Raw genomic sequence first — 144179 nt, 5'->3', positions numbered from 1 at the left:
GTTTAAGTCCTTGACCCATTTTGAGTTTATTTTTGTGTATGGTGTAAATTGGTGGTCTAGTTTCATTTTTTTGCATATATCTGTCCAATTTTCCCAACACCATTTATTGAAGAGACTGTCTTAACTCCATTGTATGTTCATGACTCCTTTGCCAAATATTAATTAAGCGTAGTGATTTGGGTGGATTTCTGGGTTCTCTATTCTATTCCATTGGTCTATATGTCTGTTCTTGTGCCAGTACCAGGCTGTTTTGAGAATAGTGGCTTTGTAATACAGCTTGAAATCTGGTATTGAGATCCCTCCTACTTTCTTCTTCTTTCTCAGGATTGCTGTGGCTATTTGGGGTCTTTTTTTATTCCAGATGAATTTTTGGACAGTTCTTTCTAGGTCTGTGAAATATGCCGTTTGTATTTTAGTGGGGAGTGCATTGAATTTATAGATTGCTTTGGGTAGTATGGACATTTTAATGATGTTGATTCTCCCAATCCATGAACATAGTATGTTCTTCCATCTGTTTATGTCTTCCTCTATCTCTTTTTTCCATGTCCTGTTTTTTCCACGTATAGGTCTTTTAACTCCTTAGTAAAGTTTATTCCTAGGTATCTTAATTTTTTTGGTGCGATGGTAAATGAGATTGCTTTTTTAGTCTCTCTTTCTCTAAGTTCACTATTGGTGTATAGAAATGTCATAGATTTCTTTTTTTTAATTTAATAAATTTTTATTGTTCCGATTATTACAATTGTTTCTCCTTTTTCCCCCATAGCTCCCCTCCACGCGGTTCCCACCCCACCCTCTGCCCTTACCTCCCCGCCCCGTCCTCATCCATAGGTGTATGATTTTTGTCCAGTCTCTTCCTGAACCCCCCCATACCCCTTTACCCCTGAGAATTATCAGTCCACTCCCTTTCTATGACCCTAATTCTATTATATTCACCAATTTATTCTGTTCCTCAGATTTTTAATTCATTTCATTTTCACGTTCACTTGTTGATAGATATGTATTTGTTGTTCATAATTTTTATCTTTACTTTTTTATTCTTCCTCTTCTTTAAGAATACCTTTCAGCATTTCATATAATACTGGTTTGGTGGTGATGAACTCCTTTAGCTTCTTCTTATCTGTGAAGCTCTTTATCTGACCTTCCATTCTGAATGATAACTTTGCTGGGTAGAGTAATCTTGGTGGTAGGTTCTTGCTGTTCATCACTTTGAATATTTCTTGCCACTCCCGTCTGGCCTGCATAGTTTCTGTTGAGAAATCAGCTGACAGTTGTATGGGTACTCCCTTGTAGGTAATTAACTGTTTTTCCCTTGATGCTTTTAATATTCTCTCTTTGTTTTTTGATCTTGGCATTTTAATTATGATGTGTCTTGGTGTGGTCCTCTTTGGATTCCTTTTGTTTGGGGTTCTGTGCGCTTCCTGGACTTGTAAGTCTATTTCTTTCACCAGGTGGGGGAAGTTTTCAATCATTTCTTCAAATAGGTTTTCAATATCTTTCTCTCTCTCTTCTTCTGGCTCACCCATAATTCTGATGTTGGTACGCTTGAAGTTCTCCCAGAGGCTTCTTACACTATCTTCAACTTTTTGGATTCTTTTTTCTTTTTGCTTTTTTGGTTGAGTGTTTTTTGCTTTTTTGTATTTCAAATCTTTGTCTTGATTCTTGCGTTCCTCTAGTCTGCTGTTGGGTCTCTGTATAACTTTTTTTTTTATTTCAGTCAGTGTTTGTTTAATTTCTAGTTGGTCCTTTATCATATATTCAAGGGTCTCACTAAATTTATCGGCCTTTTCTAGTATATTTTTGAAAAGCCTGATAACCGTGGTTTTGAATTCTATATCCAGTCCTTTGTTTTCCTCCATTTCTTTCGTTTGTGATCTGTTTCTTTGTCTCCGCATTTTTGCTGCTTCCCTGAGTTGGTAGGGTAGCTTTGTGTGCTAGGTTTCCTATATGGCCCAGTGGGTCAGCCTCCCCAGTTAACCTGAGGTGGACACTCTTAGTGCACCCCTTTGTGGACTGTGTGTACAGCCTTGTTGTATTTAAGTCTTGATTGTTGTTGGTATCACTGGGAGGAACTGACCTCTAGGACAGTTGGCTGTGAGGACCCACTGTGTCTACGCTGGGAGAAGTTCAGTGCTAGAGACAGCCTTATAGGATCACACTTGCAAAATTGCTAAAGCCTCTGTGCTCAGCATAAATGGGGCGGGGTCTCAGTGCAGAGCAGATAGTCTTGGCTTCCTGTCAGCCCTGCCCTTGCGTGCGCGCCTCCAGACCTCTGCCTTCCGCGGCTCCCCTGAGTTTCTGCCTGACAATCCAGATTCCCCCCATAAGAGTGTGGGACCCCAGGTGCTCACCAGGAACTGGGGTTCACTGCAGTCGGAACTGGGGTTCAGTGCAGTCAGGAGCTTCTGTCTCCATCCTGCAAGGGAAAGCCTGCAGCAACCTCCGGATTCAGTTTTCTCTGCAAGCACTGTTGAGCGCATGCCTCCCGACCCCTGCCCGCCCAAGAGTCCAGATCCCCTTCGTAAAAGCGTGGTGTTCCAGGGGATCGCCTGGAACTGGGGTTCAGTGCAGTCAGAACTGGGGTTAAGTGCAGTCAGGAGCTTCTGACTCCCTTCTGCTAAGGAAACCCTGTGGCAACCTCTACAGTCTTTGTGCACACAGGCACAGGCGCCTCCAGATCCCTGACCGCCGGGGCTCCCCCGGGTGTCCCCTGGGTCTCCGAGTCTCCGTGTGCCTTTCTCTCTATCTGACAGTCCAGATTCCCACTGTATGAGCCTGGATCCACGGGGTTTCACCCAGAACTGTGGTTCAGTGCAGTAGTGGGCTTCCTTCCCCCTCCCGCCAGAGAAAGTCAGCCAGGCACTCAGCCACCCTTCCTCTCTGCGCGCATGCCTCCGTACCTCAGACCATTGCCACTCCTCTGATTATCCGTGAGCTTTCCTCTTTCCTTCTAGTTGTAGAATTTCCACACAGCCAGCCTTCCTGTGGTTCTGGAAGATGTCCGTTCTGTCTTTTAGTTGTAGTTTTGAAATTGTTGTGCGAGGCAGCAATTTAGATGCTTATCTATACTGCCATCTTGGATTCTCCGAAATACCATAGTTTTCTTGGCTTTAATTTTGTATCCTGCTACATTGCTGAATTCATTTATTAAATATATTAGTTTTTTGATGGAGTCTTTCAGTTTTTTATGTACAATATCATGTCATTTGAAAATAAGGACAGCTTTACTTCTTCTTTTCCAATTTGGATACCTTTTATTTCTTCTTCTTGTCTAATTGCAATGGCTAATACATCCAGGACTATGTCAAACAGGAGTGGTGAGAGTGGGCATCCCTGTGTTCTTCCTGTTCTTAGGGGAAATGGTTTTAGTTTTTACCCAGTGAGTATGATGTTAGCTGTGGGTTTATCATATATAGCTTTTATGATGTTGAGGTATTATCCTTCTATTCCTACCTTGTTGAGAGTTTATCTCAATAAAGGGTGTTGGATTTTGTCAAATGCTTTTTCTGCATCAATTGATAAAACTATGTAATTTTTATCTCTCAATTTGTTTATGTGATGTATCACATTGATTGATTTGTGGATATTGTACCATCCTTGCATTCCAGGGATCAATCCTACTTGGTCATAGTGTATGATCTTTCTGATGTACTGCTGGATCCCATTTGCTAGAATTTTGTTGAGGATTTTGTCATCTATGTTCATGAGGGATATTGGCCTATAATTCTCTTTCATTGTGTTGTCTTTATCTAGTTTTGGTATTAGGGTGATGCTAGCTTCAGAGAACGAGCTTGGAAGTGTTCCTTCCTCTTGAATTTTTTGGAATAGTCTGAGGAGGATAGGTTTCAGTTCTTCCTTAAATGTTTGGTAAAACTCCCCTCTGAAGCTGTCTGGCCCTGGGCTTTTGTTTGCTGGAAGCTTTTTTGATGACTGCTTCCATTTCTTCCATAGTTATTGGCCTATTGAGATGTTTAGATTCTTCCTGATTGAGTTTTGGAAGGTTATATTTTTCTAGGAATATGTCCATTTCCTCCAGGTTGTCTAGTTTGTTGGAATAGAGTTGTTCATAGTATTTTTTTAACAATACTTGGTATTTCGGTGGGGTCTGTTGTTATTTAACCTCTTTCATTTCTGATTTTGTTTATTTGTGTCCTCTCTCTTTGCTTCTTGGTGAGCCTGGCTAGAGTTCATCAATCTTGTTTATCCTTTCAAAGAACCAGCTCTTGGTTGTGTTGATCTTTTGTATAGTTTTTTTTTTTTTTTTTTTTTTTTGGTCTCTAGGTCGTTTATCTCCACTCTGATCTTTATTATTTCCTTCCTTCTGCTTACACTGGGCTTCTCTTGTTGCTCTCTTTCTAACACTTTGAGTTGTAAGGTTAGGTAATTTATTACCATTGTTTCTTGTTGTTTTTTTTTCAGTAGGCTTGTAGAGATATGAACTTCCTTCTCAAGACTGCTTTCGCTGTGTCCCATACATTTTGGATTGTTGTGTTTTCATTGTCATTTGTTGCCATGATGTTTTTAATTTCTTCCTTGATCTCTCTGGTAACCCAGTCATTGTTTAATAGCATGCTGTTTAGTCTTCATGTGTTTGATTTTTTTTTTTTTGGATTGTTTTTATTGTAGTTGATTGCCAGTTTTATGCCACTGTGGTATGAGAAGATGCTTGATATGATTTCTATCTTCTTGAATTTGAAGACACTTTGCCTATGACCCAACATATGTTCTATCTTTGAAAATGACCCATGTGCACTTGAGAAGAATGTATATTCTGTGTCTTTGGGGTGAAATGTTCTGAAGATGTCAATTAATTCCATCTGGTGTAGTGAGTCATTTAGGATTGATGTTTCTTTGCTGATTTTTTGTTTAGAGGATTTGTCTAATGGTGATAGTGGGATAGTAAAGTCTACTACTATGATTGTATTGTTGACAATCTCTCCTTAGATATCCTCCAGGAGTTTTTTTATGTATTTGGGTGTTCCTATATTGGGTGCATATATGTTTACCAGAGTTATTTCTTCTTGTTAAATTGCTCCCTTTAGTATTATGAAGTGGCCTTCCTTATCTCTTGTTATGTCCTTCAGTTTGAGATCTAACTTGTCAGATATAAGTATTGCTACCCCAGCTTTTTTTCATTTGCATTCTCCTGAAAAACCTTTTTCCATCCCGTCACCCTCAGTCTGTGTGTGTCTTTTTTTCTGAGGTGGGTTTCTTGTAGACAACAGATATATGGGTCTTGTTTTCTTATCCAATCCGTTATCCTATGTCTTTTGATTGGGGCATTTAATCCATTTACATTTAAAGTTATTATTGATAGATACTTATTTATTGCCATTTTTATTATTTATTCCTGTGTTCCTTTTTCGCTTCCTATTTCTTTTTTTCACAGCAGACCTTTTAGCATTTCTTGCATTGCTGGTTTGGTGGTAAACTCCCTTAGTCCTTTTTTGTCTGTGAAGCTCCTGATTTCACCTTCAATTTTGATTGATAGCCTTGCTGGGTACAGTATTCTTGGATTCACAGCCTTCCTTTGCATGACTTTGTATATTTCATTCCATTCCCTTCTGGCCTGATGAGTTTCTGTTGAGAAATCAGTCAATAGTCTGATGGGGGTTTCTTTGTAGGTAACTTTCTGTCTCTCTCTGGCCCTTTTTAAGATTCTTACTTTGTCGTTGGTGTTTGCCAATTTAATTATAATGTGACTTGGCGTCAGTCTTTTATGGTTCATTTTGCTTGGGCCTCTGTGAATTTTTTGGATTTGTGTGGGTTTTTTCTTCCCTATATCAGGGAAGTTTTCTGTCATTATTTCTTCAAACAGGTTTTCTATTCCTTGCTCAGTTTCCTTTCCTTCTGGAACCCCTATTATGTGGACGTTGTTTTGTTTTGTGTTATCCCAAAGTTCCCTTAGGCTCTCCCCCAGCTTTTAATTTTTTTTTTCTAGAAGCTGCTCTACTTGGGTATTTTTTCCTACCTTGTCTTCTAGCTCACTCATACGTTCCTCTGCTTCTTCTAGTCTACTCAATGCTTTCTTTCAGTTCTTTACAGCAGTGATGTCATTTCACATTTCTTCTTGGTTCTTCTTCATTTCCTCTTGCTTCTTACTCATATTGTCGAATTTGTCTTCCATTCTTTTCAGCCACCTTATGACCATTTCTCTGAATTCTTTCTCTGGCAGGTTGCTTGCCTCCATTTCGTTTACTTCCCTTTCTGGTGATGCCTGCTTTTCTTTCATATGCGGGCTGCTTCTTTGTCTCCTCATGGTCTCTCTTCTCCGGATACTGGTGTTGTAGTTCTCTCTCTCTCCTGCATTGATTTAAAGGCACAAAATACAACACAACCAGGTACCACACACAAGGCACTGAACAGAAATGTATTCACGATATTAATAACCCCAAATAAAGGTGACCACCAGAGAAAGGCAAATTAGGGGTTAGGAGAGAATGAAGAAGAGAGACAAGAAGAAAAAGGAAAGAGTGCCAAAATGAAATTGGGAAAAGGGAAAAAAAGTAAGAGAGAAAAGAATGAGAATAAGAAAGAAAAGAGGAACAAACTGTATATCTGAGGGGAAAACTCCAATAGAACAGCCACTAATCCCAGAAAATGCCAGCAACAAGTACTTGGAGTTGAATACAAATTACAAACAACAATTAATATTAAGCAAGGCAAGGAAAAACAGATGCAAAAAACAAACAAAAACAAAGCAAACAAAAAAACAAAACAAAAACGAATAAGCAAAACAATCTCATAAACAAGCATAAAAAATCTATATAATCCACATTCAAGCAAACAACAACAAAAGGAAAGAGAGAAAAACAATTTTTTTGCATAGTGAAGACAGAGAAGAGAGAGGTGTGTATGAACTCGGAGCAGGGGATTGGAAATTAGATATATAATTAGGTTGAAATTTTAACAGGGGGTTAAAAGAAAGAATAGGGAAACTCTAAAGGAAGGAAAGGGTAGAGAAACAGGACAACAAAAAGGCAAAAGTTAGGAAGAGAGTGATGGCATAAAGGTAGAGTTGAGATAGAGTAGAATGATGCTAAAGGAAAGATGAAAATAAAATATAGAACACTAATCTCAAAGTCAAATACAGAGAAAATAAAATGACACTTTTTTTTAAAGGGTAAAGTAGTAGTAGTAATAATACTGATTGAAAATAAAAGTGTAATAATTAAAAATGTAAAATCAAGTGAGGAAAAAAGAAAAAATTAGTTTCTTAAGTAAAAAAAATGAAAAAGAAAAAAAATAATTAAAAAATTAAAAAATATAAAAATAAAATGTGCAGTAGTGAAGGTCATTCACTTCCTCTATTGCTCTGTTTGGCACACATGTTTCCCAGTCAGGACAGTATTGCAGTTCCCTGCGTTCCACTGCTCCTCAGTGTTGTAAGCCAGTCCTGATTTTTAAGCAGGCGGTGTGTTTTACTTTCTTGTATTCCTTACTTTGTGATTACACAAGAGTCAATTTGTGATTCATCCACTGGGTGGCAGTGTTTCTGGGTTGACTTCCGGGTCTATAGGTCCTCTCTAGCCTGTGCTTAGATCCTGCTTTCCCTGTGGCACTCAATACCGGTTTGTGGGAGTGGTCTACCCCAGAGCTGGTTCTCTGATGGTCACTCCCCACTCTGATCCCCAGGTTCCAGAAAAACAACTTTCCCCTGCAGTCTCCTAGGGTGTCCCCAACAGGGTGATCCTATGTATTGGGCTCAGTAATCCGAAGCAAGGATTCAAAGAGGAGAAAGCACGAGTGTGCGAACTCTGGGTCTGCTCATAAGCCTGCCCAATCCCCTTTTCCTCCTTGTGTCCAAGCAGCCAGCACACTCCCAAAATTTTTAGGCTGTCCTTCTGCATCAGATCAAAATGGGTTGCTTTTCAGAGATCCCCTCTGTTAGCAGCTCTGAGGACCCCCTTCCACATTCACAGATCATGCCAGCCTCAACAGCCATGGAATTTTCTAGGTGCAGACTTCCCCCAGTCCTCCAGCTCCCACAGTGCGCACGTTTCTCTGGCCTGCCAGGACCAGAGACCTCACCTTAACCCAGGCAAAATCTGACCTTTCCGTGGTGGAGTGTAGAGCTCCTCTGAATCCGCGTGTTTGCGCCAATTGGGGACCGGTGCTCTGGGGTTTGCAGCTGTTTGGTGGGTGCTGCACTTGTAGATTTTCAGGTTTACAATAATATCCACTTTCCCCTTCAAGATGGCACGGTTGCCATGTCCACGCCGGTGGCTCCGGGAGGGAACCCGGCAGCAGTGGGGGCTGCCTGGTCAGGGGACCCGTGTCCAGCAGTCCCCCACCTTCTCCTGGAGTATAGCTGTCCCTTAACTCTCCAACAGACACTCCCAGTGTGACCCTCAGCTGTTCTTTTTATCTGCTCCAGGACAAGGCTCGGGACACGTCTGTCTATTCCAGAGCCATTTTTCCACCCTCCCATTATTTCTTCAAATAGGTTTTCAGTATCTTGCTCTCTCTCTTCTCCTGGCACTTCCAAAATTCGGATGTTGGTATGCTTGAAGTTGTCCCAGAGGCTCCATACACTATAATCATATTTTCGGATTCTTTTTTCTTTTTGCTTTTCCGGTTGAGTGTTTTTTCCTTCTTTGTATTTCAAATCTTTGACTTGATTCTTGTGATCCTCTAGTCTGCTGTTAGGTCTCTGTATAATATTTTTTTTTTATTTCAGTCAGTGTATGTTTAATTTCTAGTTGGTCCTTTTTCATATCCTCAAGGGTCTCGCTAAATTTATCGGCCTTTTCTAGAAAATTCTTGAAACACCTTATAACAGTGGTTTTGAACTCTATATCCAGTAGTTTGCTTTCCTCCATTTCTTTCATTTGTGATCTGTTTCTTTGTCTCTGCATTTTGGCTGCTTCCCTGAGTTGATAGAGTGACTTTGTGTGCTAGGTGTCCTATAGGGCCCAGTGGCTCAGCCTCCCCAGTTACCTGAGGTGGAAACTCTTGGTGCACCACTTTTTGGGCTGTGTGCACAGTCTTGTTGTAGTTAAGCTTTGATTGTTGTTGGTATCACTGGGAGGAATTGAACTCCAGGCAAATTGGCTGTGAGAATCAGCTGTGTCTACGCTGGGAGAACTTCTGTGCTGGAGACACCCTTATGAGACAAGACCTGCAAAAGCCTCTATGCCAGCTTGGATGGGGTGGAGTCTCAGGGAAAAGCAGACAGCATTGGTTTCCCGTCAGCCCTGCCCTAATAGGCCCCTGTTTCTCAGTGTCCCATGGTAATCCCTGCAAGCACCTCTGAGAGAAAGCCACCCTCGAGTTTCACCCTCTGCCAGAGAGTCCAGTTTCTCCCTGAATGAGTCTGGGTCCCCAGAGTCTCACCCGGAACTGGAGTACAGTGCAGTCAGGAGCTTTTGTCTCCCTCCCACTTGAGAAAGCCAGCCACATACTCAGTTGCCTGCCTTATCCACAGGAGCACCTCAGTACCTCTGCCTTCCACCTCGGTACCTCTGTCTTCCACAGTTCCTCTGAGTCTCAGTGTGCTTTTCTCTTTTCTGACAGTCCAGTTTCACCCCATATGAGTCTGGGTCCCCAGAGTCTCACCCAGAACTGGAGTTCAGGGCAGGCAGGAGCTTTTGTCTCCCTCCCGCTTGAGAAAGCCAGCTTCACACTCAGTTGCCCACCCTCTTCATGCGCGCATGTCTCAGTACCTCTGCCTCCTGCAGCTCCTCTGAGTCTCAGTGTGTTTTTCCCTTTCCTTCTAGTTGTAGAATTTCCACTCAGCCAGCCTGTGGTTCTTGATGATGTCTGTTTTGTCTTTTAGTTGTAGTTTTGAAATTGTTGTGCGAGGCAGCAGTTTAGGTGTTTACCTATGCCGCCATCTTGGTTTCTCCTCCTTATCTCTTGTTATAGCCTTTACTTTGAGGTCTATTTTGTCAGATATAAGTATTGCAACCCCAGCTTTTTTTTTTTTCATTTCCATTTGCCTGAAATATATTTTTCCATCCCCTTACTTTCAGTCTGTTTGAGTCCCTTTTTCTGAGTTGGGTCTCTTGTAGACAGCATATATATGGGTCATGTTTTCGTATCCATTCATTCACTCAATGTCTTTTAGTGGAGCATTTAATCAATTTATGTTTAAGGTTATTATTGATAGGTACTTATTTGTAGCCATTTTTATTTTTTATGCTTGTGTTCCTTCTCCCTTTTTTATTTCTTCTTTTTACACCACCAGTCCCTTTAACATTTCTTGCATTGCTGGCTTGGTAGTGATAAACTCCCTTAGCCTTTGTCTGTGACGCTCCTAATTTCCCCTTCAATTTTGAATGATAGCCTTGCAGGATAAAGTATTCTTGGATTCAGTCCCTTGCTCTACATTGCTTTGTACACTTCATTCCATTCCTTTCTGGCCTGATGTGTTTCTGTTGTGAAATCATTTGGTAATATAATGGGAGATCCCTTGTAGGTAACTCTCTTACTCTCTCTTGAAGCCTTTAAATGTTTTTTGTGTCATTAACATTTTCCATTGTAATTACAACATGTCTTGGTGTGGGTCTTTTGGGGTTCATCTTATTTTGCTCTCTCATTGTTTGTGTGATTTTCTCCTTCCCCAAATCAGGGAAGTTTCTGCCATTATTTCTTCAAATAGGCTTTCTAATCCTTGCTCTTCTTCTTGTACTTCTGGCTCCCCTATAATACGTATGTTACTTTGTTTCATGCTGTCCCAAAGATCCCTTAGGCTCTCCTCCTGCTTTTTAACTTTTTTCTCCAATTGCTGTTCAGATTGGGTGTGTTTCAGCCCTGTCTTCTAATTCACTAATTGGGTCCTCCGCTTTTTCTAGTCTATTGTTGTAACCTTCCATTGTGATTTTTATTGTAGCTATATCACTCTTTATTTCATCTTGATTCTCCCATGAGTTGTTGATTTTCTCATCCAGCCAGCTTAGAAATTTTATGAGCCTTAATCTGAATTATATTTTTCTGACATATTGCATGCCTCCATATCATTTAGTACCTTTTCTGGCAATGTCTCTTTTTCTTTCATTTGAGAGTTGTTTCTTTTTCTCCCCAATTTTGCTCTCACCAAAGGATCTAGGCACCGAGTTGTGTGGGACTTTTGGCTGTAGCAGCAGGCTTGACAGAAGGTTGTGCTCTCTAAGACTCCCTGGGGGGCTCAGGCACTGGGACACAGGGCCTGTGTCTGAAGCAGTGAACTTCACAGTGGATTGGGCAGTTGTGGCACCCTTGGTTGAAGCCATGGTCCTGGTGGCGGGTTGCATGGTCACAGGATCCTAGGCCAAAGTGGTGAGCTGTTGGGAGAGGAAGACACTCTAGAACTCCCAGGAGTCTGTGGCTGGGGAGGCTGGAGTCCCAGTGTCTGTGGGTGTGCAGCTGATGTAGCAGGTCTTTGGCTGGAGTGGCTGTAAGGTCCAGGGTGGTGTCTGAGGCCAGTTTGGGAGGTGGTGAGGCTGGGATCCTAGTCACAGCAGCTCTCCCCTTGAAGATGGTGTGGTTTCTGTGTCAGAGCCGGCTGCCCTGAGAGTGAATTCAGTGTTAGCAGTGGCTCCTGATGTGGGAGAGCCTTTTCCACGAGCCCCTGAAAGTCCTGTGAGATCTAAATGTCCCTCACTCACATACACACATCCACACACGCCCCTTTCACTCCCTCACTCAATCACACTCTTCCTCACTGCCATCCTGCTGGCCACCATCTTCCTCTCCCTTCATCATTTCACATTTTTTCCAATCCAAGGGGTTCCCCCTTTGCGATCTCCCACATTCCTAACCTATTATCAATGGATTTTATGTAATCCATCTATGTATTCTTATTTGATTTTAATTTCTAAAACAAGATGAAAAACTGCCATTATCTGAGGCATTATCTCAATCCATTGAGATTCTGCTTCCAAGCAATTGTTAACAGTTTGGCTCAAAAAACTCACAAAAATTCTATACAGGTTTGAATGGGGTTTTTTTGATAACAGTAATATGGTTTTAAAAAAAGCAATCAAGAGAGAAAAAATGGCGGAGGAATAGACAGACGTGTTCTGAGCCTTGTCCCAGAGTAGAAAGAAAGAACAGCTGAGGGTCGCACGAGGAGTGTTTGTTGGCAAATTAAGGGACAGCTAAACTCCAGAAGAAGGTGGGGGACTGCTAGATGGGGTTCCCCTGACATAACAGCCCCCACTGCGGCTGGGTCCCCTCCCGGAGCTGCGGGCTTGGACGCGGAGTCTGTGCCATCTTGAATGGGAAAGCGGAGCTTATCGGAAGCCTGAGAATCCACAATTGCGGTACCCACAGAACAGCTACAAGCCACCGGTACCCAGTTGGCGCAAACACGCGGATTCAGAGGAGCTCTACACTCCACCACGGAAAGGTCAGATTTTGCCTGGGATAAGGAGAGAGAGAACTACATAACCAGACATCCAGAGAAGAGAGACCATGGGGAGACAAAGAAACGGCCCACAGCCACATATGAAAGAAAAGCAGGCATCACCAGAAAAGGAAGTAAACGAAATGGAAGCAAGCAACCTTCCAGAAAAAGAATTCAGAGAAATGGTCATAAGGTGGCTGAAAAGAATGGAAGACAAATTCGACAATATGAGCAAGAACCAAGAGGAAATAAAGAAGAACCAAGAAGAAATGAAAAATGACATCGCTGCTGTAAAGAACTCAATAGAAAGCATCAAGAGTAGACTAGAAGAAGCAGAGGACCGCATCAGTGAGCTAGAAGAAAAGATGGGAAAAAATACCCAAGTAGAGCAACTTCTAGAAAAAAAAAATTAAAAGGCAGGAGGAGAGCCTAAGGGAACTTTGGGACAACACGAAACAAAACAACATCCACATAATAGGGATTCCAGAAGGAAAGGAAGCTGAGCAAGGAATAGAAAACCTATTTGAAGAAATAATGACAGAAAATTTCCCTGATATAGAGAAGAAAAAACCCACACAAATCCAAGAAGCTCACAGAGTCCCAAGCAAAATGAACCCCAAAAGACCGACGCCAAGGCACATTATATTAAATTGGCAAACACCAACGACAAAGTAAGAATCTTAAAAGCGGCCAGAGAGAGACAGAAAGTTACATACAAAGGAACCCCCATCAGACTAGCAACTGATTTCTCAACAGAAACTCATCAGGCCAGAAGGGAATGGAATGAAATATACAAAGTCATGCAAAGGAAGGGTCTGAATCCAAGAATACTGTACCCAGCAAGGCTGTCAATCAAAATTGAAGGTGAAATCAGGAGCTTCAGAGACAAAAAAGGACTAAAGGAATTTATTACCACCAAACCAGCAATGCAAGAAATGCTAATGGGTCTGCTGTAAAAAAAAAAAAAATAGGAAGCGAAGAAGGAACACAGGAGTAAAGAACAAAAATGACGACAAATAAGTAACTATCAATAATAACTTTAAATGTAAATGGATTAAATGCCCCAATCAAAAGACATAGGGTAACAGATTGGATAAGAAAACAAGACCCATATATCTGCCGTCTAATAGAAACCCACCTCAAAAAAAAAAAAGACGCACACAGACTCAGGGTGAAGGGATGGAAAAAGGTTTTCCAGGCAAATGGAAATGAAAAAAAAGCTGGGGTAGCAATACTTATATCTGACAAATTAGATCTCAAAGTGAAGGACATAACAAGAGATAAGGAAGGCCACTTCATAATACTAAAGGGAGCAATCCAACAAGAAGAAATAACTCTGGTAAACATATATGCACCCAATACAGGAGCACCCAAATACATAAAAATCTCCTGGAGGATATCAAGGGAGAGATTAACAGCAATACAATCATAGTAGGAGACTTTAATACCCCACAATCACCATTGGACAAATCCTCTAAACAAAAAATCAGCAAAGAAACATCAATCCTAAATGACTCACTACACCAGATGGAATTAATTGACATCTTCAGAACATTTCACCCCAAAGACACAGAATATACATTCTTCTCAAGTGCACATGGGTCATTTTCAAAGATAGACCATATGTTGGGACATAGGCAAAGCGTCTTCAAATTCAAGAAGATAGAAATCATATCAAGCATCTTCTCAGACCACAGTGGCATGAAACTGGAAATCAACTACAATAAAAACAACCCAAAGAAATCAAACACATGGAGACTAAACAGCATGCTATTAAACAATGATTGGGTTACCTGAGAGATCAAGGAAGAAATAAAAAACATCATGGCAACAAATGACAATGAAAACACTACAATCCAAAATCTACAGCGAAAGCATTCTTGAGAGGGAAGTTCATAGCTCTACAAGCCTACTGCAAAAAACAAGAAACAATGGTAATAAATTACCTAACCCAACAACTCAAAGAGTTAGAAAAAGAGCAACAAGAAAAGCCCAGTGTAAGCAGAAGGAAGGAAATAATAAAGATCAGAGTGGAGATAAACGACCTAGAGACCAAAGAAACAATACAAAAGATCAACAAAACCAAGAGCTGGTTCTTTGAAAGGATAAACAAGATTGATGAACCTCTAGCCAGGCTCACTAAGAAGCAAAGAGAGAGGACCCAAATAAACAAGATCAGAAATGAAAGAGGTGAAATAACAACAGATTCCGCCGAAATACAAAGGATTGTTAAAATATACTACAAACAACTCTATCCCAACAAATGGACAACCTGGAGGAAATGGACATATTCCTAGAAAAATATAACCTTCCAAAACTCAATCAGGAAGAATCTAAACAGCTCAATATGCCAGTAACTGTGAAAGAAATTGAAGCAGTCATCAAAAAGCTTCTGGCAAACAAAAGCCCGGGGCCGGACGGCTTCACAGGAGACTTTTACTAAACATTCAAGGAAGAACTAAAACCTATCCTCCTCAGACTATTCCAAAAAATTCAAGAGGAAGGAACACTTCCAAGCTCCTTCTATGAAGCCAGCATCACCCTAATACCAAAACCAGATAAAGACAACACAATGAAGGAGAATTACAGGCCAATATCCCTCATTAACGTAGATGCCAAAATCCTCAACAAAATTGTAGCAAATCGGATCCAGCTGTACATCAGAAAGTTCATACACCATGACCAAGTAGGGTTTATCCTAGCAATGCAAGGATGGTACAATATCTGCAAATCAATCGTGATACATCACATAAACAAACTGAGAGATAAAAATCACAGAGTCTTATCAATTGATGCAGAAAAATCATTTGACAAAGTCCAACACCCTTTCTTGAGAAAAACTCTCAACAAGGTAGGAATAGAAGGATCATACCTCAACATAATAAAAGCTATATATGATAAACCCACAGCTAACATCATACTCAACGTGTAAAAACTAAAACCATTTCCCCTAAGAACAGGAACATGACAGGGATGCCCACTCTCACCACTCCTGTTTGACATAGTACTGGAAGTATTAGCCATTTCAATTAGACAAGAAGAAGAAATAAAAGGCATCCAAATTGGAAAAGAATAAGTAAAGCTGTCCTTATTTGCAGATGACATGATATTGTACATAAAAAACCCGAAAGACTCTATCAAAAAACTAACAGACTTAATAAATTAATTCGGCAATGTAGCAGGATACAAAATTAACGCCAGGAAATCTATGGCATTTCTATACACCAATAGTGAACTTACAGAAAGAGAGACTAAAAAAGCAATCCCATTTACCATCGCACCAAAAATATTAAGATAATTAGGAATAAAACTAACCAAGGAGGTAAAAAACCTATACGCAGAAAACTACACGACACTGAAAAAAGAGGTAGAGGAAGATGTAAACAGATGGAAGAACATACCATGTTCATGGATTGGTAGAATCAACATCATTAAAATGTCCATACTACCCAAAGCAATCTATAGATTCAATGCACTCCCCATTAAAATACCAACGGCATATTTCACAGACCTAGAAAGAACTCTCTAAAAATTCATCTGGAATAAAAAAAGACCCCAAATAGCCACAGCAATCCTGAGAAAGAAGAAGAAAGTAGGAGGGATCTCAATACCAGATTTCAAGCTGTATTAAAAAGCCACTGTCCTCAAAACAGCCTGGTACTGGCACAAGAACAGACATATTGATCAATGGAATAGAATAGAGAATCCAGATATTGACCCAAACCACTATGCGCAATTAATATTTGACAAAGGAGGCATGAACATACAATGGAGTCAAAACAGTCTCTTCAATAAATGGTGTTGGGAAAATTGGACAGATACATGCAAAAAAATGAAACTAGATCACCAACTTACACCATACACAAAAATACACTCAAAATGGATACAGGACTTAAATATAAGACGGGAAACCATAAAAATACTAGAGGAATCCACAGGCAGCAAAATCTCAGACATATGCCGAAAGAACTTCTTTACTGATACTGCCCCTAGGGCAACGGAAGCCAAAGAGAAAATAAACAAATGGGACTACATCAAAATAAAAATCTTTTGCACAGCAAAAGAAACCATCAACAAAACAACAAGAAATCCCACTGTTATGGGAGAACGTATTTGCAAATGTTATCACTGATAAAGGTTTAATCTCCAACATCTACAGGCAGCTTATACAACTTAATAAACGGAAGATAAATGATCCAATAAAAAAATGGGCAATGGACCTAAATGGAATCTTTTCTAAAGAAGACAGAAGGAAGGCCAAAAGACACATGAAAATATGTTCAAAGTCACTAATTATCCGAGAGATGCAAATCAAAACGACAATGTGATACCATCTCACACCTGTCAGAATGGCTATCATCACAAATCAACAAACGACAAGTGTTGGCGAGGATGCGGAGAAAAGGGAACCCTCGTGCACTGCTGGTGGGAATGCAGACTGGTGCAGCCACTGTGGAGAACAGTATGGAGTTTCCTCAAAAAACTGAAAATGGAACTCCAATTTGACCCAGTAATCCCACTCCTAGGAATATATCCTAAGAAACTAGAAACACCAATCAGAAAGGATATATGCACCCCTATGTTCATAGCAGCACAATTTGCAATAGCTAAGATTTGGAAACAGCCTAGGTGCCCGTCAGCAGATGACTGGATCACAAAATTATGGTATATCTACACAATGGAATACTATGCTGCCATAAAAAAGAAGGAATTCTTACCATTTGTAGCAACCTGGATGGAATTGGAGAACATTATGCTAAGTTAAATAAGCCAGTCAATGAAAGAAAAATAGCACATAATCTCACTCCTTTGTGGATAATAGAAAACATTATAAACTGATGAACAAAAAGATAGATACAGAGGCAGTAAAGCATCAAACAGACTGTCAAATTACAGCAGGAAGGTTAGGGAGAGGTGGGCGAAATAAGAGATCAACTGAAGGACTTATATGCATGCATATAAGATTAACCAACGGATGCAAAACATTGGGGGGTGAGGGCATGTATGGGAGTGGGTTAGGGGGGGCAATGGTAAGATATGTACACATATAATACCTTAATAAAAAAAAAATTTAAAAAAAAGCAATCAAGCCCCTAGTTAGTTTGGCTCAGTGGATAGATCGTCATCCTGCAGACTGAAGGATCCCAGGTTCGATTCTGGTCCAGGGCATATGCACAGGTTGCAGGCTTGGTCCGCAGTACGGGAATTCAGGTGGCAGCCAATCAATGGTTCTCTTTCATCACTGATGTTTCTATCTCTCTCTCCCTCTCCCTTCCTCTCTGTAATCAATAAAATATGTTTTTTTTTTTTTAAAAAAAGCAACCAAGGATCTTTAAATATTTGTTCTGTACACTATTCTTTGGTTATGTTAAATATCCTAACAGGGAAGTGTTTAAAATGGAAAAATAAATAAGTATAAAATACGGACATTATTTATAATTGTAAAAATTAATGAAGAGAAACAAAGTTTTTAAGAATAGGTTTATGTCTTTTTAGTTTCTCATTTGTGAGAATTTTAAACATGAAATAATGTTAATTTTTTTGTTAAATGTTTTTCCCCACTTATTGCATTGGTCATGTGATTTTATGCTTTCTTATGTGGTGTTCTCTATAACATTAATTGATCTGAATACAGACCATCTCCAACTCACAATGGTTCATTTTATGATTTTTTTAAACTCTTCAATGGTGCAAAAGCAATACACCTTTAGTAGAAACTATACTTTGAGTTTTGAACTTGATCAGTTCCTAGGCTAGTGATATGTGGTTCAATAATCTTTCATGATGCTGAGATGAGAATGAGCTGCAGCTACCAGCAAACCACAACACTCAGTCAGCCATGTGATCATGAGGGTAAACAACTAATACTCTATACGGTATACTATGTTGTCAGTGTTTTTTGTTTTTGTTCAATCCTTCAAACATTCTTCAGTCTCACAGTGTTTTCAGCTATATACATCAATGATAAATACTAATACTGTAACCAGACAATCAATGGGTCCATGCTGTCTGTCACTACTTGAGCCAATTAAGCAGGGACAGGTTGAATCATATATGAGCATTTATTCCAATACTGCCAGCAGTATGGGAGAGCAGCAGGTCATCCACAAAAATCTGCTGTGCAGCCCCCCATAAGCTAGCTGCTTATATAGGGTAAGACAAGGATTACTTGGGGAATTATGGACTATAGGCATGGTGAAGTAGGAGGCTGGTGTGGGACTCCATTGTTTGATCACCAAGGTTGTTAATCCTTCCATGATAATAGGCAGTTCTTGAATGAGAATGATTCCAGGGTTGATTCCCAGGTCCAAGGTTGACTCCCATGTTCAAGGTTGACTCCCAGGTCCTGGGGGCATACAACTCCTAGCCAGGCAAGAATGTCCTTTCTTTAACCAACACAAGGCAATCATGGTTAACATAGCATGATTAATATTTCCCATAACCATAGCTAGTCCCCAATATTCGATTTTTGCCCCTAACAATACAACCCTTCTATTTTTCACTCTCGGTATAGCATTCAATAAATTATATGAGCCCTGGATGGTTTGAGCAGTGGTTAGAACATTGGCCCAAGGACCAAAGGGCCATGGACTCAATTCCCAGTCAATGTACCTCAGGTTTAATCCCCAGCCTCCTCATGGCAGGTGAAGTAGGTAATCAATCAATATGTCTCTCTCACATTTATGTCTCCCTCCCCTCTCTTCCCTCCCTTCCACTCTGTCTGAAAATCAATGGGAAAAAATATACCCAGGTGAGGATTTAAATAAATAATTAAATAAATAATCCTAATATTTAAAAACCCAGGGTTCCTAACGTCCAAAACGACTGAAGGCTCCACGAATGCCAGGCTAAGGAGCTGAGGGAGCAGGGGGTGATCATTCAGTGGCAGTGGTGACTGGCCAGAGGTGACTGGTAAGTGGCTGGAAGGCAGACCTCCCTTCTCCTGGCCCTCAGCCTCCAATCAATCCATGGTGGAGGTGGGGTGGAACTGGGGACTGGCTCCCTTAGTAGTCCTGCAGGGTCAATCTCAAGAGGACAGGTCAGGCACCAATGGACCAGTGCTGCCAGCATGATCCCAACAGTGCTGCCGGCCTCCTGGAACTCGGCCTCGGGCACTGAGGCTGCTTCTCCTCCATTAGTAGTCCTGCAGGTTGAATCTGAAGAGGATAGGGCCGCTTCTGCTCCCTAGACATTCCACAAGGAAGAAAGGATAACTGCCAGCAGCGCCAGGGACTACCAGCGGTGACTGGTCTCTCCATGCTTCCTCCAGGTCACTCGAGCCCGCCTCGCTCCAGATGAAGTGTGATCACTGCACACAGAAGGAATGTAGTAAAAAATGTAGTAAAAACTGACCAGAGTGACGACCAAACAACAGGCACACTGTGTCCATTTACATAGTGCTAGGCACTTGAATGTGAGCAGACAGAAGGAAAAAAGACCTTCAAGGCCTGTCCGAGCCCCAAGGTGGGTTTGCATTTAAAACCAAGTGGGGTGAGGTCGGAATTACCCAAGCGCGCCCCCACCCCTTTCACCTGCACAGACGCCTAGGGTCCCTTTACAGCTGGGCTGAGCTCTGTTCAATATTCCCCCACCCAATGCACGGTGGCAACACGCAACTCCGCACCAAGCCAGAGCAGGACCCGCAGCGGGGCTCCCACAAACCACCTATGAAGGCTTCAGGTCCTACCTCAGGGTCCAGTCCCAGGCTCTGGGCAAACAGACCCACCTCTTGGACGACCAGCCTGGGATCCAGGTGGTGCGGGCTCTGGGCGGAGACACCCCTACAGCAGCTCCTCACAAAGGCATTCCCCCCTCCGGTCCCTCCTCTGCAGCAGTGCAGCACTGGCTCCCCATGCGTGGGGACACAATAGGGTGCGCGTTTGATGGGGGAAAGTCGACAAAATAGGGAGGAAGGTGTTAAGGGTCTGCAGGGTTGGAGTTGCCCACTGGAGTAGGTTTGGAGTGTGCTGGGGAAGGAAGAGGAAGGTCCGATTGGAAAATGGCTCAGCACAGTACCTTTCTTATTGCGAACCAGGACAGCGCAGCCTCCCAGGGGCTGTCGCAGCCTCTCAGGGGCCGTCACATCCCACCTGACGGAAGTGCCAGGCAAAAAATCTCTGCTCAGTGGAGCCTCTCTCACACACTGGGCCCCGGAAGGAGAGCACTCATGCAGAGTTGCCCTCCATCCTCGAGGTGAATGGCCCCAAGAGGCGCTTTCATTCTCCGCACCCCTAGAGCTGCCCTCAGGGGCCATGAGCTGTCCAGGCACTGCCAGAGCACCAGGCCTGATGGTGGGATGATCTCCTGGTTGGGCTGGCCGGCCGCCTCCACCGGGGGTACCGAGGTAAGGTGCTGAGCCCCGCCCAGCTGCTGGCCCGGCGCCATGGCGAGGCTGCAGTGGTTCTTGCCCCCCCCCCTCCCCCCGAGCCGGGGAAGCTTTCACTTTTTATTCCAGTTGGCGTGTCCTCTCCGGGGGACCCATCCTGCCAGCCAGGGGTCTGATGGGCAGTGCACCCGTCACCACGGCCATGGCCCAGGCTGCCGTGCTCGCCCAGGTGACCCTGGTGCTGTGCACAGCCTGGGGCTCCTTGGAGCTGGAGGAGCTGCGGCGCTGCTTCTGGGACTGCGTCAGCGTGGATGCACTGGAGTGGCTGCTGCGGGAGTCCTGCTGTTTTGTGGTGGCGATGTGGGTGAACACGGGCTTCACAGCTGCCGTCCCCCGAGCAGGTGGTCCCCAAGCGGGTGGTGCTGGCTGTCTCTGCACTGCACCTGTGTCGCAGCCACCAGCGCCTAGAGCCCACCTGGGCAGAGCTCTGCGGGCAGCTGCACTTTTGCAAGTTTATGGTCCTGGGAGCCTACAATTTCCCCAAAACTGGGTAAGGCGCCAAAGCCTGGGGATGGAGGGGTACGGCGGGCAGGGTGAGGGCCAGGGTGGGATGGGCGGCAGGCAGGGCGAGGGACACTTCCCCTCCATTCCCAGGCTTTGAGCCCTTTCTAAAGTTTGGGGAGGTGATTTGGTGGCCTTTCCCCCTAATTCTCCTCAGTGAGCATTTATTGTGCACCTACTGAATACCTGGCACTGTATGTGGGAGGAACGAGGTTGGAGCCATGCTTTCAAGGCTCCTGACAACAGAGAATGATTTAGAGGCTGAGACAACCTGGGTGTGGCCACACTGGCATGGGAGTGGGGAGAATGGATGAGGTGGGGGTGGGAGGGGAGTGAGGGGGTACTGGATGTGGGGAGTGTGCGGGGAGAACTGGGCTCTTCTGAAGAAAACAGGCCGCATCTCGCTCCCCACAACCATTGAGGGCCACCAACTGGGAGCTTCCTCAGCCCCAGCCAAAGGAATCTCTCAATGCCTGTTCCCACAGGCTTACAAGCCTGTAGAGGATTCTGTGGCATCTATACTAATAAAAGGGTAATATGCTATTAAGACTAGACATCTTCTGGATATCCTTCCAGACATCCTTCCAGACAAAGCCACAGTGGTGGAGGCCGAGGCAGAAGTGGTTAGGGGCTATCAGGCTGGCAGGGGAAAGCAGTTGGGAGCAAGATAAGGCCAGCAGGGGAAGGCCATTAATGGCGAGATCAGGCCAGCAGGGGAGGGCAGTTGGGGGTGAGATCAGGCAGGCAGAGGCAGTTAGGGGCAATCAGGCCAGCAGGGGAGGGCCATTGGGGGTAAGATTAGGCCAGCAGAGGAGGGCAGTTAGGAGTGACCAGGCTGGCAGAGGCAGTTAGGGGCGATCAGGCAGGCAGGCAGAAAGGTTAGGGGCAATCAGACAGGCAGGCAGGTGAGCGGTTAAGAGCCAGTGGTCCCAAATTGCAAGCGGGATGTCCAGCTGCCAGTTTAAGTCCGATCAGACCTAAACCAGCAGTTGGATATCCCCAAGGGATCCCAGATTGGAGATGGTACAGGCTGGGCTGAGGGATCCTCCCACCCCACCGTGCATGAATTTCATATACCAAGCCACTAGTAAATAAATAACAAGATATTCCTTTATTATAAAACAAGCTTTGTGGTAGATGATTTTGCCCAACTGTAGGCTAATTTAAGTGTTCTATGAATGTTTAAGGTAAGCTAGGCTAAGCTATGATGTTTAGTAGGTTAGGTGTATTAAATACATTTTCAACATACATTTTCAACATTATGGGTTTATATAAAGGTAAACCTTTATAAGTTGAAGAGCGTCTGTATGTTGGTCCATTGTAGAATCCCATGGGTAAGCCACACTTGCACATAGTGTACAATCATTTTATTGTGCTGATGAATTCAGTTGGGAAATGGTTTGTTAAGAAATTTTCTATCACCAAGCCAGCTTGGCTCAGTGATTGAACATCGACCTATGAACCAAGAGTTCATGGTTCAATTCCCAGCCAGGACACATGCCTGGGTTTCCAGCTTGATCCACAGTAGGGGGCATGCAGGAGGAAGCCAATCAATAATTCTCTCTCATCATTGATGTCTCTATCTCTCTTTCCCTCTCCCTTCCTCTTTGAAATCAGAAATTTTGTATTTATGTCCATCAAGAATACTGACCTGTAGTTTCTCTTTCTTGTAATTTCCTTGGTATTAGGGTAATTCTGGCCTCATAAAATGAATTTTAAGTTTCCCTTGATTTTCAGGAAAGGGCTGGTGTTAGGTCTTCTTTAAATGTAGATTTCACCATTGAAGCCAATCTTCTCTGGCTTTTTCTTATTGGGAGGTTGTGGGAAGTTTATTCAAACTTTTCCTTTGTTATTGGTGTATTAAGATTTTCTATTTCATCATGATTCAGTTTGTATGTTTCCAAAATTTTAATTACATCTTCTAGGTTATCCAAATGGTTATCATAAAATGGTTCCTAGTAATCTTTCTCTTTTTGTAAAATAAGTGGAATCAGTTTAATGTTGCCTCTTTTATTTTGTTTTAATTGATTGTCTGCTCTCTGTGGGGGCCTGCTTGCCCCTCACTGTGGCAAGAACTAAAAGGATGACTGTGGCAGGGCTGAGGGGACTGGGTGCTGCCCTCTTGTGGCTATGGGTGCCACCATCTTTGTGATGGAGTGACAGTCAATTTGCATATTCCGTCTTCATTATATAGGACTAGGGGTCCGGTGCATGAAAATTCATGCACTGGAGGGGGGTTGTTTAGTCCAGATTGCCCCCTCTCACAGTCCAGGAGCCTTCAGGGGCGGGAGGCAACCTGGCAATCAGGGGAAGGCAATGCCCCATCACACTTCTGATGCTGACACTGCCAGCAGTGCAAGCCTCGGCCAGCCCTGGTTACCTGAGCCTTGGGCGGTGCTGGGATGCTGGGAAGCCTCCATCCGAGGCTTGCCTGCGCCTCGGGCCAGCCTTGGGCAGCTGGGGGGGCTGAGGGGACTGGGGGACTCTGGAGGCAGGTGTGTAGAGTCGCTCAGCCCGCCTGGGGGCGGGCCTGGCCTTGCCACTCACCTGCCACCCTGGCAGGGCTAAGGGGACTGGGCACCGCCATCTTATGGCTGTGGGTGCCACCATCTTTGAAGGTGTGGCAGTAAATTAGCATATTCCCAACTTATTTGCTGTGGGTGCCACCATCTTTGAGGGCGTGGCAGTCAATTAGTATATTACTTCTTTATTGGCTGTGGGCACCACCATCTTTGAGGGCAGGGCAGTCAATTAGCATATTCCCTCCTTATTGGCTGTTGGTGCCGCCATCTTTGCAAAGGTGTGAGGGTCAATTAGCATATTTCCTTTTTATTATATAGGATAGATAGTATTAGAAGTACTAGCAACAACAATAACACAAGAAAAGTAAATAAAAATCACCCATATTAGAAAGGAAGAAGTAATACTGTCACTATTTGCAGATGACATGATACTATATATAGAAAACCCTAAAGACTCCACCAAATTTAATACAATTAATAAATTTAGTAAAGTTAAGATTTATATATGGAAATCTGATGTTTCTGTATACTAATAAAGAACAGAAAAAAATGAGAAATTAAGAAAGCAATCCGTCCAACTGGTGTGGCTCAGTGGTTGAGTTTCAACCCAGGAACCAAGAGGTCACCAGTTCGATTCAGGTCAGGACATATGCCTGGGTTGTGGGCTTGATCCCCAGTAGGGGGAGTGCAGGAGGCAGCCAATCAATGATTCTCTCTCATCATTGATGTTTCTATCTCTCTCTCCCCTCCACTCTGAAATCAATAAAAATATATTTTTAAATAAACAATCCCATTTACAATGTATCAAATAGCATAAAATACCTAGGAATGAATTAAACCAAGAAAGTGAAAGACCAGTACTCTACAAAGTATAGGATATTAAATAAAAAACATCAAGAGGACATAAGTAAATGGAAGAATATATCATGCTCATTGATTTGAAAGATAGATATCACTAAAATGTTGATACTACCCTAAGTAATCCACAGACTCAATGCAATCCCTATCAAAATATCAATGGCATTTTTCTCAGAACTAGAACAAAAAAATCTTTTTTTTCCTTTCAAATGATAAAATATTTTTATTTTTTATATTTTTTAATTTCTTTATTGATTAAGGTATCACATATTTGTGATCATCCCCCCATTCCCCTCCCGAACCCTTCCCCATGCACGCCCCCATTGTCCGTGACCATTGGTTAGGCTTATATGCATGCATACAAGTCCTTTAGTTGATTTCTCCCCCTTCCCCCCACCCTCCCCTACCTTCCCTGAGGTTTGACAGTCTGATCGATGTTTCCCTGTCTCCGGGTCTGTTTTTGTTCATCAGTTTATGTTGTTCATTATTTCCCCTAGATGAGTGAGATCATGTGATACTAGAAATACACTTATAAGAACCGAAAATGGGACAAGCAATAATGGTTATGCTGAGAGGCAAATGAATCAGTCTGTAATGAGTTTCTTTCTGGGCCAACAGTTCTTTTGAGTCCCAATTTCAATGTCAAACAGTTCCTTATATGTACATGTCAGCGATGATATTTCAGTTCTGGATGGTGGACAAATGGTGGTAATGCAGGTCCGACACTCTCTGGTTTGGTCCTGGGCAACCTGCCGTGATGCACAGCTGCTGACTGCTAGTATGGCAAGGCTTCGTCAGTGTCTTCCATCTCTGGACTGTTTCTCTTCTGTCCTCATGGCTGGAGCAATTCCTCTCTGTTGCAGGAATCCACATGGTCTTGGAGTTGTCTTCTGAAAATATACAAACATATTCTCAACCAAAAGTTAATAAAGGAATCTTTTCTATAAATTTGACTTGGGATCCTTTTTCATTTTTTTGCCCAAACAATTTTCCTTTGGCTTGTTTTGACACCATGTGTGTTTTTCATGGGTGTCTTGCTGTTAGCATTACAAATGAAAGTTAATTTTCTAAAGTAAAAATTTTCTAGATGTAATTTACTTACAGAATATTTTTCCTTACATGATATTCTTCTACTATCCCCCCTTTTTGGATTTAAATATTAGGAGACTTTTGGAAATTTTATAATGTAGTCTTGATAGCTTTTAAATTTTAATTTTTTGCACTAAAATATAACTGCTTTAGGTTCATTACATGTTATGAAATTTAACCATGAGATTAACTACCAATAAAAATTTTAGTTAACACTTTAGGAACAACTTTTTGTCCAGTACCATTAATTTTTTTAGAATATTCGCTTATTTCAATTAGCCAATTTAAACTACTCTGAGAACTTGACTACTATTTTACTGTCAAATTTAATACTCTATCAACAATCTTATTTTACCCTGTAAATATTAGTGGAAAGGATTATTTGCCTTCTTGAGTAGGTCCTGAGCATTCCTGGTGCTAGGCTGGATTTAGATATCAAAAATCCACTTCCCCACACCATGGGTACAAGACAACTCAAAGAAGTCTTGTTGCAGCGAGAGGGCAGCTGCTGTCGGCCAAGTCTCTGTCTGTTGCCTGGGTCCCGATTTGAGCTGGGCATGGGAAGCGAAGCAGCCATGGGGGCAGGAGACCTCCCTCAGACGGGGTGAGGGTTCAGGGCCCTGCAAAGTTGCGGGGGGTGAGGGTGTGTCCCACCTCTGTTGACTCCCAAGTTCTCTCCTGATGGCCCCTCTGCGACTGTGCCTATCTTAGGTTGTTCCTTCCCTGAGGAATCTTACCCATCTCTGGCTAACCAGCCATCCTCCGGGGCCAAGCAGGGTGATGTGAGGTTCAGTTCTGTCTCCTTGGTGGCCTATGCCCCCGTAGCCTCCACGCCCAGCACCTGCCTTGGGATCCCCTCGCCTGCTGGCAGGGCCCCCAGCACTGATCACATATCTTGGGGAACCCAGGTTTCTTCTCTGGGGAGGGCCCAGCTCACCCCACTGGGCGAGAGACAGATCCATGGTACCAGCCACCACGAGGCTTCAACCTCAGGATGAACAGAAAGCTCAGGCAACAGCTGTGGGCAATTGGATTGTGAAAAGAGGGTCCCTCTTGGCCAAAGGGGCAAGAGGGGCCAATATAGAATGCTCAGGTGCCTTCCCAGGGGGCCCTCTACACAGTGGAAGGGATTAAATCCTTTCGTGTCCTTTTTATTTATTTTTTTTTTAATATATATTTTATTGATTTTTTACAGAGAGGAAGAGAGAGGGATAGAAAGTTAGAAACATCGATGAGAGAGAGACATCGATCAGCTGCCTTCTGCACGCCCCCTACTGGGGATGTGCCCGCAACCCAGGTACATGCCCTTGACTGGAATCGAACCTGGGACCCTTTAGTCCGCAGGCCGACGCTCTATCCACTGAGCCAAACCAGTTAGGGCTCGTGTCCTTTTTAAATTGCTGCCAGACATTCAAAGAATTAGTTTGTAAGTTTGTTTGGGATAATTGTACATTATGCTGTTGTAATTCTAAAATATCAAGAGATGTGTTACCTTTGTCTCCAAGCACCAAAAAGATGATTTTTTTTTATTGATTCCCAAGGATGCGAGGTACTATTATAGGTAATGGGGGTAACACAAATCTGGGAAAAATTATAATGAGATTGTAAAATAATATCATGTAAGGATATTCTTTGCTCCAGGCCATGGCAATTCCATTTCAAACTGGCTGTCAATTTCTTTTTGTATAGACAAGGTCTTAGTTACATTTTCTGCACCTCTCCCAGGAGCAAGTAGTGATAGCCCCTTCCACTGTCCACGCAAGCCAGAAACCTCTCTTTAATTTTACACACAAAGGAGCAGTGGTTTGATTTTGTGTCATACAAAAGGGAAGTTGGGTGGCGACCCCTGTGTAATTATACTTCCTTGCCCCACCCATGGTCCTCCTGGATGACCAAGGTGTTTGGTATTATTGGTGACTACATTAGGTGGGGGATCAGCCCACGTAAGGTCTCTTACCCATGAAGAGTCAGGAACGTAAGTCCAAAATACTTCCCCATTTGCCCCAGGTAATATTACTGTACAGCTGATGACTGCTAGCATGGCAGAAAGACGTAGAACAAAAAATCTTAAAATTTATATGAAATTACAAAGACCATGAGTATCAAGGCAATCTTGAAAAAGAAACAAGTTGAAGGTATCATGCTACCTGATATAAAACTGTACTACAAGGTTGTATTAATCAAAGCAGCAATGTATTGACACAAAACAGACACATAGATCAATCCTATATAATAAAAGCCTAATATGCAAATTGACCAAACAGCAAAACAACCAGTCACTATGATGCACACTGACCACCAGGAGGAAGATGCTCAATACAAGAGCTGCCCTCTGGTGGTCAGTGCACTCCCACAGGGGGAGCACCACTCACCAGAAGCCAGGCTCACGGTTGGTGAACGCTGCAGTTGGGCAGTAAGGAGCGAGGTGTCCCAGACTGTGAGAGCCCTGGACTGTGAGAGGATCAGGAATCAGGCCTAAGCCGGCAGGCAGACATCCCTTGAGGGGTCCCAGAATGCAAGAGGGTGCAAGCCAGGCTGAGGGACCACCCCCCAGTGCACGAATCTCATGCACCAGGCTTCTAGTGTAATATGATAGGGAGCCTACAAATAAGTCCATGTTTATACGGTCAATTAATTTATAATAAAGTAGGTGATAATATACAAGGGAGGTATGACAGTCTCTTCAACAAATGGTGTTGAGAAACCAGGACAAATACATGAGAGAAAAAAAAGAAGAAAGAAAGAAAGAAAGAAAGAAAGAAAGAAAGAAAGAAAGAAAGAAAGAAAGGAAGGAAGGAAGGAAGGAAGGAAGGAAGGAAGGAAGGAAGGAAGGAAGGAAGGAAGGAAGGAAAAGAAAAACTAGGCCACTCCCTTACAATCTATACAAATATAAAATCAAAATGAATTAAAGACCAAAATGTAAGATTTAAAACAACAAAAAATCTAACAAGAAAACATAAGTACTAAACTATTTGACATTAGTCTTTTTAGATATGTCCCCTTAAACAAGAAAAATAAAAGCAAAAATAGATAAATGGGACATTATCAAGTTAAAAATCTTCTGCACAGGGAAGGAAAACAACAAGAAAGACAACTTACTAAATGGGAGAATATACTTGCAAATTATATATTTGATAAGGGGTTGATATCTAAAGTATATACGGAATACATACAACTCAATAATAACAAATAAATAATCCAATCAAAAATGGGCAGAGGACCTGAAGAAATAATTCTGCAAAGAAGACATACTGAGAAACCAAGATGGCGGCATAGGTAAACACCTAAACTGCTGCCTCGCACAACAATTTCAAAACTACAACTAAAAGACAGAACGGACACCATCCAGAACCACAGGAAAGCTGGCTGAGTGAAAATTCTACAACTAGAAGGAAAGAGAAAAGCTCACAGAGAATTGGAGGTACAGAAAAGGGGCTTTGTGCGCGCAGAGAGGAAGGGCGGCTGAGAGCCTGGCTGACTTTCTCTGGCGGAAGGGGGAAGGAAGCCTCCGACCGCACTGAACCCCAGTTCTGACTGCACTGAACCCCAGTTCCGGGCGAACCCCTGGGGACCCACGCTCTTGTGGGGGGAGTCTGGACTCTCGGGCGGAGACTCGGGAGCCGGGGAAGGCGGAGGACTGAAAGCGCACGTGCGTGCCAGTGCGCACAAAGGCTGCGGAGGTTGCCACAGGCTTTCCCTAGTGGAAGGGAATCAGAGGCTCCTGACGGCACTGAGCCCCAGTTCTGACTGCAGTGAACCCCAGTTCCAGGCGAGCCCCTGGGGACCCACGCCCTTGTGGGGGGAATCTGGACTCTCAGGCGGAGACTCGAGCTGAGGAAGGCGGAGGACTGAAAGCGCACATGCGCGCAAAGGCAAGGCTGACAGGAAGCCAAGACTGAGACTCCACCCCATCCAAGCTGAGCACAGAGGCTATTGCAATTTGGCAAGTCTAATCCTATAAGGCTGTCTCCAGCACCGAACTTCTCCCAGCATAGACACAGCTGATCCTTACAGCCAACTGGCCCGGAGGTCAATTCTTCCCAGTGATACCAACAACAATAAAGACTTAATTACAACAAGGCTGTACACACAGTCCACAAAGGGGCGCACCAAGAGTGTCCACCTCAGGTTAACTGGGGAAGCAGACCCACTGGGCCATATTGGAAACCTAGCACAAATATCTACCTTACCAACTCAGGGAATCAATGAAAATGCAGGGTCAAAGAATCAGATCACAAACGAAAGAAATGGAGGAAAACAAACGACTGGATATAGAATTCAAAACCACAGTTATAAGACTTTTTAAGAATATCCTAGAAAAGGCCGATAAATATAACAAGACCCTCGAAGATATGAAAAAGGACCAACTAGAAATTAAACATACACTGACTGAAATAAAAAATATTATACAGAGACCCAGAAACAGAATAGAGGAACACAAGAATCAAGTCAAAGAATTGAAATACAAAGAAGCAAAAAACACTCAACCGAAAAAGCAAAAAGCAAAAAAAAAAATCCAAAAAGTTGAAGATAATGTAAGAAGACTCTGGGACAACTTCAAGCGTACCAACATCAGAATTATGGGGGTGCCAGAAGAAGAGAGAGAGCAAGATACTGAAAACCTATTTGAAGAAATAATCACCGAAAACTTCCCCCACCTGGTGAAAGAAATAGACTTACAAGTCCAGGAAGCCCACAGAACCCCAAACAAAAGGAATCCAAAGAGGACCACACCAAGACACATCATAATTAAAATGCCAAGAGCAAAAGACAAAGAGAGAATATTAAAAGCAGCAAGAGAAAAACAGTTAATTACCTACAAGGGAGCACCCATACGACTGTCAGCTGACTTCTCAACAGAAACTATGCAGGCCAGACGGGAGTGGCAAGAAATTTTCAATGTGATGAATAGCAAGAACCTACAACCAAGATTACTCTACCCAGCAAAGCTATCATTCAGAATTGAAGGGCAGATAAAGAGCTTCACAGATAAGAAAAAGCTGAAGGAGTTCATCTCCACCAAACCAGTATTATATGAAATGCTGAAAGATATTCTTAAAGAAGAGGAAGAAGAAAAAAGTAAAGAGAAAAATTATGAACAACAAATACATATCTATCAACAAGTGAATCTAAAAATCAAGTGAATTAAAAACCTGAGGAACAGAATAATCTGGTGAATATAATAGAATCAGGGGCATAGAAAGGGAGTGGACTGATAATTCTCAGGGGGAAAGGGGTATGGGGGGTTCATGAAGAGAATGGACAAAAATCATACACCTATGGATGAGGACAGTGGGGGGGAGGTAAGGGCAGAAGGTGGGGTGTGAAATGGGTGGAGGGGAGCTATGGGGGGAAAAAGGAGAAATAATTGTAATAATCTGAATAAAGATTTATTTAAAAAAAAAAAGAAGACATACTGATTACCAATAGACATATGGAAAAACTGCTTAACATCACTAATCATCAGGGAAATGAAAATCAAAATTACAATGAGATTCCATCTCACACCAGTCAGAGTAGCTATTATCAAAAAGTCAACAAATTACAAGTTTTGGCAAGTATATGAAGAAAAGGGAACCATTATACACTGTTGGAAGTAGTGGAAATTGCTATAGCCACTATAGAAAAGATTACAGAGATTTTCACCAAAAAAATAAACTAAAAATAGATCTACCACGTGATCCAGCAATTCCACTTTTCTGTATTTATAAAGACAACAATAACACTAATTGTAAAAGATATATGCACCGTTATGTTCATTGCAGCATTGTTTAGAATAGCCAAGATATGCAAGCAACCGGGTGTCCACCAATAGATGAATGGATATATAATGAAATATATCTATATCAGTACCTATATCTATTTCTATCTATATCTATATTTATATCTATCTAAACTATATCTATCTGCAATTTAAAAAAATAAAATTATGCTATTTGTGATGACAAGGATAGACCTACAGGACATTATTAGGAGTGAAGTAAGACAGAGAGAAAACCAAATATTGCACGGTTTCACTTATATGTAGAATTTTTTTTTATCAGAAGTTTTTAAATTATTTCTCTTATCATTGAACCAAAAGGAACTTCAAAATACCATGTGCTCATTTTTGGTCTAAGATGACTTCTGGTAAAACAAAACAAAAAAACACTTATAAAAACTGAGAACAAACTAATGGTTGCCAGGAGGATTCTGATGGAGAGATGTGTGAAATAGGTAAAAGGGGATATAGTCAATCATGATGTGATAACATTGCAAGGTGATAGTAGTTACTAGACTTAGCGTGGTGAGAACATCATTATACATATATACGACAAATCACTATATCGTACACTTGAAACTAATAAAACATTGTACTAGTATATCAATGTCAATATAAGAAGCATTTAAACATGTGAAAAAGTTTTGTGAGTTTACTTGAGCCAAACAATTGCCGGGAAGCAAAATCTCAACAGATTGAGATAATGCACCCGAAGAATGGCAGTTTTGCACCTTATTTTATACATTACAATCAAAAGAGGAGACATAAGTGGGTAATATGAAATCCACTGGTGAAAAATTATGGAGACAGGAGAAAGCAAAGAAGAGAAACCTGTGAGATTGGATAAAAAGTAAAATGATAGACAAATACTTCTTTTACATAGGTGGGTGAAGGATAATTAACAGTCAACAATTAACTCCATAACAATGAGGGGATTTGTAGTCTCCACAGAACGGTGCCTGTGCTTTGAGGGGTCCAGGAAAAGGAAAATTACTTTGACATTACAAAGATATGTTATCATAGATGCAAAAAGACAATAGACAGGTTCAGGTAAGGTAAAAATTGACCTTTGTCAGGGAAGATACCAGCCTAGGACATGACTACCCACCATAAGCTGCTATTAGTGAAGAAGTTTTCATTTCAGACCACCCTTTGTGGTTATTTTAGGTCTCTGAGTTTGCAAAGCAGCTACCCACACCTCTCTTGAGCTTGTTGGGTTTAGTATATGACCCCTTTCATCCACATCAACTATACTTTAAATAAATAAATAAGTAAACCATATGCAGATTAGTTTTATTGGTTTTCAGATTAGTTTAAGCTTTTTTTTTCCCCCTTTAAATAGAGGGCAGTAAGAAGCACTTTATTGCACGAATAATTTACTTTCACACTAGGTCATGATCTTAGGCGAATGCTACCAAATTTCAGTGATTATAAGTTCTCTCCAGTATAGGTGGTAGGAACATGAACTATATCAAAATATGAGGGAACTCTATTAATGATTAGATGTCCTGCTTACAAGTGTTTCTTTCATTTCCCTTGAACAGTTTTCTCTCAATCATGTTCAAATTATTATATAGCCAATTACTCTAAAGATGCTTCTGTAGATCTCAGGTTCTCTCTCTCTCTCTCTCTCTCTCTCTCTCTCTCTCTCTCTCTCACACACACACACACACACACACACACACACACACACACTTTCTTTTCTCAGCACCTCCCTTTACTCTGATATTCTCCCATGTTAAATATTTTGCCATTTGTCTTGAGGTATAGCCTCTGAAAAATATCTAAACCAAATTCTGACCTTTGCTTTCTTATCTCAAGAGAATTGCTAAAATCTGTCTTGATTTCTTTTCTCTGTCCTATATCTTGGAAATTTCTAAGGCAATCGTAGAGCTAACCTCATTTGTAATTTCTTTTTACCCCCAGTATCCAGCAGAGAGCTGGTGAAGAGAAAATGTCAGTGACCTTAACTGAATAAAAAATGATCACAGTCATGAGATTTTTTTCCCCCAATGCCACAAAAATTATAGTTGTTATATTATTTTTAGCTTTTTGGTTGTGAAGGAATAAAAATTTTTCAACACTGAAGCTGTTTTGGGGGGATATTAATTTTAAGATGATTATTAAGAAATAAAATACTCAGAAAGAATCTTTGACCCTTCCCCTTTTCCCGCCCAAGAGATTCAGACACAGAAATCTGTTTCAGGATAGAGTTTTTAGGATGTTCCCCTTAGCCTCATTTGAATTAAGTATGGTAAACAAGAGAGATTCAGTCAGGTGCCTGTTAGTTAGATACCCCCTGTGTCCCATTGTTTCTGAGTCATCTAGCAAGGATTTTGCTGCCATGTTGTGTTTTGCATTTTCTCAACTATCTATAAAATGCCCATTTTTCACTTCTGAAATCTAGTAACTCATACACCCCTTTCTCCTCTGTCCAAAAATGTCTTATATGCTCAATGCCTCATTGTCTTTGAAATTTTCATGGATTTATCATGTCTATGTGAATTTTCCATGCACCCATATTAAACATTTATTTTCTCCTGTTAATCTGTCTCTGTTAATTTGGTTAGTAGCTCAACCAGGAGATCTTAGAAGGTGGAAGGAAAAGTATTAATATTTTTAGCCCCCAGAGTTGATTATAACAGGAAGGTGATTTTCATAAAATTTAAGCCCTTATGGACAAATTTTACAAATGTAAGAAAAAACATTAATTTTTAAATTTTAATTCAAACAAGTGTGAAGAAAAATAAATAGCAGCACTTTCTTTTAGTATTCACATGCAATTTTCTCCTTGGAATTCAAGGGGTTATAGAATATTTGCATCACCTTTTAATTGACAAATATTTTAAGCTATGCATGATATTGAAATAAATTTCTAAGACCCAAATGGAACCACTCCTGTCCACATTAGCAAACCAAACTTTTGTGTTTCTGTAAATGCTTTGCTTGACCTGAAAAGTGGTATATCCAGTTAGGCAATCCTAAACCTCCTAGCCAACTTTGGGCTCTGTACTTATGATTATAATATATAATTACACTATGTCTCTATATCACTGCTTCTAGTACTCTATAAACTTGCTCTTACCCAGACATCCACTGGGAAGGGTGCTCCCCTGCTTGTGAGATGCTGTGTTCCCCCATTCTATGGGTTGTTTTCTCTTGAATGAAGGACATCAAACTAGTTACTAAATTGTTTTATTTTGGTTAAAGTTTTAATTTCAGACCATCCTTTGTGGTTACCCTATGTGGTTACTTAGGTAATTTGACAGTTTCAGCAAAGAAAGTGGGATCTGAAAAAAGCTGCAGGCTCCAGAGCAATAAAGGTTTAAGGTAGAGAGTGTATTCCTGTTATCTACCAAAATGTAGTAAGCTGTCCCAGAACTCTATAGTGCTAGCTTGAGAGGGGAATACAACATTTTACATGGTCCTTCCCCACCTCCCCTCAATTAAAACACTTTTAACTTTGGTTTTGTAGTATCCATTGGTTATCTATCATTTTCTCTCCCAGGGACAGCTATTTTCTTCTTTTTTGTGTCATTTTTTGTTATGAAAACTTGACTTGGCCCGCATCAGGATGGAAATCCCATCAATATGGAGGGAGAGAAATGTGGGTTATACTCCCTTTGTGGCTATGGTATCAGGTCTAATGGGAACTGCATAAACCTTTCTTTCTTTTGACTATCTTGTGGAGTGTCTTTGGATTTTTGTGTGATGGGATAAAGGTGTAACTTGGGTGGGGGTGGCTAAAAAGCTGAGTCTGTACCCAGTCAACCAGTATTCTGATGCACATTCTTGATAGTCCATAATTAAGCCCCATTCTTATTGTTAATGCTTGTCCAGCCTTGCAAAACCTGTTTCCCAGAATACTTTCATTTTACAGAGGCCATAAACTATGAACCATACACAACCCCTGGAGGGTGTTAGCAGCACTAGCACCAGCCAGGCTAGGCCTTTGGGTGTAATCTCACTTCCCCCATTCCAACCCATGGGGCTGCAAAGCCCTCCACAGAGCCCAGAAGTTAAGAAACAAAGAACTCAGGGCTATTTAATGTGAGAACACACTAAATTCAATGCTCAGGCTTTGGAGACTGATTCCCCTGAGTCGCCACACTAGTGCTTCTGCAATAAAGGTGTTCTTTCTGAATCCTCTGAGTGCCCAGTTGTTTGTTCTCCTGAGCCACCTGGCAACTTCTCTGCAACATAATCTGGTGCATTGGCCTGGAACTACCAGTTGAGCTGCCCATTTAGGGCTCTGCTGGTAAGGGCCTACAGTCCCCCGCTCATGTCCCAATGGACTCCAAGGAAGACAGAAAAGCCCTTTCCAGAACCAGATGTCTGACCAGTGAGTTTCCCCGGGGAACCAGTCTGAGTTCAGGCCTGTCTTTCAGGACAGAAGAGGTGACTGATCACTGCCTAGGCATAATATTTGCCTCAGTTCAGGGACTTTCCATGGGTAGAAGTCAAAACTCAGACTGACTGGTGTGTGAATGTGAGTGTGAGAGCCTGCGTGGAGAAAAAGTTACCTTGTGTTTGTTCTGTGTCTCCATCCACTGGGAGGGATTACATGGTTTAACTGCAAATATGGGAAGTAGTTCCTCCAAACCCACTGTCTTAGAATGTATGTTATAGAATTTTAAGAAAGGTTTTACTGGGGACTATGGGGTGAAGTTAGTTTCCTGGAAGTTAAGAAAAATGTGTGAAATAGACTGGCCATCTTTTGGAGTAGGATAGACAGTGGAGGGCACATTGGATGTCCCCACACTCAGGAATGTTTACAGAGTTATAATAGGAGACCCACGTCATCCTGTCCAGTTCTCCTATATTGATCAGTGGCTGGCAATAGCTCAGCTCAAGCCACCTTGGATCTCGCTCTACGTGTGTAAGAAGGGACAGAGTAAGGTTTCAGTGGCAGGAGAAAAGAGACAGACAGGAGAAGAAAAGCAGGCCCCTCAGAAGGAGAATAAGCCTTCTATTCTGCAGGAACCCCCCCACCAAGGAAGCCCCACCAGTTTTACCACCACCATATGTGCCTCAAGCGGCACCCAGTGCTCTTTTACCAAGTCAGTGAAGCTTAGATACACCACCTCCTTCCATCTCTCTCCAATCAGACTCTCCAGAGCCAGTTGGACAGCGCTTGTGCTCAGCTGATCAGGGACCCAGGCCACCCCCATCTTTCCAGATGCCCCTCCGGGAGACTCGGGGTCCCCAGGTGCTCGGAGAAGATGGGACTCTACAAAAGAGAGGATCGGTCTTTTACTACCAGCCTTTTACCATGACTAATCTCCTGAACTGGAAATATCACCCTCCTGCTTATTCTGAAAAACCTCAGGCCATGGTTGACCTCCTAGAGTCAATTTTCCAGACCCATAAGCCCACCTGGGTTGACTGCAAGCAGCTCCTTCTCATGCTCTTTAACACTGAGGAGCACATGAAAATCGTAATGGAAGCTCAGAAATGGCTCCAGACCCAGGCCCCAGCAGGGATATTAGATATAGACAGATGGGGCCCTGGCCGGTTTGGCTCAGTGGATAGAGCGTCGGCCTGCGGACTGAAGGGTCCCAGGTTCGATTCCGGTCAAGGGCATGTACCTTGGTTGTGAGCACATCCCCAGTGGGGAGTGTGCAGGAGGCAGCTGATCAATGTTTCTTTCTCATTGATGTTTGTAACTCTCTATCCCTCTCCCTTCCTCTCTGTAAAAAATCAATAAAATATATATATTTTTAAAAAAAGATATAGACAGATGGGCCAGGGAGGCCCTCCCAGATGAGGAACCCAGGTGGGACCTGAACTCAGAAGACAGAAGAGCCAGGCTAGAGAGATATTGACTGGCTTTCCTCCAGGGGCTCATGGCTGGGGCCAAGAAGCCCACCAATATGGCCAAGACCTCCGAGGTCTTCCAGAAACCTGATGAATGTCCAGCAGCCTTCTATGAGAGTCTCTGTGAGGCATATTGGATCTATACTCCTTTTGATCCTGAAGTCCCAGAAAATCAAACTATGTTTAATGCAGCCTTTGTAGGTCAGGCTCAGCCCGATATAAGGAGAAAGCTACAGAAGCTTGAAGGATTTGCAGGAAAAAAATGCAACCAAACTGCTAGAAATAGCAAACAAGGTTTTCATCAACTGAAACAGGGCGGCTAAGAAGGAAGTGGAGGAGAGACTGAAAAAGAAAGCAACCTTGATAGTGGCTGCTATAAGGAATCAAGCTCCCAGACAGATAAGAAAGGGAAACAACAAGGACCCAGGCCAGGGGAAAGGAGGACAAACCTTAAGCGGGATCAGTGTGCCTATTGTAAGGAATCTGGACACTGGAAAAATGAATGTCCAAACTGTCAGAAAGTGAAGTCAGGGTTATCCAACCCACCCAGCTTCTACTGGCTGGAACAACCCCAGGTGAACCTCATTGGGCTGGCAGCAGCTGACTCCAACTAGGACAGGCTGGGCTCCTTCCAACTGGGCCACCATGAGCCCAAGGTCAGAATGAAAATTGGGGGCCAGACTGTGAACTTTATAGTTGATACGGGGGCTGAGCAGTTGGTAGTCATTCAGAAGGTAGCTCCTCTTCTCAGTAAAGGAGGTCACCATTATCGGAGCTACCGGGGACCAGACCCATAGACAGTTCTGCCACCCTCACCGATGCCAAGTTGGTGGCCACCAAGTACTCCATGAATTCCTGTACTTGCCAGATTGTCCAGTGCCTCTAATGGGCAGAGACCTTTTAGCCAAGAAGGGGGAAGAGATCACCTTTGCCCCAGATGGCTCAGCACGGTTGTGACTAGGTGAGAACTCTCCAATGATCCTGTCCTTAGCAGTGCCCAGGGAGGAAGAATGGAGACTTCATACCTCCCAAAGGACTCACCATTAGAGCCTGAATTAGAGGAAAAATCCCCACTGGTCTGGGCTAAAAGAAATCCCCCTGGTCTGTCCAAGAACCATGCCCCAGTACTAATTGACTTGAAACCTGCACACAGGCTGTCAAAATCCGCCAATATCCAATTCCAAGGGATGCATGCCTAGGAATCCAGGTCCACTTACATCGGCTGCTTCAGTGGGGACTTCTGAAGGGGTGTCAGTCTCCATGGAACACCCCTCTCTTGCCTGTCAAAAAGCCTGGGACTAATGATTACCGTCTGGTGCAGGACCTGCAGGCTATTAATGAGGCTGTTATAACCTTGCATTCAGTGCTGCCAAACCCCTACACTCTTCTGGGACTCATCCCATCAGAGGTGGAATGGTTTACATGTCTAGATCTGAAAGATGCCTTTTTATGCCTTCAGTTGGCACCCTCCAGTCAACCACTGTTTGCCTTTTAGTGGGAAAACCCAACTACAGGGGCCAAGGAGCAGTTCACCTGGACTATACTGCCACAAAGGTTCAAGAACTCCCTGACTCTTTTTAGAAGAGCACTAGCATCTGATCTGTCCAAATTCCCAGGACAGGATTTGGGGTGCATTCTGCTCCAATATGTAGATGAATTCCTACTGGCTAGTTCCATGCGAGCTCAGAGTTGGGAAGGAACACGAACCCTTCTGAGACGCTTAACCAAAATAGGTTACTGGGTGTCCAAGAGAAAGGCACAAATCTGTCAGAGAGAAGTCAAGTACCTAGGTTTCCAAATCACCCGAGAGAAACAAAGACTAGGGACTGAAAGGAAACAAGCAGTGTGTGCTATTCCAGTCCCCAGCACCCGGCGTCATATTCAGGAATTCCTAGGGGCAGCAGAGCTTTGTCAAATTTGGATCCCAGGGTCTTCAGATCTAGCTAAGCCTATCTATGAAACCTTAAAAGGAGAGGAAAAGGCACCCATTGACTGTGGTCCTGAGCAGGAAAAGGCCTTCATCACCATAAAGGCAAAGATCACTGAGGCTCCAAGAACTGTGGCTCCCAGATGTGACATGGGACTTTAACCTCTTCATTCATGAGAACAACGGGGTAGTCCTAGGAGTTCTAACTCAGGAGTTTGGACCCTGGCAAAGACTGGTAGCCTATCTCTCCAAGCAGACTGACCCAGTTGCCTTCGGGTGGCCCCCATGTCTCAGGGCCCTTGCAGCCATTAGTCAAAAAGGCAGAAAAGTTCACCCTGGGACAGAACTTAAATGTTAAAGTACCTCATGCTATTGTCACCCTAATGGATGCTGAGAGTTGTATGCCCTGAGACATGGGAGATAACATTGGAACACAGTCGGTCCTCCTTCCCAGAACTGCCTATCATTATGGAAAGAGTCACAACCTCTTGGCACCTGCTCCTGGAGGCACCGGCTTTTTATATCCCCCAGCCCCTATTAAGTGTAATCTGGTTCCAGGGTGCCCAGGGCGCCCAGAGATGCCTGATCTCTGTGACTCCCCGTCCCGCTCCAAGCCCACAGGACTTGTAACCTGTAATTATTATCCCATGCCCACTTTCCCATACCTGTAATTCTTACTTCCCCACATAATCTTGCCTTTCTACCCAATATAAGCAGCTGGCTTATGGTGAGGTGGAGAGCAGATTTTTGTGGATGACCTGCCACTCTCCCATACTGCCTGCATTATTGGAATAAATGTTTATATATTATTCAATCCTATTTCTGCTTAATTGGCTCAAGTAGTGACAAGCAGCCTAGACCCCTTGGTTATCAGGTTACATAATTTGGCAACTCTGGTGGGACTCAGGCAGGAAGTGCTCTTGGGTGAGTACCGGGGATCCCATTTGCTGCCTGGAGGTTCCTGGGGCTGAGGCCTGGACTCTTATTTGCAGTGCTGCCAGGAATTTTCCTGTTTTGAGTCCCAGCCACAGCTTTGGCAATCCCCATTGTCTCACATAAGACCTAAGTTGAATTGAGTGTTCTGGTGATCTGTAACGGGGGAAGTCAGTTGTCTGTTGTCCCCCCTACCCCCAATCTGGGGCGAGCTTGATCAGCTCCTGGTTGCAAGTGGCCTCCCAAGGTCTTGTCTGGTTATTCATGCACTGGACGGGGAGGGGGGGTCCCTCAGCTCGGCCTGCCCCCTCTCACAGTCCAGGAGCCCTCAGGGGTAGGAGGTGAGCCCACGATCAGGGGAAGGTGGCGCCCCCATCACACCTCTGCTGCTGCCACTGCTGGCAGCACAAGCCTTGGCTAGCCCTGGTTACCTGAGCCTTGGGCAGCCCTAGGTGGCTGGGAAGCCGCCATTCGAGGCTGGCCTGCACCTCTGGTATTGGCTGGGCAGCCGACATCCGAGGCTTGCCCTGGGCGGCTGGGGGGCTGAGGGAACTGAGGGAATCTGGAGGCAGGTGCATGGAGCGGCTGGACCCGCCTGGGGACAGGCCCAGCCATGCCGCGTGCCTGCTGCCCTGGCGGAACTGAGGGGACTGGGTGCTGCCATCTTGTGGCTGTGGGCACTGCCATCTCTGAGGGTGTGGCAGTCAATTAGCATATTCCCTCCTTATTGGCTGTGGGCGCTGCCATCTTTGGGAGGGTGTGATGGTCAATTAGCATATTCCCTCTTTATTAGATAGGATAGCCAAGACATGGAAACAACCTAAGTGTCCACCAATGGATAAATGGATATATATTTAAAATGTAATATATTTTAGCAATAAAAAATGTAGGAAATACTGACATTTGCAATTACATGGGTGGGTTTGGAGGGTATTATGCTGAGTGAAGTAAGTCAGACAATGCTGTGTAATCTCATTTAGATGTGGGAAAAACAAACAAACTCATAGAAACACAGAACAGATTGGTGGTTGCCATAGGTGGGGTGTGGAATATAGGAGAAATGGATGAAAATGATCATGTTACAATCTTACAGTTATATAATAAAAAATTTCTGGGGATATAATGTGTACCAAGGTGAATATAGTTAACGATACTATAATTTAAATTTGAAAATTGGTAAGAGAGCAAATTTTAAAAGTTATCATTACAATAAAAATCCATTTGAAGTGATGGATGTTAACTAAAGTACTATGATAACAATTTCTCTATATATGCACACATCAATTTATTTATGTACCTTACACTAATTCAATGTTATATTTCAATTATATCTCAAAAAACCTGGGAGGAAACTTATTAGAGTACCTAAAAATTCTATGTTCAGCAAAATTAACCTTGAAAAAATAAGGTAAAATAAAGAATTTAAGGATAGAAAATGAGGTGATTTTTTTAGTCTCATAACTGCCATCAAACACATGAAAATAAAGCATTTAGGTAAAAGTAAACTTCAACTCATAGTAAAAATTCACAAGCACATGAAATTATATGAACATAATGAAGCATGGTGGGCACTCCTTTGGAAAACTGCTGTTTGAAACTGCTGTTTGAACTACTCTGTTATTCTTAGACAGTCTCTTATTCTGTAGGTCAACTCTTATTTTTAGACTAGAGGCCTGGTGCACGAAATTTGTGCATGGGGGGGGGGGGTCCCCCAGCCTGCACCCTCTCCAATCTAGGACCCTTTGAGGGATGTCCCAGTGGGATCAGGCCTAAATGGGGTGTCGGACACCCCTCTCACAATCCGGGACTGGTGGCTCCCAACTGCCCTGCCCTGAGGCCTGGGTCCCCCCTAACTGTCCACCCCTGCAGGCCAGGTCCCTGCCTCAACTGCCCTCCCATGCAGGCCTGGCCCCCGCAACTGCCCTCCCCTGCTGGCCTTGTCCCGCCCCCCTACTGTCCTCCCCTGCAGGCCTGGTCCCCCCCAACTGCCCTCCCCTACAGGCCTGGTCCCCCCCAACTGCCCTCCCTGCTGCCCTGGTCCCACACCCAACTGCCCTCCTCTGCTGGCCTGTTCACCCCTAACTGCCCTCCCCTGCAGGCCTGGGTCCCCCCCAACTGCCCTCCCCTGCAGGCCTGGTCCCCCCCCCCCAACTGCCCTCCTCTGTAGGCCTGGTCCCCTCCAACTGCCCTCCCTGATGGCCTGGTCACCCCCAACTGCCCTCCCCTGCAGGCCTGGTCCCCTCCAACTGCCCTCCCTGATGGCCTGGTCACCCCAAACTGCCCTCCCCTACAGGCCTGGTCCCCGCCAACTGCCCTCCCCAGCTGGCCTTGTACCCCCACAACTGCCCTGCCCTGCAGGCCTGGGTCCCCCCCAACTATCCACCCCTGCAGGCCTGGTCTCCCCCTCAACTGCCCTCCCCTGTAGGTCTGGTCCCTCCCCAACTGCTTTGACTACAGGCTTGGTCCCCCCCAACTGCCCTCCCCTGCTGGCCTTGTCCCCCCACAACTGTCCTCCCTGTAGGCCTGGTCCCCCCCCCAACTGCCCTCCCCTGCTGGCCTGGTCCCCTCCAACTGCCCTCCCTGATGGCCTGGTCACCCCCAATTGCCCACCCCTGCAGGTCTGGTCCCCCCCAACTGCCCTCCTCTGCTGGCCTGGTAACACCTAACTGCCCTCCCCTGCAGGCCTGGGTCCCCCCCAATGCCCTCCCCTGCAGGCCTGGTCCCCCCCCACTGCCCTCCCCTGCAGGCCTGGTCCCCCCCAACTGCCCTCCCTGATGGCCTGGTCACCCCCAACTGCCCTCCCCTGCAGGCCTGGTCCCCGCCAACTGCCCTCCTCTGCTGGCCTGGTAACACCTAACTGCCCTCCCCTGCAGGCCTGGGTCCCCCCCAATGCCCTCCCTGATGGCCTGGTCACCCCCAACTGCCCACCCCTGCAGGTCTGGTCCCCCCCAACTGCCCTCCTCTGCTGGCCTGGTAACACCTAACTGCCCTCCCCTGCAGGCCTGGGTCCTCCCCAATGCCCTCCCCTGCAGGCCTGGTCCCCCCCCACTGCCCTCCCCTGCAGGCCTGGTCCCCCCCAACTGCCCTCCCTGATGGCCTGGTCACCCCCAACTGCCCTCCCCTGCAGGCCTGGTCCCCGCCAACTGCCCTCCCCAGCTGGCCTTGTACCCCCACAACTGCCCTGCAGGCCTGGGTCCCCCCCAACTATCCACCCCTGCAGGCCTGGTCCCCCCCTCAACTGCCCTCCCCTGTAGGTCTGGTCCCTCCCCAACTGCTTTCCACTACAGGCCTGGTCCCCCCCAACTGCCCTCCCCTGCTGGCCTTGTCCCCCCACAACTGCCCTCCCCTGTAGGCCTGGTCCCCCCCCCAACTGCCCTCCCCTGCTGGCCTGGTAACCCCTAACTGCCCTCCCCTGCAGGCCTGGGTCCCCCCCAACTGCCCTACCCTGCAGGCCTGGTCCCCCAACAATTGCCCTCCCCTGCAGGCCTGGTCCCCCCCCCCAACTGCCCTCCCCTGCTGGCCTGGTCCCCTCCAACTGCCCTCCCCTGCTGGCCATGTCCCCCCCCACCACTGTCCTCCCCTACAGGCCTGGTGCCCCCCCATTGCCCTCCCCTGCTGGCCTGGTCCCCTCCAACTGCCCTCCCTGATGGCCTGGTCACCCCCAATTGCCCACCCCTGCAGGCCTGGTCCCCCCCTCAACTGCCCTCCCCTGTAGGCCTGGTCCCCCCCCCCCCAACTGCCCTCCTCTGCTGGCCTGGTAACCCCTAACTGCCCTCCCCTGCAGGCCTGGGTCCCCCCCAACTGCCCTCCCCTGCAGGTCTGGTCCCCCAACTGCCCTCCCCTGCTGTCCTGGTCTCCCCAACTGCCCTCCTCTGCTGGCCTGGTCACCCCCAACTGCCCTACCCTGCAGGCCTGGTCCCCCCCCCAACTGCCTTCCTCTGTAGGCCTGGTGCCCCTCAATTGCCCTCCCCTGCTGGCCTGGTCCCCTCCAACTGCCCTCTCTGATGGCCTGGTCCCCTCCAACTGACCTCCCCTGATGGCCTGGTCACCCCCAACTGCCCTCCCCTGCAGGCCTGGTCCCCCCCAACTGCCCTCCCCTGCAGGCCTGGTCCCCCCCAACTGCCCTCCCCTTCAGGCCTGGTCCCCCCCCAACTGCCTTCCCCTGCTGGCCCGGTCTCTCCCAAATACCCTCCTCTGCTGGCCCGGTCACCCCTAACTGCCCTCCCTGCTGGCCTGATCTCCCACAACTGCCCTCCCCTGCAGGCCTTGTCCCCCCAACTGCCCTCCCCTGCTGGCCTTGTACCCCCCCAACAGCCCTGCCCTTCAGGCCTGGGTCCCCCCCACTGTCCACCCCTGCAGGCCTGGTCCCCCCCAACTGCCCTCCCCTGCAGGCCTGGGTCCCCCCCCAACTGTCCACCCCTGCAGGCCTGATCCCCCCCTCAACTGCCCTCCCCTGCAGGTCTGGTCCCCCCCAACTGCCTTCCACTGCAGGCCTGGTCCCCCCTAACTGCCCTCCCCTGCTGGCCTTGTCCCCCCACAATTGTCCTCCTCTGCAGGCCTGGTCCCCCAACAACTGCCCTCCCCTGCAGGCTGGTCCCCCCCAACTGCCCTCCCCTGCTGGCCTGGTCCCCTCCAACTGCCCTCCCCTGCAGGCCTGGTCCCCCAACTGCCCTCCCCTGCTGGCCTGGTCTCCCCCAACTGCCCTCCTTTGCTGGCCTCGTCACCCCTAACTGCCCTCCCCTGCTGGCCTGGTCTCCCCCAAATGCCCTTCTCTGCTGGCCCGGTCACCCCTAACTGCCCTCCCTGCTGGCCTGATCTCCCACAACTGCCCTCCCCTGAAGGCCTGGTACCCCCAACTGCCCTCCCCTGCAGGCCTGGTCCCCCCCAACTGCCCTCCCCTGCAGGCCTGGGTCCCCCCCAACTGTCCTCCACTGCAGGCCTGGTCCCCCCCAACTGCCTTCCACTGCAGGCCTGGTCCCCCCCTACTGCCCTTTCCTGCAGGCTTGGTCCCCCCAACTGCTCTCCCCTGCAGGCCTGCCCCCCCAACTGCCCTCCCCTACTGACCCACAGGTTGAGAACCGCTGCTGTAGAGCCTAAGACAAAACACAGATATTTACATTATGATTTATAACGGTAGCAAAATTACAGTTATGAAGTAGCAATGAAAATAATTTTATGGTTGGGGGTCACCACAACATGAGGAACTATATTAAAGGGTCGCGGCATTAGAAAGGTTGAGAACTACTAGCTTAGAATAAAGGAGGAAAAATCTGTGAGGGAAAGTAACTGTTACAGAATAAAATGTGTCCTTAAATGTAAAAAGCCTAAATATACAGGATTTCAGACCATTTGCCTTGTTTCAGTACAGAGTAAATAGTTAATGCAGAAAGGGGGGCGTCAGTGGGAGAGCAGGGAGAGATAGGTTTTTGTTGATTTTGCTGGCTACAAACTGCTCTGCTGGCATCCTTGGTTTCTTACTTATCTGAGCTGTGCTGGAATCAAGGCCACAAGTTGCAAAGCACAGTAAATCTTTCTCTGCCCCGTTTTGTTCCCTTTAATCCTTCCAATACACATAGAGAAAAATCTCATTGTCTAACCAGATTAAAACATTCCTATCTCTGAGCCTAGCAGGACGGGGTTACTGGGTGGGTGCTTCTTGGGCTGCGTGGGAATGTTCAGCAAAGAAACTTTAAAATATAATATTTTATTGGCCTTACCAGAAAAGAATTAATTCTGTAGTCAAGACCAAATCTCAAGATTATTAAAGTTCATTTTCTTGAAAGCAAAAGTATATTTAAAGTGTATTCATAAATATTAATCTAAGAAATGCTGGATGTTTACTTTTTGGTAATTATTGCTAAGAGTAAAGAATTCTAATACATTTTTTTTAAATAAAAGAAAGAAAAGGTCTACAAGTTGCTAATAGTGTAACAAAAATATTAAAGTAAAGATACTTAATAAAAGGTCTGAGGCATGGTTATGCATTTTTTTAAAAAATGTATTTTATTGATTTTTTACAGACAGGAAGGGAGAGGAATAGAGAGTTAGAAACATCGATGAGAGAGAAACATTGATCAGCTGCCTCCTGCACACCCCCTACTGGGGATGTACCTGCAACCAAGGTACATGCCCTTGACTGGAATTGAACCCGGGACCCTTCAGTCCGCAGGCCGACGCTCTATCCACTGAGCCAAACCGGTCAGGGCTGGTTATGCATTTTTAAACGACATAGAAAAAAAGTTTGAAGGCTAATTTAAAAGTGTAAAGTTTATAAAGATTATGCATATAATAAAAAGGGACAAAATAAGGTTGCAGCAACAGGCAGAAAAAAAAGAGAAACAGGACAGGAGCAAGCATAGCTTGGGAAAAACTGAACTCCCAGAAGCCAGGTAGTGGAGAGGTAGAGCTGGAGCCCACAGTCGCCCTGGTGATTTAGAGCTGATTACTAGACAGATTAAAGACTCAGCCCCCTAGAGCCAGGTGAAGGAAGTGGGGGGGACTGGATGCCCTAGAAGCCTGCAGCCACTGGAAGAAGCAGCAGCAACAGCAGTGAGAAAAGTGAGGAATGCCAGACAGAAACCTGACACCTAAGCTGTTGTCCAGTGAATTATAACTATTTTACAACGCACAATAAAGGACTTAAGCATTTGGCTTACTAGTTAAAAAGTTAAAACTGCAAAAAAAATAATAAAAATAAAAATAAAATTATAGAAACTCATAACAACTCAGAGCAGCTGTGCCCTTGCTACTCTGACATTTGGCTTTGCTGGCAGGCTCTAGATGTGCAGGTCCCAGCAGGAGCCAGTGCTCCCAACACTAGGTGTCAGAACAGGACTTTAGGGGTAAGTGCCCTGTCGGGAGATCATGTGACTCCCCACCCCTTGAGAACTTGGAACCAGATCCCCAAAGAGCAGCAGGGAGCAGGAGGCTTGGGAGAGACCTTCGCCAGAGAAGCAAGAGCAGGCAAAAGAAGGTAGAGGCGCCAAATATCTAAGCTGCAGCCAGGCAATCCAGAGATCCCTCAACCCCAGAAGAAACCCTTGCCTAGAATGAGAGTAGGTAGGTAAGGGGGGATGAGGAGAACGAGCAGGAGGGGAGGTCAGACACCCAGAGCCAAACAGCAGCAACAGTGACAAGCAGGGGACAGCAGATATTTACCTGACACTGGAGCTGCCCAGCTGCCGCCCAGTGAGTAATGAGCATTTTACAACAAGCAATACAAGACTTAGGCCTTTGGCTTGCTGGCTACAGCAGTTAAACCAGAAGCCATTGACTGCTACTAGCCTTCCTGCAGCCCCAGGAATGGAGCAGCAAGCCCGGTGAAAGCAGCAGACAGCTAGTGAAAGCTCCCTGTTTGCAAATGTGCTGAAATGGTTCAGGACTACAAGAACAGCTGCCAGCACCTGCTGCTGCTAGGAGCGAAGGGGTTGATATCCATTTCCAGTGCACCCCCTTGTGAGAGGCCTGGTCACTGCTCTGCCACAAAGAGGACAGGTAGGAAAGCAAGGACCTGATGCCCAAGCCGTCACAGGAGTGCTTTGCTATGTACAAACTTGTTTGTCTCTACAGCCCCGGCTGTGTTTGGCTCGCCACTAGGAATCAAGCAGTGATGAGAGACAGGGATGGCAAGGCTCTGTAACTGATAAACAGGGTTAACAGGAGAGGATAAAGGGAATGCACTTTCCATGGACCGGAGAGCCTTCAGGATTCTCAGACGCTCCTAGAGGGGAGGAATCTGACTGAGGGACTGGCAGAGAGCCCGTTGGGTCAGGAGGACCAGAGGCTGCATATTGAACTTATAGACTGCAATTTGTTAGGCAGAGGTCCAAGCCCAGTTGTATAGGGGTTAAGCTGCCTATGTACAGCAAAACAACTTTCTCCTGTGCCAGAATACATTTTAGGGAAATTGGACAGACTGTGTTTGTGGCTAGAAAGAAGAACCGGCCACCATGCACAGCCCTGACAGTGGCCTGCAGAAAACTGTATAATAGACTTAGATGATGCCTGTGTCTTCATGGACATGACTTCAGAGAGACAAGGACAGTTTTGCTTTGTGTGGGAAGGTCAAAAATGGACTTTAGTCACCTCCCTAAGATGTTTGTATAGCCCTACCATGTGTCATGTTTGGTAGCAGAATATTAGCTGCCACAGTGCCAATGTTATACTTCATTATGTAAATATATTATATTAACCTTTAATTCTCTTGCAGATTTGAATGCAGTTGCCAAAAGGGCAGGTGCCCAAATGGGAAGGAAAAATACCCATCAGGTTTTGGTCTCTATTAAGAGACAGTGGCAGCCTGTATACTACCTTACAGGCCTGTGTGACCATGCCCATGTCAGGGGTGGCACAAACCTCAACTTTAGGAAAGTGGGGGAGGCCTGTATAGAACAGAGGGAAGTGGTGAATACCAGCCCTCTGTTACAGAAATTACAGACCCTGTGAGGTCCTGTGACATGTGAGACCCTGCAAAAGGATAAAGCTCATGTGGAAGAACTACTCCCTTAGTCCATTCTGAGAGGGCGTGTCACCCCTCTCAGAAACCATACGTAGTTTAAGGACAAGTCAAGTAGGGGGAACCCTACTACAGGGACAGCTGTGACTATCTATTTGAGTGTAAACACATTTTAAATTTCTTCTTGCCATTTAAAGACAATTACTCTTTTGTTATAATGCATTTAGAAAATATTACTCTGAAGAATCCATAAAGAAGACTGACAAGGAAAATCAGAAGACCTTAAAGCAGATCAGTATATTTTTCTCCTTATATAATTCCTCCAAAATTTGGCAATACTTAATAACAAATCATGGCAATACATTTCTTTGCATAAATTCAATAAGACCGGTTTACAATAGTGGTTTTATTGACCAAAAACTTTGACTGGAGTTTCATGTTTTAAAGAGCCATATCTGAACTCTGAAAACTTGAAGCCAATAAGAGTGCCACAGAAAAAGCTTGGTATCCTAAAAATAGCTGGCAATAGAGCGTCAGGCCCATACCCTACCATCACTGGTGGTTGGTCAGAGTAGAAGAGGAGCAATAAGAACACCTCTGTGTCCCTGTGGGACCCCCACACACTCTAGACTGCAAGGAGTAGGAGGGCTACTGAAATGGGCCTTAAAGCCTAGGGCATGGGCCCGGGTAGAGCCACTGCAGGTGAGGAATTCACCTAACTCAGCAGATACTATAGGCAGGCCTGACGGCAGCGGGATGGCTTGGCTTCCTGGCCCTACGGAGCACATTAAGATTCGATCATGAAATTCTGGCAAAGGTAGTCAGTTACCATTCTTGTTGTGTTTATGCAAACAATCAGGCCACATCGAATATAACAGATGAATTGGTCTTAATTTAACTCTTTTAATATACATAAGGATAATTTTAAGAAAAATTCTATTTCAATAGAAGCTATTAAAACTGAAATGTTTTCTTTCCCTTCCACCAGACCATTTGTTATAACTCTTGCTGTTCTAATTGCTCAATAATACTAAATTTTATAATAGTTTGTCTCCACCAGGTCACAAGCCCACCTCCTTCTGTGCCCAGGCCTCATCGTCCTTCTGACAGACAGCAAGGATCTCTCAGCTCTGAAATAAAATTCCAACCCCCTTCAGCATGGAAGTAGTCATAAGAGACCACTGACGTCCATTTTCCCTAAAAAAATTCAGAGCCAGTATCCTTGAGGCAGTTAGACAGACATGATCAGAATAAGGATGATGGGCCAACTGGCACTACCAGATGTATCTAAGTCTTTCCACCTCTATGTATATGAAAAAAAGGGGCATAGACTGAACCATCTGGACTCAGACACTCACCCGTGGGACGTCAGCACAAAAAGACAAATAAATTGCCCTTATTCAGGTTCTCCAGTAGAAAAAAAACAAATCAGTAACAATTTATACTGATAGCAGGTATGTGTTTGCAACGGCTCACGTACATAGTGCTATTTTCTAGAAACAGGGACTTTTGACTTCAGCCGGGAAGAACATCAAAATAAGGAAGAGATTCTGGCACTACTAGAATCCATCTGGCTTCCTAAGGTAGTAGCATTGGTCCACTGGGTAGGCTTTACAGTCTACCCAGAAAGCAATCCAGAATTACATCTGAGACGCTCTGCCTGTACCAACTTCTGATCTGGTTCATCACCTCCACCCTGGAGTAAAGAAATTTACCACCCAAGAACTGACTCCTACCTGGAAGGGACCACAAACCATTATCTTGACCACCCACATGGCAGTCAAGGTCATCGGGATCCGGACATGGCTTCATCACACCCGGCTTAAGGCAACATCAGCAGAATAGAGAATCCAGGACTCTTCATCAGACCCACTAAAGCTGAGACTCTCTCACATGTACTCCTGGCCCTCATTCTGGGCCCCTGTCTTATAAACTGGTTTATTAACTTTATTCAACAGAGAATTAATTCCATCAAGCTTATGGTCCTCAGGAGCTGGTATGACCTCCTACCCAACAGTGACCCACAAGAGTCAATGATTTGACTCATTTACATAAAACCAGTGGGGAATGAAGCATGGTGGTCCCTCCTTTGGAAAACTGTCTGAACTACTCCGTTATTCTTAGATAGTCTCTTATTCTGTAGGTCAACTCTGTTGTTTTTAGATAGACTCTAATTCTGTAAAATATAACTTGTTTTTTAGCTTGAATAATAGAAAAGATAAACTTAACTGTCTGGCCTTGTAAGCTAGCCATCTAACATAAGGGGCTGATACACTGATACTAATGTCAGGTGTCTGTATAGATATGTACTCAAGGTTACGAGTTGTCTGTATAGATATGACAGGTGTTTGTTAGATATAATATATACTCAAGGTTACAAATTGTCTGTAAACACAACTGACACAAGGACCTGAAAAAGATATAAAAAGAGAATGCTTCCTCCTTTGGGGGTTCAGAATTTGACAGAGGTAATCTGCTCTGCACATTCATGCAATAAAGATGACTCTTAACTAATTGGCTCATTAAGGCGTCTTGTCCAACTCGCTGATTTGTGATACAACAATAATTTCCCCTTTTCTTAATTATCCAAGAAAAGTACAACAACTACAAAAGGAGTAACACATGCATAAAGAGAATACCATAAAGGGATGAAACAAAGGAACAGAAGAAATATTTGAAACAATAATGAATGAGAATTTCCCAAGATTAATGCAAATATCAAACCACAGAATGAAGAAGCTCAGATGACACCAAACAGAATATTTGTCAAAATATCTACATGTAGAGGGGAGAAACCAAGATGGCGGAATAGGTAAGCACCTAAACTGCTGCCTCGCACAACAATTTCAAAACTACAACTAAAAGACAGAACGGACACCATCCAGAACAACAGGAAAATTGGCTGAGTGGAAATTCTACAACTAGAAGGAAAGAGAAAAGCTCACAGAGAATTGGAGGTACGGCAAAGGGTCTTTGTGTGTGCAGAGAGGAAGGGCGGCTGAAAGCCTGGCTGACTTTCTCTGGCGGAAGGGGAAAGTAATCCTCCGACCGCACTGAACCCCAGTTCTGACTGCACTGAACCCCAGTCCTGGGCGAAACCCCGTGGACCCAGGCTCATACAGGGCGAGTCTGGACTGTCAGGTAGAGAAAGGCACCCGGAGATTCACAGGGAGACCCGGGGGAGACCTGGGGGAGCCCCGGCGGCCAGGGGTCTGGAGGCATGCGAGACAGTGTGCACAAAGGCTGTGGAGGATGCCACAGGCTTTCCCTGGCAGAAGGGAGTCGGAAGCTCCTGACTGCACTGAACCCCAGTTCTGATTGCACTGAACCCCTATTCCAGGCGAGCCCCTGGAGACACATGCACTTATGGGGGGGGGGAAATCTGGAATCTAGGGCGGAGACTTGGGAACCGGGGAAGGCAGAGCTCTGGGGTTGCGCGCATGCCAGTGTGCACAAAGGCTGCGGAGGTTGCCACAGGCTTTCCCTAGTGGAAGGGAGTCAGAAGCTCCTGACTGCACTGAGCCCCATTTCTGACTGCACTGAACCCCAGTTCCAGGCGAGCCCCTGGGGACCCATGCTCTTGCGGAGGAATCTGGACATTCGGGCGGAGACTCAGGAGCCGGGGAAGGCAGAGGTCTGGAGGTGCGTGCGCGCACACACAAGAGCAAGGCTGACTGGAAGCCAAGACTGTCTGCTCCACCCTAAGACTCCACCCCATCCAAACTGAGCACAGAGGCTATTGCAATTTGGCAAGTCTAATCCTATAAGGCTGTCTCCAGCACCGAACTTCTACCAGCGAAGACACAGCTGATCCTTACAGCCAACTGGCCTGGAGGTCAATTCCTCCCAGTGATACCAACAACAATCAAGACTTAACTACAACAAGGCTGTACACACAGTCCACAAAGGGGTGCACCAAGAGTGTTCACCTCAGGTTAACTGGGAAGGCCGACCCACTGGGCCATATAGGAAACCTAGCACATAAATCTACCCTACCAACGCAGGGAAGCAATGAAAATGCAGCGTCAAAGAAACAGATCACAAACGAAAGAAATGGAGGAAAACAAACAACTGGATATAGAATTCAAAACCACGGTTATAAGGCTTTTCAAGAATATCCTAGAAAAAGCCGATAAATATAACGAGACCCTCGAAGATATGAAAAAGGACCAACTAGAAGTTAAACATACACTGACTGAAATAAAAAATATTATACAGAGACCCAACAACAGAATAGAGGAACACAAGAATCAAGTCAAAGAATTGAAATACAAAGAAGCAAAAAACACTCAACCAAAAAAGCAAAAAGAAAAAAAAAATCCAAAAAGTTGAAGATAGTGTAAGAAGCCTCTGGGACAACTTCAAGCGTACCAACATCAGAATTATGGGGGTGCCAGAAGAAGACAGAGAGCAAGATACTGAAAACCTATTTGAAGAAATAATGACTGAAAACTTCCCCCACCTGGTGAAAGAAATAGACTTACAAGTCCAGAAAGCGCACAGAACCCCAAACAAAAGGAATCCAAAGAGGACCACAACAAGACACATCATAATTAAAATGCCAAGAGTAGAGAGGAAAAATGGCGGCGGAATACACAGATGTGTTCCGAGCCTTGTCCCGGAGTAGAAAGAAAGAACAGCTGAGGGTCGCACGAGGAGTGTTTGTTGGCAAGTCAAGGGACAGCTAAACTCCAGAAGAAGGTGGGGGACTGCTAGACAGGCTTCCCCTGACCTGACAGCCCCCACTGCGACTGGGTCCCCTCCCGGAGCTGTGGGCTAGGACGCAGAATCTGTGCCATCTTGAACGGGAAAGTGGAGCTTATCGCAAGCCTGAGAATCCACAACTGTGGCACCCACAGAACAGCTGCGAGCCCCAGAACACCGGTCCCCAGTTGGCGCAAACACGCGGATTCACAGGAGCTCTACACTCCACCAGGGAAAGGTCAGATATCGCCTGGGATAAGGTGAGGTCCCTGGTCCCGGCGGGAGAGAGGAACGCGCGTTTTGTGGGAGCTGGAGGACCAGGGAAGTCTGAGCCTAGAAAAATCCGTGGCTTTTGGGGCTGGCGTGATCCGTGAATGTGGAAGGGATGCTAAAAGAAGGGATCTCTAAAAAGCAACCCATTTTGATCTGACATACAGGGACGGCCTAAGAATTTCAAGGTGTGCTGGCTGCTGAGACTTATGCGCAGCCCCCAAGTTCGCACACTTGGGCTTTTTCCTCTTGAAATACTTGCTTCTGATTACTAAGCCCAATACATAGGATCACCCAGTTGGGGACACCCTGGGAGACTGCAGGGCAAAGTTGTTTTTCTGGAACCTGGGGATCGGAGCGGGGAGTGACCATCAGAGAGCCAGCTCTGAGGCAGCCCATTCCCACAAACTGGTAGTGAGTGCCACATGGAAAGAAGGCTCTAACACTGCCTAGAGAGGCCATATATAGACCCGGAAGTCATTCCAGAAACACTGCCACCAAGGGGCTGAATCACAAATTGACTCTTGTGTAATCAAAAATAAAGGAATACGAGAAATTAAGACACACCGCCTGCTTAAAATCAGGACTGGCTTACAATACTGAAGAGTAGTGGAATGCAGGGAACTGCAATACTGTCCAGACTGAGAAACAGGCGTGCCAAACAGAACAACAGAGGAAGTGAATGACCTTCACTACTACACATTTTATTTTTATTTTTTATTGTTTTATTTTGATTTTTTGCATCTTTTACAAAAGAAATTATTTTTTTTCTTTTTTCCTCACTTGATTTTACTTTTTTAATTATTACATTTTTATTGTCAATTCGTATTATTACTACTGCTCTTTTATCTTCTTTTTTTTTTTAGTGTCATTTTATTTTCTCTTCATTTTACGTTGGGATTAGTGTTCTACATTCTATATTCATCTTTCCTTTAGCATCCTTTTACTTTATCTCATCTCTACCTTTATGCCAGAACACTCTTCCTAACTTACCCCTTTTCGGTATCCTGTTTATCTTACCCCTTTCCTGCTTTAGATTTCCCCTATTCTTTCTGTTTACACCCTGTTAAAATATCACCCTACTTACATATCTAATCTCCAATTCCCTGCTCCAAGTCCTTACACACCTCTCTCTTCACTGTCTTAACTATCAAAAAAATTGTTTTTATCTGTCCTTTTGTTGTTGTTTGCTTGAATGTTGATTATATCAAATTTTTATTCTTTTTTGTGAGATTGTTTTGCTTATTCTTCTTTTGTTTGTTTATTTTTTTGTTTGTTTCGTGCTTCTGTTTTCCCTTCCCTCACTCAATATTAGTTGGTATAGTAGTTTGTATTAATCCCCAGGTATTTGTTACTGGCATTTGCTGGGATTAGTGATTGTTCTATTGAGTTTTAACCCCATATATATAGTTTGTTCCCCTTTCTCTCTTAGTCTCTTTCTTGTCTCTCTTACTTTTTTTTTCATTTTCCCAATTTCATTTTGACACCCATTTTTTTCCCTTTCTTTCTGTTTCCTCTTCTTATTTCTCTCCTGTCCCCTAATTTGCCTTTCTCTGGTGGTCACCTATATTGGAGGTTATTAATATCGTGAATACATTTCTGTTCAATGCCTTGTGTGTTGTACCTGGTAGTGCTGTATTTTGTGCCTTTAAATCAACGCAGGAGAGAGAGAACTACATAACCAGACATCCAGAGAAGAGAGACCATGGGGAGACAAAAAACAGCCCGCATATGAAAGAAAAGCAGGCATCAACAGAAAAGAAGGTAAACGAAATGGAGGCAAGCAACCTTCCAGAGAAAGAATTCAGAGAAATGGTCATAAGGTGGCTGAAAAGAATGGAAGACAAATACGACAATGTGAGCAAGAACCAAGAGGAAATGAAGAAGAACCAAGAAGAAATGAAAAATGACATCGCTGCTGTAAAGAACTCAATAGAAAGCATCAAGAGTAGACTAGAAGAAGCAGAGGACCGCATCAGTGAGCTAGAAGACAAGATGGGAAAAAATACCCAAGTAGAGCAAGTTCTAGAAAAAAAAATGAAAAGGCAGGAGGAGAGCCTAAGGGAACTTTGGGACAACACAAAACAAAACAACATCCGCATAATAGGGGTTCAAGAAGGAAAGGAAGCTGAGCAAGGAATAGAAAACCTCTTTGAAGAAATAATGACAGAAAATTTCCCTGATATAGGGAAGAAAAAACCCACACAAATCCAAAAAATTCACAGAGGCCCAAGCAAAATGAACCCCAAAAGACCGACGCCAAGGCACATCATAATTAAATTGGAAAAGTAAGAATCTTAAAAGGGGCAAGAGAAAGACAGAAAGTTACACACAAAGGAACCCCCATCAGACTAGCAACTGATTTCTCAACAGAAACTCATCAGGACAGAAGGGAATGGAATGAAATATACAAAGTCATGCAAAGGAAGGCTGTGAATCCAAGAATACTGTACCCAGCAAGGCTATCAATCAAACTTGAAGGTGAAATCAGGAGCTTCACAGACAAAAAAGGACTAAGGGAATTTATTACCACCAAACCAGCAATGTAAGAAATGCTAAAGGGTCTGCTGTAAAAAAAAAAGAAATAGGAAGCGAAGAAGGAACACAGGGGTAAAGAATAAAAATGGCGACAAATAAGTACCTATCAATAATAACTTAAAATGTAAATGGATTAAAGGCCCCAATCAAAAGACATAGGGTAACAGATTGGATAAGAAAACAAGACCCATATATCTGCTGTCTAAAAGAAACCCACCTCAAAAAAAGACGAACACAGACTGAGGGTGAAGGGATGGAAAAAGGTTTTCCAGGCAAATGGGACTGAAAAAAAAGCTGGGTAGCAAAACTTATATCTGACAAATTAGATCTCAAAGTGAAGGACATAACAAGAGATAAGGAAGGCCACTTCATAATACTAAAGGGAGCAATCCAACAAGAAGAAATAACTCTGGTAAACATATATACACCCAATACAGGAGCACCCAAATACATAAAAAAACTCCTGGAGGGTATCAAGGGAGAGATTGACAGCAATACAACCATAGTAAGAGAATTTAATACCCCACAATCACCATTGGACAAATCCTCTAAACAAAAAATCATCAAAGAAGCATCAATCCTAAATGACTCACTACACCAGATGGAATTAATTGACATCTTCAGAACATTTCACCGCAAAGCCAAAGAATATACATTCTTCTCAAGTGCACATGGGTCATTTTCAAATATAGACCATATGTTGGGTCATAGGCAAAGTCTCTTCCAAATCAAGAAGATAGAAATCATATCAAGCATCTTCTCAGACCACAGTGGCATGAAACTTGAAATCAATTACAATAAAAACAACCCAAAGAAATCAAACACATGGAGACTAAACAGCATGCTATTAAACAATGATTGGGTTACCAGAGAGATCAAGGGAGAAATAAAAAAACATCATGGCAATAAATGACAATGAAAACACTACAATCCAAAATCTATGGGACACAGCAAAAGCAGTCTTGAGAGGGAAGTTCATAGCTCTACAAGCCTACTGCAAAAAACAAGAAACAATGGTAATAAATTACCTAACCCAACAACTCAAAGAGTTAGAAAAATAGCAACAAGAAAAGCCCAGTGTAAGCAGAAGGAAGGAAATAATAAAGATCAGAGCGGAGATAAACGACATAGAGACCAAAGAAATAATACAAAAGATCAACACAACCAAGAGCTGGTTCTTTGAAAGGATAAACAAGATTGATGAACCTCTAGCCAGGCTCACTAAGAAGCAAAGAGAGAGGACCCAAATAAACAAAATCAGAAATGAAAGAGGTGAAATAACAACAGATCCCGCCGAAATACAAAGGATTGTTAAAAAATACTACGAACAACTCTATTCCAACAAACTGGACAACCTGGAGGAAATGGATATATTCCTAGAAAAATATAACCTTCCAAAACTCAATCAGGAAGAATCTAAACAGCTCAATATGCCAGTAACTATGGAAGAAATTGAAGCAGTCATCAAAGAGCTTCCGGCAAACAAAAGCCCGGGGCCAGACGGCTTCACAGGAGAGTTTTTCCAAACATTCAAGGAAGAACTAAAACCTATCCTCCTCAGACTATTCCAAAAAATTCAAGAGGAAGGAACACTTCCAAGCTTCTTCTATGAAGCCAGCATCACCCTAATACCAAAACCAGATAAAGACAACACAATGAAAGAGAATTACAGGCCAATATCCCTCATGAATGTAGATGCCAAAATCCTCAACAAAATTCTAGCAAATCGGATCCAGCAGTATATCAGAAAGATCATACACCATGACAAAGTAGGGTTTATCCCAGGAATGCAAGGATGGTTCAATATCCAAAAATCTATAAATGTGATACATCACATAAACAAATTGAAAGATAAAAATCACATAGTCATATCAATTGATGCAGAAAAAGCATTTGACAAAATCCAACACCCTTTCTTGATAAAAACTCTCAACATGGTGGGAATAGAAGGATCATACCTCAACATAATAAAAGCTATATATGATAAACCCACAGCTAACATCATACTCAATGGGCAAAAACTAAAACCATTTCCCCTAAGAACAGGAACAAGACAAGGATGCCCACTCTCACCACTCCTGTTTGACATAGTACTGGAAGTATTAGCCATTGCAATTAGACAAGAAGAAGAAATAAAAGGCATCCAAATTGGAAAAGAAGAAGTAAAGCTGTCCTTATTTGCAGATGACATGATATTGTACATAAAAAACCCGAAAGACTCTATCAAAAAACTAACAGACTTAATAAATGAATTCGGCAAGGTAGCAGGATACAAAATTAACGCAATAAATCTATGGCATTTCTATACACCAACAGTGAACTTACAGAAAGAGAGACTAAAAAAGCAATCCCATTTTCCATCGCACCAAAAAAATTAAGATACTTAGGAATAAACCTAACCAAGGTGGTAAAAGACCTATATGCGGAAAACTACAGGACACTGAAAAAAGAGATAGAGGAAGATGTAAACAGATGGAAGAACATACCATGTTCATGGATTGGTAGAATCAACATCATCAAAATGTCCATACTGCCCAAAGCAATCTATAGATTCAATGCACTCCCCATTAAAATACCAACAGCATATTTCACAGACCTAGAAAGAACTCTCCAAAAATTCATCTGGAATAAAAAAAGACCCCGAATAGCCACAGCAATCCTGAGAAAGAAGAATAAAGTAGGAGGGATCTCAATACCAGATTTCAAGCTGTATTACAAAGCCACTGTCCTCAAAACAGCCTGGTACTGGCACAAGAACAGACATATAGATCAATGGAATAGAATAGAGAATCCAGATATCGACCCAAACCAATATGCGCAATTAATATTTGACAAAGGAGGCATGAGCATACAATGGAGTCAAGACAGTCTCTTCAATAAATGGTGTTGGGAAAATTGGACAGATACATGCAAAAAAATGAAACTAGATCACCAACTTATACCATACACAAAAATAAACTCAAAATGGATACAGGACTTAAATATAAGACGGGAAACCATAAAAATACTAGAGGAATCCACAGGCAGCAAAATCTCAGACATATGCTAAAAGAACTTTTTCAGTGATACTGCCCCTAGGGCAATGGAAGCCAAAGAGAAAATAAACAAATGGGACTACATCAAAATAAAAAGCTTTTGCACAGCAAAAGAAACCATCAACAAAACAACAAGAAACCCCACTGTATGGGAGAACATATTTGCAAATGGTATCACTGATAAAGGTTTAATTTCCAACATCTACAGGCAACTTATACAACTTAATAAAAGGAAGATAAATGATCCAATAAAAAAATGGGCAACGGACCTAAATAGAATCTTTTCGAAAGAAGACAGAAGGAATGCCAAGAGACACATGAAAACATGCTCAAAGTCACTTATTATCCGAGATGCAAATCAAAACGACAATGCGATACCATCTCACACCTGTCAGAATGGCTATCATCAACAAATCAACAAACGACAAGTGTTGGCGAGGATGCGGAGAAAAAGGAACCCTCGTGCACTGCTGGTGGGAATGCAGACTGGTGCAGCCACTGTGGAGAACAGTATGGAGTTTCCTCAAAAAACTGAAAATGGAACTCCCATTTGACCCAGTAATCCCACTCCTAGGAATATATCCTAAGAAACCAGAAACACCAATCAGAAAGGATATATGCACCCCTATGTTCATAGCAGCACAATTTACAATAGCTAAGTTTTGGAAACAGCCTAGGTGCCCGTCAGCAGATGACTGGATCAGAAAACTATGGTACATCTACACAATGGAATACTACGCTGCCATAAAAAACAAGGAATTATTATCATTTGTAGGCACCTGCATGGAATTAGAGAACATTATGCTAAGTGAAATAAGCCAGTCAATGAAAGAAAAATACCACATGATCTCACTTATTTGGGGATAATGAAAAACAGTATAAACTGATGAACAAAAATATAGATATAGAGGCAGTAAAGCATCAAACAGACTGTCAAATTACAGCGGGAAGGTTAGGGAGAGGTGGGGGAAATAAGAGATCAACTGAAGGACTTATATACATGCATATAAGAGTAACCAATGGATGCAAAACATTGAGGGGTGAGGGCATGTATGGGAGTGGGGTAGAGGGGGGCAATGGTAAGATATGTACACATATAATACCTTAATAAAAAAAATAAAATGCCAAGAGCAAAAGACAAAGAGAGAATATTAAAAGCAGCAAGAGAAAAACAGTTACTTACCTACAAGGGAGCACCCATAGGATTGTCAGCTGATTTCTCAACAGAAACTATGCAGGCCAGACGGGAGTGGCAAGAAATTTTCAAAGTGATTAATAGCAAGAACCTACAACCAAGATTACTCTACCCAGCAAAGCTATCATTCAGAATTGAAGGTCAGATAAAGAACTTCACAGATAAGAAAAAGCTAAAGGAGTTCATCACCACCAAACCAGTATTATAAGAAATGCTGAAAGGTATTCTTAAAGAAGAGGAAGAAGAAAAAAGTAAAGATAAAAATTATGAACAACAAATACATAGCTATCAACAAGTGAACCTAAAAATCAAGTGAATTAAAAACCTGAGGAACAGAATAATCTGGTGAATATAATAGAATCAGGGGCATAGAATAGGAGTGGACTGATAATTCTCAGGTGGAAAGGGGTATGGGAGGGTTCAGGAAAAGACTGGACAAAAATCATACACCTATGGATGAGGACAGTGGGGAGGAGGTAAGGGCAGAAGGTGGGGTGGGAACTGGGTGGAGGGGAGCTATGGGGGGGAAAAGGAGAAACAATTGTAATAATCTGAATAAAGATTTGTTTTAAAAAAATCAGAGGCAGGAAACAAACACCTTACCTATTGAGGGGCAAGGATAAGAATTATATAAAATTTTTCTTTAGAAACTATGAAAGAAAAGATAAAAATGAACTATTTATAATGTAAAAACAATAAAATTTCTCGCCTAGAAATTTTAAAGCCTAGAATTCTGAATCTAGTGATATTACCCTTAAAAGTGAAGGAGAAATAAGGACTTTCTCAGACAAACAAAAATTGAATAAATTTGTCACTAGTAGATCAGACTTTTAACAATGTTAATGGAAGTCCTTCAGACAAAAGAAAAATTACATAGGTCAGAAATTCGTATTTGCAAAACGAAAGTTTGTTATAAAAATAAATATCTGAAGGTAAAATAAAACATTTTATTTTTTATTCTTAATTGATCTAACAAATAACAGTTCAAAATAATAAAAGCAATGCCTTTAATGATCCTAGTTTATGGATCAGTAGAATAAATAACAGTGGTAGAAAGAGAAGGAAGGAAAGAATACTTTGTTATAAGGTATTTGTACTCCCTGTGAAATAGTATAGTGTTACTTGAACATGAACTTGAATTAATTGTAAATGCATATTGAAAATTCTAGGGCAAACAATAAGAAAAGTTAAAAATATGATATTTATGCTGAAAAAGGATATAATATAGCATCATGTAAAATATTCACTTAAAACTGTAACCGGACAATCAATAGATCCGCACTGCCTGTCACTACTTGAGCCAATTAAGCAGAGTCATGGTTGAATCACATATGAGTGTTTATTCCAATAATGCTGGCAGTTTGGGAGAGCAGCAGGTTATCCACAAAAATCTGCTCTGCAGCCCCCTATAACCCAGCTGCTTACATTGGGTAGGACAAGGATTACATAGAGAAATAGGTGTTATAGGAAGGGGAAGTAGGCAAGTAGGTATTACAGGAATGGGGAGATAGGCAAAGGAGACACCATTGTTTAGGCAACAAGGTTGTTAATCTTTCCATGATAATAGGCACTTCTTGAATGAGAATGGACTGCATTCCAAGGTTGACTCCCAGGTCCAAGGTTGACTTCCAGGTCCTGAGGGCAGGGTAGAATGCCCTTTCTTTAACCAGAACAAGGTAATCATGGTTAACAGAGCATGATAGTATTTCCCATAACCATAACTAAACCCCAATATTCTTTTTGCCCCTAACAAAACCATAAAGGCAGAATAACAGTGGAAGGTAAAAAGTGAAACAGAAAAAATACAACAAATAGAAAACAGTAACACATATGGTATATATCAATTCAATTATGTCAATAATCTCTTAAAACCTTGGTTTGAATGCATACACAAATTAAAAGTGAGAGATTGTCAGAGTAAATAAACAAACAAGACCCAAATATATTTTCATAAGAAATTTATTTAAATATAAAGATATGTTTATACTGAAAGTAAAAGGATAAGAAAGATATACTATGCTAAAATCAATCAATGGAAAGCTGCCTTAAGTTATTTTTTAATTTCAGACAAAGCTTACTTCAGAGAAAGAAAAATTATCAATGATAAAGGTATTACATAATGATAAAGGGGTCAATTCTCTAAGAAGACATAATATCTGTAATGTGTATGCACCTAAAAAGCATGTGTCAGAAAATATGAAGCAAAATTTAATATAATTGTAAGGAGAAATAGCTGAATCCACTATTATAGTTGGAGACATCAGCACCCCTTTATCAGGAATGGATAGATTCAGCAGGCAGAAAATCAATAAACATAGTTGTACAGCACATCATGATCAATCAAATGGATCTAATTGACATTTATAGAATATTTTACTCAACACAGTAGAATACACATTTTTCTCAAGCTCATAGAGTATTTATAAAGACTGAACATATTCAGGATTAGAAAACATATCATCAAATTTAAAAGTATATACATAATTTGAAGAATTAACTCTGTCCACTGGCCCAGTTACCTTTTGAATCTCTGCTTCAAAAATATCATGTAATATCAATAGTCAAGGAGACCACGGGGCATTGCATGGTTCTCATGCCCATCTCATCCCTTCTATTTGGCATGGTGCTGCTTTCAAAGTTTTTATCTGTCAAAGGTCCACCATCAGGAGACCAGTCTTGAATTCAGCCCTGCAAGACAATTCTGTTTGAAGGACAGATTCTTCAGTAGTGACTGCTTGCTTGGCTTCACCTTTAATCTCTACCTCTGTTCTTTGACTTATCGTCAGGACCTTATCGTATTCTCCAGAAAATCCCAGTGCTAACTGCCCCATGAGCTTGTTAAAATCTTAGATTATGTTTCTAGTTTTCTCAGCTGTCACCTCATATTCTATCTCTGGTATACAGTGTCCCCAACCAATATCTGTTCTCATTAGTGAGGCTCAGGTTAGATCCCAGTTCACTCTTGTTTTTCTTTTGTCATATATTTGCAACCAAGGGCAGAGCATCATGTTATAAAGCTAGGGCCCATAATTTATAAGGCAGGTGAAGAAAAGTAGACTTAATTATTTCTTCTTTTTTTTTTAGATTTAGAAATTGAAATCTAAGGCACATCAGGGGCTTGCTTATATTCACAAAGGCCCCCATTTTCTGGAAAGAAAGTCAGGGCTTAGAAAATATTGATTATTGTGTCTTTGCATGCCAAATTTCACCTCTTTGCTATACAGTCACTCTCTCACCTGTCCACTACGAGCTAAGTTTTCCTCCTTTAATCAGAACAGCATAAAATGAGAGCAAAGAAATAATATTTTTTTACAATCTGGCATACATCCAGTCTGATATGACAAGTCCAAGTCTGTCTTTTCATGGTGCCAATTACTTAAAGGGCATTGATGTCATGCCACCGTTAAAGTAATAGCAAAGACAGATTGTAGAACACTGTGGATTAATTGGTACTATTCAATCTCTTCACCTAAATAAAGCATTGGATCATGAACATTATTTTAAAGTACAGCAGAGAAAATAAAATAATTCACTAAAAACATTTGTCTAATGCAAGCATGTCAAACTTGTGGCCCGCAGGCCGCATGCGGCCCACAAGGAATACTTTTTTTATTGTTTAAAGTATTACATATAGTAGTACATATATCTTTTTTCCCCATTGACCCACATCCCACCCCCCCCCCCCAGTGTCTTGTGTCCATTAGTTGTACTTATATGCATGCATACAAGTCCTTCGGTTGATCTCTTTCCCCACCTCACCAACACTCCCCAGCCTTCCCACGGTAATTCAACAGTCTGCTCGATGCTTTACTGCCTCTGTATCTATCTTTTTGTTAGTTATTATATTCTTTATTTTCCATAAATGAGATCATGTGGTATTTTTCTTTCATTGCCTGGCTTATTTCACTTAACATAATGCTCTCCTGTTCCATCCACGCTGCTGCAAATGGTAAGAATGCCTTCTTTTTTATAGCAGTGTAGTATTCCATTGTGTAGATGTACCATAGTTTTCTAATCCACTCATCTGCTAATGGGCATTTAGGCTATTTCCAAATCTTAGCTATGGTAAATTGTGCTACTATGTACATAGGGGTGCATATATCCTTTCTGATTGGTGTTTCTAGGTTCTTGGGATATATTCCTAGAAGTGGAATTACTGGGTCAAATGGGAGTTCAATTTTTAGTTTTTTGAGGAAACTCAATACTGTTCTCCACAGTGGCTGCACCAGTCTGCATTACCACCAGCAGTGCACGAGGGTTCCTTTTTCTCCACATCATCGCCAGCACTTGTAGTTTGTTGATTTGTTGATGATAGCCATTCTGACAGGTGTGAGATGGTACTGCATTGTCATTCTGATTTGCATCTCTTGGATAATTAGTGACTTTGAGCATCCTATCTAATAAAAGAGTAATATGCAAATTGACCAACACTCCAAGACACAAGATGGCCATGCCCATGTAGTTAAAGATGGCTGCCCCCATGTGGACACAAGATGGCCTGCAGGGGAGTGCAGTTGTGGGCAGTTAGGAGTAACCAGGCCAGCAAAGGAGGGCAGTTGGGGGTGACCAGGCGAGCAAGGGAGGGCATTTGAGGGGAACCCAGGCCTGCAAGTGAGGGCAGTTGAGGGGGACCCAGGTCTGCAGGGGAGGGCAGTTAGGGGTGACCAGGCCAGCAGAGGAGGGCAGCTGGGGGGGACCAGGCCTGCAGGGTAGGGCAATTGGGGGGGACCCAGGCCTACAGATAAGGGCAATTGGGGGGATCAGGCCAGCAGGGTAGGGCAGTTGGGGGGACCAGACCTGCAGGGGAGGGCAGGTGGGGGGGACCAGGCCTGCAGGGGAGGGCAGTTGTGGGCGATCAGGCAAGCAGGGAGGGCAGTTAAGGGAGACTGGGCTGGCAGAGGAGGGCACTTGGGGGAGACCAGGCCTGCAGGAGAGGACAGTTGCGGGGGACCCAGGCCTCCAGGGGAGGGCAGTTAGGGGTGACCAGACCAGCAGAGGAGGGCAGTTGGGGGTAACCAGATTGGCAGGGTAGGGCAGTTGGGGGGGACCAAGGCCTGCAGATAAAGGCAGTTGGGGGGACCAGGCCAGCAGGGGAGGGCAGTTGTGGGGACCAGGCCTGCAGGGTAGGGCAGTTGGGGAGGACCAGGCCTGCAGGGGAAGGCAGTTGTGGGTGATCAGGCAAGCAGGGAGGGCAGTTAGGGGTGACTAGGCTAGCAGAGGAGGGCAGTTGGGGGACACCAGGTCAGCAGAGGAGGGCAGTTGGGGGGGACCAGGACTGCAGGGGAGGGAAGTTTGGGGTGGGGCCTGGCCTGCAGGGGAGGGCAGTTGGGGGGGACCAGGCCTGCAGTGGAGGACAGTTGGGGGAGACCAGACCTGCAGGGGAGGGCAGTTGTGGGTGATCAGGCCAGCAGGTAGGGCAGTTAGGGATGACCTGGCCAGCAGAGGAGGGCAGTTGGGGGAGACCAGGCCAGCAGCGGAGGGTTGTTGGGGGGGTCCAGACCTGCTGAGGAGGACAGTTGGGGGGGGACCCAGGCCTACAGTGGAGGGCAGTTGGGGGAGAACAGGCCTCCAGGGGAGGGCAGTTGGGGGGGGGGCAGGCCAGCAGGGGAGGGCAGTCAGGCGTGACTGGGCCAGCAGGGGAGGGTCGTTCGAGTTGACCAGGCCTGCAGGGGAGAACAGTTAGGGGCAACCAGACTGGCAGGGGAGGGCAGTTAGGGGTGACCACGCCAGCAGGGGAGGGCAGTTAGGGGCAATCAGGCCGGCGGGGGACCAGTTAGGCATCAATCAGGCTGGCAGGGGAGTGGTTAGGGGGTGATCAGGCTGGCAGGCAGAAGCACTTAGGGGCAATCAGGAAGAGGCAGGCAAGCAGTTGGGAGCCAGCAGTCCTGGATTGTGAGAGTGATGTCCAACCGCCCGTTTAGGCCCAATCCCACCAGTATCGTGCCTAAAGGTGCGGTCAGACATCCCTCAAGGGGTCCCAGATTGGAAAGGGTGCAGGCTGGGCTGAGGGACACCAACCCCATGCACGAATTTCGTGCACTGGGCTTCTAGTGTTTTCATATGTCTCGTGGCCTTCCTTCTGTCTTCTTTCGAAAAGTTTCTATTTAGGTCTGTTGCCCACTTTTTTATTGGATCATTTATCTTCCTTTTATTAAGTTGTAGGAGTTCCCTGTGAATGTTGGAGATTAAACCTTTATCAGTGATAACATTTGCAAATATGTTCTCCCATACAGTGGGCTTTCTTGTTGTTTTCTTGATGGTTTCTTTTGTTGTGCAAAAGCTTTTTATTTTGATGTAGTCCCATTCGTTTATTTTCTCTTTAGTTTTCATTGCCCTAGGAGTGGTATCGGTGAAGAAATTGCTTCGGCATATGTCTGAGATTTCTCTGCCTATGGACTCCTCTAGTATTTTTATGGTTTCCTGTCTTATTTTTAAGTCCTTTATCCATTTTGAGTTAATTTTTGTGTATGGTGTAAGTTGGTGGTCTAGTTTCATTTTTTTGCATGTATCTGTCCAATATTCCCAACATCATTTATTGAAGAGACTGTCTTGACTCCATTGTATGTTCATACCTCCTTTGTCAAATATTAATTGAGCATAGTGGTTTGGTTCAATATATGGGTTCTCTATTCTATTCTATTCTGGTCTTATATACTTGGTGCTCTTTTTAAGGCATGTGGGTTGTTACACTGTTCTACATAGGGTGCTTCCTGCTCAATTAGAGGGAATTCCCTGCATTGTACAATCACCTTTCTACACTCTTTCCTCATGTTGAGAAGTGATTTCCACAAGTTTTCTAATCATCTTTTCCAGTTTATAGCTTCTTTTCAGTGAATTCCTAGTGGTTTCTAAGACTGGTATTGTGTACTTGCTACTCTATTTAAGGCATTTCCCCACATAGAACAAACACCTTTCTACACTCTTTCCTCATGTTTTGAAGGGATTTATACTTGTTTTCCAATAATTTTCAACAGTTTACTGCCGCTTTAAGTGAATTTCCAGTGGGTTGTAACACTTTGCTATATAGTGTGCTTACTGCTATAATTCAGGGATTAACCCGCATTGTACAAACCCATTTCTGTACTCTTCCTTCACCTTGAATAGTTATTTTGACAGGTTTTCTAATTATTTAGTCCAGTTTGCAGCTGCTCTTCAGTCAATTCTCTGTGATTTCTAAGACTGGGGTATAAGGTTCTAACTGATCCAATACTGGGAATTTCCCAGCCTTGTACAAACAGTTTTCTACCCTCTTTCTTCACATTGGGGATTGATTTACATTGTTTCCCAAATCTGTAAACTGCTGCTTTAAGTGAATTCATAGTGGGTTCTTACACTGTTCTACATAGTGTGCTTACTGCTCAATTAGAGAGAATTCCTGCATTGTACAAACACCCTTCTATACTCTTTCCTTGTGTTGAGAAGTGATTTCCAAATGTTTCTATCTTTTCCAGTTTATAGCTTCTTTTCAGTGAATTCCTAGTGGTTTCTAAGACAGGTATTGTGTACTTGCTGCTCTATTTAAGGCATTTCCCAATATAGTACAAACACCTTTCTACACTCTTTCCTCATGTTTTGAAGGGATTTATAACTGTTTTCCAACGATTTCCAACAGTTTACTGCCGCTTAAAGTGAATTTCCAGTGGTTTGTAACACTGCTATATAGTGTGCTTACTGCTATAATTCAGGGATTAACACGCATTGTACAAACCCATTTCTGTACTCTTCCTTCACCTTGAATAGTGACTTTGACGGGTTTTCTAACTATGTAGTCGAGTTTGCAGCTGCTCTTCAGTCAATTCTCTGTGATTTCTAAGACTGTGGTATAGGGTTCTAACTGGTCCAATACAGGGAATTTCCCAGCCTTGTACAAACATGTTCTACACTCTTTTTTCACATTGGGGATTGATTTACATTGTTTCCCAAATATTTCATACTGTAAACTGCTGCTTTAAGTGAATTCCCAGTGGGTTCTTACACTGTTCTACCTAGTGAGCTTACGGCTCAATTAGAGGGAATTCCCCGCATTGTACAAACACCTTTCTACATTCTGTCCTCATGTTGAGAAGTGATTTCCACAAGTTTTCTAACTATCTTTTCCCATTTATAGCTTCTTTTCAGTGAATTACTAGTGGTTTCTAAGACAGGTATTGTGTACTTGCTGCTCTATTTAAGGCATTTCCCAATATACTACAAACACTTTTCTATACTCTTTTCTCATGTTTTGAAGGGATTTATACTTGTTTTCCAACAATTTTCAACAGTTTACTGCCGCTTTAAGTGAATTTCCAGTGGGTTGTAACACTTTGCTATATAGTGTGCTTACTGCTATAATTCAGAGATTAACCCGCATTGTACAAACCCATTTCTGTACTCTTCCTTCACCTTGAATAGTTATTTTGACAGGTTTTCTATTTATTTAGTCCAGTTTGCAGCTGCTCTTCAGTCAATTCTCTGTGATTTCTAAGACTGTGGTATAAGGTTCTAACTGGTCCAATACAGGTAATTTTCCAGCCTTGTACAAACAGTTTTCTACCCTCTTTCTTCACTATGGGGATTGATTTACATTGTTTCCCAAATATTTCATACTGTTACTTGCTGCTTTTACTGAATTCCCAGTGGATTCTTACACTGTTCTACATAGTGTGCTCACTGCTATTATTCAGGGATTAACCCGCATTGTACAAACCCATTTCTGTACTCTTCCTTCACATTGAATAGTGATTTCCACGGGTTTTCCAACTATTTAGTCGAGTTTGCAGCTGCTCTTCAGTCAATTCTCTGTAGTTTCTAAGACTGGGGTATAAGGTTCTAACTCAGGGGTGGGCAAACTTTTTGACTCGAGGGCCACAATGGGTTCTTAAACTGGACCACAGGGCTGGAACAAAAGCATGGATGGAGTGTTTGTGTGAACTAATATAAATTCAAAATAAAGGAGCGGAAGGGAGAGCAAGAGAACCCTCCACTCTTTCAACTCCGCGGGCCGGATAGAACAGCTGAAAGGGCCGGATCTGGCCCGCGGGCCATAGTTTGCCCACGGCTGTTCTAACTGGTCCAATACGGGAATTTACCAGCATTGTACAAATATGTTCTACATTCTTTCTTCACATTGGGGATGGATTTACATTATTTCCCAAATATTTCATAGTATTTACTGCTGCTTTTAATGAATTCTCAGTGGGTTTTTACACTGTTCTACATAGGGTGCTTCCTGCTCAATTAGAGGAAATTCCCTACATTGTACAATCACCTTTCTACACTCTTTCCTCATGTTGAGAAGTGATTTCCACAAGTTTTCTAATCATCTTTTCCAGTTTATAGCTTCTTTTCAGTGAATTCCTAGTCATTTCTAAGACTGCTATTGTGTACTTGCTACTCTATTTAAGGCATTTCCCACATAGAACAAACACCTTTTTACACTCATTCCTCATGTTTTGAAGGGATTTATAATTGTTTTCCAACGATTTCCAACAGTTTACTGCCGCTTTAAGTGAATTTCCAGTGGTTTGTAACACTGTGCTACATAGTGTGCTCACTGCTATAATTCAGGGATTAACACACACTGTACAAACCCATTTCTGTACTCTTCCTTCACCTTGAATAGTGATTTCCACGGGTTTTCTAACTGTTTAGTCGAGTTTGCAGAAGCTCTTCTGTCAATTCTCTATAGTTTATAAAACTGTGGTATAAGAGATCGAAGATGGCTGCTGACAGGAAGGTAGACTGCAAGATAGTGTGTGATTGAGGAAAAAAAAGGGAGTGTGTGTGGTCGCATGGGGAATGTTTGTTGGTGAGTTGAGGAACAGCTATACTCCAGGAGACTGTGGTAGACTGACGGACGGGACTCCCCTGACCAAGAAAACCCCACTGCTGCTGGGTTCCCTCCCTAAGCGACTGCTCAGATGCGGAGACCACGCCATCTTGAAGGGGAAAGTGGATGTTATCGGGAGCCTGAAAAACCCTGGGAATCTACAACTACAGCACCCACCGAACAGATTCGAACCTGAGAACACCGGTTCCCAAGTGGCCCAAGCACGCAGATTCAGAGGAACTCTACACTCCACCATGTAAAGGAGAGAGAGAACTACATAACCAGACAGGTGGAGAAGAGAGAACATGGGGAGACAAAGAAACAGCACGCATATGAAAGGAAAGCAGGCATCACCAGAAAAGGAAGTAAACGAAATGGAGGCAAGCAACCTGTCAGAGGAAGAATTCACAGAAATGGTCATAAGGTGAATGAACAGAATGGAAGACAAATGCGACAATATGTGTAAGAACCTAAAGGAAATGAAGAAGAATCAAGAAGAAATGAAAAATGACATTGTTGCAGCCTGTTTGAAGAAATAATGACAGAAAACTTCCCTGATATAGGGAAGTAAAAACCCACACAAATACAAGAAGCTCACAGAGTCCGAAGCAAAATGCACCCCAAAAGACCGACACCAAGTTACATTACAATTAAATTGGCAAACACCAACGACAAAGAATCTTAAAAGCGGCCAGAGAGACAGAAAGTTATGTACAAAGGATCCCTCATCAGACTAGCGATGATTTCTCAACAGAAACACATCAGGACAGAAGGGAATGGAATGCAATATACAAAGTAATGCAAAGGAAGGGTCTGAATCCGAGAATACTATACCCAGCAAGGCTATCAATCAAACTTGAAGGTGAAACGAGGAGCTTCACAGACAAAAAAGGACTAAGGGAGTTTATTACCACAAAACAAGCAATGAACGAAATGCTAACTGGTCTGCTGTAAAAAAAGAAATAGGAAGCGAAGAAGGAACACAGGGGTAAAGAATAAAAATGGCGAAAAACAAGTACCTATTAATAATAACTTTAAATGTAAATGGATTAAATGCCCCAATCAGAAGACATAGGGTAACAGATTGGATAAGAAAACATGAACCATATATCTACTGTCTACAAGAAACCCACCTCAGAAAAAAAGATGCACAAAGACTGAAGGTAAAGGGATGGAAAAAGATTTTTCAGGCGAATGGAAATGAAAAAAAAAAAAACAGCGGTGGTAGCAATACTTATATCTGACAAATTAGATCTCAAAGTGAAAGACATAAAAAAAGATAAGGAAGGCCACTTCATAATACTAAAGGGAGCAATCCAACTAGAAGAAATAACTCTGGTAAACATATACGCACCCAATACAGGAGCACCCAAATACATAAATAAACTCCTGGAAGATATCAAGAGAGAGATGGACAGCAATACAATCATAGTAGGAGACTTTAATACCCCACTATCACCACTGGACAAATCCTCTAAACAAAAAATCAGCAAAGAAACATCAATCCTAAATGACTCACTAGACCAGATGGAATTAATTGACATCTTCAGAACATTTCACCCCAAAGCCACAGAAAATACATCAAGTGCACATGGGTTATTTTCAAAGATAGGAAGTAAAAACTCTTTCTTGATAAAAACTCTCAGCAAGGTGGGAATGGAAGGATCATACCTCAACATAAAACTCCTTTCTTGATAAAAACTCTCAGCAAGTTGGGAACAGTAGGATCATACCTCAACATAATAAAAGCCATATATGACAAACTTACAGCCAACATCATACTCAATGGGCAAAAACTAAAACCATTTCCCCTAAGAACCGGAACAAGACAGGGATGCCCACTCTCACCACTCCTGTTTGACATAGTATGGAATTACTAGCCAATGCAATTAGACAAGAAGAAGAAATAAAAGGCATGCAAATTGCAAAAGAAGAAGTAAAGCTGTTCTTATTTGCAGATGACATGATACTGTATAAAAAAACCCGAAAGACTCCATCAAAAACTATTAGACTTAATAACTGAATTCAGCAATGTAGCAGGATACAAAATTAATGCCAAGAAATCTATGGCATTTCTATACACCAATAGTGAACTTACAAAAACAGAAACTAAAAGAGCAATCCCATTTACCATTGCACCAAAAGAATTAAGATAACTAGGAATAAATTTAACTAAGGAGGTAAAAGATCTATACGTGGAAAACTACAGGACACTGAAAAAAGAGATAGAGGAAGACGTAAACAGATGGAAGAACATACCATGTTCATGGATTGGTAGAATCAACATCATTAAAATGTCCATACTACCCAAAGCAATCTGATTCAATGCACTCCCCATTAAAATACCAACGGCATATTTCACAGACCTAGAAAGAACTCTCCAAAAATTCATCTGAAATAAAAAAAGACCCCGAATAGCCACAGCAATCCTGAGAAAGAAGAATAAAGTAGGAGGGATCTCAATACCAGATTTCAAGCTGTATTACAAGGCCACTGTTCTCAAAACAGCCTGTTACTGGCACAAGAAAGGCACATGGACCGATGGAATAGAATAGAGAACTAAGATATTGACCCAAACCACTATGCTCAATTAGTATTTGACAAAGGAGGCATGAACATACAGTGGAGTCAAGACAGTCTCTTCAATAAATGGTGTTGAGAAAATTGGACAGATACATGCAAAAAAATGAAACTAGATCACCAACTTACTCCATACACAAAAATAAACTCAAAATGAATAAAGGACTTAAACATAAGACAGGAAACCATGGGAGAACATACTTGCCAATGATATCAACAATAAGGGTTTAACCTCCAACATTCACAGGGAACTCATACAACTTAATAAAAGGAAGATAAATGATCCAATAAAAAAGTGGGCAATGGTCCTAAATAGAAACTTGTCGAAAGAAGACAGAAAGAAGGCCAAGAGACATATAAAAAACATGCTCAAAGTCACTAATTATCCGAGAGATGCAAATCAATACGACAATGCGGTACCATCTCACACCTGTCAGAATGGCAATCATCAACAAATCAACAAATGACAAGTGCTGGCAAGAATGCGGAGAAAAAGGAACCCTCATGCACTGCTGGTGGGAATGCAGACTGGTGGAGAACAGTATGGAGTTTCCTCAAAAAACTAAAAATGGAACTCCCATTAGACCCAGTAATCCCAATTCTAGGAATATATCCCAAGAAACTAGAAACACCAATCAGAAAGCATATATGCACCCCTATGTTCATAGCAGCACAATTCACCATAGCTAAGATTTGGAAACAGCCTATGTGCCCGTCAGCAGATGACTGGATCCTAAAACTATGGTACATCTACACAATGGAATATTATGCTGCCATAAAAAAGAAGAAATTATTACCATTTGCAGCAGTGTGGATGGAAATGGAGAGCATTATGGTAAGTGAAATAAGCCAGGCAATGAAAGAAAAATACCACATGATCTCACTCATTTATGGAAAATAAAGATCATTATACCCTGATGAACAAAAAGATAGGTACAGAGGCAATAAAGCATCAAACAGACTGTCAAATTACAGCGGGAAAGCTGGGTAGTATTGGGGAGAGGGGGAAAGAGATCAACCGAAGGACTTGTATGCATGCATATAAGCACAACCAATGGAACCAAGATACTGGGGGTTTGGATGAGGGCATGCATGCAACAGGGGGTAGGGCATACTGGGGGGTAAAAAGGAGATATATGTACTACTATGTGTAATACTTTAAACAATAAAATAAACTTAAAAAATAAAAAATTAAATTTAAAAAAGTGGAGAAGTAACTACTGACGCCACAGAAATACAAAGGATTGCAAGAAAATACTATGAACAACTATATGCCAACAAGCTGGACAATGTGGATGAAATGGACAAGTTCCTACAAAAATACAATCTCCTGCAATTCTATGGAGGGTAATCTCAATCTGTTGAAAGATTCTCCTTTCTACAAACAACCCAATTAAAAAATTGGCAAAGGACCAAAATATACACTTCTCCAAATTGGATACACAGATGGCCAAAAGACATATGAAAAAATGCTCAAAGTAACAGATCATCAGAGAGATGCAAATTAAAACAACAATGAGGTATCACCTCACACCAGTCAGAATGGCTACCATCAACAAATCAACAAATGATAAGTGATAGTGAGGATGTGGAGAAAAGGGAACCCTAAAGCACTGCTGGTGGGAATGCAGACTGGTGCAGCCAGCATGGAGTTTTCTCAAAAAATTAAATATGGAACTGCCATTTGACCCAGTGATCCCACTTCTAGGAATATATCCTAAGAAACCCGAAACACTAATCAGAAAGAATATATGCACCTCCATGTTCATAGCAGCACAATTCACAATTTACAATCTAGAAAGAGCCCAAGTACCCATCATAGATGAGTGGATAAAAAAAGCCATGGTACACCTATACCATGGAATACTATGCATCAGTAAAAAAGAAGAATCTCTTACCCTTTGAGAGCATGGAAGAACTTGTAGAGGAGCATGCTAAGAGAAATAAGTCAGAGAAAACAAGTATCACATGATCTCACTCATAGGTGGAATCTAAGTAACAAACTGATGAATGGAGTGGATCCAGAGATATGGAAGCATGAAACAGAATGCAGAATCTCGAAGGGAAGGTGGGGGAGGGTGGGTGTGTCAGAGGTAATCAACCAATGACCTTGCAGGCATATATGCATGGCACATGGACACAGACCATGGGGTGGTGAAGTGGGCTAGAGGGGATCAATGGGGGGGGGAAGTGGACATATATAATACTTTCAACAATAAAGAATTATTTTAAAAATTAAAAATAAAAATTTTTTGAATTTAAAAGACCAAAAGGAAATAAAAACATTAATAATAAAACAGCAGTAAGTTCACACCTATTCACAATTACTTTAAATGTAAGTGGATTAAATGCTTCAATCAAAAGATATAGGATAGTGAATGGATACAAAACAAGACCCATATATCTGCTGTCTACAAGAGACCCACTTCCGATTGAAAGTCACACACAGACTGAAAGCAGAGGAATAAAAATGATATTTCATGGAAACAGAAACAAAAAAACCTTGGGCAGCAACATTTATATGGGAGAAAATACCCTATAAAACAAAGGCTATAACAAGAGACAAGAACCCAGAAATTCCACTTCTGGGTATTTATTCAAAGAAACCCAAAAACACTAAATCAAAAAAAACCTATATGCATCCATATGTTCACTGCAGCATTATTTGCCATAGTGAAGATATGGAAGTAACCCCAGTGTCCATCAATAGATGAATGGATAGCCCTGGCCAGTGTAGCTCAGTTATTAGAGCATCGGCCTGCACACTGAAGGGTCTTGGGTTCAATTTCCGAACAAGGGCACACACCTGGGTTTCAGGTTCTCACATCGATCGATCTCTCTCTCTCTCTCTCTCTCTCTCTCTCTCTCTCTCTCTCTCTGTTTCTTTCTCTGCCTCCCTCCCTCCCTCCTTCCCTCCCCCCCACTTACACTCTCTATGAAAATCAATGGACAAAACATCCTCAGATGAATATTAAAAAAAATTTGATCAGAGGTCACTGTTCAATTCCCGGTCAGGGCACATGCCCAGGTTGCATGTTCGATCCCCAGCGTGGGGCGTGCAGGAGTCAGCCGATCAATGATTCTCTCTTATCATTGATATGTCTATCTCTTTCTCCCTCTCCTTTCCTTCCTGACGTAAAAAATATATATATTAAAAGTAGATGAATAGATAAAGAAGTGGCACATATATTATATATAGTGGAATATTACTCAGCCATAGAAAATGAAATATTTCTACCTGCAATAAGGATGGATCTAGAGGTTATTGTGCTAACAAAATAAGTCACACAGAAAAAAACAAATACCATTTATGATTTCACATACATGTGGGATCTAAAGAAAAAAATAAATGAACAAACAAAACATATACTAGTACAAACTCATAAGTACAGAGAACATTTTGATGGTTGCTAGATGGCAGCGGGGCTAGGAGGATGGGTGAAAAAGTGGAAGAGATTAAGAAGTACAAACTGGTAGTTACAAAAATCATGGGGATGTGGGGTACAGCATATGGAATATAGTCAATAATAATGTAATGGTTATGTGTGGTAACAGATTAGTGCTGGACTTGTCTGAGTGACTGCTACGTAAGTTATATGATATCTAATCATTGTGTTGTGCACATGAAACTAATATGGTATTGTATGTTGACTGTAATTTTTTAAAAAAATTTTAAGTAGAAACAAGCATTGATCATTTTATATACGCTATCCAGAGGTCCTCAAACTTTTTAAACAGGGGGCCAGTTCACTGTCCCTCAGACAGTTGGAGGGCCGGACTATAGTTTAAAAAAAAACTATGAACAAATTCCTATGCGCACTGCGGGCCCGGGACGAGTCGGCTGCTAAGCAGGACAGGCAGTGGCACCTGGCGGGCCGGATAAATGTCCTCGGCGGGCCGCATGTGGCCCGCAGGCTGTAGTTTGAGGACCCCTGCTACCATAGAGATTAAAGTGTCAAAAATTTTTAAATACCTTTTAAAATTTAATCAGATATAGTCATAAGAACCAAAATAAATTTATTTACAAAATTTCTTACTTGACCAGTGAAGAACCAAGAAAAAATATACCAAGAAACAACCAACTATGACCCCACAAATTGTCTTTAACCCAGTTCATACAACACAACAACCAGAGCAGCTCCAGATAATTAGGCTTAAAAAAATGTCCTTCTACATTTCCTTCAATTGAACAAGAACATACATTTAACCACAGGATCTGTGTAAGTAACATCATGGTACTTGTAGACTCACTTGAGTCACAGTTTCTAGAGTGTTTTTCCCTTTCTACCTTACATAGATGTTTCACCATGTTTGTTGATTCCTTTGTTGGCTTCATTTTCTTTTTCTCCTCCTTTGCTGGTTTTCTCTTTTTCTCCTCTGTTGGCTCCTTTCGCTTCTTCTGCGTCTTGAACACTGGTATAAACTACTTTGTTATGGCCTTCCCGGTTCCGAGCAATTTCAATGGCAAAAAATTGTATCCTGGGGGCTGGAAAGTGAATAGAATTTATTATTGTCCTGGTCACAGTTTTTCTAGACCTACTGGAAATCGATTGACAAACCTTAACTAACATGCAAAGTATTCAAATATAATCATAATTTTCAAAGATGTGAATTTTAATCCTATAATAAATAAGGCTGAAAATACTTAACTATCTTATCTTACAGTTATACAAGAATTAATCACATGATCTTTTTTTTTTTAATATATATTTTATTGATTTTTTTACAGAGAGGAAGAGAGAGGGATAGAGAGTTAGAAACATCGATGAGAGAGAGACATCGATCAGCTGCCTCCTGCACGCCCCCCACTGGGGATGTGCCCGCAACCCAGGTACATGCCCTTGACCGGAATCGAACCCGGGACCCTTCAGTCCGCAGGCCGACGCTCTATCCACTGAGCCAAACCGGTTAGGGCAATCACATGATCTTTTTAAAAAAAATATGTTTTTATTGATTTCAGAGAGAAAAGGAGAAGAGATAGAAATATCAGTGATGAGAGAGAATCATTGATTGGCTGCCTGCTGCACACCATGCCCCCCCCCCCCCATCATCAGGGATTCAGCCTGAAACTTGGGTATGTACCCTAACCAGAAATCAAACTGTGACCTCCTGGTTCATAGGTCAATGCTCAACACCTGAGTCACACCAGCCAGAGAGTAGCATAATCTTTAAAGATATCTATATATATAAAAGGCTAATATGCTAAGTGTCCTTCCCTCTGACTGGGTAATGACGTCACGTAGCAATGCCAGGCTTCCTCTCCCTAGCTACAACTAGCCTCCTTACAGTTTCTTTAACCCAGGAACACGACTTGCTTTATAACCAGGTAGAAACGCTTTACACTGTAACCAAATGTCTGTAAAGCATTTTCCTATGCCTCATCTCATTTGATCCTCACGGAAGTCCTGGAGTAGGTAGATAGGAGACTTGACGGAATCCTATTTTCTATTCATTAGCCAGAAAATGGAGATTTAGAAAGCTTAGAAACTGGACCCAACTGAAAAGAAGTAAGAAGTGGTGGACCTTGAAAATGACTTCAGGTTTTCTCACTGCACAGAATATAGTCAAACAGTGCTGCAGTTAAATATTTTACCCTTTGTTCTCCCTGGATAATCTACAATAATAATCTGCTTCGTGTTGATATTTACTGCTGTGTTGCTGAAAGAGAAGTTGGGGTTTCCTGAAAGAGAAGTTGGGGTTACCTGAAAGAGAAGTTGGGATGCTTCACTGGGTTGGAAAAGTTTAGCTAAATCAGAAAGCAGGTCTAATTAATAAGCAAGTTTGTTCTATGTCTATAAAATGCTAAGTTGACTCGTGCATGCATGATACATACAAAGCTCTCGCTGGCACCAATCGCACACATGTGTTTCCATCTGTCATTGTCGATCATGAATTTGGTTTACACTTCTATCATATAGAGAAAGGGAGAATAGCAATATTAAAATATTTATTCTAATTAATTTACTTTCAATGTGCACGAATTCGTGCACTGGGCCACTAGTAATAAATAAGATGATCTCAAATTAACCATCTGTATAAACTATTCATCAGTAAAGTCAGATCTTCCATTCACCTTATACAGAAACAATTCAAGAGGCAAGAAACTCACCAAAGATAGTGTTTTCCTCAGTGTAGCCTTGAGAACAATCCAGTCGCAGCAAAGTACCATAGTTGAAGTCTTCTATAACCCCATCAAACTTCAAACAAAATGGCCTCCACTTCTAAAAAAGGCAAAAAAGATGCCTCACCTGAATAATCCACTGCAGACTAGCTGGACAGATCCCTGATAAACAATGAAGGAAAGTGGTAACCGCATAGAGACAGGTAGGAAGGGCAGAGGTGAGAATGGGCTCCCCAGGCTCTCATAAACAGCAACTGAAGTTCCAGAGAGATATCTCATCTATTGGGAGTTGCCACTAAAAACTCTGAGATCTAAAATCCAAGCTGGGTCCCCGAACAGAGAGCACCAGAACTGAGAAAAGTGCCCACATAACATCAGGCTATGAAAAACAGTAGGGTTGATGTCTGCCAAGAAGAGTCAGGCACCCTCTTAAAGGGCCAAAGCACAAAATTTTGTGTGCAGCCAGTAGAGGGAGGGCAGAGTGGACTGGAGCTACATGAGCAGAAGCCAGGGATGGGGCACACACCTCAGTTTCCTGTGCTGAGTCATTCTCTCACACTGTGGAGGACATCTTTCTCAGGCAGACCATTGCTATCCAGGCAGTTTTTGCCTTGTGGGGGAATACAGTTACCCAACCATATTGAAAAACCCCTTGCTCCACACTGTGGAGTTTATGAGGCCCATTAAGAGACTAAGAATAACAATTAACTCCAGGCAGAAGCAATTAACACATCCTGTTGAAAAATTTCTCACCCCACTTGTGGACCATTGCCTGAGGCTACCCAAGACTGAATCCAATCAGTATGCAGGAAGAGGCAGGTCTAGCAGGCTTTGAGTCTTTGCCTAATGTAATTAGTTAGAAACAGTTTGACGCTGTCCTACACTAGAGACTGGGAGGCGTAGCACATCTACCTGACAGACAAAATGAAGAAATAAAAAACAACCCCCAAAAAGGAAGAACAAGAGAATTCTCCAGAAGAGCCAAATGAAATAGAGATAAGAAATTTATCAGACATAGAGCTCAGAATAATGATGGCAAAGATGATCAACGGCATAAGAAAAGATATAATAACTATGCAGAATGACATAGCAATAATAAATAACATAGTGGAATGAAAACCCAGCAGAACAGGGAAAGCCAAGGGTCAGATAAGTGAAGTAGAAGATAGGGTAGAAAAAAAATCATGCAATCAGAGAACCAAAAAGAAAAAACAATTAAACAACAGTACAGCTTAAGGGGGCAGTGGATAACCATGAAACTTAACAGTATTCACATAATAAGTGGTGAGAAGGAAAGTGAGCAAGGAATAGAGAACATGTTTGAAGAAAAAAAAGGCAGAAAACTTCCCTAATCTGGTGAAGGAAAAAGAAACACAAGTTCAGAAGGCATGTAGAGTCCCAAGTAAGAAAACCTCTCACAGGCCCACGCCTAGACACATCATCAATTATATACCAAAAATTAAAGACAAAGAGAATCTTAAAGACAGCGAGAGAAAAGCAATATCTATACTAATAAAAGCCTAGGTGGCCCTTGTGCGTGACGTCATCACCAGATGGCAACAAGATGGCCGCCACAAGATGGCCACCAAAAGATGGCCACATGGCACAGCAGAGGCAGGGCCCAGCGGCCATGTGGTGAGGCCTGGGGGTCCTGCGCTCCATGCAGCGTGGAGGAGGCCGGTCCGGCGTCTCTGCCGCCTCACACGGAAGAGACAAGTCGCAGCAGGGGAGGGCAGTTGGGGGCCATCAAGCCATCAGGGGAGCAGTTAGGCGTCAATCAGGCCAGCAGGGGAGCGGTTAGGGGGTGATTGAGCTGGCAGGCAGGCGAGGAGTTAGGGGCCAGTGGTCCCGGATTGTGAGAGGGATGTCCCACTGCCGCCAAGGGATCCCAGATTGGAGAGGGTGCAGGACGGACTGAGGAACACACCCCCGTGCATGAATATTGTGCCCTGGGCCACTAGTGTTACCTATAAAGGAGCTCCCATAAGACTGACACCTGATTTCTCATAAGAAACTCTACAGGCCAGAAGGGAATGGCATAAAGTACTCAAGGTAATGGAAAGCAAGGATCTGAAACAAAGATTACTATATCTAGCAAGGCTATCATTCAAAATAGATGGTGACATAAAGAGCTTCCCAGACAAAAAAAGGCTAAAGGAGTTTATCACCATCAAGTCAGCATTAAAAGTTTTGCTAAATGGACTCCTATATTGAGAAGAAATAGAGAAACGTAGGCATACAGAATTAAAATGGCAATAAATAAGTACCTCTTGATAATAATCTTAAATGTAGATGGATTAAATGCTCCAATCAAAAGACACAGGGTAGCTGAATAGATAAAAAAATATATATAATCCAATTATATGCTGTCTACAAGAGAACCACCTCAGAACAAGACACATAAAGGATGAGAGTGAAGGGATAGAAAAAAAAATTTCCATGCAAATAGAAAATAAAAAATAGCTGGGGTAGCAATGCACTTATCTGACAAAATAGACTTCAAAACGAAGGCCATCACAAGAGACAACAAAGGTCACTATATAATACTAGAAGGATTGATCCAACAAGAGGATAAACCCTATTAAACATATATGCACCCAATGTAGGAGCACCCAAATACATAAAACAACTTTTACAGGACTTTAAGGGAGAAATTGACAATAAAGTCAGAGTAGGGGACTTTAAAACCCCACTGACTTTACTGGATAGATCTTCCAGACAAAAAATTAAAAACAAACAGTGACTCTAAAGGACACACTGGATCAGATGGATTTAATTGACATTTAAAGAACATTTCACCCCAAAGCTGCAGAATACACATTCTTCTCAAGTGCACATGGATCATTCACAAAGATAGATCACATGTCAGGACTCAAATCAAGTCTCTACAAGTTCAAGAAGATTGAAATCATATCAAGCATCTTCTCAGAACACATTGGAATGAAATGAGAAATCAACTACAGTAAAAATACCCAGAAATATTTATACACATGGTGGCTAAATAGCATGTTATTAAACAATAAATGGGTTACCAATGAGATCAAGAAAGAAATCAAAAACTTCCTGGAAACAAATGAAAATGAACATACAACACCCTCAAATCTCTGGGACACAGCAAAAGCAGTCTTGAGAGGAAAATTCATAGCACTACAGGCATACATCAAAAAAAAAAAGAGAGAGAGAGAAATTAATATTAAACTATTTAACTGTACAACTTAAATAACTAGAAAGAGGACAACAAGAAAAGCCCAGAGTAAGTAGAAGGAAGAAAATAATAAAGATTAGAGTAGAGCCCTGCCCGTGTGGCTCAGCAGTTGAGCTTCGAGCCAGGAACCAAGAGGTCGCCAGTTCAGTTCCCGGTCAGTGAACATGCCTGGGTAGCGGGCTTGATCCCCAGTTGGGGACATACAGGAAGCAGCCGATTTATGATGTTCTTCTCTCATCAATATTTCTATCTCTCTACCCCTCTCCCTCTCCCCCTGTTTCTCTCTCTCTGAAAATCAATTAAAACATTTTAAAATATGTATTAAAAAAAGATTAAAGCACAAATAAATGACATAGAGACTAAAAAAAATTAATGAAACCAAGAACTGGTCCTTTGAAAGGATAAACAAGATTGATAAACTGCTAGCCAGACACATGAAGAAACAAAGAGAGCCATAGCTGATCTGGCTCAGTGGACACAGCATCGGCCTGTGGACTGAACGGTCACAGGTTCGATTCTTGTCAAGGGCACATGCCCAGGTTGTGGGGTCGATCCCCATTAGTGGGCGTACAAGTGAACATCAATGAATGATTTTCTCTCATCATTGATGTTTCTATATCTCTCCTTCTCCCCTCCTCTCTCTGAAATCAATAAAAATATATTTTTTTAAAGTTTTAAAAAGATACAAAGAGAGAGGACCCAAATAAATAAAATCAGAAATGCAAGTAGTGAAGTATCAACTGACACCACAGAAATACAAAGGCTTGCAAGAAAATACTCTGAATAACTATATGCCAACAACCTGGACAATGTGGATGAAATGGACACATTCCTAGAAAAATACAATCTCCAAAAACTGAATCAGGAAGATTCAGAACACCTGAATGGGCCAATAGCAACTGAGTAAATAGAAGCAGTAATCAAAAAAACTCCCAGCAGGGAGAGAAAAATGGCAGCGGAATAGACAGACGTGTTCCAAGCCTTGTCCCGGAGTAGAAAGAAAGAACAGCTGAGGGTCGCACGAGGAGTGTTTGTTGGCAAGTTAAGGGACAGCTAAACTCCAGTAGAAAGTGGGGGACTGCTAGACTGGGTTCCTCTGACCGGGCAGCCACCACTGTGGCTAGGTCCCCTCCCAGAGCTATGGCTCGGACGCGGAGACTGCGCCATCTTGAAAGAGAAAGTGGAGCTTATCGGAAGCCTGAAAATCCACAACTGCAGCAACCACCGAACAGCTGAGAGCCCCAGAGCACCGGTCCCCAGTTGGCGCAAACACGCAGATTCAGAGGAGCTCTACACTCCACCAGGGAAAGGTCAGATTTCACCTGGGATAAGGTGAGGTCTCTGGTCCCGGCAGGAGAGAGAAATGCACGCACTGCGGGAGCTGAAGGACCAAGAAAGTCTGTGCCTAGAAAAATCTGTGGCTGTTGGGGCTGGCGTAATCATTGAATGTGGAAGGGGATCCTCAGAGCTGCTAACAGAAGGGATCTCTAAAAAGCAACCCATTTTGAAATGACGTGCAGGGACACCCTAAGAATTTCAAAGGTGTGCCGGCTGCTTAGACTTGCGCACAGACCCACTGTCCGCACACTTGAGCTTTTTCCTCTTCAAATCTTTGCTTATGCTTAAAAGATACATAGGATCACCCAGTTGGGGACACCCTGGGAGACTGCAGGGGAAAGTTGTTTTTCTGGAACCTCGGGATCGGAACAGGGAGTGATCATCGGAGAGCCAGCTCTGAGGCAGCCCACTTCGACAAACCGGTATTGAGTGCCACAGAGAAAGAAGGATCTAAATACAGGCTAGAGAGGCCAAATAGATCCGGAATTCAATCCAGAGACACTGCCACCCAGGGGCTGAATCACAAATTGACTCTTGTGTAATGAAAAATAAAGGAATATGAGAAATTAAGACACACCTCTTGCTTAAAAATCAGGACTGGCTTACAACACTGAGGAGCTGTGGAACACAGGGAACTGCAATACTGTCTGGACTGAGAAACAGGGGTGCCAAACAGAACAATAGAGGAAGTGAATGACCTTCACAACTGCACATTTTTTTTTCTTTTTTCTTTTTAGTTTTTTATTTTCATTTATTGCATCTTTTACTCAAGAAACTATTTTTTTTCTTTTTTCCTCACTTGATTTTACCTTTTTAATGATTACATTTTTATTTTCAATCAGTATTATTACTACTACTATTTTAACTTACATTTTTAAAGTATCATTTTATTTTCTCTTTATTTTACTTTGGGAATAGTGTTCTAAATTCTATTATCATCTTTCCTTTAGCATCCTTCTACTGTATCTCAACTCTACTTTTATGCCATCACTCTCTTCCTAACCTTCCCCCTTTTGGTGTCCTGTTTATCTTGCCCCTTTCCTGCTTTAGATTTTCCCTATTCTTTCTGTTTACCCCTTGTTAAAATTTCACCCTACTTACATATCTAATCTCCAATCCCCTGCTCCAAGTGCATACACACCTCTCTCTTCGCTGTCTTAATTATCGAAAAAATTGTTTTTCTCTCAGTCCTTTTGTTCTTGTTTGCTTGAATGCTGATTATATCGAATTTTTGTGCTTTTTTTGGGAGATTGTTTTGCTTGTTATTTTTTTTGTTTTTTTGTTTGCTTTGTTTTTGTTTCTTTTTTGCTTCAATTTTCCCTTACCTCACTTGATATTAGTTGGTGTTGTAGTTTGTATTAATCCCCAGGTACTTCTTCCTGGCATTTGCTGGGATTAGTGGTTGTTCTATTGGAGTTTTCTCCCCATATATACAGTCTGTTCCCCTTTCTCTGTTAGTCTCTTTCTTTTTTATTAAATATATTTTGTTGATTTTTTTAGAGAGGAAGGGAGAGGAATAAAGAGTTAGAAACATCGATGAGAGAGAAACATCAATCAGCTGCCTCCTGCACACTCCCCACTGGGTATGTGCCCGCAACCAAGGTACATCTCCTTGACCGGAATTAAACCCAGGACCCTTGAGTCTGCAGGCCATAGCTCTATCCACTGAGACAAACCAGTTAGGGCTCTTAGTCTCTTTCTTGTCTCTCTTTTTTTTCCTTTTCCCAATTTCATTTTGACACTCAATTTTTTTTCTTTCTTTCTTTTTCGTCTTCATCTTTCTCTCCTATCCCCTAATTTGCCTTTCTCTGATCACCATTATTGGAGGCTATTAATATCGTGAATACATTTGTGTTCAATGCCTTGTGCGTTGTATCAAGTAGTGTTGTATTTTGTGCGTTTAAATCAACGCAGGAGAGAGAGAATTACATAATCAGATATCCGGAGAAGAAAGACCATGGGGAAACAAACAGCCTACATATAAAAGAAAAGCAGGCATCACCATAAAAGGAAGTAAACATAATGGAGGCAAGCAACCTGTCAGAGAAAGAATTCACAGAAATGGTCATAAGGAGGATGAAAAGAATGGAAAACAAATTCGACAATATGAGTAAGACCCAAGAGGAAATGAAGAAGAACCAAGAAGAAATGAAAAATGACATCGCTGCTGTAAAGAACTCAATAGGAAGCTTCAAGAGTACACTAGAAGAAGCAGAGGACCACATCAGTGAGCTAGAAGACAAGATGGGGAAAAATACCCAAGTAGAGCAGCTTCTAGAAAAAAAAACCTTAAAAAGCAGGAGGAGAGCCTAGGGGAACTTTGGGACACCATGAAACAAAACAACATCTGCATAATAGGGGATCCAGAAGGAAAGGAAACTTAGCAAGGAATAGAAAAACTGTTTGAAGATATAATGACAGAAAACTTCCCTGATATAGGTAAGTAAAAACGCACACAAATACAAGAAGCTCACAGAGGCTCAAGCAAAATGCACCACAAAAGACCGACACCAAGGCACATTGTAATTAAACTGGCAAACACCAACGACAAAGTAAGAATCTTAAAATGGGCCAGAGAGAGACAGAAAGTTACCTACAAAGAAACCATCAGACTAGCAACTGATTTCTCAACAGAAACTCATCAGGCCAGAAGGGAATGGAATGAAATATACAAAGTCATGCAAAGGAAGGCTCTGAATCCAAGAATACTGTGCCCAGCAAGGCTATTAATCAAAATTGAAGGTGAAATCAGGAGCTTCACAGACAAAAAAGGACTAAGGGAATTTATTACCACAAAACGAGCAATACCAGCAATGCTAAAGGGTCTGCTGTAAAAAAAAAAAAAAAAAAAAAAAAAAAAAAGAAATAGGAAGCGAGAAGGAACACAGGGGTAAAGAAAAAAAATGGTGACAAATAAGTACCTATCAATAATAAATTTAAATGTAAATGGATTAAATGCCCCAATCAAAAGACATAGGGTAATGGATTTGATAAGAAAACAAAACCCATATATCTGCTGTCTACAAGAAACCGACTTCAGAATAAAAGAAACACAGAGACTGAGGGTGAAGGGATGGAAAAAGGTTTTCCAGGATAATGGAAATGAAAAAAAAGCTGGGGTAGCAATACTTATATCTGACAAATTAGATCTCAAACTGAAGGACATAACAAGAGATAAGGAAGGCCACTTCATAATACTAAAGGGAGGAATCAAACAAGAACAAATAACTCTGGTAAACATATATGCACCCAATACAGGAACACCCAAACACATAAAAAAACTTCTGGAGGATATCAAGGGAGAGACTGACAGCAATACAATCATACCATAGTAGAAGACTTTAATAGCCCACTATCACCATTAGACAAATCCTCTAAACAAAAAATCAGCAAAGAAACATCAATCCTAAATGACTCACTAGACCAGATGGAATTAATTGACATCTTAAGAACATTTCACCTAAAGCCACAGAATATACATTCTTCTCAAGTGCACATGGGTCATTTTCAAAGACACACCATATGTTGGGTCACAGGCAAAGTCTCTTCAAATTCAAGAAGACAGAAATCATATCAAGGATCTTCTCAGACCACAGCAGTATAACACTGGAAGTCAACAACAATAAAAACAATCCAAAGAAATCAAACACATGGAGACTAAACAGCATACTATTAAACAATGAATGGGTTACCAGAGAGATCAAGGAAGAAATAAAAAACATCATGGAAACAATTGACAATGAAAACACAACAATCCGAAATGTATTGGACACAGCAAAAGCAGTCTTGAGAGGGAAGTTCATAGCTCTACAAGCCTACTGAAAAAAAAAAAAAAAACAAGAAACAATGGTAATAAATTACCTAACCCAACAACTCAAAGAGTTAGAAAAAGAGCAACAAGAAAAGCCCAGTATAAGCAGAAGGAAGGAAATAATAAAGATCAGAGCGGAGATAAACGGCATTGAAACCAAAAAAACTATATAAAAGGTCAACACAACGAAGAGCTGGTTCTTTGAAAGGATAAACAAGATTGAAGAACTCTAGCCAGGATCACCAACAAGCAAAGAGGGAGGACCCAAATAAACAAAATCAGAAATGAAAGAGGTGAAATAACAACAGATCCTGCCGAAATACAAAGGATTGTTAAAAAAAATACTACGAACAACTCTATTCCAACAAACTGGACAACCTGGAGGAAATGGATATATTCCTAGAAAAATATAACCTTCCAAAACTCAATCAGGAAGAATCTAAACAGCTCAATATGCCAGTAACTTTGGAAGAAATTGAAGCAGTCATCAAAAAGCTTCCAGCAAACAAAAGCCCGAGGCCAGACAGCTTCACAGGAGAGTTTTACCAAACATTCAAGGAAACACTAAAACCTATCCTCCTCAGACTGTTCCAAAAAATTCAAGAGAAGGAACACTTCCAAGCTCCTTCTATGAAGCCAGCATCACCGTAATACCAAAACCAGATAAAGACAACACAATGAAAGAGAATTACAGGCCAATATCCCGCATGAACGTAGATGCCAAAATCCTCAACAAAATTCTAGCAAATCAGATCCAGCAGTACCTCAGAAAGATCATACACCATGCCCAAGTAGGATTTATCCCAGGAATGCAAGAATGGTACAATATCCGCAAATCAATAAACGTGATACATCACATAAACAAATTGAGAGATAAAAATCACATAGTCATATCAATTGATGCAGAAAAAATCATTTGACAAAATCCAACACACTTTCTTGATAAAAGCTCTCAACAAGGTGGGAACAGAAGGATCATACCTCAACATAATAAAAGCTATATATGATATACCCACAGCTAACATCATACTCAATGGGAAAAAACTAAAACCATTTCAGTAAGAAGAGGAACAAGAGAGGGATTCCCAATCTTACCACTCCTGTTTGACATAGTACTGGAAGTATCAGCAATTGCAATTAGACGAGAAGAAGAAATAAAAGGCAAACAAATTAGAAAAGAAGAAGTAAAGCTGTTCTTATTTGCAGAAGACATGATATTGTACATAAAAAAACCAAAAGACTCCATCAAAAAACTAACAGACTTAATAAATTAATTCGGCAATGTAGCAGGATACAAAATTAACGCCAAGAAATCTATGGCATTTCTATACACCAATAGTGAACTTACAGAAAGAGAGACTAAAAAAGGATTCCCATTTACCATTGCACCAAAAAAATTAAGATACTTAGGAATAAACTTAACCAAGGAAGTAAAAGACTTATACGCGGAAAAGTACAGGACAATGAAAAAGAGATAGAAGAAGACGTAAACAGATGGAAGAACATACCATGTTCATGGATTGGTAGAATCAACATCATTAAAATGTCCATACTACCCAAAGCAATCTATAGATTCATTGCACTCCCCATTAAAATACCAAGGACATATTTCACAGACCTAGAAAGAACTCCAAAAATTCATCTGGAATAAAAAAAAAAAAACCCGAATAGCCACAGCAATCCTGAGAAAGAAGAATAAAGTAGGAGGGATCTCAATACCAGATTTCAAGCTGTATTACAAAGCCACTGTCCTCAAAACAGCCTAGTACTGGCACAAGAACAGACATATAGACCAATGGAATGGAATAGAGTATCCAGATATCGACCCAAACCACTATACCCAATTAATATTTGACAAAGGAGGCATGAACATACAGTGGAGTCAAGACAGTCTCTTCAATAAATGGTGTTGGGAAAATTGGACAGATACATGCAAAAAAATGAAACTAGATCACCAACTTACACCATACACAAAAATAAACTCAAAATGGATACAGGCCTTAAACATGAGACGAGAAACCATAAAAATACCAGAGGAATCGACAGGCAGCAAAACCTCAGACATATGCCAAAAGGACTTCTTCACTAATACTACCCCTAGGGCAATGGAAGCCAAAGAGAAAATAAACAAATGGGACTACATCAAAATAAAAAGCTTTTGCACAGCAAAAGAAACCATCAACAAAACAACAAGAAATCCCACTGTATGGGAGAACATATTTGCAAATGTTATCACTGATAAAGGTTTAATCTCCAACATCTACAGGCAGCTTATACAACTTAATAAAAGGAAGATAAATGATCCAGTAAAAAAATGGGCAACAGACCTAAATAGAATCTTTTCGAAAGAAGACAGAAGGAAGGCCAAGAGACACATGAAAACATGCTCAAAGTCACTAATTATCCTAGAGATGCAAATCAAAACAACAACGCGATACCGTCTCACACCTGTCAGAATGGCTATCATCAGCAAATCAACAAACGACAACTGTTCGCGAGGATGCGGAGAAAAGGGAACCCTCGTGCACTTCTGGTGGGAATGCTGACTGGTGCAGCCACTGTGGAGAACAATATGGAGTTTCCTGAAAAAACTGAAAATGGAACTCCCATTTGACCCAGTAATCCCACTCCTTGGAATATATCCTAAGAAACTAGAAACACCAATCAGAAAGGATATATGCACCCCTATGTTCATAGCAGCACAATTTACAATAGCTAAGATTTGGAAACAGCCTAGGTGCCCGTCAGCAGATGACTGGATCAGAAAACTATGGTACATCTGCACAATGGAATACTATGCTGCCATAAAAAAGAAGGAATTCTTACCATTAGTAGCAACCTGGATGGAATTGGAGAACATTATGGTAAGTGAAATAAGCCAGTCAATGAAAGAAAAATACCACATGATCTCACTCATTTGGGGATAATAAAAAACATTATAAACTGATGAACAAAAAGATAGATACAGAGGCAGTAAAGGATCAAACAGACTGTCGAATTACAGCGAGAAGTTTAGGGAGAGGTGGGGGAAATAAGAGATCAACCAAAGGACTTATATGCTTGCATATAAGAATAACCAATGGATGCAAAACATTGGGGTGTGAGGGAATGTATGGGAGTGGGGGGGCCATGGTAAGATATGTACAAATATAATACCTTAATAAAAAAATAAAAAATAACAGAAACTCCCAGAAAACAAAAGCGCTGTTCCTGATGGCTTCACGAGGCAGTTTTACCAAACATTCAAAGAAAAACTAACACCTGTACTCCTCAAACTATTCCAAAAAATTCAAGAGGAAGGAATACTTCAAAGCTCTTTTTATGAGGGAGGCCAACATTATCCTAATTCCAGAACCAGAAAAATACACTGCAAATAGAGTTACAGGTTAATATCCCTGATGAACATAGATGTTAAAATCCTCAACAAGCTTGGCTGGTGTGGCTCACTGGTTGAGCATCGACCTATGAAACAGGAGGTGATGCTTCGATTCCAGGGCAGGGCACATGCATGAGTTGTGGGTTTGATCCCCAGAGCATGCAGAAGGGAGCCAATCAATTATTCCCATTTTGTTGTTGTTGTTGTTAATCCTCACCCAAGGACATTTTCCCTTTGATTTTTAGGGAGATTAGAAGAGAGAGAAACCAATCAATGCATCAAGGGCATGTGCCCTTGACAAGAGAGAAACGTCAATGTGAGAGAAACACATTGACTAGTTGCCTCCTGCAAAAGCCCTGACCAAGGCCTGATCGAGGGAGGAACCTGCAAGCAAGGTACATTCCCGTGATCAGAATCGAACCCAGGACCCTTTGGTCTGCAGGCTGACACTCTATCCACTGATAGAGTGAGCCGAATTGGCTGGGGCCAATGATTCTCTTTCACCATTGATTTTCCTATCATTCTCTCCTTCTCCCTTTCTCTTTGAAATCAATAAAAATATTTAAATAATAAATAAAATCCTCAACAAAACATTAGCAAATCGGATCCAATAATATATTAAAAAGAGGGGGAGAAACCAAGATGGCGGCATAGGTAAACACCTAAACTGCTGCCTCGCACAACAATATCATAACTACAAATAAAACACAAAACGGACACCATCCAGAACCACAGGAAAGCTGGCTGAGTGGAAATTCTACAACTAGAAGAAAAGTGGAAAGCACATTGAGACTCAGAGGAGCTGCAAACGGCTGAGGTACGGAGACTCAAATGCGGAGAGGACGGGTGGCTGTGTGCATGGGCGGCTGACTTTCTACAGTGGGAGAAGGAAGCTCCAGACTGCGCTGACTTCCAGTCCAGGATGAGACGCTGGGAAACCAGACCCATTTGGGGGGAATCTGGACTGTCAGAAAAAGAGAAAGCACACTGAGACCCAGGAACTGTGGAAGGCAGAGGTCAGGAGGCACGTGCACAGAGAGGACTGACTGCTGAAGGGACGGGAGACTGAGTGCGCGTCTGGCTTTCTAAAGCGGGAAAGAGACAGAAGCTCCCGACTGCATTGAACTACAGTTCTGGGCGAGTTTCTGGGAACCCCGACTCATTTGGGGAGAAATTGGACTGTCTAGCAGTGTGCGAAACTCGAGGGTGGCTTTCTCTCAGAGGTGCTTGCAGCGATTACCGAGGGACACTGACACCCAGGGGCCTCAGAGGGCAGGGGAGATGGGAAACCAAGGCTGTCTGCTCCGCCCTGAAACTCCGCCCCATCCAAGCTGAGGTCAGAGGCTTTTGCAATTTTGCAAGTCTTCTCCATAAGAGTGTCCCCAGCACATAAGTTTTCCCAGCATAGATACAGCTGATCCTCACAGCCACTTGGCCTGGAGGTCACTTCCTCCCAGTGATACCAACAACAATCAAGACTTATCTACAACAAGGCATACACACAGTCCACAAAGGGGTGCACCAAGAGTGTCCACCTCAGGTAACTGGGGAGGCTGAGCCACTGTGCCCTAGAGGATAACTACCACACAAAGCTACTCTACCAACTCAGGGAAGCAACAAAAATGCAGAGACAAAGAAACAGATCACAAATGAAAGAAATGGAGCAAAACAAACGACTGAATATAGAGTTCTAAATCACGGTTATACGGTTTTTCATGAATTTCCTAGAAAAGCCTGATAAATTTAGCGAGACCCTCGAGGATATTAAAAGGGACCAACTAGAAATTAAACATACACTGACTGAAATAAAAAATATTATACAGAGACCTAACAACAGACTAGAGGACCGCAAGAATCAAGTCAAAAAGTTGAAATACAAAGAAGCAAAAAACACTCAGCCGGAAAAGCAAAAAGAAAAAAGAATCCAAAAACTTGAAGATAGTGTAAGGAGCCTCTGGGAAAACCTCAAGCATACCAACATGCGAATTATGAGGGTGCCAGAAGAAGAGAGAGAGCAAGATACTCAAAACTCATTTGAAGAAATAATGACAGAAAACTTCCCCTACCTGGTGAAAGAAATAGACTTACAAGACCAGGAAGTGCACAGAACCACAAACAAAAGGAATCAAAAGAGGACCACATCAAGACACATCATAATTAAAATGCCAAGAGCAAAAGACAAAGAGAGAATATTAAAAGCAGCAAGAGTAAAACAGTTCGTTACCCACAAGGGATCACCCATATAATTGTCAACTGATTTCTCAACAGAAACTATGCAGGCCAGACGGGAGTGGCAACAAATATTCAAAGTGATGAATAGCAAGAACCTACAACCAAGATTACTCTACCCAGCAAAGCTAGCATTCAGAATTGAAGGGCAGATAAAGAGCTTCACAGATAAGAAAAAGCTAAAGGAGTTCATCACCACCAAACCAGTATTATATGAAATGCTGAAAGGTATTCTTAAAGAGGAAGAAGAAGAAAAAGGTAAAGATAAAAATTATGAACAAAAAATACATGTCTATCAACAAGTGAACCTAAAAATCAAGTGAATAAAAAATCTGATGAACAGAATAAACTGGTGAATATAATAGAATCAGGGGCATAGAAAGGGAGTGGACTGAAAATTCTTGGGGGGAAAAGGGTGTGGGAGGTGCAGGAAGAGAAAGGACAAAAAGCATACACCTATGGACGAGGACAGTGGGGGGGAGGTAAGGGTAGAGGGTGGGGTGGGAACGAGGTGGAGGGGAGCTATGTGGGGAAAAAAGTGGAACAATTGTAATAATCTGAACAATAAAGATTTATTAAATTAAAAAATATATATATATATATATGATCATATACCATGACCAAGTGGGGTTTAGTCCAAAGATGCAGGCTGGTATAATATTTACAAATCAATAAATATGATACATCACATAAACAAAGATGCCTTATCTAACTAATGCAGGAGGCTGGTCAAGTCAGACCCAGAGAGGGTCTTCCACTTTCTCAATAAGGAAAATAACCATAGTAAAAAAGACTAGGTGTGAGCTGATTACTTGTTTCTTTTTTCTTTTTTAATATATTTTTATTGATTTCAGAGAAGGGAGAGGGAGAGATAGAAACATCAATGATGAGAGAGAATCATTGATCGGCTGCCTCCTGCACACCCCATTCTGGGGATCAAGCCCACAACCCGGGCATGTGACCTTTATTGGAATCGAACCTGGCACCCTCAGTCAGCAAGCCAATGCTCTATCCACTGAGCCAAACCGGCTAGGGCTGGAGAAAGCAAGATGGCGGCATAGGTAAGCACCGAAACTGCTGCCTCACACAACAATTTCAAAACTACAACTAAAAGACAGAACGGACACCATCCAGAACCACAGGAAAGCTGGCTGAGTGGAAATTCTACAACTAAAGAGAAAAGCTCACAGAGAATTGGAGGTACGGCAAAGGGTCTTTATGCGCGCAGAGAGGAAGGGCGGCTGAGAGCCTGGCTAACTTTCTCTGGCGGGAGGGGGAAGGAAGCCCCCGACTGCACTGAACCCCAGTTCCAACTGCACTGAACCCCAGTTCTGGGCGAAACCCCGTGGACCCACGCTCATACAGGAGGAGTCTGGACTGTCAGGTAGAGAGAAAGGCACCTGGAGACTCGGAGACCCGGGGGACACCCTGGGGAACCCCGGCGGGCAGGGATCTGGAGGCGCGTGTGCCAGTGTGCACAAAGACTGCGGAGGTTGTCACAGGGTTTCCCTAGCAGAAGGGAGTCGGAAGCTCCTGACTGCACTTAACCCCAGTTCTGACTGCACTGAACCCCAGTTCCAGGCGAGCCCCTGGAAAACCACACTTTGAGGTGGGGGAATCTGGACTCATGGGCGGAGCCTCGGGAGCCGTGGAAGGCAGAGGTCTGGGAGCGCGCGCCACTGCGCACAAAGATTGCTGAGGTTGCCACAGGCTTTGCCTAGTGGAAGGGAGTCGGAAGCTCCTGACTGCACTGAGCCCCATTTCTGACTGCACTGAACCACAGTTCCAGGAGAGCCCCTGGGGACCGACGCTGTTGTGTGGGGAATCTGGACTCTCGGACGAACTCGGGAGGCAGGGAATGTAGAGGTTTGGAGGCGCGCGCGCGCAAGGGCAAGGCTGACGGGAAGCCAAGACTGTCTGCTCCACCCTGAAACTCCGCCGCATCCAAGCTGAGCACAGAGGCTTTTGTAATTTGACAAGTCTAATCCTATAAGGCTGTCTCCAGCACCAAACTTCTTCCAGTGTAGACACAGCTGATCCTCACAGCCAACTGGCCTACAGGTCAATTCCTCCCAGTGATACCAACAACAATCAAGACTTAACTACAACAAGGCTGTACACACAGTCCACAAAGGGGTGAACCAAGAGTATCCACCTCAGGTTAGCTGGGGAGGCCGACCCACTGGGCCATATTGGAAACCTAGCACCCAAAGCTACCCTACCAACTGAGGGAAGCAATGAAATTGCTGTGACAAAGATACAGATCACAAACAAAAGAAATGAAGGAAAACAAACGACTGGATATAGAATTCAAAACCACGGCTATGAGGCTTTTCAAGAATATCCTAGAAAAGGCCGATAAATATAACGAGACCCTCGAAGATATGAAAAAGGACCAACTAGAAATTAAACATACACTGACTGAAATAAAAAATATTATACAGAGACCCAACAACAGGCTAGAGGAACACAAGAATCAAGTCAAAGAATTGAAATACAAAGAAGCAAAAAACCCTCAACTTAAAAAGAAAAAGAAAAATCCAAAAAGTTGAAGATAGTGTAAGAAACCTCTGGGACAACTTCAAGCGTACCAACATCAGAATTATGGGGGTTACAGAAGAAGAGAGAGAGCAAGATACTGAAAACCTATTGGAAGAAATAATGACCGAAAACTTCCCCTACCTAGTGAAAGAAATAGACTTGCAAGTCCAGGAGGCACACAGAACCCCAAACAAAAGGAATCCAAAGAGCACCACACCAAGACACATCATAATTAAAATGCGAAAAGCAAGAGAGAGAAACCAAGATGGAAGCGTAGGTAAGCACCTAAACTACTGCCCCGCACAACAATTTGAAAACTACAACTAAAAGACAGAACGCACACCATCCAGAACCAGAGGAAAGCTGGCTGAGTGGAAATTCTACAACTAGAAGGAAAGAGGAAAGCTCACGGAGAAGGAGCGGCAAAGGGCTGAGGTACGGAGACACGTGCGTGCAGAAAGGAAGGGCAGCATAGTGCCTGGCTGGCTTTCTCTGGGGGCGGGGGAAGGAAGCCCCTGACTGCACTGAACCCCAGTTCCAGCAGCACTAAACCTCAGTCCCGTGCGAAACCCTGTGGACCCAGGCTCATACAGGGGGAGTTTGGACTGTCAGGTAGAGAGAAAGGCACACGGAGACTCGGAGACTCAGGGGAGCCGCGGCGGCAGGGGTCTGGAGGAGCAAGTGCGCACAAAGACTGACTGCAGAGGTTACCACAGGGTATCCCTAGCGGAAGGGATTCAGAAGCTCCTGACTGCACTGAAACCCAGTTCCGACTGCAATGAACCACAGTTCCGGGCAAGCCCCTGGGGACCCACGCTCTTATGGGGGAAATCTGGACTGTAAGGCGGAAACTCGGGAACGGTGGAAGGCAGAGTTCTGAAGGCACGCGCTCGCAAGCACAGGGCTGACGGGAAGCCAAGACTGTCTGCTCCACCCTGAGACTCCACCCCTTCCAAGCTGAGCTCAGAGACTTTTGCAATCTGGCAAGGCTAATCCTATAAGGCTGTCTCCAGCACCGAAAATCTCCCAGTGTAGACACAGCTGACCCTCACAGCCAACTGGCCTACAGGTCAATTCCTCCCAATGATACCAACAACAATCAAGACTTAACTACAACAAGGCTGTACACACAGTCCACAGAGGGGTGCACCAAGAGTATCCACCTCAGGTTAGCTGGGGAGGCCGACCCACTGGGCCATATAGGAAACCTAGCACACAAAGCTACCCTACCAACTCAGGGAAGCAGTGAAAAATGGGGAGACAATGATACAGATCACAAACGAAAGAAATGGAGGAAAACAAACGACTGGATATAGAATTCAAAACCACGGTTATAAGGCTTTTCAAGAATATCCTAGAAAAGGCCGATAAATATAACGAGACCCTCGAAGATATGAAAAAGGACCAACTAGAAATTAAACATACACTGACTGAAATAAAAAATATTATACAGAGACCCAACAGCAGACTAGAGGAACGCAAGAATCAAGTCAAAGATTTGAAATACAAAGAAGCAAAAAACACTCAACCGGAAAAACAAAAAAAAGAAAAAAAGAATCCAAAAAGTTGAAGATAGTGTAAGAAGCCTCTGGGACAACTTCAAGCGTACCAACATCAGAATTATGGGGGTGCCAGAAGAAGAGAGAGAGCAAGATACTGAAAACCTATTTGAAGAAATAATGACTGCTGAAATCTTCACCCACCTGGTGAAAGAAATAGACTTACAAGTCCACGAAGCGCACAGAACCCCAAACAAAAGGAATCCAAAGAGGACCACGCCAAGACACATCATAATTAAAATGCCAAGATCAAAAGACAAAGAGAGAATATTAAAAGCAGCAAGAGAAAAACAGTTAATTACCTACAAGGGAGCACCCATACGATTGTCAGCTGATTTCTCAACAGAAACTATGCAGGCTGGATGGAAGTGGCACGAAATATTCAAAGTGATGAATATCAAGAACCTACAACCAAGATTACTCTACCCAGCAAAGCTATCATTCAGAATTGAAGGGCAGATAAAGAGCTTCACAGATTAAGAAAAAGCTAAAGGAGTTCATCACCACCAAACCAGTATTATATGAAATGCTGAAAGGTATTCTTAAAGAAGAGGAAGAAGAAAAAAGTAAAGATAAAAATTATGAACAACAAATACATATCTATCAACAAGTGAACCTAAAAATCAAGTAAATTAAAAACCTGAGGAACAGAATAATCTGGTGAATATAATAGAATCAGGGGCATAGAAAGGGACTGATAATTCTCAGGGCGAAAGGGGTATGGGGGTGTTCAGGAACAGACTGGACAAACATCATACACCTATGGATGAGGACAGTGGGGGAGAGGTAAGGGCAGAAGGTGGGGTGGGAACCGGGTGGAGGGGAGCTATGGGGGGAAAAAGGAGAAACAATTGTAATAATCTGAATAAAGATTTATTAAAAAAAAAAAAAACGGCTAGGGCTAATAGCTTGTTTCATTAGCAACAAATTTATATGCTACCTATTGTGTCTTTAGACTGATTATTTCCCAACATGAACAGTAATTTTACCTGACAAAGTACTTAGATCCTTTACTACAGAACCAAAATTTGGTTTCTTATTTTTAATAATCCTCACCTTAGGATATTTTTTCCATTGATTTTTTTTTTTTTTTTTTTTTTTTTTAGAGAGTGAAATGGAGGGGGATAGACAGAGAAAAACATCGACATGAGAGAGGCATATTAATTGGTTGCCTCTCACACGATCCTCGACCAGGAACAGAGCCTCGACTAGGAACTGGGGATTCAGCCTGCAACGAAGATACGTGCCCTTGACTGGAATCGAACCCAGGACCCTTTAGTCTGCAGGCCGACACTATATCCACTGAGCCAAACGGCTAGGGCAAAATGGAGTTTTTAGTTATTGGCTAAATGATTATTCATCCCCACTGAAGCACAAATAAGACAAAGAAGGCGGGAATTTGGCCCAAAGTCACAAAGTTAAATTGTAAGAAAGAAGTCTACTCAATAGAAGCAATTTGCCAAAAATCAGTTAACATCCTTATAAGAGTTAAAAGTTTATATTCTTCATCAGCCAAGGGCCTACTCTCAGAGAAATTTTTTTCCAATTATAAGAGTTACTAAAAGCCCAGCGAGGGAAATCGCGTGGCCCCGCCCACCCTGTCGGGTTTGTTTTGCTGCGTCCGCCACAGCCACCACCACCACCACCACCACCGCCACTGCCACTGCCACTGCGGGCCTCGGGAGCTCATTTTTGCCTTGCTGGTCCCCATTCCTCTCCCCAGTGGTGAGTGTCTGAGCCTTTGGCCGCTCTGAGCCTTTGGCTGCTCTGAACCGTTTGGCTCTTTCCGTTAGTAACAGCTTTTACCTGTTACTAGGTGTGCCCCCGCCCCTCCTCCCCAAGGGAACACCTCGGCTAGCTACTTGGGGACTCACGCCACACGCCCCACCCCCGCCTGCCTGATGCCCATCCCCTGCGCCTTCTTCACCATACGGCCCCTGGAGAGCCAGTGGAGAGCCTGTGCTGTGGGACTCCCCTGAGTCCCAGAGTCCCGCTCCATGGCGCCAGCGGGTATGCAGCATCAAGTCCCTGCCCACCCACCCACTCACGCCCACCCCACCCATCCACAAGCTGCGAGAGCCGCTGCTCATTTGGTCATGATGCCATAACGGCTTAACAACAACAGGCCTTTTATGATATAGATAGTGCTCTATAAAAGTACAAGCTAATCAAGTAAACAATGAGAAACAAAAATTTTAGCATGGCCTGTGATAATGTCAACTTAAATCCAGAGAATACAAACACCTCCCTGTACCCTATTTGCCAATCTTCCTTCCAAGTATTCTGGTTAAACTACTCACAGGTAAATTTATTTCTCCTCTCTTGAAAGGGCTGGGTGGTTAGGAATGAAATGACCAAGTCCAAAAGGTAGAAAAATAGATTCAATGAACATATAAAAAAACATAAACCAAGAAAACAGTCATTTCATAACTTACTGATTGGTTGATGACTACATAAGAGCCCTGATTCTTTATTTTCCTTAAAACACTCCCCTCCAGTTTCAAATGTATAAAAATGTATTCTTGAAGCTAGAAACATCAACCAGAAAGGATATATGCGCCCCTATGTTCATAGCAGCACAATTTACCATAGCTAAGATTTGGAAACTGCCCAAGTGCCCATCAGCAGATGAGTGGATTAAAAAACTGTGGTACATCTACACAATGGAATACTACGCTGCGCTAAAAAAGAAGGAATTCCTACCATTTGCAACAACATGGATGGAACTGGAGAGCATTATGCTAAGTAAAATAAGCCAGTCAGAGAAAGATAAGTATCACATGATCTCACTCATTTGTGGAATATAATGAACAACATAAACTGATGAACAAAAACAATACCAGAGACAGAAACATTGATCAGACCATCAAACCTCAGAGGGAAGGTAGGGGAGGGTGGGGGTAAGGGGGAGAGATCAACCAAAGGACTTGTATGCATGCATATGGGCCTAGCCAATGAACACAGCCAACAGGGGGGTGAAGGCGTGAGTGGGGGGGATGGGGGGGTAATGGGGGAATAAGGATACATATGTAACACCTTAATCAATAAAGAAATTTAAAAAAATGTATTCATCATCAATAATTGTTGGTCAGATGCTAGGCAATATTTAAGAGAGAGAATTCTTACCTCTTTAGCTGATACTGATTTAAGTTCTTCTGGATCCAATATATCTATCCTGAGTTTCTCAAAATTTTTCCGAAATTCAGAATAGATTTGGTCATCCACTTTGGTGAGTTTCAGGAACTGTGGGTCAACTGATGAAATCAGCTGCCAGACAATAAGACAACATACATATGCTAGTCTCTAATTTACTACACTTCTATTCCCCCTTCCTCAAAAAACTTATGGTTTTCAGGGCAGAAGAGTTCATTAGGAAGTATATAAAGAGCTTAGGTTTCAGATGAAATCATGAGATAGTTTTAAAGGGTCATAATACCCTACAGTCCATTTCACCAATTCACATACTTTTGGCTTTGGCACTGCCTGGCTATTGCCCTCTGTGGTTCATCCATTCAGTCAACAAGTATTTATTAAGTGCCTACTATGGGCCCAGCACCCTTTTCTCAGCAACAGAAATATGGGAAAAGAAGCTCAACTCCTCATTGTCAAGACAAAATTCACTTCCTCACCCCTGTTTTCTGTAGGTAAGATCTTACAGTAATAAAAATTATCTCTAAAACACAATTGTTTAAGTTGCTGAGAATAGTGATTAACAGAAAATCAAACAGTACATGTTTAATTCTTCTTAATAATGATGATAGAAAACTCACCCTGTAGTAGACTTCAGCATGCTGCATTGCTCTCATGGCCCATGCCATTTCAATATCAGGCTGCAAATGAGTAAAAAAATGACAGGTCAGGGACATTAAAAATGGCGTCAGAGTAAGTAGATGCTGCACGAACATGCTCCCAGGGCCAAATGGAAATTACAACTAAAATACAGAAAAACTTCCTGAATAATCACCGGAAGATTCACTAGAGAGAACCCTGATAACCAAAGATGGAAAGTAGAGACTGCATAAAGACTGAGAGGAGGGGCGGAGGCACAAAAGGGCTGGCCAGGCTCCGACAAACAGCAACTAAAGTTCCAGAGAGATATCTCAGCTCTGGGGGGATGCCACTGAGAACTCTGGGGTCTAATCCCCAAGCTGGGCACCCAAGCAGAGAGCACCAGAACTGAAAAGGGTACCCACATAACACCTGGCTTTGAAAAGCAGCAGGGTTGCTGTCAGCCAGGGAGAGACAGTAGGAAATGCAGGTCCTCTCTACAAGGGCCAACGCACAAAATTTCCTGTGGACACTCACCTGTGCTGTGGCAGAGGGAGGGCAGAATGGACTGGAGGTGTGTAAGCAGAAGTCAGGATAGGAGGGGGGAGAAAAATGGCGGCGGAATAGACAGACGTGTTCCGAGCCTTGTCCCGGAGCAGAAAGAAAGAACAGCTGAGGGTCGCACTAGGAGTGTTTGTTGGCAAGTTGGGGGACAGCTGAACTCCAGAAGAAGGTGGGAGACTGCTAGATGGGGTTCCCCTGACCTGGCAGCTCCCACTGCGGCTGGGTCCCCTCCCGGAGCTGCGGGCTTGGACGCGGAGTCGCCGCCATCTGGAACCAGAAAGTGGAGCTTATCGGAAGCCTGAGAATCCACAACTGCGGCACCCACGGAACAGCTGCGAGCCCCAGTACAACGCTCCCCAATTGGCGCAAACACACGGGTTCAGAGGAGCTCTACACTCCACCACGGAAAGGTCAGATTTCGCCTGGGATAAGGTGAGGTCTCTGATCCCAGCGCGAGAGAGGAACGCGCGTTTTGCGGGAGCTGGAGGACCAGGGAAGTCTGTGCCTAGAAAAATCGGTGGCTGCTGGGGCTGGCGTGATCTGTGAATGTGGAAGGGGGTCCTCAGAGCTGCTAACAGAAGGGTTCTCTAAAAAGCAACCCATTTTGATCTGAAGTGCAGGGACACCCTAAGAATTTCAGGGGTGTGCTAGACTTACGCGCAGCCACGGAGTGCGCACACTTGGGCTTTTTCCTCTTGAAATTCTTGCTTCTGGTTACAAAGCCCAATTCATAGGTTCACCCAGTTGGGGACACCCTGGGAGACTGCAGGGCAAAGTTGTTTTTCTGGAACCTGGGGATCGGAGCGGGGAGTGACCATCGGAGAGCCAGCTCTGAGGCAGCCCACTCCCACAAACCGGTAGTGAGTGCCACAGGGAAAGAAGGCTCTAACACTCCCTAGAGAGGCCATAGATAAACCCGGAAGTCAATCCAGAAACACTGCCACCCAGGGGCTGAATCACAAATTGACTCTTGTGTAATCAAAAATAAAGGAATACGAATTAAGACACACCGCCTGCTTAAAATCAGGACTGGCTTACATCACTGAAGAGCAGTGGAACGCAGGGAACTGCAATATTGTCCGGACTGAGGAACAGGCGTGCCAAACAGAACAACAGAGGAAGTGAATGACCTTCACTACTCCACATTTTATTTTTATTTTTTTATTTTCATTTTTTGCATCTTTTACTCAAGAAACTAATTTTTTTCCTCACTTGATTTTACCTTTTTAATTATTACATTTTTATTTTCAATCCGTATTATTACTACTGCTATTTTATCTTTTTTTTTTTAAGTGTCATTTTATTTTCTCTTCATTTTGTTTTGGGATTAATGTTCTACATTCTAATTTTATCTTACCTTTAGCATCATTTTACTCTATTTCAAATCTACCTTTATGCCATCACTCTCTTCCTCACTTTTCCCTTTTCAGTGTCCTGTTTATCTTACCCCTTTCCTGCTTTAGATTTTCCCTATTCTTTCTGTTTACCCCCTTTTAAAATTTCACCCTACTTATATATCTAATCTCCAATCCCCTGCTCCAAGTCCATACACACCTCTCTCTTCGCTGTATTAACTATCCAAAAAATTGTTTTTCTCTCTGTCCTTTTGTTGTTGTTCGCTTGAATGTAGATTATATCGAATTTTTATGCTTTTTTGTGAGATTGTTTTGCTTATTCTTCTTTTGTTTATTTTTTTGTTTGTTTAGTGTTTCTGTCTTCCCTTGCCTCACTCAATATTAGTTGGTGTTGTAGTTTGTATTAATCCCAATGTACTTGTTGCTGGCATTTGCTGGGATAAGTGATTGTTCTATTGGAGTTTTATCCCCAATATATATAGTCTGTTTCCCTTTCTCTCTTAGTCTCTTTCTTGTCTCTCTTACTTTTTATTCTTCTTTTTTTCCCTTTTCCCAATTTCATTTTGACACCCCTTTTTTTTTTCTTCTTCTTCTTTCTTTCTTTTTCCTCTTCTTCTTTCTCTACTATCCCCTAATTTGCCTTTCTCTGGTGATCACCTTTATTGGAGGTTATTAATATCGTGAATACATTTCTGTTCAGTGCCTTGTGTGTTGTACCTGGTAGTGCTGTATTTTGTGCCTTTAAATCGATGCAGGAGAGAGAGAACTACATAACCAGACACCCAGAGAAGAGAGACCATGGGGAGACAAAGACACAGCCCGCATATGAAAGAAAAGCAGGCATCACCAGAAAAGGAAGTAAACGAAATGGAAGCAAGCAACCTTCCAGAAAAAGAATTCAGAGAAATGGTCATAAGGTGGCTGAAAAGAATGGAAGACAAATTCGACAATGTGAGCAAGAACCAAGAGGAAATGAAGAAGAACCAAGAAGAAATGAAAAATGACATCGCTGCTGTAAAGAACTCAATAGAAAGCATCAAGAGTAGACTAGAAGAAGCAGAGGACCGCATCGGTGAGCTAGAAGACAAGATGGGAAAAAATACCCAAGTAGAGCAACTTCTAGAAAAAAAAATTAAAAGGCAGGAGGAGAGCCTAAGGGAACTTTGGGACAACACAAAACAAAACAACATCCGCATAATAGGGGTTCCAGAAGGAAAGGAAGCTGAGCAAGGAATAGAAAACCTACTTGAAGAAATAATGACAGAAAATTTCCCTGATATAGAGAAGAAAAAACCCACACAAATCCAAGAAGCTCACAGAGTCCCAAGCAAAATGAACCCCAAAAGACCGACGCCAAGGCACATTGTAATTAAATTGGCAAACACCAACGACAAAGTAAGAATCTTAAAAGCGGCCAGAGAGAGACAGAAAGTTACATACAAAGGAACCCCCATCAGACTAGCAACTGATTTCTCAACAGAAACTCATCAGGCCAGAAGGGAATGGAATGAAATATACAAAGTCATGCAAAGGAAGGGTCTGAATCCAAGAATACTGTACCCAGCAAGGCTATCAATCAAAATTGAAGGTGAAATCAGGAGCTTCACAGACAAAAAAGGACTAAGGGAATTTAATACCACCAAACCAGCAATGCAAGAAATGCTAAAGGGTCTTCTGTAAAAAAAAAAAAAGAAATAGGAAGCGAAGAAGGAACACAGGTGTAAAGAATAGGAATGGCGACAAATAAGTACCTATCAATAATAACTTTAAATGTAAACGGATTAAATGCCCCAATCAAAAGACATAGGGTAATGGATTGGATAAGAAAACATGACCCATATATCTGCTGTCTACAAGAAACCCACCTCAGAAAAAAAGACGCACACAGACTGAGGGTGAAGGGATGGAAAAAGGTTTTCCAGGCAAATGGAACTGAAAAAAAAGCTGGGGTAGCAATACTTATATCTGACAAATTAGATCTCAAACTGAAGGACATAACAAGAGATAAGGAAGGCCACTTCATAATACTAAAGGGAGCAATCCAACAAGAAGAAATAACTCTGGTAAACATATATGCACCCAATACAGGAGCACCCAAATACATAAAAAAACTCCTGGAGGATATCAAGGGAGAGATTGACAGCAATACAATCATAGTAGGAGACTTTAATACCCCACTATCACCATTGGACAAATCCTCTAAACAAAAAATCAGCAAAGAAACATCAATCCTAAATGACTCACTAGACCAGATGGAATTAATTGACATCTTCAGAACATTTCACCCCAAAGCCACAGAATATACATTCTTCTCAAGTGCACATGGGTCATTTTCAAAGATAGACCATATGTTGGGACATAGGCAAAGTCTCTTCAAATTCAAGAAGATTGAAATCATATCAAGCATCTTCTCAGACCACAGTGGCATAAAACTGGAAATCAACTACAATAAAAACAACCCAAAGAAATCAAACACATGGAGACTAAACAGCATGCTATTAAACCATGACTGGGTTACCAGAGAGATCAAAGAAGAAATAAAAAACATCATGACAACAAATGACAATGAAAACACTACAATCCAAAATCTATGGGACACAGCAAAAGCAGTCTTGAGAGGGAAGTTCATAGCTCTACAAGCCTACTGCAAAAAACAAGAAACAGGGGTAATAAATTACCTAACCCAACAACTCAAAGAGTTAGAAAAAGAGCAACAAGAAAAGCCCAGTGTAAGCAGAAGGAAGGAAATAATAAAGATCAGAGCACAGATAAACGACATAGAGACCAAAGAAACAATACAAAAGATCAACAAAACCAAGAGCTGGTTCTTTGAAAGGATAAACAAGATTGATGAACCTCTAGCCAGGCTCACCAAGAAGCAGAGAGAGAGGACCCAAATAAACAAAATCAGAAATGAAAGAGGTGAAATAACAACAGATCCCGCCGAAATACAAAGGATTGTTAAAAAATACTACGAACAACTCTATTCCAACAAACTGGACAACCTGGAGGAAATGGTCATATTCCTAGAAAAATATAACCTTCCAAAAGTCAATCAGGAAGAATCTAAACAGCTCAATATGCCAGTAACTATGGAAGAAATTGAAGCAGTCATCAAAGAGCTTCCGGCAAACAAAAGCCCGGGGCCAGACGGCTTCACAGGAGAGTTTTACCAAACATTCAAGGAAGAACTAAAACCTATCCTCCTCAGACTATTCCAAAAAATTCAAGAGGAAGGAACACTTCCAAGCTCCTTCTATGAAGCCATCATCACCCTAATACCAAAACCAGATAAAGACAACACAATGAAAGAGAATTACAGGCCAATATCCCTCATGAATGTAGATGCCAAAATCCTCAACAAAATTCTAGCAAATCGGATCCAGCAGTACATCAGAAAGATCATACACCATGACCAAGTAGGGTTTATCCCAGGAATGCAAGGATGGTTCAATATCCGAAAATCAATAAATGTGGTACATCACATAAACAAATTGAAAGATAAAAATCACATAGTCATATCAATTGATGCAGAAAAAGCATTTGAAAAAATCCAACACCCTTTCTTGATAAAAACTCTCAACAAGGTGGGAATAGAAGGATCATACCTCAACATAATAAAAGCTATATATGATAAACCCACAGCTAACATCATACTCAATGGGCAAAAACTAAAACCATTTCCCCTAAGAACAGGAACAAGACAAGGATGCCCACTCTCACCACTCCTGTTTGACATAGTACTGGAAGTATTAGCCATTGCAATTAGACAAGAAGAAGAAATAAAAGGCATCCAAATTGGAAAAGAAGAAGTAAAGCTGTCCTTATTTGCAGATGACATGATATTGTACATAAAAAACCCGAAAGACTCTATCAAAAAACTAACAGACTTAATAAATGAATTCGGCAAGGTAGCAGGATACAAAATTAACGCCAAGAAATCTATGGCATTTCTATACACCAACAGTGAACTTACAGAAAGAGAGACTAAAAAAGCAATCCCTTTTTCCATCGCACCAAAAAAATTAAGATACTTAGGAATAAACCTAACCAAGGAGGTAAAAGACCTATATGCGGAAAACTACAGGACACTGAAAAAAGAGATAGAGGAAGATGTAAACAGATGGAAGAACATACCATGTTCATGGATTGGTAGAATCAACATCATCAAAATGTCCATACTACCCAAAGCAATCTATACATTCAATGCACTCCCCATTAAAATACCAACAGCATATTTCACAGACCTAGAAAGAACTCTCCAAAAATTCATCTGGAATAAAAAAAGACCCCGAATAGCCACAGCAATCCTGAGAAAGAAGAATAAAGTAGGAGGGATCTCAATACCAGATTTCAAGCTGTATTACAAAGCCACTGTCCTCAAAACAGCCTGGTACTGGCACAAGAACAGACATATAGATCAATGGAATAGAATAGAGAATCCAGATATCGACCCAAACCAATATGCGCAATTAATATTTGACAAAGGAGGCATGAGCATACAATGGAGTCAAGACAGTCTCTTCAATAAATGGTGTTGGGAAAATTGGACAGATACATGCAAAAAAATGAAACTAGATCACCAACTTACACCATACACAAAAATAAACTCAAAATGGATACAGGACTTAAATATAAGACGGGAAACCATAAAAATACTAGAGGAATCCACAGGCAGCAAAATCTCAGACATATGCCAAAAGAACTTTTTCAGTGATACTGCCCCTAGGGCAATGGAAGCCAAAGAGAAAATAAACAAATGGGACTACATCAAAATAAGAAGCTTTTGCACAGCAAAAGAAACCATCAACAAAACAACAAGAAACCCCACTGTATGGGAGAACATATTTGCAAATGGTATCACTGATAAAGGTTTAATTTCCAACATCTACAGGCAGCTTATACAACTTAATAAAAGGAAGATAAATGATCCAATAAAAAAATGGGCAACGGACCTAAATAGAATCTTTTCGAAAGAAGACAGAAGGAAGGCCAAGAGACACATGAAAACATGCTCAAAGTCACTAATTATCCGAGAGATGCAAATCAAAATGACAATGCGATACCATCTCACACCTGTCAGAATGGCTATCATCAACAAATCAACAAACAACAAGTGTTGGCGAGGATGCGGAGAAAAAGGAACCCTCGTGCACTGCTGGTGGGAATGCAGACTGGTGCAGTCACTGTGGAGAACAGTATGGAGTTTCCTCAAAAAACTGAAAATGGAACTCCCATTTGACCCAGTAATCCCACTCCTAGGAATATATCCTAAGAAACCAGAAACACCAATCAGAAAGGATATATGCACCCCTATGTTCATAGCAGCACAATTTACAATAGCTAAGATTTGGAAACAGCCTAGGTACCCGTCAGCAGATGACTGGATCAGAAAACTATGGTACATCTACACAATGGAATACTATGCTGCCATAAAAAAGAAGGAATTACTACCATTTGTAGACACCTGGATGGAATTAGAGAACATTATGCTAAGTGAAATAAGCCAGTCAATGAAAGAAAAATACCACATGATCTCACTCATTTAGGGATAATGAAAAACATTATAAACTGATGAACCAAAAGATAGTTACAGAGGCAGTAAAGCATCAAACAGAGTGTCTAATCACAGCGGAAGGTTAGGGAGAGGTGGGGGAAATAGGAGATCAACTGAAGGACTTGTATGCATGCATATAAGAGTTACCAACGGCTGCAAAACATTGGGGGGTGAGGGCAGGTATGGGAGTGGGGTGGGGGGGGCAATGGTAAGATATGTACACATATAATACCTTAATAAAAATTTGAAAAAAAAAAAGAAAAAAAAAAAGAAGTCAGGATAGGAGGCTCTGAGCTTAGAGCTTAGAAATCAGACACCCCGTTTCCTGTGCCAAGTCATTCGCTCATGCTGCAGAGATCATCTTTCTCATGCAGACATTTGCTATACAGGCAACCTTGCCTGGGGGGAAGACAGTTGATGCACCTATTGGAAAACACCTCCCCCCTCCCCCCGCCGTACTCCCACAGTGCAAAGTTGCTCAGGCCCATTAAAAGACTGAGAATAAGTTAGCCTCCAGACAGAAGCAACTGCTCTACCCTGTTGAAAAAAATTCTTGCCATGCCTATGGATGATTGCCTGGGGCAATCAAGACAAAATCCTATCAGTGTAGACAGAGGCAGTTTCTGGAGGCTGTAAGTCTGTCTGATCTAATTAGTCAGAAACAGAGTTTGACACTGTCCTGTACCAGATATTGAGAGACTTAGCAAATCTACTTAATACAGAGTCACATACCCAAACAAGCAGCCAAAATGAGGAGATAAAGAAACAACCCCCAAATGAAAGAACAAGAGAATTCTCAAGAAGAGCAAAATACAATGAAGATAAGAAATTTATCTCATCCCTAGCCGGTTTGGCTCAGTGGATAGCGTGTCAGCCTGTGGAATGAGGGTCCTGGGTTCGATTGTGGTTTAGGTCACATGCCCAGGAAATGGGCTCAATCCCCAGTAGAAGGAGTGCAAGAGGCAACTAATCAATGATTCTCTCTGATCATTGATGTTTTTATCTCTCTCCCTCTCCCTTCCTCTATGAAATGAATAAAATATAAAAAAAAAGAAATTATCTCATACAGAGTTCAAAATAATGATGATAAAGATGCTCAACAACATGAGAAAAATATAGTATCTATAAAAACAGAAATAAAGAATGACATAGCACAAATACAGAACACATTGGAAGGAATACACAGCAGATTGGGGGAATTTGAGGATTGAATCAGTGAATTAGAAGACAGAGTTGAAAATATCACTCAATCAGAAAACCAGAAAAAAAAAAAATTAAAAAACAGGAGGACAGCTTAAGGGAGCTGTGGGACAATGTGAAACATAACAATATTAGAATAGCAGGTGTGCTAGAAGGGGCAGAAAGGGAGAAAGGCATAGAGAAGGTGTTTGAAGAATAATGGAAGAAGCCCTGACTGGTTTGGCTCAGTGGATAGAGCGTCGGCCTGCGGACTGAAGGGTCCCAGGTTTGATTCTGGTCAAGGGCATGTACCTTGGTTGCAGGCACATCCCCAGTAGGTGGTGTGCAGGAGGCAGCTGATCGATGTTTCTCTCTCATCAATGTTTCTAATTCTCTATCCCTCTCCCTTCCTCTCTAAAACATCAATAAAATATATATATATTTTTTTTAAATATATTTTATTGATATTTTATAGAGAGGAAGGGAGAGGGATAGAAAGCTAGAAACATCGATGAGAGAGAAACATCGATGAGAGAGAAACATCGATCAGCTGCCTCCTGCACACCTCCCGCTGGGGATGTGCCCGCAACCAATGTACGTGCCCTTGACCGGAATCGAACCCGGGACCCTTCAGTCCGCAGGCTGACGCTCTATCCACTGAGCCAAACCGGTTTCGGCAATAAAATATATTTTTTTAAAAAAAGAATAATGGAATAAAATTTCCCTAATCTGGTAAAGGAAAAAGTCACACAAGTTCAGGAGGCACAGAGAAGCCCAAACAAGAAGAACCGAAACAAGCCCACACTCAGACACATCATAATTAAAAAGCCAAAAATTAAAGACAAAGAGAGAATCTTAAAGGCAGCAGGAGAAAAGCAAATGATTACCTACAAAGTAGCTCCAATAAGGCTGACACCTGACATCTCATCAGAAACCCTACAGGCCAAAAAGTAATAAAATGAAAGCAAGTCTCTGAAACCAAGATTACTATATCCATGAAGGCTATTATTCAAAATAGATGGTCAAATAAAGAACTTCCCAGACCAAAAAAAAAGGCTAAAGGAATATATCATCACCAAGCCAACATTATAAGAAAGGCTCTTGGAGGAACCAAGATGGCAGCATAGATAAATGCCTGTACTTGCTGCCTCACATAACCATATCAAAATTACAACTAAAATATAGAACCGTGGGAAAGCTGGCTGAGTGGAAGTACTACAACTAGAGAGATAAAGAAGAAAGTGCAATGAGACTGGTAGGAGGTGCAGAGGCGCAGAATGGGCTGGTCCGTCACCCAGGTTTGACTCTTTTTAATTGGGCAGGAGATTGCCTCTGCAGAAGCTGCCTGGAGGAGCAAGGAGTCCTAGCCCCACACCAGAACACCCCAGGGATCCAGAGCTGGGGAAAGAAGTCCCTACAGGCAGTAAGAACTACATGCTGTAAAAACAAGTGCGGATTGGGGCTAAGTGACACACAGGATGCTAGAGACCCACCACTCTTAAAAGGCCGGCACCACGAACTGAATTTACAAGCTCCAGCTTGCTCAGAGCTCCAGTGTCCGGCAAGGCTCTGGGTGACCCAGACAAATACAGGGAGACACTGGACTGTCTGGCATCACAGCAGGAATGCGAAGGCAGCTTTCTTTCAGATGGAAGTGCTTACAACAGTCATTGTTCCCATGCTGGGACCTCCCAGGTGCAGGGCTGACTGGCAGACATTTCTGTTCACTCTGCCCTGGAGATTCCCCCACCCAATCTACAACCCCACCCAAGCTGTGCACAGTGTCTTTTGCATATGAATGGCCTGTCCTTTCTTAGCTTAAAACCTGTCAAATAAGCTGAAGCTGGGTCAGGGTGTCCCAAAGCTATCAATAAAAGGCCCAAGGACGGCAACAGCAACACCCTGCCTTGCTTCACAGCTGGGACTCGTCTGGGCACTTCAAAACCCCATACAAAGAGGAAGAATCTGCAGATCTCAGGCCCCAGGCAGTGGCTGACTTTGCACCTCCTTAGAGATCCAAGAGTTGAAAATATCACTCAATCAGAAAACCAGAAAAAAAAAAGTTGTCAGTGTGAGACCATACCAGATTACAACTTTTCACATCCTTAAGTGACACACTTAAGGGGCAGACTCAGTGAGCACCAAAGCCCCACAGAAGCAAGTCCTGCCACATAGGGGTGTCTACTGCATAGCAGCTCTCCCACTGTAGTCACAGCTGATCCCCACAGCTAATTTGCCTGGAGTTCAATTGCTCCCAATGATACCAACAGCAATCAAGGCTCAACTACAACAAGACTGTGCACACAGCCCACGAAAGGGTGCACCAAGAGTGTCCACCTCAGGTGACTGGGGAGGCTGAGCCACTGGGCCCTAAAGGACATCTACTGCACAAGGCCACTCAATCAACTCAAGGAGACTTAGCAGCTACCCAATACATAGAAACGAACACAGGGAAGCAGCCAAAATGCGGAGACAAAGAAACCTGTCACAAATGAAAGAAATGTAAGAAAGAAAACTACTGGATATAGAGTTCAAAACCACAGTTATAAGGTTACTCAAGAATCTTCTAGATTTGTTGGAGACAAGATGGCGACCAGCAAGAAGGTAGGGAGGGAGAGTGTGTAAGAGAGTGAAGAAGCGATAGAGGAGTGTTTGGACATGTGTGGTGTGTGTGTGAGAGAGACCTAGGGAAAGTTAGATCCTGCAAGTCTTCCAAGGGGCTGACAAACGGGCAGTTTTAGATAGCGAAACCCCGCTGCCACTTCAAACACTCCGGGGAGGACAACGCCAGCACAGAGACCACGCCATCTTGAAGAACAGAACTGCTTGAGACTAGGATTAAGCCTCGCCACTACCCAATCTGGTCTCAGTCATAAATCAGGACCCTATAGCCACTCGGGTAAAAGACCTGCGACCACAGCTGCAGACCCACGGACACCAAGACCCCAGGCACCCTGGCGGCAGATTTCTGTGAGTCACAGAGCCAATCCCCCTCCCAACCGGCCCACGGTAGTGGCATAGGAACTGCCAGACCCTCTCCACGCAAACAAGCCTCCTGCCCACACACAGCAGCGGTGGTTCTACCTGAATTTGAGCCTGGGCATATTATCTTGGGGAGTTTGTTTCCCGCGACCAGATCCCACGCCCACACAGGGTGGCTCCGCTGAATTTGACACTCGGTGCATGGACACGGGGAGCTTGTCTCCCACAGTGCACATCCACATTACCAGACCCTGCACCCACACAGGAAGCTGCACTGAATTTGAGCCTGGGAGCCCAAACTCAGGGAGTTTGTTTCCCGCAACCAGACCCCACGCCGACAGAGCGACAGTGCCACCTAACTTCAATTCAGGGAAAACACACACTGAAGGCTGTTTTCCACAGAACAGGAATGGACCTCCTGCTGACACAGGGTGACTGTGCAACCAGTCCCACAAGAATCAGGGACCCTGATTCTCTTCACGAGAGGCAGAAATGAGCACCAGTGACTTGCTGTTTCTCATCCTGTGCACCTGGGATCCCTCATTCCCAGTGCATTCACACTAAGAGCCAGTGACTCCAATTCTTGGCGCATGTGCACACAGGGACCCTGATTCTCGGTGGGAGACTGCACCAAGCAACAAAGAGTCTGATACTAGATTCTCGGGGCAGGCACAGGGGGTCTCTGACCCCTGACATGCGCTAGGGGACTCTGAGTTTTGGCACATGCCAGCGGGGTCTCTGTTTCTGCACAACACATGAGGGGTCCCTGATTCCAGGTGCGCACACAAAGCCAGAAAATCACTGGTGACTCTGATCCTGAGCGAGCCTGGCTCCCACCAACCCACGGCAGCCACACATCTTGGGATCGGAGCTCTTCAGTAACACTCAGGGGTACGAAGCTCCCAATGCACGCAACTCGACATTTGAACCTTCTGGTAATAGAATAGGGAGACAATGAAACAATCCCCAGAGGAAAGAAAAGGAGGCATTGCCAAGAAAGGAAATAAGTGAAACCGAGGCATGCAAAATGACAGAAAAATAATTCAGAGTAATGGTCATGCAGTTCATACACTGGATGGATGAGAAAATCAACAACCTATGCAAAAACCAGGAAGAAATAAAAGGTGATATACCACCCCAGCCGGTTTGGCTCAGTGGATAGAGCGTCGGCCTGTGGACTGAAAGGTCTTGGGCTCGATTCCGGTCAAGGGCACATGCCTGGGTTTCGGGCTCGATCCCCAGTAGGGGGCATGCAGGAGGCAGCCAACCAATGATTCTCTCTCATCATTGATGTTTCCATCTCTCTCTCCCTCTCCTTTCCTCCCTGAAATCAATAAAAATGTATTTTTTTTAAAAAAGTGATATACATACAATCAAAAACACCATGGAAGGTTTCAACAGCAGACTAGAAAAAGCAGAGGACCGAATTAGTGAGTTAGAATATAAGGTACAGAAACAAGCCAAATCTGAACAGCAACTGGAGAAAAAATTTAAAAAACAGGAGGAGAGCTAAGGGAGCTTTGGGACAATGCAAAACAAAGTAACGTATGTAAAATAGGGCTGCCAGAAGGACAAGAAGAACAGCAAGGATTAGAAAATCTATTTGAAGAAATAATGAGAGAAAATGTCCCTGATATGGGGAAGAAAAAAGTTACACAAATACAGAGTCCCAAGCAAGATGATCCCAAAAGACCCACACCAAGACACGTCATAATTACAATGGCAAATGTTAACTACAAAGAGAGAATCTTAAAGGCTGCAAGAGAGAGACAGAGAGTTACCTACAAAGGAGCCCCCATCAAATTATCAAATGATTTCTCAACAGAAACACATCAAGCTAGAAGGGAATGGAAGGAGGTATACAAAGTGAGGCAAAGAAAAGGACTGAATCCAAGAATACTCTATCCAGCAAGACTATCAATCAAAATTGAAGGGGAAATCAGGAGCTTAACAGACAAAAAAAGCATAAGGGAATTTATCACTACCAAGCCAGCAATGAAAGAAATGCAAAAGGAAATGCTATAAAAAGAAGAAATAGAAAGGGAGGAAGGAAGACGGGCATAAATAATAATAATATCAATAACATTAAATGTAAATGGATTAAATGCTCCAAACAAAAGACATCAAGTGAGTAAAGAGATAAGAAAACATGACCCATATATATGCTATCTACAGGAGACCCACCTCAGAACAAGGGACTCACACAGACTGAAAGTGAAGGGATGGAAAAATATCTATCAGACAAATGGAAATGAAAAAAAAAGCTGGGTTAGCAATAGTTATATCTGACAAAATAAACCTCAAAGTGCAGACTATAACAAGAGACAAGAAAGGCCACTTAATAATTCTAAGGGGAACGATACAACAAGAGGATATGACTCTGGTAAATATTTTATGCACCCAATGCAGGAGCACCCAAATACATAAAAAAACTTCTGGAAGATATCAGGGGTGAGATTGACAGCAACACAATCAGAGTAGGAAACTTTAATACCCCATTAACATAAATCCTCTAGACAAAAAATTAGCAAAGAAACATCATTCCTAAACAACTCACTAGATCAGATGGACTTAATCTACATCTTTAGAACATTCCAACCCGAGACTACAGAATATACATTCTTCTCAAGCACACATGGAACATTTTCAAAGATAGACCACATATTGGGACATGGGCAAAGTCTCTCCAAACTCAAGGGGATTGAAATTATATCAAGCATCTTCTCAGATCACAATGGCATAAAATTAGAAATCAACTACAGTAAAAACAATCACAAAATGTCAAACACTTCGGGGCTGAATAGCACACTATTAAACGATGAGTGGGTTACCAAAGAGATCAAAGAAGAAATAACACACATCCTGGAAATAAACAACAATGAAAACACAACAATCCAAAATCATTGGGACACAATGAAAGCAGTAATGAGAGGGAAGTTCATAGCATTACAGGCCTACCTCAAAAAAAAAAAAAAAAAAAGAAAGAAAACTGATAATAAAACATCTAACTCTGCAACTTGAAGAATTAGAAAGAGATCAATAAGAAAAAGCCCACATGAGCAGAAGGAAGGAAATAATAAAGATCAGAGCAAAAATAAATGACATAAGACAAAAAAAAAAAAAAAAGATCAATGAAACTAACAAGAGCTGCTTATTTGAAAGGATAAACAAGATTGGTGAACCTCTAGCCAGGTCCACCAAGAAGCAAAGAGAGAGGACCAAAAGAAACAAAATCAGAAACAAAAGAGGTGAAATAACAACAGACCCCAGAGAAATACAAAGAATCATAAAAAAAAAAAAAAAATACTATGAGCAACTCTACTCCAACAAACTGGTAAACCTAGAAGAAATGGACATATTAATAAAAAAAAAATACAACCTTCCAAAACTCAACCATGAGGAATAAAAATATCTGAATAGGCTGAAAATTATGGAGGAAATGGAAACAATAATCAAAAAACTTCCAACAAACGAAAGCCCTGGGCCAGACGGCTTCAGAGGGTAGTTTTATCAAACATTCAAAGAAGAAATAAATTCAACAGGAAGGAGCATTTCCAAGCTCTTTCTACAAAGCCAGAATTACCCTAATCCCAAAACCAGATAAAGACAACACAATGAAAGAGAATTACAGGCCAATATCCCTCATGAACATAGATACCAAAATCCTCAACAAAATTCTAGCAAATCGAATCCAGCTATACATTAGAAGGTTCATACAACATGACCAAGTGGGATTTATTCTGGGGATGCAAGGATGGTACAATATCCGCAAATCAATAAATGTGATATACCATATAAACATACTGAGAAATAAAAACCATATAATCATATCCATTGGTGCAGAAAAAGCATTTGACAAAATCCAACACCCTTACTTGATAAAAACCCTCAACAAGGTAAGAATAAAAGGATCATACCTCAACATAATAAAAGCCATATATGACAAACCCACAGCCAACATCACACTCAATGGGCAAAAACTAAAACCATTTCCCCTAAGAACAGAAACAAGACAGGGATGCCACTCTCACCACTCCTGTTCGACATAGTACTGGAAGTACTAGCCATTGCGATCAGACAATAAGAAGAAATAAAAGGCATCCAAATTCGAAAAGAAGAAGTAAAACTGTCCTTATTTGCAGATGACATGATATTGTGCACAGAAAACCCCCAAGACTCCATCAAAAAACTACTAGACCTAATAAATGAATTAGGCGATGTAGCAGGATACAAAGTTAACAACCCAGAAGTCTATGGCTTTTCTATACACCAATAATGAACTCACAGAAAGAGAAATTTAAAAATCAATCCCATTTACCATTACAACAAATTAAGATACCTCAGAATAATCTTAACCAAGGAGATAAAGGACCTGTATTCAGAAAATTTCAGAACGCTGAAAAAAGAGATAGAGGAAGACATGAACAAATGGAAGAATATACCATGTTCATGAATTGGTAGAATCAACATCATTAAAATGTCCATACTACCCAAAGCAATCTATAAATTCAATGCAATCCCCTTTAAAATACGAACTACATACTTAAAGACCTAGAACAAATTCACGAAAAATTCATCTGGAATAAAAAAAGACCCCAAATAGCTGCAGCAATCTTGAGAAAGAAGAACAATGTTGGAGGGATCACAATACCAGATATCAAGCTACACTACAAAGCCACTGTTCTCAAAACTGCCTGGTACTGGCACAAAAACAGACATATAGACCAGTGGAACAGAAAAGAGAACCCAGAAATTGACACAAACCATTATGCTCAATTAATATTTGACAAAGGAGGCAAGACCATACAATGGAGTCAAGACAGTCTCTTCAATAAATGGTGTTGGGAAAACTGGACAGATACTTTCAAAAAATGAAAATAGACAACCAACTTACACCATACACAAAAATAAACTCAAAATGGATAAAGGAGATAAACATAAGATGGGAAACCATAAAAACCTTAGAAGAAGCCATAGGCAGCAAAATAGCAGACTTTGTCGAAGCAATATATTTAACGATACAGCTCCTAGGCAATGGAAACTAAGGAGAAAGTAAACAAATGGGACTACATCAAAATAAAAAGCTTTTGCACAGCAAAAGAAACCATTAGCAAAACAATAAGAAAGCCCACCGCATGGGAGAACATATTTGCCAATATTATCTCGGATAACGTTTTAATGTCCAACATTTACAGAGAACTCATACAACTTAACAAAAGGAAGATAAACAACCCAATCAAAAAATGGGCAAAGGACCTAATTTTGAAAGAGGACATTCAGAAAGCCAAGAGACATATGAAAACATGTGCAAAGTCACTAATTATGTAAGAGATGCAAATCAAAACAACGAGGTATCACCTCACACCTGTCAGAATGGCTATCATCAACAAATCAACAAATGACAAGTGCTGGAGAGGATGCGGAGAAAAAGGAACGCTCGTGCACTGCTGGTGGGAATGCAGACTGGTGCAGCCACTGTGAAAAACAGTATGGCATTTCCTCAAAAAACTAAAAATGAAACTGCCATTTGACCCAGTAATACCACTTCTAGGAATATATCCCAAGAAAACAGAAACACCAGTCAAAAAGGATCTATGCACCCCTATGTTCATAGCAGCACAATTCACCATAGCTAAGATTTGGAAACAGCCTAAATGCCCATCAGCAGATGAGTGGATTAGAAAACTGTGGTACATCTACACAATGCAATACTGAGCTGCTGTAGAAAAGAAAGAATTCTTACCATTTGCAACATCTCATGGATGGACCTGGAGAGCATTATGCTAAGTGAAATAAGCCAGTCAGTGAAAGAAAAATACCACATCATCTCACTCATTTATGGAAAATAAAAAACATTATAAACTGATGAACAAAAATAGATACAGAGGCAGAGAAGCATCAAACAGACTGTAAAATGACAGCGGGAAGACTGGGGAGTGTTGCGGGGGTGAGATAAAATATTAACCAGACTTGTATGCATGCATATAAGCATAACCAATGGATGCAAGACACTGGGAGTGGGGAGAGGGCATGTGCTGGGGGGTAGGGGAGGCTGGGGGAAGGTAAATTGGGGGGAAAAAGGAGACATATGTACTATGAATTTTAATACTTTAAACAAGAATAAAAAAAATAATAATAATTTTTTTTAAAGAATCTTCTAAAAACCTCCAAGGAACTTAGTGAGACCTTCAAGGATCTTAGTGAGAATGCCAAAAAAAAAAAAAATGGAAAAAGACCAGTCAGAAATTAAGCATACACTGACTGAAATAAAGAATAATATACAGGGATTCAACAGCAGAATAGAGGATCCCAAGAATCAAGTCAATGATTTGAAATACGAGGAAGCAAAAAAACACCCAACCAGAAAAGCAAAAAGATAAAAGAATCGAAAAATATGAAGATAGTGTAAGGAGCCTCTGGGACAACTTCAAGCGTACAAACATCAGAATTATGGGGTGCCAGAAGAAGAGAGAGAGCAAGATACTGAAAACCTACTTGAAGCAATAATGACAGAAAACTTCCCCCACCTGGTGAAAGAAATAGACTTACAAGTCCAGGAAGTGCAGAGAACCCCAAACAAGAGGACTCCAAAGAGGACCACACCAAGACACATCATAATTAAAATGTCAAGGGCAAAAGACAAAGAGAGAATATTAAAAGCAGCAAGAAAAAAAAAAGTTACCTACAAGAGAGTATCCATACGACTGTCAGCTGATTTCTCAACAGAAATGATGCAGGCCAGACGGGAGTGGCAAGAAATATACTAAGTGATGAATAGCAGGAACCAACAACCAAGATTACTCTACCAGCAAAGCTATCATTTAGAATTGAAGGTCAGATAAAAACCTTCACAGACAAGAAAAAGCTAAAGTAGTTCATCACCACCAAACCAGTATTAAATGAAACTAGAGGCCCGGTGCCTGAAAATTCATGCACTGCAGGGGAGATCCCTCAGCCCGGCCTGCCCCTTCGCACAGTCCGGGAGCCCTCAGGGGCGGGAGGCGACCTGGCAATCAGGGGAAGGCGATGCCCCCATCAAACCTCTGCTGCTGCCACTGCCGGCAGCGCAATCCTTAGCTGGCCCTGGTTACCTGAGCCTCAGGCGGCCCTGAGTGGCTGGGCAGCTGCCATCCGAGGCTTGCCTGCACCACGGGAGTCGGCTGGGCAGCCAACATCCGAAGCTTGCCTGTGCCTCAGGCTGGCCTTAGGTGGCTGGGCGGCCGACATCCGAGGCTTGCCTGCACCTCGGACATCGGCTGGGCAGACGCCATCCAAGGCCTGCCTGCACCTCGGGGCAGTCCTGGGCAGCTGGGGGGCTGAGGGCGGGTCCGACCGCACCATGTGCCTTCCACCCCCCCCCACCCCTGCAGGGCTGAAAGGACTGGGAGACTCCGGCGAGGCTGAGAGGACTGGGTGCCGCTATCTTGTGGCTATGGGCACCTCCATCTTTTGTCATGGCATTATGGTCAATTTGCATATTCCCTCTCTATTACCTAGTATGCTGAAGGGTGTCTTTAAGAAGATAAAGAAAAAGAAAAAGGTAAATATAAAAAATTATGAACAAAATGACAAAAAATACATATCTATCAACAAGTGAATCTAAAAATCAAATGAATAAGAAATCTGATGAACAGAATAAACTGGTGAATGGAATAGAACCAGGGGCATGGAAATGGAACACAATGACGATTCTCAGAGGGAAGGGGGTGTTGGCAGGTATGGGAAAAGATTACACAAACATCTTATATGCATGTATGCATGGACACAGACAATAGGGTAGAAAGGGCCTTGGGTGGGGTGAGAACCGGGTGGTGGGGAGCTATGGGGAGAAAAAAGAGGGACATCTATAATAATCTCAACAATAAAGATTAAAAAAATTAAAAAATAGCTGTAATTCCCTATAGATAGTCCAAAATGAAAAACCATTAAACATGTCAATTCTTTAAAAAAAAAAGAAAGACTCTTTAAAGGGACTGCTGCAATGAGAAGAAATACAGAGAGAACCCTAGGCATACAGAATTAAATGGCAATATATAAGTACCCATCTATAATAACGTTAAATGTAAATGGATGAAATGTTCCAATCAATTGACATAGGGTAGCTGAATGGATACAAAAACAAGACCCAACAGTTGAAACCAAGATGGCGGCATAGGTAATCACCTATACTTGCTGCCTCTCACAACCACATAAAAACCACAACTAGCCAAAACCGGTTTGGCTCAGTGGATAGAGCATCAGCCTGCGGACTGAAAGGTCCCAGGTTCGATTCCGGTCAAGGGCACGTAACTTGGTTGCGGGTACATCCCCAGTGGGAGGTGTGCAGGAGGCAGCTGATCGATGTTTCTCTCTCATCGATGTTTCTAACTCTCTATCCCTCTTCCTTCCTCACTGTAAAAAATCAATGAAATATATTTTTTTTAAAAATAAATAAAAATAAATAAATAAATAAATAAATAAATAAATAAATAAATAAAAACCACAACTAAATGGCAGGACAACTACCACCCAGAACCATGGGAAAGCTAGCTGAGTGGAAGTTCCACAACTAGAGAGGTGAAGAAAGCGCATTGAGACTGGTAAGAGGTGCTGAGTCGCAGAAAGTTCTGGCACCTGGATGTGCTGCTCTTTAAACCAGGAGGGAGATAGAAGCTCCCACTTGCTCTGAACTCCAGTTCCAGGTGAAACTCTGGGAGACCCAGGCACATATGGAGTGAAACTGGACTGTGTGGCATTGGAACAGGAAGACGAGGACGGCTTACTCTTAGAGATGCTTGCAGCGATCATTGTTCTTGCATGGGGGCACAGGGCACAGAGAACCGGGGACTTCTCTGGTTCAGGGCAGCCATTACTGTTTGCTCTGCCCTAGTGATTCCCAGAGACCCTGCCCCACCCAATTTACAACCCCACCCAAGCTGTGCACAGTGCTTTTGCATATGAATGGCCTGTCGTTTTGTCTAAAACAAACTGCAGCTGGGTCAACAAGCCCCAGAGATTCAAAAAGAAGGCCCACTACCTGGTAGCAGCAGCGGCCTTGCTTTACACTGGGCCTCGTCTGGGCACTTCCAAACCCCATACAAAGAGGAGGAATCTACAGATGTCTCTGTAGCTCCTGATGGGTGGCCCCAGATAGTGGCTGACCTTGCACCTCCTTGGAGATCCAAGAGTCAGTGTACCCAGTGGTCAGAGTGAGACCATACCGGATTACAACTCTTCACATCCATAAGAGACACACTCAAGGGGCAGACTCAATGAGCACCAAAGCCCCACTGAAGCAAGTCCTGCCCCATTAGGGTTTCTCCTGTGCAACAGATCTTCCAGTGTAGACACAGCTGATCATCACAGCCAATTGGCCTGGAGGTCATTTCCTCCCAGTGATACCAACAGCAATCAAGGGTTAACTACAAGACTGTGCAAACAGCCCACAAAGGGGTGCACCAAGAGCATCCACCTCAGGTGACTGGGGAGGCTGAGCCACTGGGCCCTATAGGACACCAACAACACAAGGCCACTCTATCAACTCAAGGAGACTTAGTAGCTACCCATTACATAGAAACAAACACAGGAAAGCAGCCAAAATTTGGAGACAAAAAAAAACAAGTCACAAATGAGAGAAATGGATGAAAGCAAAATAATGGATATAGAGTTCAAAACCATGGTTATAAGGTTACTCAAGAATCTTCTAGAAACCTCCAAGAAATTTAGTGAGACCCTCAAGGATATGAAAAAGGGCCAATCAGAAATTAAGCATACAGTGACTGAAATAAAGAATAATATACAGAGATCCAACAGCAGACTAGAGGCTGCCAAGTATCAAGTCAAAGATGTGAAATACGAAGAAGCAAAAAACACCCAACCGGAAAAGCAAAAAGAAAAAAGAATCCAAAAGTATGAAGACAGTGTAAGGAGCCTCTGGGACAACTTCAAGCATACCAACATCTGAATTATGGGGGTGCCAGAAGAAGAGAGCTAGCATGATACTGAAAGCCTATTTGAAGAAATAATGACAGAAAACTTCCCCCACCTGGTGAAAGAAATAGACTTACAAGTCCAGGAAGCACACAGAACCCCAAACAAAAGGAATCCAAAGAGGACCACACCAAGACACCTCATAATTAAAATACCAAGGGCAAAAGACAAAGAGAGAATCTTGAAAGCAGTAAGAGAAAAACAGTTAGTTACCTACAAGGGAGCACCCATACGATTGTCAGCTGATTTCTCAACAGAAACTGTGCAGGCCAGACGGGAGTGGCAAGAAATATTCAAAGTGATGAATAGCAAGAACCTACAACCAAGATTACCCAGCAAAGCCAAAACCGGTTTGGCTCAGTGGATAGAGAGTCGGCCTGCGGACTGAAAGGTCCCGGGTTCGATTCCGGTCAAGGGCATGTACCTTGGTTGCGGGCACATCCCCAGTGGGAGGTGTGCAGGAGGCAGCTGATCGATGTTTCTCTCTCATCGATGTTTCTAGCTCTCTATCCCTCTCCCTTCCTCTCTGTGAAATATCAATAAAATACATTAAAAAAAAAAAGATTACCCAGCAAAACTATCAGAATTGAAGGGCAGATAAAGAGCTTCACAGATAAGAAAAAGCTAAAGGAGTTCATCACCGCCAAACCAGTATTATTTGAAATGCTAAAGGGTATTCTTTAAGAAAAGGAAGAAGAAGAAAAAGGTAAAGATAAAAATTATAAATAACAAATACATATCTATCAACAAGTGAATCTAAAAATCAAGTGAATAAAAAATCTAATGAACAGAATAAACTGGTGAATATAATAGAATCAAGGGCATAGAAAGGGAGTGGACTGACAAATCTCAGGGGGAAAGAGGTGTGGGGGGTACGGGAAGAGCCTGGACAAAGGTCGTTCACCTATGGATGAGGACAGTGGCGGGGAGGTAAGGGCAGAGGGTGGGGTGGAAACTGGGTGGAGGGGAGCTATGGGGGGAAAAGAGAGGAACAATTGTAATAACCTGAACAATAAAGATTTATTAAATTAAAAAAATAAAATAAAAATAAAAATATAAACAAAAAGAATGTGGAATCTCAGCGGGAAGGTGGGAAGGGTGGGTGGGTGGGTGGGACGTAATCAACCAAGGACCTTGCATACATATATGTTTGGCCCATGGACACAGACAGTGGGACGCTGAGGGCCTGGGCAGTGGGGGGGGGGGGGTGCAGGCTACAAGGAGTCAATGTGGGGAAAAGGGAGGACATATGTAATACTTTCAACAATAAAGAATTATTTTTTAAAATAAAAATAAATAAAACTAACCATGCCTGGACACCCCTTGGAATGTCAAAAAAAAAAAAAAATGCCAGGTCAGAAACCTCCCAATCCTGCCACTAGAGAACAAATTAAGGAAGCCTATGTATGCTCAGGAGAGCTACCAAACCTGGTGTTACTGTTAAAGGATAAAAACTAGACTAATGGGTTTGGGCAATAAAATAATTCTTCTGTCCTTATGACAAACAAAAAACTACCTACACAGTCTAATAAATAGAAATAGCCAGGGACTATCTTTTCCTGGAAGCTAATGAAAGTGTTAGAAACTAAATAAAACAGTAGATAATATTCTCAAGACTGAGTTAGGCCCTGTTTGTAGCATTGTCTCCCATAGCCAAGGTTGTGGCTTAGATCTCTGATTAGGGCATATACAAAAATCACCAATGGGAGGGAGACAAAATGGTGGCAGAATAGATGGATGTGTCCTGAGCCTTGTCACGGAGGAAGTAGAGTGAGCAGCTGAAATGAGTGGAATTCAGCCCGAATTGGCGAAGGAGATGCAGCTGGTGAGACACTTTGCAGCCGGGAAAGGCAGAGGTCCCCTGGATAAAGGTGAAATCAAGTATCTGGCAAGAGAGTCTGCCAGACCTCTGTTCCCAGAGGGTCAGGGAGAAACTACAGGGCACCAAGCCGGGTCCCTGAGGACAGGCAAAGCGTCTGATTGTGAAAAAAAAGGGACCACGGGACTGCAGGAGGTAGGGGATTTTGGACCTTGGAGTCTGGATTTTGGATCTGAGCTAAGAGGCAGCCCTAAAGGGCTGGCCGGACCGTGCATTGCCGGCAAGAGAGGAGCTTGCAGAGACGCAGTCCCTCCTTGCGCTGGGGCCTGTGCTTTGATCCACTGAACCTAGTTCGTAGGACCTTTTGGATACAGACACTTACCCTTGGCTGAGGAACGGGAGAAGGTGTGGATGTGTGGAATCTGGGGAGAGTAGGCGGCGGTCCAGGAGTGGTGGTAGCCCAGCCGTGGGCAAACTATGGCCCTCGGGCTGGATCCAGCCCATTCAGCTGTTCTATCCGGCCCGCGGAGCCGAAAGAGCGGAGGGTTCTCTTGTTCTCCCCTCCGCTCCTTTACTTGAATTTATATTAGTTCACACAAACACTCCATCCATGCTTTTGTTCCAGCCCTCCGGTCCAGTTTAAGAACCCATTGTGGCCCTCAAGTCAAAAAGTTTGCCCACCCCTGTGGTAGACAGTCTGGTACTGAGTCATATTTAAGCCCCGGTCGCCATTTTCTCCTGAGAAATAGCCCCTCCCTCCAGTCTCCAGGCAACCAATATAGCCACACCCAGATTCCACCCTGAATAATACAAAGGAATCTGAATACTCCCTGAGGTCATAGGAACTGGCCTAAAGAGAAATATTTAGCCCCAGCAACTGCAAACTGAGAAACAGTACAGTACAGACGACTGGAATCATAAGCCAGCCAAAGGAACAACACACCACTTTTTTCACTTTTATTTTTATTTTTTTTACTATCCCTTCTTCTTTTTCTTTTTTTCTTCTTTGCCTCTTTGTTTTCCTATTTTTGTTTGTTATTTTTTTTTCTATTTCTTTTCGCATTATTTCTCCATCACTATTTTTATTTGCTATTTTTAATTTTTATACCATTTTTTAAATCAATTTTTGTATATTTTTTCTTCTCATTCTCTTTCTTCTCATCCACTTATTCCCTTTCTACTGCCTCAATACTAAGTAGAGGTCCTCCCCATATTCATCCAATTCTTTTTTTTTTTTTTTTTTTTTCAAATTTTTATTAAGGTATTATATGTGTACATATCTTACCATTGCCCCCCACCCCCACCCCACTCCCATACATGCCCTCACCCCCCAATGTTTTGCATCCGTTGGTTACTATTATATACATGCATATAAGTCCTTCAGTTGATCTCTTATTTCCCCCACCTCTCCCTAACCTTACCGCTGTAATTTGACAGTCTGTTTGATGCTTTACTGCCTCTGTAACTATCTTTTTGTTCATCAGTTTATAATGTTTTTCATTATCCCCAAATGAGTGGGATCATGTGGTATTTTTCTTTCATTGACTGGCTTATTTCACTTAGCATAATGTTCTCTAATTCCATCCAAGTGCCTACAAATGGTAGTAATTCCTTCTTTTTTACGGCAGCATAGTATTCCATTGTGTAGATGTACCATAGTTTTCTGATCCAGTCATCTGCTGATGGGCACCTAGGCTGTTTCCAAATCTTAGCTATTGTAAATTGTGCTGCTATGAACATAGGGGTGCATATATCCTTTCTGATTGGTGTTTCTGGTTTCTTAGGATATATTCCTAGGAGTGGGATTACTGGGTCAAATGGGAGTTCCATTTTCAGTTTTTTGAGGAAACTCCATACTGTTCTCCACAGTGGCTGCACCAGTCTGCATTCCCACCAGCAGTGCACGAGGGTTCCTTTTTCTCCGCATCCTCGCCAACACTTGTCGTTTGTTGATTTGTTGATGATAGCCATTCTGACAGGTGTGAGATGGTATCGCATTGTTGTTTTGATTTGCATCTCTCGGATAATTAGTGACTTTGAGCATGTTTTCATGTGTCTCTTGGCCTTCCTTCTGTCTTCTTTCGAAAAGCTTCTATTTAGGTCCGTTGCCCATTTTTTTATTGGATCATTTATCTTCCTTTTATTAAGTTGTATAAGCTGCCTGTAGATGTTGGAAATTAAACCTTTATCAGTGATACCATTTGCAAATATGTTCTCCCATACAGTGGGGTTTCTTGTTGTTTTGTTGATGGTTTCTTTTGCTGTGCAAAAGCTTTTTATTTTGATGTAGTCCCATTTGTTTATTTTCTGTTTGGCTTCCATTGCCCTAGGGGCAGTGTCACTGAAAAAGTTCTTTTGGCATATGTCTGAGATTTTGCTGCCTGTGGATTCCTCTAGTATTTTTATGGTTTCCTGTCTTATATTTAAGTCCTGTACCCATTTTGAGTTTATTTTTGTGTATGGTGTAAGTTGGTGATCTAGTTTCATTTTTTTGCATGTATCTGTCCAATTTTCCCAACACCATTTATTAAAGAGACTGTCTTGACTCCATTGTATGCTCATGCCTCCTTTGTCAAATATTAAGTGCGCATATTGGTTTGGGTCGATATCTGGATTCTCTATTCTGTTCCATTGATCTATATGTCTGTTCTTGTGCCAGTACCAGGCTGTTTTGAGGACAGTGGCTTTGTAATACAGCTTGAAATCTGGTATTGAGATCCCTCCTACTTTATTCTTCTTTCTCAGGATTGCTGTGGCTATTCGGGGTCTTTTTTTATTCCAGATGAATTTTTGGAGAGTTCTTTCTAGGTCTGTGAAATACGCCGTTGGTATTTTAATGGGGAGTGCATTGAATCTATAGATTGCTTTGGGTAGTATGGACATTTTAATGATGTTGATTCTACCAATCCATGAACATGGTATGTTCTTCCATCTGTTTACATCTTCCTCTATCTCTTTTTTCAGTGTCCTGTAGTTTTCCGCATATAGGTCTTTTACCTCCTTGGTTAGGTTTATTCCTAAGTATCTTAATTTTTTTGGTGCGATGGAAAATGGGATTGCTTTTTTAGTCTCTCTTTCTGTAAGTTCATTGTTGGTGTATAGAAATGCCATAGATTTCTTGGTGTTAATTTTGTATCCTGCTACATTGCCGAATTCATTTATTAAGTCTGTTAGTTTTTTGATGGAGTCTTTCGGGTTTTTTATGTACAATATCATGTCATCTGCAAATAAGGACAGCTTTACTTCTTCTTTTCCAATTTTGATGCCTTTTATTTCTTCTTCTTGTCTAATTGCAGTGGCTAATACTTCCAGTACTATGTCAAACAGGAGTGGTGAGAGTGGGCATCCCTGTCTTGTTCCTGTTCTTAGGGGAAATGGTTTTAGTTTTTGCCCATTGAGTATGATGTTAGCTGTGGGTTTATCATATATAGCTTTTATGATGTTGAGGTATGATCCTTCTATTCCCACCTTGTTGAGAGTTTTTATCAAGAAAGGGTGTTGGATTTTGTCAAATGATTTTTCTGCATCAATTGATATGACTATGTGATTTTTATCTCTCAATTTGTTTATGTGATGTATCACATTTATTGATTTGCGGATATTGAACCATCCTTGCATTCCTGGGATAAACCCTACTTGGTCATGGTGTATGATCTTTCTGATGTACTGCTGGATCCTATTTGCTAGAATTTTGTTGAGGATTTTGGCATCTACATTCATGAGGGATATTGGCCTGTAATTCTCTTTCATTGTGTTGTCTTTATCTGGTTTTGGTATTAGGGTGATGCTGGCTTCATAGAAGGAGCTTGGAAGTGTTCCTTCCTCTTGAATTTTTTGGAATATTCTGAGGAGGATAGGTTTTAGTTCTTCCTTGAATGTTTGGTAGAACTCTCCTGTGAAGCCATCTGGCCCCGGGCTTTTGTTTGCCGGAAGCTCTTTGATGACTGCTTCAATTTCTTCCATAGTTACTGGCATGTTGAGCTGTTTAGATTCTTCCTGATTGAGTTTTGGAAGGTTATATTTTTCTAGGAATATGTCCATTTCCTCCAGGTTGTCCAGTTTGTTGGAATAGAGTTGTTCGTAGTATTTTTTAACAATCCTTTGTATTTCGGCGGGATCTGTTGTTATTTCACCTCTTTCATTTCTGATCTTGTTTATTTGGGTCCTCTCCCTTTGCTTCTTGGTGAGCCTGGCTAGAGGTTCATCAATCTTGTTTATCCTTTCAAAGAACCAGCTCTTGGTTTTGTTGATCTTTTGTATTGTTTCTTTGGTCTCTATGTCGTTTATCTGTGCTCTGATCTTTATTATTTCCTTCCTTCTGCTTACACTGGGCTTTTCTTGTTGCTCTTTTTCTAACTCTTTGAGTTGTTGGGTTAGGTAATTTATTACCCCTGTTTCTTGTTTTTTGCAGTAGGCTTGTAGAGCTATGAACTTCCCTCTCAAGACTGCTTTCGCTGTGTCCCATAGATTTTGGATTGTAGTGTTTTCATTGTCATTTGTTGTCATGATGTTTTTTATTTCTTCTTTGATCTCTCTGGTAACCCAGTCATGGTTTAATAGCATGCTGTTTAGTCTCCATGTGTTTGATTTCTTTGGGTTGTTTTTATTGTAGTTGATTTCCAGTTTTATGCCACTGTGGTCTGAGAAGATGCTTGATATGATTTCTATCTTCTTGAATTTGAAGAGACTTTGCCTATGTCCCAACATATGGTCTATCTTTGAAAATGACCCATGTGCGCTTGAGAAGAATGTATATTCTGTGGCTTTGGGGTGAAATGTTCTGAAGATGTCAATTAATTCCATCTGGTCTAGTGAGTCATTTAGGATTGATGTTTCTTTGCTGATGTTTTGTTTAGAGGATTTGTCCAATGGTGATAGTGGGGTATTAAAGTCTCCTACTATGATTGTATTGCTGTCAATGTCTCCCTTGATATCCTCCAGGAGTTTTTTTATGTATTTGGGTGCTCCTGTATTGGGTGCATATATGTTTACCAGAGTTATTTCTTCTTGTTGGATTGCTCCCTTTAGTATTATGAAATGGCCTTCCTTATCTCTTGTTATGTCCTTCAGTTTGAGATCTAATTTGTCAGAAATAAGTATTGCTACCCCAGCTTTTTTTTCAGTTCCATTTGCCTGGAAAACCTTTTTCCATCCCTTCACCCTCAGTCTGTGTGCGTCTTTTTTTCTGAGGTGGGTTTCTTGTAGACAGCAGATATATGGGTCGTGTTTTCTTATCCAATCTGTTACCCTATGTCTTTTGATTGGGGCATTTAATCCATTTACATTTAAAGTTATTATTGATAGGTACTTATTTGTCGCCATTCCTATTCTTTACCCCTGTGTTACTTCTTCGCTTCCTGTTTCTTTCTTTCTTTCTTTCTTTTTTTTTTTTTTTTTTTACAGTAGACCCTTTAGCATTTCTTGCATTGCTGGTTTGGTGGTAATAAATTCCCTTAGTCCTTTTTTGTCTGTGAAGCTCCTGATTTCACCTTCAATTTTGATTGACAGCCTTGCTGGGTACAGTATTCTTGGATTCAGCCCCTTCCTTTGCATGACTTTGTATATTTCATTCCATTCCCTTCTGGCCTGATGAGTTTCTGTTGAGAAATCAGTTGCTAGTCTGATGGGGGTTCCTTTGTATGTAACTTTCTGTCTCTCTCTTGCTGCTTTTAAGATTCTTACTTTGTCGTTGGTGTTTGCCAATTTAATTATAATGTGCCTTGGCGTCGGTCTTTTGGGGTTCATTTTGCTTGGGACTCTGTGAGCTTCTTGGATTTGTGTGGGTTTTTTCTTCCCTATATCTGGGAAATTTTCTGTCATTATTTCTTCAAAGAGGTTTTCTATTCCTTGCTCAGCTTCCTTTCCTTCTGGAACCCCTATTATGCGGATGTTGTTTTGTTTCGTGTTGTCCCAAAGTTCCCTTAGACTCTCCTCCTGCCTTTTAATTTTTTTTTTCTAGAAGTTGCTTTTCTTGGGTATTTTTTTCCATCTTGTCTTCTAGCTCACTGATGCGGTCCTCTGCTTCTTCTAGTCTACTCTTGATGCTTTCTATTGAGTTCTTTACAGCAGCGATGTCATTTTTCATTTCTTCTTGGTTCTTCTTCATTTCCTCTTGGTTCTTGCTCATATTGTCGAATTTGTCTTCCATTCTTTTCAGCCACCTTATGACCATTTCTCTGAATTCTTTTTCTGGAAGGTTGCTTGCCTCCATTTCGTTTACTTCCTTTTCTGGTGATGCCTGCTTTTCTTTCATATGCGGGCTGCTTCTTTGTCTCCCCATGGTCTCTCTTCTCTGGGTGTCTGGTTATGTAGTTCTCTCTCTCCTGGGTTGATTTAAAGGCACAAAATACAGCACTACCAGGTACAACTCACAAGGCACTGAACAGGAATGTATTCGCGATATTAATAACCTCCAATAAAGGTGACCACCAGAGAAAAGCAAATTAGGTGATAGGAGAGAAAGAAGAAGAGGAAACAAGAAAGAAAGAAAGAAAAAAAGAAAAAAGGAGTGTGAAAATGAAATTGGGAAAAGGGAAAGTAAAGAGAAAAAAAAAAAGTAAGAGACAAGAAATTGACTAAGAGAGAAAGGGGAACAGACTATATATATATTGGGGATAAAACTCCAATAGAACAATCACTAATCCCAGCAAATGCCAGCAACAAGTGCCTGGGGATTAGTACAAACTACAACACCAACTAATATGGAGTGAGGCAAGGTTAAGCTGAAGCACAAAACAAACAAAAGAATAAACAAAAGAAGAATAAGCAAAACAATCTCACAAAAAAAGCATAAAAATTGGATATAATCTACATTCAAGCAAACAACAACAAAAGGACAGAGATAAGGACAAGTTTATGGATAACTCAGACAGCGAAGGGAGAGGTGTATGTGGACTTGGAGCAGGGGATTGGAGATTAGATATGTAAGTAGGGTGAAATTTTAACAAGGGGTAAACAGAAAGAATAGGGAAAATCTAAAGCAGTAAAAGGGTAAGACAAACAGGACACTGAAAAGGGGGAGGTTAGGAAGAGAGTGATGGCCTAAAGGTAGAGTTGAGATAGAGTAAAACGATGCTAAAGGAAAGATAAAAAATAGAATGTAGAACCCTAATCCCAAAATAAAATGAAGAGAAAATAAAATGACACTTTAAAAAAAAAAAAAAAGATAAAATAGCAGTAGTAATAATACGGATTGAAAATAAAAATGTAATCATTAAAAAGGCAAAATCAAGTGATGAAAAAAGAAAAAAAAGTTTCTTGATTAAAAGATGCAAAAAATGAAAATTAAAAAAAAATAAAAAAATAAAAAAAATAAAAGGTAAAAATAAAATGTGGAGTAGTGAAGGTCATTCACTTCCTCTGTTTTTCTGTTTGGCACGCCTGTTTCTCAGTCCAGACAGTATTGCAGTTCCCTGCGATCCACTGCTCTTCGGTGTTGTAAGCCAGTCCTGATTTTAAGCAGGCGGTGTGTCTTAATTTCTCGTATTCCTTTATTTTTGATTACACAAGAGTCAATTTGTGATTCAGCCCCTGGGTGGCAGTGTTTCTGGATTGACTTCCGGGTCTATCTATGGCCTCTCTAGGGAGTGTTAGAGCCTTCTTTCCCTGTGGCACTCGGGCCTGTGGGAGTGGTCTGCCTCAGAGCTGACTCTCTGATGGTCACTCCCCGCTCCGATCCCCAGGTTCCAGAAAAACAACCTTCCCCTGCAGTCTCCCAGGGTGTCCCCAACTGGGTGATCCTATGTATTGGGCTTAGTAATCAGAAGCAAGGATTTGAAGAGGAAAAAGCCCAAGTGTGCGAACTCCGGGACTGCGAGTGAGCCCAGGCACCCAGGGAGCGCACGGGCTGCGCGTAAGTCTGGACTGCCTGAAATTCTTAGGGTGTCCCTGCACTTCAGATCAAAATGGGTTGCTTTTTAGAGTGCCCTTCTCTTAGCAGCTCTGAGGACCCCTTTCCACAGTCACAGATCACGCCAGCCCCTACAGCCACGGATTTTTCTAGGCACAGACTTCCCTGGTCCTCCAGCTCCCGCAAAACGCGCGTTCCTCTCTCCCGCCGGGACCAGAGACCTCACCTTATCCCAGGCGAAATCTGACCTTTCCGTGGTGGAGTGTAGAGCTTCTCTGAACCCGTGTGCTTGCGCCAGTTGGGGAGCGTTGTTCTGGGGCTCGCAGCTGTTCCTGGGGTGCCGCAGTTGTGGATTCTCAGGCTTCAGATAAGCTCCACTTTCCGGATCAAGATGGCGCAGACTCCGCGTCCAAGCCCGCAGCTCTGGGAGGGGACCCAGCCGCAGTTCTTGCTGCCAGGTCAGGGGAACCCCGTTCAGCAGTCCCCCACCTCCTTCTGGAATTCAGCTGTCTCCCAACCAGCCAACAAACACTCCTTGCGCGACCCTCAGCTGTTCTTTCTTTCTGCTCCGGGACAAGGCTCGGAACACGTCTGTCTATTCCGCCGCCATTATTCTCCTCTCCATCCAATTCTTAATATTATTTTCAGTATATAAACTCAGCCTCTACAGATTCTACCCCAATCCTCTTTGCTGGGTGTTTGCTTTTTTTTTTGGTTTATCTATTGGTTCTGTGGTGTCTTATTCATATATATATGTATACATATATACATATGTACATATATACACACACACACATATATATATATATATTTCCCTTTTTATTCCTTTGTCTTTTATCCCTTATCTTTTTCTCTCTCTTCGATAGCATTTGTGCTCTCTTTGCTCTGCCCTATCTCTCTTTTCTCAGGTGGTCACTTACATTGGGGTTATTGGTGTTGTGAGTTCCCTCTGTGTTGTGTCTTGTTGAGGTTAATTTTATCCGGTCTGGCCAACGGGCTTGAGAGCAAGCCACATAACCAGACAGCTGGAGAGGAAACTCCATCCACGAACGGGTCAATAACACCCCAGACCCAACTATAGAGGCAGAAAGAATGTGGCAGTGAGGGAAAGAGCATGCGTGAGTGAGGAAGTAAAAGGTGGGGTGCGTGCGTGTGTGTGTGTGAGAGAGTGAGTGAGGCACAGTTAGATCCCACAGGACCTTCAGGGGCAGGCTAATCAGGCTCGCCTAACTAGGCAGCTTCTGCTACCATTAAAAACAGTACCGGGAGGCCAGCTTGTCCTTAGAGGTCTAGCCTTTTTGAAGGGGAGAGCTGCTGTAACTGGGTTCCCAGCCTCAACTCCACCCAGAGTGCCCTGAGATAACACCTGGGACTCTACAGCCACCCCTGCCAGGGACATGCTACCTAGGCTGTGATCCTACGGTCAACGAGGCTCCAGCCACCCTGGGCGCAGGCTCCTGTGAGTTCGGAAGCAGGCTCCCCTCTGACCGGCCCAATGCTTTAGCCCAGGGCACTGCAACCACGTGAACAGCAAACATGGGAGCAGCCCGCTCCTGTCCAAGGAGCAGCAGCCCCGCAAGCAACCTGCCACAGGCCTAAGAGCAGCAGCTTCACGTGGACTGCCCCTGTCCAAGGAGCAACAGCTGTGTGAGCAGCCAGTTCCTCTGTCTGAGGAGCAGCAACCACGTGAGCAGCTCACCCCATCTGAGGAGCAGCAGCCGCTTGAGCAGCCCAACCACTACTGAGGAGCGGCAGCCCCACACAGCCGGCCTCCCTAAGGAGCAGCAGCTATGCGCAGCCTACACCCTGCACCTGTCCAAAGACCAGCAGCTGTGCTGCACGAGCAGCCAGCCGCCTTCTGAGGAGCAGCAGCTGTGTGAGTAGACGGTCCCTTTCGAGGAGCAGCAGCCGCACAAACCACCTGCCCCATCTGAGGAGCAGCAGTTGTGTGAGCTGCCTGCCCCCATACGATGAGCAGCACCTGTGTGAGCAGCCGACCCCCCTTCTGAGGAGTAACAGACACACAGCCGCTGGCCCACATCCGAGGAGCAGCAGCTGTGTGAGCAGCCCACCCCCTTGTGAGGAGCAGCAGCCACACAAGCAGGCTCCCCGTATCTGAGGAGCAGCAGCCACATAAGCAGACTGCCCACATCCAAGGAGCAGCAGCCCTATGCAATCCGCACTGGTCCGAGGAGCAGCACCCACACGCAGCCTGCACGTGTCCGACGAGAAGGAGCCGGGTGAGCACCCTGTCCCTGTCCGAGGAACATCAACAGCATGAGCAGCTCACTCCCACGCGAGGAGCAGCAGCCGCATGAGCAGGCCGTCCCCCGTCCGAGGAGAAGCACCTGCATGAGCAACCCGCACCCATACAAGGAGCAGCAGCCGTGCAAGCAACCTGCTGCTGTCCAGGGAGCAGCGGCATCACGGGTAGCCCACCCCATGTGAGGAATGGCAGCAGCACCCACCCAGCCCCCATTTAAAGAACAGCAGCCATGCGAGCAGTCCGCCCCTGCCCAAGGAGCAGCAGCCACATGAGCAGCCGGACCCCGTCCAAGGAGCAGCGGACATGAGCAACCTACCCCCATCTGAGAGCAGCAACCTCATAATCAGCCCACCCCCTTCCAAGGAACAGCAGCTATATGAGCAGCCTCCCCCACCAGCCAGAGGAGGCACCACTGCTGTGAACAGCACCCACCAGAGGAGCCACTGGCGACTGAGAAGCAGCTGCTACCATGACCTCCCGAGGAGCAACCGCAGCCAGAGAAACCACTGCCACCCAAGGAGCAGCCCCTGCACGGCTCAACATCTAGATCAGTCAGTGAGACCAAAAATGGGTAGACAAAGATACCCCCAAAGGAAAGAAGAGGAGGAATCGCCAGAAAAGCACATAAGTGCAACAGAGGCATGCAATATGTCAAAAAAAGAATTCAGAATAAGGGTCATAGAGTTCATAAACCGGATGGAAGAAAAAACCAACACCTTATTTAAGAACCAAGAAGAAATGGATGAAAAAATCAACAACTTATGTAAGAATCAAGAAGAAATGAAGAGTGATATAGCTGCAATAAAAAACACCATGGAAAGTTTCAACAGTAGACTAGGAGAAGCAGAGGAACAAATTAGTGAACTAGAAGACATGGAAGCAAAACACAGCCAAACTAAATTGCAACTGGAGAAAATAATTCAAAGACAGGAGGAGAGCCTAAGGGAGCTATGGGACAACATGAAACGAAGCAACATACGAATAATAGGGGAGCCAGAATATAGGAAGAGGAACAAGGGTTAGAAGAAATATTTAAAGAAATAATGTCAGAAAACTTCCCTGATGTGGCAAAGAAAAAAGTCATACAAGTACAGAGAGTCCCAAACAGGATGAACCCGAAAAGTCCCACACCAAGACACATCATAATTACGATGGCAAATATTCAGGAAAAAGAGAGAATCTTAAAAGCTGCAAGAGAGAGACAGAAAGTTACATACAATGGAGTTCCCATTAGATTATCAAATGATTTCTCAACAGAAAAACATCAGGCCAGAAAAGAGTGGAAGGAAATTTACAAAGTGATGCAAACCAAGGGACTGAATCCAGGAATACTCTATCCAGCAAGGATATCAATCAAAATTGAAGGGGAAATAAGGAGCTTCACAGACAAATAATGCTAAGGGACTTTATCACTACCAAGCCAGCAATGCAAGAAATGCTAAAGGGACTGCTGTAAAAAGAAGAAATAAAAAGGTAAGGAGGAACCCGTACAAAAAAAATAAAAATGGCTACAAATAAGTAGCTTTCAATAATGACTTTAAATGTAAACAGACTAAGTGCTCCAATCAAAAGACATTGAGTGGCTGAATGGATAAAAGAACATGACCCATATATATGCTGTCTACAAGAGACCCACCTCAGAAAAAGGGACTTTACAGACTGAAAGTGAAGGGATGGGAAAATATCTTTCAGGCAAATGGAAATGAAAAAAAAGCTGGGGTAGCAGTACTTATTTCTCAAAAAATAGACCTCAAAGTAAAGGCCATAACAAGAGATAAGGAAGGCCACTTCATAATAATAAAGAGATCCATACAACAAGAGGATATAACCCTGATAAACATATATGCACCCAATGGAGGAGCACCCAAATACATAAAAAACTCCTGGAAGATATCAAGGGAGAGATCGACAACAATACAATCATAGTAGGGGACTTCAATATACCACTGAGATCACTGGATAAATCCTGTGGACAAAAAATCAGCAAAGAAACAGCAATTGTAAATGACTCACTAGATCATATGGACCTAATTGACATCTTCAGAGCATTTCACCCCAAAGCCATGGAATAGAGGTTCTTCTCAAGTGCACATGGGACATTTTCAAAAATTGACCACATATTGGGTCACAAACTCTCCCCAAATTCAAAAAGATTGAAATCATATCGAGCATTTTCTCAGACCACAATGACATAATATTAGAAATAAACTACGATAAAAACATTCCAAAAAATTCAACACTTGGAAGCTGAATAGCACGCTATTAAACAATGATTGGGTTATCAATGAGATCAAAGAAGAAATTAAAAACATCCTGGAGACTAATGACAATAAAAACACAACAATGCAAATACTATGGGACACAATGCAAGCAGTCCTGAGAGGGAAGTTTATAGCTCTACAGGCCTCCCTCAAAAAAAAACAAGAAAAGATGGTAATAAATCATCTAACTCAACAACTCAAAGAATTAGAAAAAGAGCAACAAGAAAAGCCCACAGTGAGCACAAGGAAGGAAATAATAAAGATCAGAGCAGAGATAAACGACATAGAGACCAAAGAAACAATACAAAAGAACAATGAAACCAAGAGCTGGTTCTTTGAAAGGATAAACAAGATTGATGAACCTCTAGCCAGGCTCACCAAGAAGCAAAGAGAGAGGACCCAAATAAACAAAATCAGAAATGAAAGAGGAGAAATAACAACAGACCCCACAGAAATACAAAGGATTATTAAAAAATACTATGAACAACTCTATTCTAACAAATTAAACAACCTGGAGGAAATAAACAGATTCTTAGAAAAATATAACCTTCCAAACCTCAATCAGGAAGAATCTAAACATCTCAATAGGCTGATAACTATGGAAGAAATTGAAGGAGTCATCTAAAAGCTTCCAGCAAACAAAAGCCCGGGGCCAGATGGCTTCATAGGGGAGTTTTACCAAACATTCAAGGAAGAACTAAAACCTATCCTCCTCAAACTATTCTAAAAAATTCAAGAGGAAGGAACACTTCCAAGCTCCTTCTATGAAGCCAGCATCTCCCTAATACCAAAACCAGATAAAGATAACACAATGAAAGAGAATTACAGGCCAATATCCCTCATGAACACAGATGTCAAAATCCTCAACAAAATTCTAGCAAATCGGATCCAGCAGTACATCAGAAAGATCATACACCATAACCAAGTAGAATATATCCCAAGAATGCAAGGACAATATCCGCAAGTCAATAAATATGATACATCACATAAACAAATTGGGAGATAAAAATCACATAGTCATATCAATTGATGCAGAAAAAGCATTTAACAAAATCCAACACCCTTTCTTGATAAAAACTCTCAGCAAGGTGGGAATAGAAGGATCATACATCAACATAATAAAAGCCATATATGACAAACCTAAGGCCAACATCATACTCAATGGACAAAAACTAAAACCATTTCCCCTAAGAACAGGAACAAGACAGGGATGCCCACTCTCACCACCCCTGTTCAACATAGTGCTGGAAGTACTAGCCATTGCAATCAGACAAGAAGAAGAAATAAAAGGCATCCAAATTGGAAAAGAAGAAGTAAAGCTGTCCTTATTTGCAAATGACATGATACTATACATAGAAAACCCTAAAGACTCCATCAAAAAATTATTAGAATTAATAAATGAATTTGGCAATGTAGCAGGATACAAAATTAATGCCAAGAAATCTATGGCATTTCTATACACCAATAATGAACTTACAGAAAGAGAGACTAAAAAAGCAATCCCATTTACCATCGCACCAAAAAAATTAAGATACCTAGGAATAAACTTAACTAAGGAGGTAAAAGACCTATACGCGGAAAACTACAGGACACTGAAAAAAGAGATAGAGGAAGACATAAACAAATGGAAGAACATACCATGGTCAAGGATAGGTAGAATCAACATCATCAAAATGTCCATACTACCCAAATCAATCTATAGATTCAATGCACTTCCCATTAAAATACCAACGGATTATTTCACAGACTTAGAACGAACTTTCCAAAATTTCATCTGGAATAAAAAAAGACCCCAAAAGTTACAGCAATGCTGAGAAAGAAGAACAAAGTAGGTGGGATCTCAATACGAGATATCAAGCTGTATTACAAAGCGACTGTTCTCAAAACTGCCTGGTATTGGCACAAGAACAGACATATAGATCAATGGAATAGAATAGAGAATCCAGATATCGACCCAAACCACTATGTGCAATTAATATTTGACAAAGGAGGCATGAACATACAATGGAGTCAAGACAGTCTCTTCAATAAATGGTGTTGGGAAAATTGGACAGATACATGCAAAAAAATGAAACTAGATCATGAACTTACACCATACACAAATATAAACTCAAAATGGTTACAGGACTTAAATATAAGACAGGAAACCATAAAAATACTAGAGGAATCCACAGGCAGCAAAATCTCAGACATATGCCAAAAGAACTTTTTCAGTGATACTGCCCCTAGGGCAATGGAAGCCAAAGAGAAAATAAACAAATGGGACTACATCAAAATAAAAAGCTTTTGCACAGCAAAAGAAACCATCAACAAAACAACAAGAAACCCCACTGTATGGGAGAACATATTTGCAAATGTTATCACTGATAAAGGTTTAATCTCCAACATCTACAGGCAGCTTATACAACTTAATAAAAGGAAGATAAAGGATCCAATAAAAAAATGGGCAACGGACCTAAATAGAATCTTTTCGAAAGAAGACAGAAGGAAGGCCAAGAGACACATGAAAACATGCTCAAAGTCACTAATTATCCGAGAGATGCAAATCAAAACAACAATGCGATACCATCTCACACCTGTCAGAATGGCTATCATCAACAAATCAACAAATGACAAGTGTTGGCGAGGATGCGGAGAAAAAGGAACCCTCGTGCACTGCTGGTGGGAATGCAGACTGGTGCAGTCACTGTGGAGAACAGTATGGAGTTTCCTCAAAAAACTGAAAATGTAACTCCCATTTGACCCAGTAATCCCACTCCTTGGAATATATCCTAAGAAACTAGAAACACCAATCAGAAAGGATATAAGCACCACTATGTTCATAGCAGCACAATTTACAATAGCTAAGATTTGGAAACAGCCTAAGTGCCCGTCAGCAAATGACTGGATCAGAAAACTATGGTACATCTACACAATGGAATACTATGCTGCCATAAAAAAGAAGGAATTACTACCATTTGTAGGCACCTGGATGGAATTAGAGAACATTATGCTAAGTGAAATAAGCCAGTCCATGAAAGAAAAATACCACATGATCTCACTCATTTGGGGATAATGAAAAACATTATAAACTGATGAACAAAAAGATAGATACAGAGGCAGTAAAGCATCAAACAGACTGTCAAATTACAGCGGTAAGGTTAGGGAGAGGTGGGGGAATTAAGAGATCAACTGAAGGACTTATATGCATGCATATAAGAGTAACCAATGGATGCAAAACATTGGGGGGTGAGGGCATGTATGGGAGTGGGGTGGGGGTTGGGGGCAATGGTAAGATATGTACACATATAATACCTTAATAAAAATTTGAAAAAAAAAAAATAAAGTAACTATTGTTAAAAAAAAAGGAGTTTTTACCATTTGCAACAACATGGATGGAGATGGAGAGCATTATGCTAAGTGAAATAAGCCAGGCAGAGAAAGATAAGTATCACATGATCTTACTCATTTGTGGAATATAATGAACAACATAAACTGATGAACAAAAATAGATCCAGAGACAGAGAAACATCAATCAGAATGTCAAACCTCAGGGAAGGTAGGGGACAGTGGGGGTAAGAGGGAGAGATCAACCAAAGGACTTATATGCGTGCTTATAAGCTTAACCAATGGACACAGACAACAGGGTGGTGGGGGCATGAATGGGAGGTGGGGGGTAATGCGGGAATAAGGACACATATGTAATACCTTAATCCAGTGGTCGGCAAACTGCAGCTCGCGAGCCACATGCGGCTCTTTGGCCCCTTGAGTGTGGCTCTTCCACAAAATACCACGGCCTGGGCAAGTCTATTTTGAAGAAGTGGCATTAGAAGAAGTTTACGTTTAAAAAATTTGGCTCTCAAAAGAAATTTCAATCATTGTACTGTTGATATTTGGCTTTGTTGACTAATGAGTTTGCCGACCACTGCCTTAATCAATAAAGAAATTTTTTTAAAAATCAACCAATGAATGCAAAAATAAGTGAAACAACAAATAGGGTGCTCTCTAAAACCAATCAGTAAATTAAAAACATTTTTAAAAGACTGAGTTAAATCATTGCAAAACTGAAATAATAAACACACATATACAACTGAACTCTTGAAACAACAAAATAAAATAATGGAAGTGAAATTACTCTTCACTTTTAAGAGTGTGGCATTTCATAATCATCACTTGTTTATCTGATAGCCAATTTCCCATCCTATAACACTTAGAAATGAAACAGTATCATGAAGCAGCTTAATTTATAAATACCCCTTACCAAGCACCCACCAGCTGTTCCATTAGAATCTCCCACTCAAATTGGAGGGATCTATTTCACTGACCCCAGAAGAAGCCCTTTGCAGTTTTATTTCCAGGCCCTTTGCCTGACTGCTAATTCATGTCCTTTGTCCACCTACACTTTGAGGATCCAATTTGAGATCCACTATCACAGTGAAGTCTTCATCTACTGCCTAGGATCTACATGCTTATTCTTAAACTAAACTGCTTTGTATCTTACGCTCTGATTCACTCATCTAGCTTAGATCACATTCTTATTTGAGTGTTACTACTGTTCTCATATCCTTGCGTTTTGCATCTCAAATACATCATGGGCCCTAGCCAATTTGTCTCAGTGGATAGAGCCTCCGCCTGTGGACTGAAGGGTCTCAGGTTTGATTCCAGTCAAGGGCACATACCTCAGTTGCAGACTTGATCCCCGGCCCTGGTCCGAATACATGTTGGAGGCAACCAATGGATGTGTCTCTCATATAGATGTTTCTCTCTGTCTCTCCCTCCTTTCCACTCTTGGGTGAAGATTAACAACAACAACAAAACAAAAGAAAAGAAAACCTCAAATACATCATGTGCTTCCTCCTTAAGAATCTAAACAAGACACACCATAAGCCAGTGCAACTTTACTGCACAGTGGAATCACTCGAGGGCCTTTAAAAATATGGATACCGGGCTCTCAGTCCCAGATATTCTGATTTAATTGAAATGGATTGTGCTCTGGCCATCGGGATATTTAAATACTTCACGCGGGATTCTAATGTGCAGCAAAGTTTGGGAACTACTTCCATTGGTATTAGTCCTGCGTTTGTGGACCAAACGGATTAGAAAGAGCTGAAAGGCGAGATTTTGTAGCACACTGGTCTACATAAGATATCAGGGAAGGGGGTTACAACTTCGTGGCAGGCCCTGCAGACATCACAGACTCGGTGAATTGGAGCTGTGTGTTTCATACTCACGTCGTTGCCATAAGACTCAGCTGGGAGAGAAAGAGCATGTGCCACTGATACCAGTTCCCCGGAAACCTGGGAAGAAAAAAGGAGGAGAGGGAGAGTTCAAGGCTAGAGTCAGCTCGACTTCCCCATTCACCCCACCCCAGAGCAGTGCCTCACCGGCTTTTCAGTTCCACCAGTCGCCTCCATGTTGCAGCTAACAAAGCGCCGCTCCACTTCCCGGAAATGACTTTACGTGAGCTCTTTCCGTTGTCCGTTGGGAAGGGAGGGCCGGGCAAGAAAGGCTTTCACCCGCCTGCGCCTGCGCCTGCGCCTACCCGCACCCTCCCTCGCCTGGAGGCGGTAGTCCCTGGCCCCTCCTCACCCACCCCACGCACTCAAAAGTGCTGCATTGTTGCTAGGCTGGGCTGTTAGAGGGATCTGAGGCACTTAAATGCTCAGTAAATCTGTGATCATGGGAAAAACCTGAGTTAAAATAATGCAGCTTTCGGTCCCATTGCACTGAATACTAGCAGCGAATCGAATTCACACTCTCTATTTGTGAATGCAGGCACAATCACACAATGGCGCACAGCTGGATAAAGAGTGTAGTAAGCCTGGCCAGTGTGGTTCAGTGGTAGAGCATCAACCTATGAACCAGCAAGTTAGGTTGGATTCCCAGTCAGGTCAGTTGCCCAAATTTCAGACTGATCCCCTCTCTCTCATCATTGATATTGATGTTTCTATCTCCCTGTCCCTCTCCCTTCCTTTCTGAAATTATATATATATATATAATATATATATATATATATTATATATATATATATTATATATATATTGTTTTTTTTTAAGAGTGTAGTAATATATGACTTAGAGGAGCAGAGGGGATTTGTATGCTAAATATTAAGCAGTTAAGACTTCACCCTGCCCTAGCTGGATTGGCTCGGTGGATAGAGTTTCTGCCTGCAGACTGAAGGGTCCCAGGTTCGATTCCCTAAGGGTACATACCCGGTTGCGCAGTTGATCCCCAGTGGGGGTGTGCAGGAGGCACCAATCAATAATTCTCTCTCATCATTGATCTCTCTCTCTCTCTCTCCTCTCTCTCTCTTTCTCTCCCTTCCTCTCTGGAATCAATAAAAATATTTTTTAAAAAGACTTCACCCTAAAAGCAATGGCAAGCTACTGAAGGCCTTTTAAGTAGACAAACCTCACAATCAAACAAGTTCTAAGATCACTGTGCATGACAAAATTGCAGAAGGCAAAATTGGAGGCAGAAAGACCAACTTAAAGGCACTGGGTAATGCAAACCTAAGCCAAGGCACTGGCAGTTACGATGAATTTTGAGAATTAATAAGGGAAATGCAATCAATAGGACTTTTTGATTTATTGGACATGGAGGATAATAAAGAATTAGGATACCCTAACCGGTTTGGCTCAGTGGATAGAGCGTCGGCCTGCGGACTCAAGGGTCCCAGGTTCGATTCCGGTCGGGGGCATGTGCCTGGGTTGCGGGCACATCCTCGGTGGGGAGTGTGCAGGAGGCAGCTGAATCGATGTTTCTCTCTCGTCGATGTTTCTGACTCTCTGTCCCTCTCCTTTCCTCTCTGTAAAAAATCAATAAAATATATTTAAAAAAAAAAAAAGAATTAGGATTCCAGTATTACTTCCAGGTTTCAGAATAGAATTCGGGGATGAATGTCATTGAGCTAGAAAACACAACAGGGATGATGAGTTTAGTTTGAGGAGGTGTCTTTGAAGAATCTGGGACACTTACATAGAGTTGACTAGTCAGAGGGAAATCTGATCAGAGAAATAAATCTGACAGCTGATACTTCAGGTTTAATTCAGTTGTCTCAAGGAGACTGCAGAACTCTAAAGACACAAAGAGCCTCAGGCTAAGGACAGAACTATTTATGAAGGAAAAAAGGCAGGGGGAAAAAAAGGCTGCAAAAAGAGTTGTCAGAGAGACATCAGCAAAGAACCAAGGGAGAGTCTCACAGAAGCCAAAGAATAAGAGAACTTCCAGGAAGAAGGGGTGAACAGTCTCTAATACTCTGGGTTGAGTACACTAAGTCCAGAAATATTAAGAGGTCATTGACAACTTTAGCAAGAACAGTTTTGGGCCCTGGACAGTATGGTTCATTGGTTAGAGTGTCGGCCTGCGCTTGGAAAGGTCTCTGGTTCGATTCTAGGCCAAGGGTGGTACCTGGGCTACAGGTTTGACCCCCGTCCTGGTGGAGCACGAGCGAGATGTGTTTCTCTCACATCACATTTCTCTCTCTCTCTCTCCTCCCCCCTTCCACTTTCTCTAAAACAAACTCAATGGAAAAAATATCCTCATATGAGGATTAACAAACAAACAAACAAAAAAATTAGTTTTGGTGGAACAGTGAGGACAGAAGTCAGATGACAGTGGTTTCAAAAGGAAGTGAGAGTTAAAGGACAGATGACAATGATCATAGAATGTTCTTGCAAAATAAAAAGAAACATGAGATCCAGGTACTTTTTTCAATTGTGGTAAAACACACATAAAATAAAAATTT

The 144179-nt window shown here is 42.5% G+C and overlaps 1 protein-coding gene across 3 annotated transcripts; it reads right to left on the bottom strand.

The window, feature by feature from the left end:
- Positions 1–25031: 25031 nt before the first annotated feature.
- Positions 25032–141904, bottom strand: PBDC1 (polysaccharide biosynthesis domain containing 1). Of its 3 annotated transcripts, XM_080653743.1 has the most exons (8): positions 141817–141904; positions 141664–141729; positions 100655–100714; positions 100011–100151; positions 78814–78925; positions 77011–77190; positions 74603–74638; positions 25032–25482 (listed from the first exon to the last, which is right to left on the bottom strand). In XM_080653743.1, the coding sequence occupies exons 1-8, from the start codon at positions 141844–141846 to the stop codon at positions 25274–25276; spliced, it is 834 nt and encodes a 277-aa protein (XP_080509869.1). In that variant the 5' UTR covers positions 141847–141904; the 3' UTR covers positions 25032–25273. The 3 variants fall into 3 exon arrangements, 2 of the variants coding, with proteins under 2 accessions (XP_080509869.1, XP_080509870.1); XM_080653744.1 differs by lacking the exon at positions 100011–100151; XR_013959810.1 differs by lacking the exons at positions 25032–25482; positions 74603–74638 and adding an exon at positions 78538–78611 and having other exon boundaries at positions 76705–77190.
- Positions 141905–144179: the final 2275 nt, after the last annotated feature.

The sequence above is a fragment of the Plecotus auritus genome (genome assembly GCF_963455305.1).
Source record: "Plecotus auritus genome assembly, chromosome: X".
NCBI classification, from domain to species: Eukaryota; Metazoa; Chordata; class Mammalia; order Chiroptera; family Vespertilionidae; genus Plecotus; species Plecotus auritus.
This window is presented reverse-complemented; position numbering and strand designations above follow the sequence as displayed.

Bases quoted from the DNA above. Each gene is read 5' to 3' on its own strand.
- PBDC1 (XM_080653743.1), bottom strand. From the start codon at position 141,846: ATGGAGGCGACTGGTGGAACTGAAAAGCCG. The intron at 78,926-100,010 runs GTAAGAATTCTC...TGCCTTTTTTAG, and splicing joins AATCAGTATCAGCTAAAGAG to AAGTGGAGGCCATTTTGTTT. The intron at 25,483-74,602 runs GTAAGAGATTCT...GTATATTTTCAG, and splicing joins TTCTTCCATGCTCTCAAAGG to AAGACAACTCCAAGACCATG.